Raw genomic sequence first — 140762 nt, 5'->3', positions numbered from 1 at the left:
CAAATGCCACAGAGGGAGATTATTAGCTTGGCTGAAACCAAACAAGTCTGGAAGTCTTCTTGGAAACTGAGATCCCAATAACATCCTAAGGGAAAATTTTCCCAACAGACTCTTGATAGTTCAGTAACATGAATTTCAAATAAGTCTTTGAACTTCCTGACAATTTTTGTCTGTTCAATATGAGCAGCACTTCATCCCAAGCCAAGTATCAATTCAGATTAAAAAAAACAGGCATGAGAGAAAAAGGACATTATTTTGGTTTAGGACAATGCAATCACGATATATTTGTTTCATCATGTGAAAAATGGCATGGAGTAGTCATGCAATTAAATTCAGGAGTTCATTTGCTGATTCCTAGAGAGTTTCAGGTCTTTTTACTTGCCAAAAGGAATTAGGCTGTAAATTCCATTTCACATTCAAAAGAGCTAAAGAGTTTGGTCCTAGCACATACCTGGATGAGATGAATGAGAGCTCCATCACATTTTAGTCCACCAAAAAGTCACTGGGTGGCTCAAGCCCCTTGCTGATGATTTTCATCTTGCACACATCACTGTATTCTGTTTGCCTCTGTAACCCAGCATGGAGAGTCTTGCCAGAGTGATGTCCTGATAACTCAACTAAATTTGGGTAAAGCCTCAAATCCCATTGCTTAGAGGGGCTGCTCTTCAAGGGGAACACAAACTGGCTGGAGAGCCTGCAGGCAGAGTAACAGAAATCATCAGACATCCTTTAACTTGTCTCCATAACCTACAGAGAACTGTGGCAAACCCAGGCCATGCTGTTGCACAGGAGGGAATAATCTGTTCTGTGAGCTCATACTGGGTAGGCTCAAGAAGACAAGAAATAATGTGTGTAAACTGCAGTGAGAATGATTATAGGGAGGCATAAAACAAAAAGAAATATTGGCAAAGGACAATGAAAGCCTTGGAATGGATTGTCTGGGGACATGGTGAGGTCTGTTCCTGAAGGTCTTTAAGAGCAGGTCAGGAGTACTTGGTTTTGATTAGACTTGGTTCGTGGTAAAAAGATGATTACCTGTTCTCTGGGGTCCCTCTGGTTCCTGTGAAGCTGTTGTTTGTCTCCCAGGAGTGCAGTCCTGTGCCCTGTGCTCTTGGTGTGCTGCAGGAGGCTCAGCAAAGAGTGTGAACTCACCCTTCAAACCACTGTGGTGCAGCAAATGCTGCCAAGGGTGAGTTTCCATCGTTTACAAACTTCATGAGAATGGAGCCTGAGGAATTTCCAATGAAGTCATCAAGGATCTCGTGTGTAAGATGTTCCAGACCCAACAGAAATAGGATACCATCGATATTTCTATGAAACCCCAAAATCTTGCAGGATTTTTCCTTTATCTGCTATTGCTGGCAAATTATTCATTTTCTTGTCAGAGTTTTCATCTCCTTTGAAATCCTGATCCATCCTAAATCCCACTCCCTCTGTGCAGCAGTGCTGGCAGAGCATTTTCTGTGATTTTCCTTGTTACTAATTTCTTAGGGTCACCTTAATTAACTTGTGTGATGCAGTCAGTGCAGACTGGCTGGACCTGTACAGGTTTCTTCCTGATGATGATGATGATGGAATATTCATTCTCAACAGATGGGAGCTGCTTTTGGGGAATAACCAGCTGGTTTTGCCTCATTGCAGCACTGAGGGATGTGCACACCCAGGGACGGCTCACCCTAATCTCTGATCCCTTGGGTTTGCTGACCAGGACAGGGAAAGTCATGTCCTTGTTTCCCTTCAAAGAAGCCAGTGAGGCAGATCAGCAGCACAAGAATGGAGGTGCATAACAAAACACTGTTAAAATGTGGAAGAACAAAAAAAAAAAAAAAAAAAGAAATGAGGAAAAGAAACTCTGTTCTTTTGTCAGGCCATGGGGTTAATCCAGGTGCTGTGGTACTGGCTTGGATAGAAACCTGTGCCAGACCTGTCTGCAATCACAGCTGCACCAGCTCTGTGTTGCCTTCCACTGTCCCTAGGAATTTGTATCACTTGGTTATTCATGGATTTGAAATTGAAAATTTACCAGTTATGTAAGAAACGGGACAGAACGAACTCTGTAGTTGTGTGGCCAGTGAAACAGGCACCAAGAAAACATCTCAAAGGCATCTACCAGACTTCCCAGGCAGAGGTTTATTCCGTGTCAACCCATCCCATTCCAAAAGCTGAATAAAAAATCAGAGTAGCCAAAAGTCTGGATGACAATAATGACTATAAATCCCCTGGTAGCCCTGGGACAGGCCCTCCTAGCCCTGACACAGCTGATCTGTGTGTGCTGTGGAAAACATTGCTGCTCTGTGCACTGGCCAAATGCCTTTTTTCAAATGACCTTTTGTTGCAAGCCGTGTCTGCTACGTAAAAAGGAAATTAAAAATAAATAAAAGTTTGCAGTGGTTAGTTGATCAAAGGTTTTGCTTGCCCCTGTGGTCTCAGCAGAAAGCAATGTGACAGGCTCAGACTGGATGGGTTTGTTTGGCGAGGTCTGATGGCAACTGATAACTTTGAAGCCCTAGAAGCCAAGGAGGAAAAGGGAGATGCCTTATCTGGGTTCTGCTTTGGGGGATTTTGCCCACAGTGGCTCTTTCTTGTAACTGGGAGGTTTGACTTTTGTATGTCCCATATGAGAATTTCTTAGTGGGTGTTAAGGAATACTGACTTGTATAAGAAGCAAGATTAGAAATGGCATTAAATGGTGTCACAGCTCTGTCTCAGGCCATGGATTCAACATTTTTATCTTCAAAGTAGATTTAGGAACTAAAATTCAAACTGGAGCAGGTGTTGAGAAAGACTCTTGGGATGTCAGAGGGGTCAGACAACAGAGCTGTACCCAAAATACAGGCTCCACATGGGCCAGAGGTGTCTGAGTCAGCTTTAAACTCAGTGGCTTGAGGGCTGACAGAAAGAAACCCCTTTGCTCAGAAAGGTGCCCTGTTCCTCTTCCAGCAGGAATAGAAAGGAGGGGAGAAAGCAACCCAGTCCTTTTCTGTGATGGTTTTTACTGGGCTTATGTGAGCTGGTGGTGGAAATTGCAAAGAGCTGTTCCTGATGGTTTGTGATATCTCCTGCATTACACTCAGAGGCTAAAGGCAGAATGTCAGAGGGCTCTGTCTCCTGACAGGCTCAGAGGGTCACAAGGCTCTCTGAGAGCAGGAACCATCATTTCCCTGCCACATATTCCAGATATTCCTTTCCCCCACACAACTCTTGCTAGTCTTTGCAGCTGTGCAAGGTAAACATTTATGCAATGGCACAAGGAGGTGACAATGAGGGACTGCTGAATTCTTCTGACCAGTCAAAGGGGGTCGGATACCCAGCTGCAGCTTGGCTTCAAGCAACCAAAACTCCTCTCTCGGAGCTGCATTGCTGGAGACAATCCTGGGAGAACAGCCTGTTCCATCCCTGGTGCCCAGTGGAGGCATAATGAAATGCCAGGGCTGAAGCCTCCAGTCCCAAAACTGCAATCAAGGAACAAAACACAGGATTTTAAAGGTGGGGTGGGCAGCCAATGCAATGGGCTCTCCAGAGAAAGGCTGTAACTTTTACAGCACTTCAGATCAGTTAATTAGGCCTGGAAGATTTTATGAAAGATTTCTACTTCCATGAGCAGTTGTCAAATTTAAAGGGAGTTTATTTGCACAGCAAGGCAGCCTGCATGCTAATATCATTCAGTGCAGGTGTTACTGGGCAAAATTGCCATGGACTGTGTTTCAGGGATCAAACCAGAGCCTGGCAGTGGCCTCCCTTAGCCTTGGAGGATACAGGAGGGATGTGGGAGAGGCAAGATGCCAAAAGCTGCTTGTTTAGTCAAAGACCATGCTCTTACCACAGATTTTCACCACCATGATGGGGCACATCCAGGGAATGTGATAATGAATTCACCATAGCTGTGTGAATAAATAAAGCCAGTCAGCAAAACCCCATGGAACACTCCCAACACATTCTGGTTCCTGTAACAGGATATTAATGACTGTGTTAATTAGGCAGTGTGGAAGCAGCTTACAGTATCATAGACACAGAAAATTATAATGGCAGGATGGTGAAATATTCCTTCCCACAATGCTTTTTGCACAAGCCCCACCATTTTAATGACATTTACCTTGTGTTTCACTGTTTGCTAAGGAGACTGAATTTGATGACTCTGAGGAGCCTCAGAGGGCCATGATGACCCAGGTGACTGAAATTTCCTCATGCTGTGTTAGAAGAAAGAAACTTCTCAACAGAAACTCTCCTCTCTGTGGCCATGCATGGTTGGTCAAGCAACCCCACACATGGGTCATTAACATTTAGAAATGGAGGATTTCAAACCTCACAGTCTTAAGGCAACAGGCTGGGGAAGAACAGATGTTTCCCTTCTCTCAAGCAATAATTTGTACCTGCATGTTTTGGAGCCAGTGGAAATTGTGTATTAGTCATTCTCAAAAACTGTTTGGTACAAGTAGAAAAAAAAGTATTTTACAGTGTTTTACTGTCTAGATCACTGCAAACATTTATCCATTTTTAGAACTCATTTTTTAGTGACTCTTAAGAACTCCTGCCTTGATGCATTTCCTCTGTGGTTGTGTTCAGAGTGTGGGATGGCTGATGTTGGACAGGGGAAAGGAAAGCAGCAGAGTTACAGCATTTGGAAATGAAAAGAATCCGTGAAATCATCCATTCCTCCATCTGCCTGTGCATACACAACATTGTGGTGTTCACTTCTGAAAGACTGCTGCATGGATTTTTTAATCACTTTCAATAAGAGATAACTCCACTGTCTTAAAAACACATTGCTATGAAGAGTTTCTAGATATTCCATCTTGACAGTCTTGTCTAGAAGAGAAGAAAATTATCTTCCATCCACTGGGTAATTTCAGTGCACAGGAATCTCAGATCTGATTGCCTGTGTTCTTGCCTGAGAGAGGCTCTGGAGAAGCCCTCAGAAGAGGGAAGATTCATCAGAGAATAATGAACATTTTCTATGTCATTTAATGGGGTGATGATTCCTGAGTTCATCCCAGTTCACAGCATTTGAGTGGTCATTTAGGAAAGGGTGAAAACTGCTGGATTTTGCTACTGTGGGTTTCCTTTAACTGTGTCAGCACATTCCCTTGGAGCCAGGACTCTGGCTGTGTGGATGGATAGTGGAGAACGTTTTGTTTATATTTAGACTTGTTCCAGCCATGAAATTAGTAGAATAAATAAAGATAGAAGTACAAAGATTAGAGGGGTTTTAATTTGGTACAGGCACCATTAATGGTTTATTTACTTTGTGTTCTTGGAACTTGAGCTGTCTCTTGATAACTAAAATTGCTCCAGAACAGCTGCAGGGATCCACAGGGAGGGAAGACAGAGCCAAAAGCAGCAGAAGGCAGGTAGCCTGGGACAGGTGTTGCAGTCAAGAGCAGCAGGCCATGATGTTTTGGGGTGATGTGGATGGATATTTGCATCCACATCAATCCCACAGAAATCCCACAGAAAGGAGGTCAGCTATGAGTAGCATCAGGAGGGTCTCTGATGATGTTTTGTGGTTTATTAGCAGAATAAAATCAAATTAAATAATGCCATAGAGTTGTTAAAAAAATTATCCTGTGGAAAATGTGTTAGAAAGCACTTCCTCAGCCATGACAGGGGTTAAGACAGAGTGAATTCAGCACAAGCTCTAATTGTGTGCGTGATTTCTGTGTCCTTCCCTGAGAATGAGGAATGTTTGCAGGAGCCCAGGGGAGTCAAACTGGGGATGCTCCCAGGAATTCCTTTCTGAATTGAGGATTCCAGCCTTCACTGCTCTGGGGAGAAGAGCCAGCATCCCTTCCACAGGAGGCAGAGTGTTCACAGCGCCCTAAAACGTGCCAGTGACCCATCTGAAATCCACATTCACAGGTTCTCACACCTGTGCTGTGTGTCTTTGCTAAGCAATGGGGCTGAACTGAATAAAGCATTTTATTAATGCTAATTTTATTACTAAAACTTTGCCTTTTTACTAAGGAAAAACCGATTTATCAGGTTGGTCAGTGGCTGTTGGTGCCTGCAGCAGATCCAAGCACTGGCTCCTGGCTGCTGTGCTGCTGTTTGATACCAAAGCACCTTCATGCTGAGAGGGAAGGAGAGGAGGCTTTCCCTCCCTGTGCCACTAGATCACTCCTTCACCTCTGCTCATTTCCAAGGCTCAATTATCTCCCACATTCAAAAGGAAATATTTCCCCAAATCATTCAAAGCATGAGGAGCTGATCCAAGTTTGTGAAGTGCTTTGTATTTTGGTTGGAAAAACCCTGCAGAAGAGTTGATGCACAATACAAATGGTTTTCAGAGTTGTACTACCTAAAGTCAAATGACTTCTGACATTTTCCCCGTGTTTATTTCTGTATTTATTGCACATATTCATCAAGCTGCATTTAGAAAGTCTGATGTAATCACATTCATCGTTGTGAGATGTGATATTTTCCTGATGCTTAATTTTATTATCCTTTGCAAACACTAGAAAAAAATTCCAGCTCAGTCCTGGCTTTAGAACAAGTTTTGTTTTTGTTTTCAGTCAAACTAATGTTTTCCTCCATTTAATATTCTCTTTTCCCAGCCTCAAGAAGAAATCAACAAATGTTAGTTATTGAAGCTTCTTTCCATCCATAAGGAATTCCAGCAAGTTCCCCTATGAGACCTTGGGGTGGTGCTAGTTCTGGTATTTTTCTTTCAAAAAATAAAATATTTTCTGTCTTGATAGATAAATGATGTCTGAGTGCAGCTTTGAGTGCTCATGGAAACATTCTGCCAGGTAGGGACAGACCACAGGAACTCAGCTCCAGGGCCTGGAGAGCTGCAGTCATGTGGAATAGCTGTGATGCTTCCATTCACTTGTCTAGGAGTCACTGAGCAACTTTTATCCCTGATTTACAGCTTGACCAAGGAGACTGTGGAGAAACTGCATGGAAACTTTTAACTCTGATGAGTGCTTGGAAAATAAATAGAATATATACTGGCTTTTGGATTTGCAATTCATGTGAAGACTTGTACAATATGTGGCGAGCACCTTGAGTTTTTGCCAGAAAAGTCCCAACAAAGGAATTCCTTTCTCTTCAGTGCCTGACAGCTCTGTGACAGGTAAAGTTCTCTCCACTCTGCTTGCCTGTCCCAGAACAACCCCAGGCTGGTGATTCAGCAGTGTGTAAGATGGGGAGGCTCTCCAGGCAGCCAGAGCTCTTTGCAGGTTCCAGTGAAGATCCAGATCCCTGCCAAGGGCACAGTTTGCTGTTGGGGCCTCTCCAGTCACTTCAGAGCTGGGGTTTGATTGATTACTGCTTGCAGTCCAGAAAAAGGAGAGATTGCAATTGCCAAACAGAGCTCATTAACTTAAAAGCACAAGTTGATGAATCAATGCTGCACATAATAACTCTTTCTTAATGATCCAAATATCTTAAAAGCTCAAATTTCCTTTCATCATAGAACTTCACCAACACTTTCCCAAGTCAGTGATTGAACTCCCTCCATGGAAAGCAGCACAGCTGACATGATCAGTCCTGGGGAACACACCACCACAATTAATCAGCCACAGACCCATCACCCCACAGCTTCCAAAAAGAGGTTATTAATTAATTTGTTCTGTACTTTGCCTGAGATTATCCTAGATGATTCTGGCCACGTTTCCAGCCTCCAGTTTTCCAAACTGGCAAAAATCTTGGAGATAGATGGGTGTTGTTATCTCCTGTTGCTGCTGAGACAGCAGCTCCTCTTTCACTCCAGCACTGAGATGGTTTTGATGCCAGCACTGTTTCTTGCTTTGCAGCAGGGAGAATATTCAGTCTTGCTGATTCTCTTTATATTATAAAGGCCATAATATCTCCAAGGATGGAGCCTCCACAGCCTCTTATGTCAAGTTGCTGCAGTGTTTGATCATCCTTAGAGTAAAAAAGCTTTTACTTAGGTATAAATGTACATCAGTCAACCTTCTCTTTGTGTCCAGTCATGGGGGACAAGAAGGAGAAAAATTAGCAGCAATTCTTCCTTATCCCAGTGCTGTGGCCCAGGCTCCAGGCAGCTGCTCTCTCATTTTGCTTATTCACCTGCCACTGGCACTAACACTCGAGACAAGATGTCAGCAGACATTTCACCAGACATCTCAAGGCAAGAAACAAGTACTGAACTCCTCAAGTCTTTGAATTAAGAAATATAGAGACAGTTAAAAAACACCAACAAGATGCATGGGCTTGCAGGCTTGCCACAGCACTGTGACCATTTAAACAGCATTTATTTATTACCAGCATCTTGGAAGGAAAGACAAATGTGTAAGCCAGAGGATGATTAAAGGGTGAGCTGGGGAAGTTTAGACTCCTTCAGAATACATTTGAGTAATGAACAGCATTTATCATGTCTGTTTAAAGGCAAGTTAATAAGGACAAAGGGTAAATCTTCACCAACAATTAACCATGGGTTCTGGGTTGTATTTGTGCCTGTGTCACCCAGCTCTCCAATGTAAGCTCTCTACCCTTGCTTGCCAGAACAAGTGCTTTCCCAGCCCATGATTTCTGCTCAGACAGGAGGTAAATCCACACTCAGCTTTGTCCACAGCTGCACACCGTCAATACACACTGTGCTGGCAAACACAGACAGTTCTTCCCAAGAAAAACTTACTCCAGGCTGAACTCACTACTCCGATACCTTCTTATCTTCTGCCAGCATCAGTTCTCTCCCAAATTCCAACCTCTGCTGCCCCTCTGCCCACCTGTGGTTTGGCTGTTTGTATATCCCTGTGGTGCATTCAACCCTTCTTTACCTCCATGTCCAGGCTGGGTTTGCAGATCCAGCCTGGTTCCTTCCTTTCAGCATCTCTGGGAGGTTTCACTGTGCTGCCTGGGGAGCCAGGGCTGGGACAGCATGGGAAGGAATGCAGCAAGTCTCTTGCTTCTGGTGCCAGCAGCCCCAGCCTCCTGGTTTGCAGCGAGTGCTGGGCATGGTCTGGTTGGAGACAGTCCCCAGTGCCACTCCTGAAAGGCAAGGGACACAAACTGGAGGTGTGTGATGCACAAGGCACATCCTCACTGTGCAGGATCAGTATTTTACCTCAGTCCACTCCAATTTCCTCAGTAACTTCTTCCCTGAGAAGACCCAGCTCTCGGTGCTGTGTCGTTTTGCACAGAGGAACCTGTGTCAGTGTGCACAACCTGCCCTGGGCTGTGGAGGTCTGTGGCAATACTATTCTCTCACACAACATTATTTTTGTCATGAGATCTCAAAGATAACTGAGATTAGTTACCAGTGCTGGATATGTTCAGCCATTAAGAGTGATATCTTTACCTACATCTGAGTGGGTTTTGACAAGTGCTCTCACTCACCACAGAAGTTAGGAGCTGTCAAGGCCAAAAATAAATTATGTTGATGTGCAAACTCCTCTGCAGGGAAGTCACAGCTCACCACGTAACATGCAATCAATAAAATGGTTTCAATAATCTGGCAGAGGTGAAGCCTTGAAGCCACCTGCACTCAGTTCCAGCCACTGCCAGCTCTAGGGGGGCACCACTCCTGTCCCTGCACTGCTTCACAACCTCTTTCACACCTCAGTGTTGGTCCAGCTCTTTAACAAAATCCTGCAGTTCACATTTTAAAATCTGTGTGCAATCCCTGAGCTGTGTGAGCCATCACCAGACAGTGGAGCTGCTGCAGAGCAGCCTGGAGGAGGTGTTCATTGGGGAGGGTCAGAGGCACAGAATCTGTAATTGGACTCCTCCAGAGTTCAAGTCAAGGGCCTGTTTGGTCCTCACTATGGATGAGGCTTTGCAGATTCCACCAGTTCAGAGGAGCCTGAGCTCAGTTTCCATTTGAGGCCCTGTGAATGATGTCCCACACAATCTCCTCAGCAGGATTTGCTGCATGTGTTCAGGCAGGAGCAAATATTTCCCTGCCTGAGTTTCTGGATTTGTTTTCACTGCTCAAACTTTTATCTACCTCTCCGACTCTGGCCATATGTTTTCCTTTCTCTCCCTCTTTTTCTTTGATTTGCACTATTACCTCCTGAATTTACAGCGTGTTTATGTTGGTCATCAGCCTCAGAACCTGTCCAGGGCTCCCATCCTCTAAGCACTTGGATGAATCACTTTTCTTTGCAAGATGATATCAGTTGTCAGTGCTCCAAAATAACAACCAAACTGTAAAGTTTTACTCACCCTGTTGAATTTTGTGTCCATTTTGCAGTGACTACAACCCAGACAAATTACAGTATTTGCATATTTATTTATTTATTTGTCTGCATTCCTGGCCTTGGGATGGATATTTTCTGCTGTTCCTTTCAGAAGTTTAAGTGGGAATTCAGTAAAAAAGTAGATTATATGTCATCTTCCTGACCACACTGGTATTTTTGACTTAAGGACAACAGCCACAAACCCTGTCTGAGCAGAAAGGGCTCCTGTTTGCCTCTGTAATTGCATGTACCTCACAGGAGCCTGGGGAACTGTGTTCTGACTCCTGAAGGACAGCATGCAGTACATGACCTTGCTACCTTGCTTTTATGGTCAGCATTTTAATTCCAATGCTGGGTCAGGCATCTGAGGTCAGAAACCTGAGGGTTTTGTCTTCAGAGAATCCATGTGACACAGAAGTAATGATGGTGGAGGGAGTAGAGGGCCTGTTTGATCCGCACTGTATTATTGGTTTGTCACAAGTGGCTTCTAGAAGAATTCATGAGTGTGTCACCAGCTCTGAGATCAGCAAAACTGCAGGACAGCAGAGAGCTTTAGAAATGCTCCAGAGTCAAGAGGATTTTGCAAAATACAACAGTTGCAAAGGAACGTGGCCTTAAAGATGCATTAACTTAATTTCTTCAGCAAAAAGACAACAGAGGAAGAAGAAAAAAAAATCCATAATCACATTTTTGTGTAGCATGTGAGACAGGACAGGAGCTCTCACAGGGTTCTGTCTCCTGCAGGGGCTGCTGGGGTCAACTGGGACCATCTCACACCTCTGTTCCCTTGATGTAGGTAGGAGAAACCATGTGTCTGGAGAGGAATGAACATCCAAATATCTGATAAACTTTTCTGCCTACTCCTGGCACCCACTCCTGTCAGCTCCTGCCAAAGTATGAAAGGACCTGCTCAGCTCTTCACTCTTTTATTTCTGTTTCTGCTGAGGCTATCTCAGAACATTTCCTGCCAATCTCATTTTCATCCCAAATATCGTGAGTTCCACACTGATTGAATGGCAGTTACAGTTGATGTAAGGCTATATTTACTGTATTAAATAGAGTCTGTATTAAACAGCAGGCACATTTCTGCATGGGGTTCTACTTTCCAAGGTCCTGATTTAAAGTAAATTAGTCTCAGGTCTGTGTGCAGCCACCTGGCTGATCTTGGAGAAGGCTCATGTGCCTGGTCTATTATCACTGGCAGAACTCACATTGTGAGAAGCTGCTGCTGAACCAAACCACCCCTGCAGCAAATCCCTGTCTGTGCTCACTCTCTGTTCTTCCTGAGCTCCACGAAGCTGAAATCCCACTTCTTCTGAGTTCCTGAAGGAATACCACCTTTCCAAGGGAAATTCAGACCCTAGAATAAATTAACACAGAGGTAGGGCTAGGGTTAACTGCAATCCCACTCCTTCCGAATTCCTGAAGGAATACCACCTTTCCAAGGGAAATTCAGACTCCATAATAAATTAACATACAGGAAGGGCTAGGGTTAACTGCAATCCCACTCCTTCTGAGTTCCTGAAGGATTACCACCTTTCCAAGGGAAATTCAGACTCCATAATAAATTAACATAGAGGTAGGACTAGGGTTAGCACACACATGAGGCATCCTGAGCTCTGTGATGTGCGCAGTGTGCTTGCAAGCACTTGTGCTGCTTTGCTGCTGGGGTGCAAAGGCTGGGAACCCTGCTCTGCCAGGAAATGACCATTCCTGGAGTGCTCCCTTGGGCAGCCCCTGCGCACACACGCCTCTCTCACCATCAGCTCCTTCTCTTGTTTGTTTCCACAGCGGTGTCTCTCCTGTTCCTCCGCTCGCCGTTCCTGCCCCGTGGCCTTGCGGTGACCGCGCTGCCTTGACAGAAATCTCTGGCTGGAGCTGTGTGCCTTGCCAAGGCTGTCTTTATTTAGACAAGGTTTCTGCTTTCTGAATTCTCTTGTGGGAATGGAGGGATCATAAAACAACTGCTGCACCCCGCGTGGGGTGTTCAGGGGAAAGGACCTTTGATATTCCTGCCTTGTTTCGCGTCTTCTCTCAGCTTTTTACAAGGAAAACAGGAACTGCTGAATAATTCAGCGCTGTGGCAGACAAGAAGGATTTTTCTGCTTTAATGTAAGCATGTCAACCACTGGGGACAATCCCCACTACCAAGATAGGGCAGTGCTATCTTAGAAATCCCAAGTCACTCCTTCCCTGAGCATTGCAAAGAAACTGTGGGTAGGGTTTTTCCTCCCTTCACCATGCACCAGAACACGGGAGGCTGCAGCACAGGTGGGGTGGCGCTGAGCAGTGTGTCGGTGCTCGAGGAGAGCCTCAGCCAGGTCAGCCCCCCAGCACTGTACCTGCAGACAGCATTTATCCACAAGGGCTGGCACCCAAGCACAGCAAAGGTCATGAACTGGAGATTAGAGAGCAGCAGAAAGCAGATTTTCCCAGGCCAGTGACAAAGCCCGGAACAGAGCTCTGCCTTCTGTCAAACTAACAGCATTTTCTAAATTTATATTAATCAGGCATAATATATTGACCTGGGTTTAATATAAGCAAATTCTGTACATATTGGTAACATTTTCATGCTGGGTGTCAAGCCTAACACAAGGAGCTGAGATATGAACCAAAGTGTGCATAACAGAACATGTATTTATTTTAACTGGAAATAGAATTTAAATTTTGATCCTGCCCCTCTATGTGGGCTGTGCAAGCTGATGAGCCAGGGTAGGAGAAGGGTCTGAGCACAAGTATCAAGTTCATTTCCCCATGCAGAGGGATTTGGATGAATATTTCATCAGTTCAGAAAGGTCTTGACAAATATGGATGTTTAAAAATACCAGTTATTGTAAAAGAGGTCAACATCTACTTAGAGTAAAGTGGATTTCATGGGCTTTCAACCAGATAAAATCAGACATTGCTGTTGTTTGGGTGCTGTGACAGTCCTCTGTGGTTCACCAAATCTTTCAGGGAGGTGGGAAATGGCAGCCTCAGACATAAGAGATGGATTTGGTCAGAAAAGGATTTAACCGGCCAACTAATGTTGCTGATGATGCTGCCTTTTCCAGATTTTTATGTGCTCAAGAGAGATATTTTGCAGTAGATAAGTAATTCCTAACTCTGGAGCAGGATCTGAATCATGGGGTAGAATTGCAGCATCACCACTTCCTGCCTCCCTGGTGAAATGTCTGCACCCTTGCACCTTTCCTGGGGTGGAATTTGCAAATATCCCTGCAGAATCAGCCTTCCTGCTGTGCTGATGTGGTTGATGAGACACAAATCCATCCCAGGCAATCCATAAACATGAGTGCACACATCACTGAGGGGCAAAGTTACGGTTGTACCATCACAACATGTCACAGGGCTGGGACTCCCCTGAAATAGACAATTTTCTCAGCTGCATGCAAAAGTCAAAGTACAAGAGCTGTTTTTACCATTAGCTTTGCTGTGACTTAGTGGTTGGACTGATTATGCACAGGATTTTTTGCTTTTAAATGCTCCTAAATTGAGGCATGTGACATACTGGGTGGTTATTTACTGAGGGCTGACTACACTTTGGGATATGACTCAGTGCCTCTTTATCTCTTATTCTGCTTCAGAGCTGACCTCACTCAGTGAACCTGTGTGAACCCGTGGACCTGTTCGAAAACTTGAAATATTTGAATGTCTAAACAATTGGAACATTCACATTTATATTTTATCCCATAGCATAGACTCTGCTGAAAGATGAAGTTTGCATTCAGCATCCTGACTCATCCCTGTGGATGTGGCACCTGAGGACAGGATTTACTGGAGAAGATGGTTTATGGTTGGGCTTTGTGATAATAAATTAATAAAGATCTTTTCCAGCCTGGATAATTCCATGATTTTGTGATTCTGTGTTCTAACAACACTGACTTCAGTGTGTGTGCCCTGTTTCCAAACACTCTGTGATTGCTGGACCTCAGAAATGCTCTTCTAAATCTAGAACTACATTTGGTGATAGCTGTACAAAAAATGGTCCCTAATAAATTTGTTAGCAGTTCAGCCCAGCAAATTCCATGCAGATGGATTGAGTTCAAACAGCAGGAGGGCTGGGATGAAGCCAAGCTGGTCTAATGAAAGCCCAGAGCTGACCAGCATCAGTAGGAAATGCTTTGCTTGATGCTAGAAACACCTATGAAAAACTTCCCATCTGGTGGTGTCAGACAGAAAAAATCCCAATCAAAACACGGTGAGGGACAGGTACAGTGGGCAGCACTGGTAATGCTGATTTGCTGCACAGAAAAGTCTCTTTAGAATATCCAGGTCTCACAGAGAACCTTCCAGAGTGGATAAAACCTAAAACTTTTGAAAATGGAATCAGATAATTGCTAACCACTCTGTTATTTGTTACCCTCCCTCCATACAAACACAACACTCACTGCTTCCTCCATTCACTTGTGTCCTTGAGCAGAATTTCAGTTACATCTGCTAATTTTTTAAGCACCAAAAAAGAAAATAGTTTTAAACGTTTTTGTAAGTGTCTGAATGTTGTGTTTTACACTCACACAGAGCAGTTTGTGCATTCACACCACAGAGGAGCCAGAAGGCAGACATGGAAACGAGCTGGAATAACAAGAGCTGATATCCTTGCTGTCTGCTGGATGCCGGCCACAAGAGCCAAAGCCACCCACCACAGGCTGTGAGGAATGAGAATTGCTGCTGCAGCAGCGCTGGGGAGGCTGAGCCCCCCCTGCTCTGCCTCTGTCTGTCCACCAGGGTCACCCCTCCAGCCCAGCCAAAATACGGGCAGGCAGCAGCAGATGCTCCATGCAGACCCTGCAGTCTAACCAGGGGAAAGTTCCACCTCTCTCAGCTCCCTTCTGACCAGGAGGAATCCTCATTTGAACTGAAAGTTCCCTTGAAAATGTGTGAGTTTGGCTCTGGGAAAAACTGACCCAGACCAGGCACTGCAGAACTGAAATTCAAACAGCATCTGTGTCAATGTCTGAGGGGCTGCCAGTGGTGCTGGCTCTGCTGACTGACACCTCACCCCAGTGAGAGTGTGTGCTCTGGGCAGGACACTGATGGCACTTGCCTCATTCCACCATTTCTGGCCTTATGACTAATATCCTTTAATTATTTCCCAACCTGGGGGCATCAGGCCTGGAAGAGAGGACCACAGCAGAGCTTAGGTACAAACCTTGCTGGTTATACGTAAAAGGGAACAGCTCCCACTGTTCCTGCTGACTTCTTTTCCTAGAAATGGATGCAAGACTTGGAGAGAAAACAAACCCTGTTGATAGTCTCAAGGACAGGAGCACAGCTGAGTTCACAGGGCCCAGGATGCTGGCCCTGGTTCTGCTGCCGTTCAGGAATTCTCTTCAGTAACAATTGAATAAACCTCAGACTCCTCCTTGCTCTATTTTCTGCTACTTTGGCTATTTCTCCAATTTTTAAATGATCCAAATGCCTCCCAAGTTTCATTATATGCCTTCTGGCATTTTACTTTGCCAGAGTTATGATCTTTTATTGCCACAGATTCCCTGAGCTCGGGGGTCCCTGGGAGCTGCTCCCACAGCTCCTACAGGCTCAGTGATGCCTGTTTGTCCTTGGGAACATGCAGCCAGTGATTTGGCTGCTGAATTAAAACCCTCATGCCCTGCTTTTTTCTTTTTTTTTTTTTTTTTTTTTTTTTTTTTACTGTTTTGGGTACAAAGTAGAAACTTTGGGTTTATTTTGGTATGTGCTTTTAAAACTTGACTGAAAAGCTGTAGCACTCTAAATTATTCATTAACTTAAAATTTATGTTTTTCTAAAGAAGAGGCAGAGGTATGATGGAAGAAAACAAAAGAGCACTCTCCAGGTTATTCCCTGAGTGAGAATGAGTCAACTAAATAATTTGATATTTAGACAAGGATTTTCAGTGCATTATCTGAATTGTTCAGTACAAAAGAAAAAGTGAAGGAAAAAACTCTGTTGGGAGGATGAATTCTTTGTGGTGTAGCGGACTCAAGCTCTGCCCTAAACACTGTCCTCACTGATGGGCAGTTGCACATTGGTGGCCTGAATTTGAGAGAATTCCAGAACTAGAATTGCATCTGTGATAAGACTCCCTCTCTAAGTCCCCTTAAAATAGCAGCTCTTTACAAATGCATCTCATTTCACACAATCACAGAATCACCAAGGCTGGAAAAGACCTCCAAGATCATCCAATTCAACCTGTGCCCAATCCCCACCTTGTCACCAGCCCAGAGCACTGAGTGCCACATTCAGGCACTCCTTGGACATCTCCAGGGATGGGAACTCCACCATCTCCCAGGGAAAGCCCTTTCCAGTAATTCACAGCCCTTTCTGTGAAACAATTCTTGCTGAAATTCACCCGATTTTCTAACTTTGGAGTAGCACTGTTGTTGCTCTTCTCCTCCATAAATGTGACAAATGTCATGGGGTTGAGTGTTCAGGCAAAGCTTCACAAACACCCCAGGCCTTGATGGAAATGGAGAGGGAGGAGAAGAGCCGAGCAAAGCAGTGAGAGATGAATTAACAGCAGAAAAAATGAGAACTGAGGCTTTCAAATTTATTGAAAAACCCACAAAGGCCTGGAGAAGGCAGAGGGATGGGTGTGGGCACGTGCTGGCAGGGCTGGGCAGGAGAGCCTGTGAAGTTTTGGTGTGAGGGGCTGCTCCCTCCCCTCAGGGCCCAGCAGCACACCCAGGCTGTGGGCTCAGTTATCCACACTCACTCCAAGAGCCAAACCTGGGCTTGCAGGTAACAAATCCTTCTTGTGAGGAGTGTGTTCCTGGGATGATAGGTCATTCACAGGCTTCATTTTGTGCCTGCTTCATAAGGCAGAACGTGCTCCCTCTATATTCTCCAGGGTTCTGGTATTGATCTCCACCAAAGCAGCCCCAGAAGAATGAAAGTGCAATCACAGCAGTGCTGGAGAGAGTTACAGCCCAGGACCTGTGGCACTTTAATAGACCTGCCATAAATGAGCAGCAAGACAAAAACAATGTGCTGTGGGAACCATAAATATGTGATTATGAAATAACAAAGCAGGATTCCCAAAGTGCTAACAACCTCCTGGCATTCCATTTAATAACTATAAATCTGCCATGGCTTCAGTTAAGTGAATTCCCCACAGCATATTAAACTCTCTGTTTACAGGGAGAGTAATTACTGTGACTTTTAGTGCAAAAAGGAGATGCCCAGTCCAGGGCATGTAAAACTGAACATGGATCTCACGCTAAGCTTTTGGGGGAAACTCCCTGGGTTGTTCTCAGGCAGGAGGATGTGTCTGTCCCCATCCCTGCACACACCTGCAGCCTTTCCTGTGGTGGGGGCAGGAAGGGGTTAAATCTCCTGGCAGTGATGTGGGCAGGGATTGTGGATTGCAATGTGCAATGTGCCAGTTGCAAACTGAATGGGGAGGTTTCCGTGGGAGCAGCAAGGTCAGATCCAGCAACAGGAGCTGAGGATTTCTGGGTTTAACCTCTGTTCTGGCACTGGCTGCTCCATGAGTTTGGAGAAACCAGAGAACTTCAGCAGGGAGAGATGGAGGATCAGAAAGCTCAGCCACCTTACAAGGAGGTTTGGCAGGTGAATTAGGGTGTATTTCCTAGTGCTCTGCATGTGAAATGTGCCGGGACACACAGCTGATAACATTTACAAATGGCCACAGATAAACCGAGAATGCTTTAAAATATTTGTTACAAATTCAGTGGGAGCAACAGGAATGGTTCAGATACAGGAAAGGAATGGGAATGGAGCAGAAAACCAATGAAATACCAAATGTCTTAGGCCATGAGGCTGTCGAGGAGTGACAGCCTTGACTCACTTCCACTGCAGAGAGTGAGAATTCCTGAGGGTGACAGGCAATTGCCAAATGGACTCTCAAGGACACTGGGCAGCCACTGCCCAATCCTGGAATCTGCACTGAAACTGAGCAGTAGGGAATGACCTGGATGATGCCTCAGGGAGGAGTGAAGGATGAAAATAAGACTGACGTCAATGCAGTGGTCCTCGGAAGCAGCCAGTGAATGGATGTTTGGGTGAGGAGAAAACAAACTGGAGAATGAATGTAGCCTCATACACAGTGGCACAGGATAGATACTGGAGCCACAGAGTCACATACAGAATGAGGAACTCCTCAGCTGGTTTATGCTACCCCTTCCTGGAATTCTTCTGAAACAAGGGGTTGCCCAGATCCTATCAGTTCCTAATCCTGATGGGGATCAGAGGGGGGAGGAAGCAGAAGAGTCCTGTCCTTTCCCTTTCCCATGCACATCACACTCAGATTCCTCTGCTCCATCAGTGCCTGCAGTGGCCTGAAGGTTGTGCAGAGGCACAGACCTGCCTGGGACCATGCTGAGAGTCCTGACCAAGAGCTGTGCTGGGTCTCTGCAGCAGCACAGGAGGGTCCAGCACACCCTGCACCTCTCACAGGTGAGTTGGAATGATGGCAAAACCCTGGGAGGAATCAGAGACCAAACTGGTTTACCTGGGACCTTCTCCTTACCTGAGTGCCCTAAGAGCACCATTCTTGCTTTATACCCAACTCCTAATTATCATTAACCTTAATATTCCCCTTTACCATTCCCAATACTTCCTTCCTGTGAGATCAGCTCAAATGTGGCTTTTCAAACCCTCTCTTTCAGGGAACCCAACAGACTCAACAAATGTGTTTGGGGGTGTTTTTATTGAACACAATCTGCAAAAATATATCTCACCTTATTTCCTCACTATGGGTGCACATGGGCTGTGAGCTGCTCCCACATGTGGGAAATGGAAATGGATAAACAAGGAAAGCCATGGATGCCCTCCAGTTCCAGCAGCAGCAGCAGCAGCAGAAGTGATTGGAGGAGTAAAAGAATAAACAAATATATAAAGCAGCACAGAACAAAGCTGAGGCATGGGGAAGGGATGTGCACAGAGGGAGAAGGGCTGGCCCACTCAGAGGTTCAGATTCACAGAGGGAATTCTCTCTTTCATGCCAGTAGCCTTACACAGAGGAAAAGGAGTTTTCTTTCTCCTTGAAAAACAGCTTTTCCAACATAGCAGCCCACTAACCATCCTAAGGAAAGGGAGGGTTGACATGAAAGGTGACTCTTTCCTCAACTTCTTTTTACTTTATTTACCATTATATTGCAGCCTGCAGCTGCTGGCCCTCCATTTTCCCCTCAAAATTTACAATTTCTTCCAAAAGCAGTAAGGTCCCACCCTTAAAGTGACTGGAAGCATTCCATGAGACTGATTGCATGCAAACCCTTCTTTCACAGCTGAGAAGGAGATAGAGCTGGATAAGGAACTGTATTTCACTTTGCCAAATTAGTCAACACAATGAAGGCAGCAATCACTCAGTAAACACAAGGCAGGACCTGGCACCCTCTTGCAGATGGACAGGCAGATTAGGCAGCACAGGGCAGCACAGCCCAGCTACCCAAAGGGCAGCACTGCAATCACGGAGGGCTGGAACCAGAGCAGATAATCTGTTGAAAAGACCCTTTCTCTGCAGAGAAAATGACAAACTGGAAATACAATCAATTGGCCCACTCCACGCCTCTGAGACACTCTGGGGCTTTTCAATAGAACTTTAAATATTTGCTCTTGCACTGGTAAAAACAGATTCCTTCCACGTTACTGTTTTTCTGAGTTCTTAAATATTTTTTCCAAGAAGATTATGAATAAGACTCCAACCTTCTCTGCAGCATTGCAACACAGTGTGTTCTCTCCTTCTTTGAATCAGGTCTCTGATTCTTCTGGAATTCCTCATGCCTTGTTAGATTCCACCAAAAACTGCAAATAGCTTGGATTCTACATTAACATCAGGGCCCAAAAGATTGTGGATGCTTAAGGACATGCAGAAATCCCATTTTCAGATCCCCTCCCTGGCCTCTGTGGCCTTTCTGGTTACCCTGGGGTGTGAAACAGCCAATTCACATTTCCTTGCTGTTTGTCTCGTGGCTTACTGACCCCAATGCTCAATGTGTTTGTGTTCCAGGTCTAACAGAATTATTTATACATAAACCAGACCCATTCTTGTTTGTTCAAATCCGTTTTCTCATTGCATTGTTGTCCTATGACAACTCAGTCCCAGGACTGGAGGATCTTCCAAGCCCCACTGGACACAGCAGAGATGATGCATTTCTGTGGCTGGGGACAAAGGCACCTGCCACGTGTGAGACAGGGACAGCAGCTGGGCTGCTGGCACCAGGAGAGCTCTGCAGAACTCACTGGGCTTAAAAAAACCACAGAGATATCGAGGGGTTGCTGTCCTACTGCAGAGTCGTAGGAAGATCAAAAAGGGAAAGGGAGGATCAATTGCCACAAAAAGAAAGAGGCAGAGAATCCTCTCCTCTGCTGGTCTAACTCACTGTTCTTTAGCCGCCAAAAATTGTACAGCCTTTGCCTTTCCCTTGCCCTGTGGTAAATTCATAAATATTAATGGAGAAATTATTTCCTGGCTGTACAGTGGTCTTTGGGACATGCACATTTTGCATTTCTTCTAAACTTGTTTTTCTTGGGCTGAAAATGCTAAAAACATTTTGGGTGAGTGGTTGTTGTTGTTGCTGTGGTAGTTTTCCAGGTGAAAAGCAGCTCAGCTCAGGTCCTGTTCAGCAGACAGAACAGATTTAAGGTGCTCAAAGATCTGTTGTGAGGCAGGACCCGAGCAGTGGCAGCGGATTTGAAACAGACTGCTGAAAGCTTTGTTTGCCTTTGTTTTGCTAACACCAAACAAGACTTTGTCTAATAGCACAGAAAGGATGAGCTGATATGAGCTGGTGTGAGCAGCACTGGTAAAGAGGAATGAAACACTAAATAATTGGTTGAAACTCTTGGCTTGCCAGAAAACAGAATAAACAAGGTTGGCAGACACCTCACAGAGACTGCGATGTGAGGGAATGCCATTTCCCTTTCAGGCTGTGTTCTCTCTAACTCAGATGCTTTCCCCAGGTTTTGCTGCAGATTTACAAACACAGAGCTCATTCCCCAACAGACAGGAGAGAAATCCTCCTCCCCTTTCTAAATCCAGGGAGACAGTTCACATTTTATCACGGCCAGAAGCCTCCTGCCTTTGCAGAAGTGATGGGCACTGCAGAGCGTGTCCTTAAGGGACCACAGAATGTGCCAGCCAGAGGGAAACGCTGTGTGTGTGTGGATGTGCTGGGCCAGCTCTGTAATCCACCTGGGCTGTGCTGCAGCAAGGAACACCATCCAACAGTGGTTTATATTCTCAGTGGCAGATGCCTGTTGGGTGCCAGCAAGCCCAGAAAGTTGATGCTTTGGGCTGGCTCCAGGTTAGAACCTGATGCTGTTTGTGCAGGGTTACAACTGTGTCTAAATGGAATTAAAAAAAAAAAAAAAGAAATAAAAGAAAATAAATGACATTAATCAAAACAAGCAAAGTAAAGTTGTGCAGGAACTGATTGAGGTGCGGCTTAACTCCCCTTCTCTTCCTGCCAGCTGTGGCTGATGTGGTCTCAGGCTCAGGAGAGGAGACCAGGAATGAACTGTGGTGCTTGGTTTCCAGCTGCAGAGGCACATGCAGCCATCCCTGCGGCCTCCCTCAGGCAGGAAGGAGCCAGCAGCTCTGCATCTGCAGGGAGAGGGGCAGCAAAGTGCCCGGGGGTCACAGTGGGGGCAGTCAGTGACCTGGTAATGAGCTGGGCTCTCTGGGCAGGATGGACACCAGGATTGCAAAACCTGACAGCACAGAAATGGCATTTCTAGTGTCTGTTTCAAAATAGGGCTGGATATCAGGGGGATGGATTCCTTGGGGGCAAGGCTAAACAACAAAACACAAATCTGCACAGGAACTGCAGACCTCTGTGATTAACAGGGAGATACGTAACAACCAGAAAAATGTTCTCCCTTATTTTTCTGTTAGTAAAGCTGCCAGTTTCTTGATGAGACATCTGCTGATGATTTACAACCACGGAGACTTCCCAAGGAAACATGCAACAACAGTTTATGGAAGTACCCAGAAAGCATCACACGAAAAACAATAATGAGCTCTACAAAGGAGGCTTTGGGCAATATGGTTCCAGATACAAATTAAAATTTTTAAAGATAGTAAATGTCAGTTATTGGTTGAGCAAGGCCCAGACCAACACTCAGTTTGATAGCATGTCTGGTCTCTGGCCAGTGCCCTGAAGTGTCAGAGAAGGGCTGCAAGCACTGGTGTGACCTCTGTTCCCAGTTTGGGACCAGGCTGAGGTGTCTGTGTGTGCACACCCTTCTGTGTGTGCTGCTGGGGCTGGAATTGGAGCAGCAAAGGTGAAGCCGAAGGAATGAACACCCCATGTCACTGCCCACAGCAGCAGCATTACAGAAATTAAACCTCTGCCCAAGGTGCAGAGGGCTGGGAGCCTCTTTGGCCTCCTCAGGCCAAGATTTACTGCCCTAGAATGATGTCACTAACAGGTTTTTGCACTATAAGTCAAAAATTTTCAATACTAATTGAAAGGCAGCAGAAGATAAATCACTGAGAACCTGTTCCACCAGCAGGTTACTTTTGTGCTGCAGGAGAACACGTGGGGAACACAAACCCATTTGGCCTCTCTGGGTTCTCTGTAAATTATTCTCACCTCTGTGCTGCAGCTGTCCTGGTGACTTCAGACTCCTGTGCTTAAAGGTTTATTTGTTTTGATTCACTGGAGGCACTTTGGAGACACTACACTACCCATATTTATGACTTTTTTTCGAGGTCATCTAAGAGAGGCATGCTGTGATGAATACTTTTCATCTCTACTGGTTCCCTTGGGGATGCACTATTCTAGTTTTCTCCTTTAATTTACTACCAAGCACACTTCCTCCTTGTACCAGAGGGGCAGGGAAATGCTTCAGAAAGTGCAAGAAGCAGTGAACAGCAGCCAGGCCTGGATTTACCTGTCCAGGGGTGAGCCCAAGGACACCCCTGATCCACCTTGCCTGTTATCCTGGGGTGCTGTGCAGTCTCCAGTGGGGAATGCAGTGGCAGCATCTCAGCACCTGCCTCCCAGTGAGTGCCCCAGAGTGTGTGCTGTGCAGGAAAGGATCCACATACAGAGGAGAACATGGAAACTCTCCCTTTCAGAAGCTTGCCTGGCTCTAAAGGCAATAAAAAATTCTTGTCACACCAGCCCATGCAGGAAGAGCTCCATGCTCAGTGGAGGGAGGCAAGGAGCTCAGAGTCAGCAGATGGGGAGAATGCAGACGGAAGTCAAGGTACAAGAGGAATGAGTTAAAAAGGCACGGGAGGTTTTCCTGATGAAAGAATGGACACCTCAGAATCCAAGTAGCAGCAAAAACATGCCTATGAAGTAAATTATGCAGTCTTTCCCCTCTAGGACATTGCATCAGAGTTTTTGTGAGCTGTGCTGTAGCAACATGAAAGAGGTGTGTTGTTTTATTGAAGTTTCCAATGGGCAATTTTCTTCCCACAGCAGCTCTTACATTTGATCAACACAACCTCATCCTCTCAGGCCCTCTCAGCTGAGCCCTGGCACACACCTTTCCTCTCTGATATTCTTTAGATGTGTTTAAACAGCAGTGTTGGAAATTGGAGTGTGCAGTGACCTCTGAGGTATGCTGGGGAAGGGCTGTGCCTGCTGAGCACAGCAGCATTAGGAACTGTAGATAAAGGAAAACATTCTGACACTTCTTGAAATCCTCAGAGTATTCAAACAGTCAGCAATAACCAAACACAGCTCCTCACTGAAGCTTGGATGAATCCTGACCTGCTGAGGGCAGCCCAAAGTGCCCACAGGTTCCAATGAAGCCACTGAACCTTCATCAGCCTCTGGCATCTCACTTTAGGTGGGCATTCCTGCCAGGCGGTGGGAGTGGGCTTATCCCAGGCTTCTCCCAGCTCAGGCTGGGAAAATGGATCTGCCACTGTTGTTGCCTTGGACCAAATATCATACTGGAACTCATGACAAACTTGTGTATCACCTCCCTGGCTCCTGAGGAACTCCAAACTCTGCCCAAAAGGCAATTGTGTAAGACATGGGAAAGGGTTCAAATGTGTGTTTCATTAGGAGTGAAGATTTGTGTTGTTCTCAGCACTGCAAGGATTGATCAACTGGACCAAGCACTTCAGTCAGCTCACTAAGGTGCATGAACAGGCTGTTCTGAAAATCAGCCTCCGAGCTGTCAGAGAAGGAAAACATGCTAGAGATTCTGTGGAGGTGACAGGGATGAATTTGGGCAAAGAGAAGAAAAACACTTCAGGTGACTGTAACTGTTCCAGAAGTATTACCTAAGACATTGCTTAGCCCTGTATTTAAGGCAGGATTTGTTCCAAGATGCAAACAAAGGCATTTGAGAGGCTTTTTACAGGTCTGTCTCCCTTTGATGCTGCTGGACAGGGTCCAGCCAGGGAGTCCTGCTGGGAGCCAGGGCTCTGTCAAACTCTTCTCCTGCATTTTGAGAGGTGACAATGCTCAATCCATCCTCCCTTGCTGAGAGAAGGCTTGCAGGGTGACATGAGCGCAGCTCAGCAGGATCCCCTGTCTGATCTGTCCCAAATGATTGATCAAAACTCACTGTGAGGGACAGATGATTCCTGCTCCAGGGGCACCTGAGCTTTGGGCTTTGTTGGGTAAAAGCAGCATCAGTGTTGGCCACTGAGGAGAGGTGCAGGGAAGAGTTAAGCAACCTGTGCCCTAAATGAGAAAGGTGGAAGCTATGAGAGATGTGAGATATTATTAATGTTCAGAATTAAAATGGATGAAAGTGAAAACATTGTCTGCACCTTCATGCAAGGGCAAATTTTAAAGAGACTTAACCCACCCATGGGAACTCACATACCTGTCTGATGAGACAAGGCAGTCAGCAGTCCAGGATTGACACAAATGGCTAAAATATTTTAAATCTTAAGAAAATTGTATTGTATAGCTCTAAGCAGCTTAAGAATAATAGAGTGCACAGAATAATGAGGAAAGCTGTGGGAGGCAGCATTAATGAGCCTGGTGTTTTACAGGCTCCTGCCTGGTTGCTGTCCACAGGTGTGGGTGGTGGAAGGCTGGGCTGGCTGCTCCTGCAGCCCTAATGGGCTCCCAGCCTGACCACAGCATCCAGGGGAGCACAAAGCAGTCTCTCTCACCTGTTTGTGCTGCTTTCCCCTAAATCACCATGCCTTCCTTGCTGAGAGGCAATTAATGAGAGCAGAGGCACATCCCAACCTGCACAGGCACCACTGAGGCTCAGAGTGCCTCTGGTTCATCCAGCTGCCTCTGCCTTGGTGAGAGTGGGATATAACCCTTGTGCTTGAGATCCTTTCTGAACCTCTGCCATCATTTTCAATGCTCCACAGAAGCAATTCCTCCTTTTTTATGCAGCTGGAAAAAACTCCATGAGTTCACCATCTCGGGGATGTTGGCAGGGCAGGTTCAGAGACAGGTTCCCAGCTGTTGACATCTGCTCACAGCTGGGAGGGTACAGAAGGAGGAGTGTAATCAGAGTAATTCAGTAAGTGATGGCTAATGGGTTATGCCTGCAACTGGCTTCAAGGAATGGAAGCAAAACTGTCAGAGTCTGTGTTACTGGTCTCATTTTACCAAAGATTAATGGTGAAAAATGATTGATTCTGTTCCTGGCGAGTTCTGTGGAACTGTCCTGATAACATTTGAGCTTTCTGTGGCTGTAGATTTGAGTTCTTAGAGAATCACCTGGTTTTAAATGTTTTTTTCAGGCAGCAAAACAAAGGACCACCTGTTACTCTTGGGTCTGGAGGGAAATTTTTTATGGAATGGCCCCTATCTCTGAAAAATGTTGTTTGCTGCAGTTCTGAGCAGTCACACAGGACATTCTGAGCCAAAGGATTTTATCAGAAAAATTTTTTTCTCGGTGTCCAATGTTTTTGACAGCGCTTTGTAAATAATCACCTTGGTACTGATCCAGCAAAGCACTTAAGGGAATCCTTAACCTTAAGCACAGGAGTATTTCCTAGATTTCATTGGGACTATTTATACACTTCAAGACGAAGATGTGTCAAAGTGTTTTGCTGGATTGGGTTTCCTCAGCATCTCCCCCTGCCCAAGCTGGAGCTCACTCTGCTTTCTATGAGGCCAGGCAGAGTGCCTGCTCTATGACACACTCGAGTCCACCATCTTCAATTCTTTTAACTCCTTCTGCATTTAAATGGACTTTGAACTGAAAGACCAAATTGTTGTTGACATAAACAGCTCAAATCTCAGCCTGTGCAGAAAGTCTTATTACCTGGATGGGATGTTAAATTCACACTTTAATAACACATTTTCACATTTCACAATAACACAAAATCACATTTACAGATACAAATTACCTGAATATGTGTTGCTGGGGGAATGGGAAAGTATAATTGAAATCTATATCAAATTCAAGCTGAGAAAAGGACATCTCTAGAACACTGTGTGATGACTTCAGCAACCAAGTATAAAGATTAAAATTCACAGATCCTTTAAGCCTAACATATGCAGTTGTGCACATATACAGCCAGAAAATCCACTAACATTTCATCAATTTTAAATGAAACGTGAGGACCAAGTTAAAAAAATAAAACCCCTGGAAGATGCCTGTTCAAGAAATAAATTAAAAACATCTTTGCCACAGATCATCAGTCAGAACTGAAGTGTTGGCTGTGCAGGCTGAAGTACACAAACCATTTTGCAGTCTCGCTTTCTGCACCTCTGCAGGGATCAACATTCCAAAATCCCCACAGCAACACTCAGACAGGGGAAAATGCAGGGCCCTGTGGATGCTGCAGAGAGGGGAAAGGGCAAGGCAACACAAACAGCACCACAGCCAAAGCTCCAGAGCCAGGAGCTGCGGCCCCAACAGGTTCCATCCCAGACAGGATGGTTGTTTGAACATCAGAATTCTGAGCTGTGCTGAGGTCTTTGCAGGTTGTGGTGTTCCAGGGTGTACAAGCTGAGGATGTTTCCTCCTCGTGGGAACAGTGGGGTCAAGCAAAGCTCTCTGATCTCAGCCCATGTCTCGTTTGAGGCATAGAGGCTCCTGTTCCTGCAGTGATCCCACACTGCAGCCCCAGCCCTCAGCCCTTCTCGATACAGTTCTTGAGGCTGACAGTGAGAATCCTCCCCTAGATGTTCTCCACAGTCTCTCTCTGTATTTCACTCCAGGAGCCTGTCAGCTCCGAGAGGCTGGAACAACAAACTCACTGGAGCCCACATCCACTGGGCAGCAGATCTCTTACAGCATCTCCCTTGGTTTTTACCATCTCGGGTGTCAGCTGAGCTGCCTTCAGCACTTTGGGGCTGTGGGACTTGGCAGCAGAGCTCGCACGCGAGGGCTGATGAGGTTTCTCTGCAAATGCTCTTCCTCGCTGGTGGCCAGGGGGAGCAGGGCACAGTCCTGGGCTCCCCACAGCCCCGGGGGTGGCAGTCCCTGCCCTCAGCAGTGCTGGGCTGCAGAGGCACCGGCAGTGACCCCCTCCCCACGGCGCACATCCCTCCTCTCCCTCCCCCAGCTGCTCCCATCCCGCAGGCAGGATGGAGCACACTGCCAAATTTTGCTTGGCTGGACTTCGATTTTTATTTTTATCTTCCACAGCTTGTAAAAAGGCTTTTAAAAGATGGGATATGTCTCTCTGTTTTCCCCACGGGCTCCGCTTATTTATGACTTTTTTCCCTTTGTCTTCAAAGGGGCTCAAAGTAAGGGGCTTGTTTTAAGCTCCCTCGAATGAAAATGATTCCATTCCCAGGTTTCCTAGGGATGGTGCCTCCCAGAAGTTGCTTTAGGATTGCTATTCCAGGACCAGCAAGGGGAGCTCAAGCCTTGTTTACGGTAGGTCCCGCACTAATTCTCTCTGCCAGCGAGGTGTTATTCATCCCAGTGCGTGACCCTGGCGGGGATGCCCCCGGGATGGTTCGTGCTGTGCCAGGCGGGGGCTGTGGCACGACGCGGGGCGCTGGGGGGTGGAAGCGGGCGGCAGGAAGGTCCTCAGGCAGGAACCGCACCAAGAGCTGCGGAGATCTCCTCGGGCCCAGCCGAGGGTGGGGAGCTGTGAGCGCCGACACGCCAGCGCCAAAAGGAGCATTTTTCTGACCAAGTCCGCCCAGCTGCGCCAGCTGTCAGCCGTGGGGAGAGCGGGGGAGCAGCGGAGCCGGCCCGGGGCGGGTTTCCCGCACGCACCCGCTCCATCGGCAGCCCAGCTGGGAACCCGGGCGGCCGCCGCCCCCATCCCCGCCCCGTCCCGCCCAGCCGGGGCGCGGGGCCGGGCGGGCGCTGCCCCGGGGGCCGCGGTGCCGGGCGATGTCCCCAGCGGGCCGGGCCGGGTACGCTCATCCAGCTCCGAGGAGCCGAGCCCGGACACTGCGGCGGGGCTGCGGCTCCGGGGCCGCCGCCGGGGCCGCCCCGAGCCCGGGGCCGGCCGGGAGCCGCTGCCGCCGCGACCGCCACAGAGTTAATCGCGGCGGAGCCCGGAGCGGGGCGGTCTCCCCGCCGCGCCTCCCTCCCCGCGGCCGCCCCTGCCCGCCCCTCGCTCCGCCGCCGCACCTGCCCGCGCCCCCGCCGACAACTTTCCCTGCCTGTTGCGCGCACCGAGCTGCGAGCCCGGCGGGCACTGCCATGGGCGCCGCGGAGCAGCGCCGCGGGTAGGCGGCCCGCGGGGGTCGGGCCGGGAGCGCTGCCAAGGCTCTCCGCCCTCGCCTCGCTCCGCCGCCGCCGCCGCAGCGATCGCTGCCCCGCGCTCGGCGAGCATGGAGGTGCAGCTGGGGGTCGGTCGCGTCTACCCGCGACCGGCGGGCAGGACCTTCCGCGGGGCTTTTCAGAGCTTCTTCCAGAGCGTCTGCGACGCTTTCCAGCCGCCGCGAGAGGAACCGGGCGGCGCCGGGCAACCTCCGCCGAGCGCGCCCTGCCCGCCGAGCCCCCGAGCGCCGCCGGACTCCCCCGCCTGCCTGCCGCCCCCGCCGGGCTGCCTGCCGGCCCCCGAGCCCCGCGTCCCCGGTAAGGCGCTGCCGCCCGCCGGCCCCGCCATGGGCTCGTCCTTCCCTTGCACCGGAGAGCTGAGGGAGCTGCTGGGCGAGGCGGGTGCGATTCCGATGCTGCCGCCGCCCGAGACCGAGCCGGCGGACAAGGAAGATCCGCTGGGCGACAGCGCCCGGCAGCTGTGCCGCGCCGTGTCCGCCTCCATGGGGCTGGCGCTGGAGGCGCTGGAGACCCCGGCCGAGCAGCTGCCCCGCGAGGACTGCATGTTCGCCGTGCCCGCCGGGCCGCCCCGCGCCCCCCGCCCGCCTGCCCGCGACCCCTCGCCCGTCTTCGAGGCCGCCCTGGCCGCAGAGCCGCCCGCCGGGCCGGGGCTGCCCCGCGGCTTCGGCCGCGTCAAGCTGGAGAGCGCGGCGGGGCCGGCCCCGGGCGGCGGCTGGGGCGGCCCGTGCCGCTTCGGGGCCGAGCTGGTCCCGCCGGGCCCCGCGCCCCCCTGGCCCACCTTCTTCGCCGAGGAGGGGCAGCTCTACGGGCCGTGCCCCGAGCCGCCCGCCGGGCCCGCCGACTGCCCTGCCGATGCCTGGTACCCACCGGGCCGGGCGCCTTTCGCCGCGCCCGCCCCCGGCATCAAGAGCGAGGTGGAGCCCTGGGTCGAGGGCTACGCCGGCGCTTACGGCGACCTCCGGTGAGTACCCGCGTCCCGCAGCCCGCCGGCAAGCGCTCCCTGCGCCGTGCTTCCCGCCGGCATCCTGCAGCCCGCCGGTACCGGCATCCCGTGCCCGCATCCCTCATCCGCCCTCTGCACCCCGCCGCGCTCACCGCGGGTCATACCCGCTGTGTCCTGGCTGTTCCCGCTTTGGTCTCCGCTGCCGAATCTTCCCTTTTGCCGCGATGCTCTCATTTGGGGCTGGCGAGGTGAGGTCGTGCCAGGAGCACCGCGGTGCGCGCCTGGTGTCCCCGCCGTCCTGTGAGGTCGTTGCGTTTATCTCGTTTCCTCACGCATCTGTTATCCCGCTGCTCCTGGCCGCTGGGAGCGGGCGAGATCGGGACGCTGAGCCCCGAAGCACGGACGGATGTTGACATCGAGTTAAAATCCTCCCAGCAACTTGTCCCGCCGAGAGCTGCCTGCGCTGTGCAGAGCAGGAAACCCCGAATGTAGTGGCAGAGAAACATCACCTGCGCTTCAGGGCTGTTTTAAGTACAGGTAGAAAATGTGTTTTAAAGTAGAGCTAGAACAGGTTTTGGGAATGAATCAGAGGAGGGGAGATTTTTTTTTTTTTTTTTTGAGAAGTAGGATTCAATCAAGAATAATTTTTCTTGGTGGATTAACTTGAAAAAAAGTACATGAGCCACCTCTGTAAAATACCTGTACAGCGTTTAAAGCAGTGTGCACCTGCATTCTCACCTGTCAGCACAACAGAATGTGGCCAAGTTGATGGAAATGGGAGGGAGAAAGGGCTGCCCAAGGGATTTTCTGCTGGCTCAGAGGCAGCCCCATCCAGGAATATGTGAGGCCTCAGCTGGGGTTTGCATCGTGGGAGTCCTGCATCCACACACTCACCCTGTGATGCTTGGGATGCTGGGAGCAAAGGCTGAAATGAACAATTAGATTTTACCTCTAAATTAGCACCAGGCAAGTGCACTGCCTCTGGCCTTGTTTCTGTTTTAAATGCCTGGAGCTTCATTTGGGTACCGGGGCAATTTCCATCCACACAGTGATTTACTGGGGGATTGTACAGAGATGTCAAGGGCTTGGCAAAAGAAAAAAGAATAAAAGTAATGACAGGTCAGAAAGAGTGCAGCTGTGAGCATCATCCAGCTGTGAGCTTCGTACGTGGCAGGAGCTGTGTGAGCTCTGGGTGTGTCTCTGGAGTCTGGATAAATCTCTGCTGGAATCAGTGCAGAGGAGGCAGGGAGGAATCCAGTTGGGAAGTTCAGCATTGGGGTGCTGGTGCTGGCGGCGCAGGTTTGCTCCGTGCGGCCGCTCTGCCTGCGGAGCTGTGCTGTGTGGTCCTGCACAGCTGGGAATGTCACACTGAGGAGAGCAGGTGTGGCTCCCATGGAGGTCTGCAGGCAGCCTTGGAGGCTGGACCAGGCAGCAGCAGGTACATTCTGCCCGGGTCTTGCCTTAGAGATAAGCAACATCTCCCTCATTCCTGTGGGAAGTGCTGTGCACTCCTCTTCCTTGCAGCTCTCTTGGGTGTGCTGTGCCTGCTTGCCCTAGCAGACTTCTGTGGGATCAGCAGGGTTGGAGCTGGCACAGCAACCTTTACAGCACCAGTGTCTTGTCCTTTGAACTCCAAGGCTTGTACAGCACTGCCCTGCTGCTGCAAAGGTGTAATGGAGGGACATTGTCTCTCTGTGCTCAGATGTAATTTCCAAACACCGTAAGGAAAGCGGAACGCTCGGCATGGTCTGGCTCAAGCTGTGTGTGTTAATCGCTGCCAGGTTTACATTTTATCCTAGCAAAGTCTCCATTAGCTTTGCAGCGTGCTGCTGGCCCATTCCTACAGATTTGCATTTTCTCCTGGCTCTGTGGGTGCCAGCACAGGAACAGCCTCTGCTGCTCTGGAGCGGGGATCGTGTACCAGCATCCCAGGCAGCTGCGCCTGGGGGAAGGAAGGTTTGTGGGAGCTGAGAGGCTGTGTAGTAAAATTCCCTGATGGAAGGATGACTGGCCTTTGGACCTGCACCCCTGTGCTGTCTGGTGCAAGGTCTGCTCTCCTGCCCTACTTGACCTTGCACATGAAGCTTTCCCCTTGAACCCTCAGAGGATGCAGCCTCAGTGTTCTGTGGGGACAGTGAGGGCACTTCTGGGGCAATGGGCACCTCAGAGCCTTGTCCCTCGAGGTGCTGCTGGGAGCAGAGCACACCCAGGCCCCCTTGCTTTGGAGAATAAAGAGCATTTCAAGGTGTGCTGCTCCTACTTTCTTTCCTCTCTGGATGGTCCTGCTGTCTGCCAGCAGGATCGTGGCTCTTCCCTCACGGATGGAGTTCTCCCAAGCCCCAGTTCTGCCCTGCTGCAGTTGGGACCAGGTATGGGTAGGTATTTTTTGAGTTAAACATCCTTCATACGACACTAAAGCATGAGCAGTTTTTAATATTTGAGGGAGTGTCAGGGTTAGGAGGTGCTGGCACATCTCAGAAACACAATTAATAACCACAATGTGGTTATTAACACAATTGGGTTTAATTTAAAGCTTTTGGTAGAGTGTCCCTGACTGCACCAGCCAGGCTTGCATGTAATTAGCAAATTAATTGGATGTTTTGTTACTCTGGACTTGGAGCTGTTTATCTTTTTGCTGTGGTTGTTGCATCATTACTACCAGTAGTATTTGAGGTGACAAAATAACCTGTTTCAGGAGCAAGATGGAGCATTGTCAGAAGGCTCTGCCATCAGAAGACAAATTACAGTGGTGGATTGGAGGGGGTGGCCTCTGGTTTAGATGAAATGGAATCAGAGAAGGAGCTGTTACTGAAGCAATGGAATCAAAGGGGAGAAAAGGATTTAAGGGGCTTTTGGCTCAGGAAAATCTGCTGTCCACGTAGCTTCAGACGTTTTTAAGTGGCATTTGCTATCACTGCTGTTACCTGGTGCTGATACTGGTTGGAATCCTGGTGTTTGCTGCTTACATCTGCCTTTGGTTCCCTTCCCTAGTCTGGCTGTGGTCAGCTTGGGCCAGTGCCACGTGTTCATTCATCACCTGGCTCCATGGCTCTGTAATCGTTTCTGCTCTGTAATTGTGATAGGCTTACAGATAAAACCTGCAGTAATTCCTTCCTATGGAGGGAGGAGATAAGACTGGCAAAGAGAGGAGGGAGTGAAGGGCAGCTGTTGCACTGAGAGATGGAATGAGGCAGGAGGTCGTGCTCAGGGCTGCTCTCACTCCCAGTCTGTGCCCGGCAGCAGCTGCTCTGGCATCCCAGAGGGGGATGGGGACCCCCAGCGCTGCACTGGCAGAACTCCAAAGCCCTTGGGAAGGGGCTGACCCTCCTGTCTGCTGTTGTCAGTGTGACCTCTCTGCTCTGGCAATTGGCCAGAGGATGCAAATATTTCTTTGAAGACAAGGGGAGCATGGCAGAACATCATGTGGGCAGCTGGTCCTTTTGGCCCCTATGGACACATGGACAGGGAGCCTCTGGCGGCCAGGGGAGTCGGGGGTGTGCTAAAGCTTGCTTCAGTTCCTGATAAATGGAGAAGAGAAAAGATAAACAAATTTCTTCCTCAGCACCTCTCACCCTTTCCTTGCTCACAGGACAACTATGATAATCCAGCTGGAGCTGGAATAGAGAACTCAGGGCTGGGTGAATGTGAGCTGGCATGATAGCAGGCTGTGCAGGGTGCGTGTCTGTCATGGCTGGAGCTGAGGTTGTGAAGTAGGTGATACTCTGGGGCTGGGTAACTGGAGCTGCAGGGATGTTGGAGCTGTGCTCAGCAAGGAGAACCCCTCAGGACTGGGGGAGCAGCCAAGGACTGGGCACTGACCTGGAGCACAGCACTGGTGTCTCCTTTTTCTCACTTCTGAACAAATATCAAATCTCATAAAATGGTCTCCTTGTTTTCCCCTCCCTCCTCTGTCCGTCCCTCCCTCTCTTCCCTGCTCTCCTGTGCTCCAGCTCTCCCTTACTGCTGGGAAGGGGAGATGGATCAGCTCTCAGGGGCTGGGTGTGGAGGGCACACATGTAGGGTGAATGTCCCTGTGGGACCCACCAGCTGCTCTGAGGGTACACAGCATCTCTTTGTCTCTTCACTGCTCAAAGGCAGGCTTTGCCCCATCCTCCTCTAGGCTTTCCCATCCTATTTTCTAAATATCTTGGGCTTTTGAGCTCTTACACCCTGTGGAAGCAGCTTCCACAGTCTTGCGCTTGGTATTGGCAGTGAGTATTCCACCCTGGCTCCTCTCAAGTGCTGGTTGCAGTGGAAGCACAGGCTTTATGTGGCACTTGGTATTGGAAGCAGCAGCTGCAAATCAGAAAATTTTGCCAAAGAAACAATCCACAAAAAGCTTTCAGAGTGTTGCTGGGTCGGAGTCACACAGGTATTTTGTGTCTTTTCTGGAGGATTTGGAGCTGGCAGCTGCACAGGATCTGCTCATGGCAGCTCTTCTCCTGCTTATGCAGCTTTTACATTCTTCCGGTTGTTTACAGATTCCCTATTGCACAGGTGTTTATCCACTGAACAGATGAGCACCACTCCCTGCAGCCAGTCTGGCATTAACATTGGTTTTCCTCATGGGAGAAATTCATTCCAGTTAACTGAGAGCCAGTTCACAATGGGAAGTGCTTTGGTGCTGCTTCTGAGGACAGAAGAGCATGTCAAAATACGGACAGGAGAGAGATTTGGAACAGGAGAATGATTTGGAACCGGAGAGTGTGTTTTGCAGCCCAGGGGACAGGAGTCAGGATTCCCTGTGCAGAGATGGGTTTTTCCCCCAGAACAGGATCCCTGCCGTGGGCACAGGTACCATACCAGCCCCAGGGGCTGGGCATCAGCGGGTGCTGGAGTTGGAATCCTGTCCCGAGGCACGGAGCCCACAGTTCCTGGAAGTCGCTGCCTCTGTGCGGTTTCTCAGAGCGAGGAAGGTGTGGGACAGTCCCGGGAAGAATGAGAGCAGAAACAGTGTAGCGAGGCAGGCGATGTGAGCGGTGTCCCAGGGGCGATGCCAGCTCCCTCCCCCTGCAGCAGGACCCTCCAAGGCCGCGCTGGCTCCAGCAGAGAAGAGACAAGAGCCCGCTCTGTGTCCGTGCCAGGCGTCACCTCCGGGTCCCCACGGGCGCACATTGCCCATGGGCAGGGGGAGGAACGGGCTCAGGGGAAACTGGAGCAGATCAGAACTCAGTCTCTGCATGGGAGGAAAGCTGGAATCACTGCCATGCATTGCAGGAAGAAATCACAGAATTCCCCAAAATATTGGGAATCTCGTAGTCGTGTTTTGGTGTGATGAAAATGATTTCATTACACAGGGTTAAGAACAATTTGTAGTAGAGAGCAGTTGCTCAGTTCTTTGTGTTTTTCTTTCATTCCCATGAATTCCACTCTTGGCACGGACCTTCATTCATATTTTATAAATTGCTGTTTGAAGGTGGCTGTCCCAGTTTGCCTGATCTCCATTGCCAGTTGCTGTCTAGACTTGGAGCACTCCCTGGAGCCTGCTGGGTTGGTGTTTGCAGTGGATACTTTCTGCTAGTGATTGTGGACTAAAATTACAAAAGAAAGAAATTGTATTTATTTTATTGTCCTGTGAACATTTAAAATTTATCAAATGAGTGTTTACTGAAAGAAAACTATTCAGTGGGAGACTTTCTATGACTTCTAGTAAAAACTATTTGTTTCTGAAAGCTGCCCTGGTAAATCCCAGAGATCTGTGCAGCTGTGGACGGCTCTGGAACATTGAAAATATACAGGAAAAATGAAGATTCCTCCTTGCACAGCTCCTCAGCCTCATTACTTTGTGCAAGATAATTTTATTTTTGGAAGATTTTCTGCAAAAGGCACGTCTGCACATCAGACTGGTGCAAAGCAAGTGCCACAAAGCCATCATGGACAGCCTGGGCCAGCTGGGTAGGGCGGCTTTGTGCCACCACGTGCATGTAGTGACGTGGCACAGGGGGCACAGGTACCTCCTGCTGGGGTCATCATTGGGTCAAACATGGGTATTGATCAGATTGATCTGCTCTCACCTTGGATGAGCCCAGCTCTGCACCATGATCATAGGAAAACAGCAATGGCAACACTTCCTGTGGGGGTACTGGATCCTTTCCAGCTCTTTCTTTTCCTCCAGAGATCCAGCATGCACAGGAGGCATATGTCTCATCTCCTATTGTAGCAGAGCATTTGTAAATGCCTGGTAAACAATTAGGAGGCAGATTTGGTCACATCAGCCCTTGGTGGGTGGCCGTGCAGGCGTGCCCGGTGGTGGCCCTGGCAGTGGCTGGTGGCCCTGGTATGGAGCGTGTCTGCACACTGTGGGGACCAGAGCCAGCCCTGTTTGTTAACAGTGCTATGAGGGAGCTCATTGAAATGAAAAGGAACTGGCCCAGTTGTCATGGCAAAGACTTGTGACGGAGGTTCTCCATCCATATTCTCTCGCTCTTCCAGTGCTGCCTGCCTTCCCTGATCTGCCTGTGCTGCTCATCCACCTCCAACCACCCTTAATCCTCTGCCTGCTCTGGGTGAGGGGCAGGGGGAGGCATGAGCCTCTCTGGGGAGACCTGCTGGTGGGGGGAGTCCAGCTCACTGTGGCCAGGTACCTGCAGTGGGCAGTGCCTGTGCTTTGTTCTGCTTTAAATCCAGCCATTGCAACCCTGTTCCTTCTCGCCAGCGTTTTCAGGTGAGATTCAAATTATCCTCTAACAGTAATAAAAACACTGCCAGCAGTAGGACTTCACTGCTGAAGCGCTCAGGAGCAGCGATTCTTTCAGCCTCCAGGCAGCTGTGGAAATGGGAATTGTCCCTTTTCTGCGGGCTGAGGTCTGACAGCAGCCCCAGGTGCATGAGTGCCGCAGCCCTGGCTCAGTGCTGGGGTCCGTGCTGGCTTTGTGCCGGTTCCTGGGGACCAGCCTGCTGGACCTTGCACCCCTGCATGGGCCCGCTCACCTCCTGTGGCCCCGGTGTCCCTGCACAGCCCCGGGACAGTGTTTGCAGGAGCAGGGTTACGGGAGTGCGGCATCGCGCCCGGCATCGCTCCCCGGGGACCCGTGCAGAACGGGGCAGGCTCGGTTTGCCTGGGGTCAGCTTGGCTCAGCTGCTCTCAGGGTGCTGCTTTGCTCCCTGCTGAGCCTGAACAGAGGCCAGGGAGAGCAAGGTCACCTGCTGCACCCTGGCTTGGAGCTCCCCAGCACCCCCTGCCCGGGGCCGCCGCTGCCAATAGTGACAGAGAAGTCAGGTGCTGACACGTCCTCAGGAGTGGTGGGATTGGTCTCTAGGGACATGGACCTCAGATTAAGTGATTTGCAGTAATAGAAATAATCTGAAAAGTATATGCCAGTTCCCCAGGTATTTATAGCTTCTGCCCTTTTCCCAGGCCGCCCGGCCCCAGGCAGCTCGGGTGTCCACAGGGCTGGATTACACCCGTGCTTTCCACAGGTGTCCTGGTGCCTTCTCTGTGCCATCCAAAGGAGAACAGAGCCCATCCTAATAAGTAAATAATGATTTCTGGGCCAAGCCCCTGTTTCTGCTGAGGGGGCCGGTCTGTCGTGGTGCCTGGCTGGGGGCTGGAGGGACCAGGCTGAGCACCTCATGACAGGCAAGGCAGCTGCCACTTCCCAAACAGCTCTAGGGGCAAAAGAGATGGCTTAGCTCAGGATGGGAGAGTCAGTGCAGAACCACCAGTGCTGGGACAATGACAGGGCCTGGGAGGGAGTGCTGTGAGCAGCCTTAGCCAGGGCAAGCAGCTGGGCACAGCCACATTTACCATTTGGTGTGTCTGCCCTGAGATCTGGGTGCTCCTGGGACACATTTGGTGTGTGCCTGGGCTGGCAGAGCCCTGCTTGGGCTGTGCAAAGCAGGAGAGCTGTTTGAGAGCTCTGTGCAGAGCTCCGTGCAGAGCTCCAGCCACCCCTCATGCGCTGGGCATGGCAGCAGTCATGAGGATTTACCTTTCATGTCACCTGTAGCCAGGTGTCTGTGACAGGCACTGCTGGGGGGATGTCCTGGGTGCTGCCCAATCCTGGGGAGTCTGGTCATAGACTCAGGGAAGGTTTTTTTGGAAGGGGCATTAGCGCCCATTTCATTGCACCCTCTCTGTGGCAGGGACATCTCCCCTAGACCATGTTGCTCCGAGCCATGTCCTGCCTGGCATTGTCACCTTAAGATGGGCGGTGCATTCTGTGGGTTACCTCTGCCTCTGCACCAATATACTCCAGCAGGGACTAGACATGGGCTGGCGAGGTTTGGGAAAAACCTCGGGGCAAATCCTTCTGTGTTACAGCAGCGTCTTCACCTTGCAGACCCCCATCCCACTGACTGCTTCTGGAATTGCTGCCAGCAGGAACAATCCCTACAAATGCCAGAGAGGAGGCTGCAGATCTCCAGAATACATTTTACAGAGGATGTGTTCAGTCCCTGGGATGAGGTGGGAAAACCCTGGGGTTTGCTTCCTCCCCCTTGTGCTCTCTGTGCCTGGGGGTGGATGGAGGGGGCTCCTTGTCTCTTCCGAAATGACACGACACTTCTGTCTCTGCTGTTTTTGCCAGCCCACAGCATTTTGGCTGCTCTTACAGATTTTAGCTGTGTTTGCTTCTTTGCCGGTTAGAAATGGCAGAAAAAAAAACCGCTTTGACCTTGGCCTGTGTGCTGAGAACAGAGCCCAGGCACAAGTTTCTGTATCACAAATTTCCTGGTGAAGGCTCTGCCTCCTCCCCCTCGCCTGATCCCGCACATCTCCCGACTGCTCCTGGGAGGGCTGGGACGGGATATCTCAGCAGCTCCACTTTCCTCTTGAAAGAGAAATACAGAGCAGGAATTCTTGTGCTGATTGGCTTGATATCTTTCATCTGGGAAGCAATGGGGTGCGTCAACTGGAAAATGAAATCCCCCTGCAAAGAGAGCCGGGGTGATTTACTGCTTCTATTGAATCGTGTGTGTGCCTGTGCACAATGTGGATGTTCATCATCTTCCCATGAACACCACACACAGATTCTGTGTGTGTTCTCAGTGCTGTGAGGAGCATCCCCACCCCTCTGCACCCATGTCCCTGGAGGGCAGGCGCTGTGCCATGGGCTGCCCGCATGAAGGAGAGTTGCCTGGAGCTCTGGGAGCCTCTGCAGGCGGCACAGGGCTTGGTGTGGGATTGGCATTGCTGCTTCTCCCTGCTCAGACCCTGAGAACCAGCTCAGCCCCACTCCTTCTGCTGCTGCCTGGCAGTGCTGTGTGAGCAGGGCAGGGCTGGGGCACACGTGTCTGGAGCCATGGGTCCAGTGGGGACTGTAATCCCCGTGGGCTGGCACTGGGCATTGTCCCTGTGCATGCTCCTGTGCTCCAGAACATGTGACATCGTCCTGATGAACTCAGCCTGTTCACATGGATTTCGTTTTTCTGGCTCTCCGTAATTGGCTTTGTTTTCACATGTTCCCTGTGGTTAAAAAGTCTTTTCCCTGATAATAGGATCTTCCCCTTACAAAGAAATCTATTACTTCCCATTCTGCTCCCCAGTCCTCTGGAGCATCTTTAAATGGTTAGGAAAACAATAGCAGGACAGGGACTTTTCCCCTTCCTTGTTTACAGCACAGCCTGTGCCAAGAGCTGGGTCCTTGATTCTAGGCTGTGTTGGGGGTGGTTTGAAAAGGGAGCAGAGCACAGTGCTGGGAAGCCTGCAGGACAGAAATCCCACTGGGGCTGTGCTGAGGGCTGGGCAGAGCTGAGCTGAGATGGGAGCTAAGGTTCCAGGGGACAGCTGTCCTCTTCTTGTTCAGTTCTCCTTCCCTTTTGCCATGTGGGTGCTTAAAACCTTGGATTATGGTCTGAGCTGAAGCAGTTGTCATGTCCAGCAGGAGGAAAGTGGCAGCCTGGGGTTAGCAGGGTGGCTGGCCAGTCCCTCTGCCCTCGAGTTGGTGGAGGGGGCTCAGTGTGTCCTGCAGGATCCCCTGTGGGCATCTGTTAACTCCTGGCCATGCTGTGCCCTCCTGCTCTGCCCTTGCCCCCCTGTGCAGAGCTGGGGTCAAGGCGGGTGCGCAGCCACTGCGGCTGCGGTGTGTCCTGAGATGATATCTCACTGCTCACTCACACAGACTCGGGAGAACACTCTCAAGGCTGGGAGGCCTAAAATTAGATGTGGCATCTGTGTTTTGGTTTGCAGGCAGGCTTGAAAGGAAATCATTCTTGGCTGCTTTAATTCCTTGCCTTCTTGGAAGAGCACGGGCAAAGGGTAGTGGGCAGGGCTTTGGTCCCTGGTGTGCCATGGCTTTCTCTGGACATGGCTGTCCAGCAGGGCCAGTCAAAACTCCAGCATGGCTCTGTGAAAGCAGCAGGACCACCCATGCCCACAGGTCCCTGGAGGCAGCCGGGTGCAGGTCTCTGCTATCCGTGTTTTCCTGGGAATGCTCTCAGCCTCCAGAACAGCAGGTGTGGCTGTCCCTGCCATATGTCACTAAAAGTGCAAACTGGCATTAAAGCACTGTTTCCCAGCCTATGCCTGTCTGGATACTGTGGGTTGCAGTAGGTATGTGCTGCTGCAGTTGGTGCTGGTATAGCCATCCATCCATCCATCCATCCATCCATCCATCCCCTCCATCCATCCATCCATCCATCCATCCCCACCATCCAAGCCCTGCTCCTGTCCCAGTCCTGTCCTGCTCCTGCCCCAATCCGTGTGCACCTGGCAGATGTGGGCAGCTGTGAGCAGCGAGCATGCCACGAAGGCCAGGCTGGGACCAGGAGGGATTGGTGGGTGTCAGCCAATGGCTGTGAGTTGCTGGGGAATTTGCTTCTCTGTTGCCTGTTCTGCTGAGACTGGGGCTAAGAGTTGCAGGGAGACCTGGCACTAAATATGTGAAACCTTCATTTATAATTAGTGTGTTTATGTCGGGGATGAGTCACACCACGATCCGCTTGGAGGACACGGTGGGAAGATGATAGTGTTGCACAAGTCGTGAAGCCTCCTCTAGAAACTCTGCTTTGCCAGCAGAGCTGAAGGGAAGTTCTGCAGATAGCGCTTCTATCCACTCCTAGACATAATAAGGCAAAGGATTTTTATGCCCCTGCAGTTGTGTCTCTGCAAAGATTTGGTCTTGATAGAAACGTGCCTAAAAATAACGCAGTGCTGCTGGTGAGCGGTGGGGCCAGCGCTGCAGTGCTGCTGCAGTGATCCCCGCTGCAGGAGGGGTGCAGGGGGCTGCTCCCCGAGATGGGGGCTCTGCTGATGGTTGCCATGCCCGTCCATGCCAGGGCCCCGTGCTGTGCCCGGGGGAGGGTGCTGGCTCCAGCCGTGTGCCTCCCCAGCTGGGTGCCAAATCCGTGGTATCTGCGGTCTCCTCATGTTTCCATGCCGGGTCCCGCCCTTCTTGCTGACTGGTTTTGCCTTGTGCTTCCTACAGTGGAGAAATAAAAATGCAGAATTTGCAGCATTGGTTTCCTTAGCAATAATTCCACTGCCAAAGGAAGAGGGGAAAATATTTTGTGTTTTAAATATCTGAGTCTGGGAATGAGTCCTGGCATCCCTCAGCAGCCCAACTGGGAGCCGAACACTGACCTCTGGCCATCAGCACAAGTTGATCCTTGTTGCCAAATTAAATTCCAAATTCATTTAGAGTTCTGTGAGATTGGAATCCTTCTGCCTGGAGTTTCTCTTGGTGGCCCTTTAGCAGATGCTGTGGTTAGCTGGGGGTGCTGGGGGACCATGGTGGCCTTGGGGGCCAGTTCCCTTGGGGTGCTGTGCCCCATGGCTGGACACTGGTACCGTGTTCTGTTCCTCTGGAGATCTGCCTGGCACACCAGCTGTGAGAAAAGGCACTGAGAACTTGCAACCCCTCTCCCAGAGCATTTTGTAAGCATCACTGCATTTGATTTTGGAAGAGGGAAAGGTGAAAATTCTCCTGCAGGTGAAGATGTTGGAATGTGGCACCACAAGTCTGTACCCTGGATGCTTTCCTGGGAGCTGTAAGCCTGTACCTGCATCTGGCATGATAGCAGTGTCTCTTGGAGCATGAAATATATGTATCAACTGTCTCATTATTTGTGATTTTCTTTACAGGCACATTTTCTTTTCGTGAGCAGAGGAGATGGATTTGAAAAATGGAAGATTATGGTGTGGCTTAAACTAACTGCATAAATATCAGTGAGGACAGAGTGTTTCCTTGGAAAATAAGTAGGGTTCTCTGTGCAACAAGGATGCCAAGGTCCTGTCCTTGGTGACTCCAGGTGACTCTGCAGTCACCAGGAGGACACAGTGTAGGGCTCTGATGACCTCGGGAGTGCTCCTCAGGGCTGCAGCCTGCCTGCAGCCTTGTTGCTCCTTGTTTGCTATTTTGTCCCCTTTTTTCTTCATAATCAGGTGAGCTCCCATCTGAAGGGACCTTGCAATGACCTTGTGCCATCTCTTTTCATAGCTACCTGCTCTGTCTGGGCATCAAGTGTTCCATCTTCTCTGAGCCGATTTATTTAAGCTGCTCCCTGAGCCTCTGGATGGGCATCAGGCTCTGAGGCAGAAGTTTTGGTGTGAGCTGCACCAAAGGTGGGCAGCAGTCTCTGCTGTGGCCACTGGTGAGGTGCAAGGGCTGAAGGGTGGCTTCTCCCAGGCTTTGCATTCCAGGTGGAGCAAACCTGCCACCTTTCACCTTTGCAAGCTCATTTTCTGCTTCTTCCTTGTGGGAGGTTGGAAGGTGGGAGCCCAGGAGGGCCATTAAATGAGGGGATGGGACTCCCCAGCAGGCTCAGCCAGTCAGGGGGAGGCTGGGGCTGTCCCCTGAGTGCAGGGACAAGCAGTTGCTGGGTCCATGCAGCTCCAGGCCTGGAGGAACCTTCATGCCCCACAGAGGAGCAGAGGAGAGAAAAGGGCTGGGAGTGGTGGGGCTTCAGCTGCAGCGGTGATGCGCTGTGTGAAAAACAAAATAAGGAAACAGAGTGTTTGAAAACAAAAACCCAGAGTTTAATTTGGGGATTTGAGAAGGGATTTGTGCAGCTGGGTCTTTGGAAGCTATTTGTGCCCCTTGGGTCTGGAGGCAGTGCCAGGGCTGGAGAGCCAAGCCTGCTCCTGTGAGTTGCTGGTGGAAGAACATTTGCTTTCTCTGAAGTCTGCTCCTCCTGCCAGCCCGCCCTGCTGGGATGCTTGGAAAACCCATTGTCATCTGCTAATAATTATTTAAATTTAGTGAGGATCCTGTTCCTGTGTGTGTTTACCAGGCCTGGGGCTCAGGCTGCACCCTGCTCTGCTCTCAGATGCTGTCGTGCCTCTGCTGCCATCGCACACGAAAACAAGGCATGAGCAGACTGGAAAATACTCAAGGCTATTTAGCAGAAAGAACATGAATTCAGTGCACAAAGCTGCATGTTTATAGATTAAATGGCTGAAAGCATTTTAACAGATGAATGCTTTAAAGTTTCTGTGCAGGTCCTTTTATCTGGATGAGTGTGATGTGGAGGCTGTGAGTGCAGGCTTGGCTCAGCTCTGGCTGGAGCCACCAGCAGCCAAATGCCAGTGCAAGGGGACACGAAGATGTGCCCAAAGTGGGCAGTCGCACCCTTTGCTGAGCATGGGTCTGGCCTTTTGGTGGGAGTCACAGAACTCCATCCAGGCAGGAGCACCACAGCTGCACTGAGGGGAAGCCAGTTAAATTTAATATTGCATTAGAAAATGTCATGCACAGGTAATGCTGTTTTAAAGGCAGAGATTCCCCTTGATAACATCAGAGTGTCTCAGAAATGACAATACTTGAAGTGACTGGGTAGGGTTTTGTGTCACCTGTGAGTGCTGGCTCAGTTCTGGTCTCAACTCCCTCCTGAGCATCGCTGATATGCAGGTTTTGCATGATGAAGGTGCAAACCCCCTTTCCTCAGGGAGTATGGGACCAGGGCACTCTGCTCTGGGGCTCTGTGTGTGGCAGCTGCCATCATTGTGTCCTGGTCTGCCTTAGGGCAGTTGTGCCATGGCTCCTTTTGAGCAGCCTGTGCCAGCTGTTGCTGAGATGGAAACTTCCTTTGTGGATCAGGAGGAATGGTTGGCTCCTCTTTCACCAGTTCCTTCTCTTGGCTTTCTGGGGATGTTGTGAAATGTGGCTGTTTGGTGAAATTTAACTAATGACAAACAAATGCTTCATAACATGATAGTTCCTACTCCCCAGAAATATTTGCGTGTGTGAGGGGAGCTCAGAAAATCCTCCATTTCCTTACAGAATCCTTCTGAAACGAGAGTAAAACTCATCTTAGAGCTGTAGAAGAGATAGCAAGGTTGTTTTTCCCTGCCCCCAAAAGCCACCAAGCTGCTCTGTGACAGCCACGACCTTGGCCTTGGGGGCAGCTCTGGCTCTGCCGCCGCGCTCGCAGTTGTGTCTGCCCCGGCCGCTATCACCCTGCTTTGGGCTCTGCTGTGGAGCTGACACTTGCCACACTTTGTGCCAACTCTGGGCCCCCTGCAGTTGTTTTGGTCTGACCTGAGCACTCTTGTGGCTCTGAGGGCCAGCACAGCCCCACGGAGTGCAAACTTCCAGGCAGAGCAAAGTTTTGGAGCTGCCAGCAATGAAGTGGCCGCTGTGCCATCTCTCGTGTCCCTTCTGTGCCCTCAGTGGTGGTGAGGGGCTGTGGCACTGCCTTGAGGCAGGTGGCACCTGGGGCTCTGCCCAGAGTGCTGCCAGCCCTGCAGCTTCTGCAGGCACCTCTTTGGCTCATTGGCCCGTGTTATGTATTACCTGCACGTTTTGAGAACACCCTGTAAATGTCCCTTGGAAACTGGAAAATGGATCATTAAAGGAACCATTAGCATAGCTCTTTCTGAGTTGCTAGAACATTTTCACATTTTGTTTTTCTTGCAATTCTCTCTCTAAAAATATAAAAGAAAAGGCAAATTGGAGTTGTTTTGAAGTCAAGGGCATTCCTGGGCAGATGCTTTGGCTCTGGGCAGTGGCTGCTGGCAGGGAACCACGTTGGTGCTGCAGGGTCTGTGGCAGAACCACTCCCCAGCTGCCTAAATACCATCTCCTGCCCTTTGGGGTGTGGGGCTGTGCACACCCTGCCAAGCCTTACCCCAGGAGGAGCCTATCTCATGGCCAGGAATCACTTTCCATGTCAGCCAGTGTCCTGCAGTCTCCATCTGTTGGTGGCGCTGGGGACAAGGGTGGCTGAGCATGGAGGGGTGTGTGGGGAGCCCTGCCCAGCCCCATCCCTGGCAGGGACACATGTATGGGCTACTCTCAATGCACACCTGCTGGAATGTGTTTTTGTACTTGCACAAATCTCTCCATACATGATCAGCTCTTTAAAAGCTGTTTCAGAAGCCACTCAGTTTCAAACCTGCTTTGCAGTTTCAGATAACTGATCCTCAAAAACACCCCAGGGTCCTCTGGGAGTCCTGTGTCTGTTGTCACGACACCTGCTGCTCATGGCACACAGTGCTGAGTGTGGGGGAGACACAGGGGAAGCCTGATGGAAACAGGGAAATGAGCACTGCTGGATTTCTGACTGCACAGAGAGCAGAAAAGAGGTGTTGGGCCATTAGCAGGAAGGCCTGTTATGTGTGAGCCTAAAACACACTGGATAAATATGACATTTTTAGCCAGGCTTTTGTGCTGCTGGTATTCCTGAGCAGGGTCTGCTCTCCAGCAGCCCCTCTCACCCAGTGCCAGGGCTCTGGAGCACATGCGGGGATGTGGGAGCACCAGGAGGACAGGTGGGATGCCGTGTAAGCCAAGAAAGGAACATGTTGGTTGCAACAGGATTTCACTGTGGCAGACACGGTGCAGCCAACTGTGCCTCCTCCATTTAATCAGTAATTCCAGAAAAGCCTTGGAAATGGAGATGGTTGGGGAAGGCTGGTTGAGCTGCATCTACAGATCAGTCACTGATTGTTCCTGTTAACCTTCTGAGTGATTTCTCATCTCTTTTCTACCATAAGAACTGAGGATGAAATTGCTGCTCCAGTTACCGAGGTGGGATGTGCACAGCTGTCAGGTGAGGGACAGGCAAGGACAGGGGGGCTTTTCTGGGTATAAAGGTTTTTTCAAGAAGTCCCATCTTTGTCACACTCACTGTTGATGTAACCTGATTTCTCAGAGCTCACCTGCAAGCAGTAAACAATGCCAAAAATGAAAGGGGAAATTTTATGGAGAAAGTTGCAGTGACTTGCAGACTGTAAAAAGCTAATTGCCTCCTTCAGTGGTTGCAGGTAAATGAGTTCTGGTAATTAACTCAACGTGCTGGTGTTTCCCAAACTGCCTGGACATGTTGGCTCCTTATTTGGATTAGCCCCTCTCCTCCTACCATGCCCTCTGGAAAAGCATTTTCTCCAAGGATCTGATCAAACAGATCAGATCAGGTTGGGGAGGGGACAGTACCAGCTGAGAGACAGAATGTGGGTGTGTGGAATGGTGAGGTGTTGGAGAAGGGCAGTCAGGTGCTGGTGGTTAGTGTGGCATTAAGTGACTGGCAGTGCCGTGCTCTGCCTTGTTTGGTGCATGAGCTTCATTACTGAAGCCCAAATTCCATGAGCACTGCAGCAGCCAGCCTCAGTCACCTTCTGTGCCTGGGCTGTGCTGTCACCGTGTGTCACTGTCACTGTACTTTGTCACACTTTGTCACACACTGCACGCAGTGGGCAGGGTCTCTGCATGGTCAGGGCCAGGCTTGGCTCAGTTGTTGCTTTGCTCACCCCCTTGGCTGATCCATCACTGCAGTTCTGCCATGACCCTGCTCCCCTCAGCTTGCCCTGAGCTCATTTGCTGACCCTTCTCTTGTCCTGTCTGCTTTGTGCTGCAGGTTGGAGCCGGGCCGTGACCATGTCCTGCCCATTGATTATTACTTCCCACCTCAGAAGACCTGTCTGATCTGTGGAGATGAAGCATCTGGGTGCCACTACGGAGCCCTGACGTGTGGGAGCTGCAAAGTGTTCTTCAAGCGGGCAGCTGAAGGTAATGGGGACAGGAGAGGGAAGGTCACTGCCCCACTGTGGTGGCATTCTCAGATTTCTTAAACCAGGAAGGGAAAAAAATCGAGGATAAATTGATTTTTCTCTCTGATGTTTGTAATTTCATTTTACAGATTGCACTCAAGAAGTAGCCAAACCAGTTTGCCAAAATACAATTCATTCCAGTGGCATTGAGCAATCAAGGTGTCCCTGCCATGGTGTGGACCAAGATGGTCTTTAAGGTCCCTTCCAACCCAAATGTTTCTGTGATTCCATGATTATCTTAGTGACCTGGTGAGAGCCTGGAGCAGTCAGTTCCTGCTTCTCTTCTTGACTTTCCTGAGTGCTTTAAGCTCCCATCAGCCCACCTGCAGTTTCAGGGGAGGCTTTTCCTCTCCTGCACCCTTCCAGAGGATCCCTTCTGTGAGTGCCCACAAAACAGCACAACCCTGTGTCCATCAGGAGCCCTGCTCTGACCTTGGGGTCTGTGATGCTTCTCCCCAGCCCATGAGAAACCAATTCCTCCTTCATGTCCAGCTCCATAGTGTCAGGCTCTCCAGGGATAAGTGTGAGCCCAAATGTTCCCTCTCAACAGCAAGGTCTTTGTCCCACCTTCCCTGGCAATGACCAAGCAGAAGCTCCCAGCTCAGCTGTTTCCTCAGGCTGTGCCTCAGCAGTGGCTGGTTTCTACCTGCACTTCAGAGCTGTGGTTCTTGGGCAGCAGTGAGAGCCTCTGGTGTGGGAGATGAACTGTCCAGCAATGTAATGTGCCTGTGGTCACTCATCAGGCTTGCTGTCAGGAGACATGAACCAACACAAGCCATCATTTTTTCCTTCTTGCTAATATAATTTATGTGGGCAGCTGCTGTCACTGGCTGTGGTGTCCTTGGGAGTAGGCTGGCAGCTAAAAGAGGATGAAGCTTCTGTCTCACCATGACCTTCCCCTGTGCCCACCCTCTCCTGTGCATGAGCAGAGGTCCCAGGCTAGGGGTGCTCACCTGCTGGTGTCAGAATGCTGCTTCTACATCAATTAGATCAATTAGCATTATCCCGCCTCTTGCTGGAGTCCTGTTCCCCTCATTCTTCTGTGCCAGGAGCCAACTTGTCAGTGCTGGTCCAGGGAAGAACAGGGGCTGTGCCACAGGGGACATCAGTGTTGCCAAAAAGGGCAGTCAAACAATAGTTAACAAATTTTGCATATTTCTCCCAAGTAAATCATTTGCAGATCTGTCTCTGCTGCACACCAGCTCTGTGTCAAGCCAAGTGGGTTGGCTTGTGCAGCCAGAGTAAATAACAGATGCTTGTTTAAGTCAGCAAGTTATTGTTGATTTATAGTAAGTGGAGGCTTGGCTCTCAGTCAGATGAAGTGCTGCTGGAGTGCCTGTGTCTGCGGGTGTCTGTGGGGGCTGTGCTCCCTGGCACCAGGGTGGGTCACAGGGACCAGAGGTGCCCACGGGCAGAGGGGCAGCCTGGGCTGCTCTGAGGCACGTGCCCTTGAGTTGTTCCCTCTCCTGGTGGTGTTATGTCATTAATTTAAATGTTAATTTTGGCCATGTTGGGATTGGGCAGCAGCCCTCTGTCTTTCCTGAGGAGCCATATGTGTGTGCAGAGAGCTGCCAAATTGTCAGGTTTCATCTTATGCTGCCCTGAGGTACATGGCTGAGTCTTTATTTTAGGGAAGTGACAATAAATTGTGCTCCTTTATAGGTACTGAATGCAGAAATGGCAGGTGATGATTTCTGTTCTAACTTTTGGTGAGTTTCCAGACAGATCTCTTCCTTCTTAAAGCTGAGCAGCATTACTGAAAGCTGATATTTCAGCGCGTTCTCATGTTTTAAAGTCCATAAAATGCCTCTCAGAAAGCCTTAGGTCGCCCTTGGAGACTTTACAGCAGTAGATCAAAATGCTTCCCCATGAGAAAAGAAACCTGTTACCTTCCTGGGGCTGGGGTCAAGGCACAGCTTTAGTGGAGGGAGCAGCAGAGCTGTGACTGGAGCAGCACAAACAGCGTCTTGGAGGGGAGGGAAATATCTGGGCACATAATTTCCTTTTTATTACAGTCTTCTGAAATAATAGTGAACTTATCTGGCAGGGATACTTAAGGAGGTTTTATAGACATGCACTGGCTTCTATGGGGTGAGAAAGGGAAAAGATTAAAAAAATAGGTTGTGACACTGATTCTTCTTCCCTTTGGACACACTGAGGGGTTTATGAGCAGGAGCAGGTCACCCCTGCTTTGATGGAATATTTGACAGATTTGAGGGGTTTCACAAGCTCAGGTTCAACTGCTTTTCCCAGAAAGATGCTGAAGAGTTAACAGAAATGACAGGAATGTTGTCCTGTCTCGTTTTGCTGGCTCTTGTGATTCACAGACTCTCTCAAGATGTCCAGGCTGTGTCCAGGCCAGCCCTGAAGCACAGCCCACAGACTGGTGGGGGCTGCCTGACCTGCAGGGTCACCAGACCAAGCCCAGCCCTCCCTGGCAGTCACAGCCCCAGAGTCCAGAGGGCTGGGTGGCTGCCCTGGCACCCGGGTGCTGCTCCCCCTCCTCATCTGCTGAGCAAAAACCTCACCCAGCTCAGCACAAATGTTGTTTTTCCTTAGAGGCAGGACACCTCTGGGTGCGGTGAGCATGGCTGGGGTGGGTTGAAGACATGGGAGTTCAGTCTTTGTGATGCCACTCTTGTCCCTGAAACAGAAAAATGCTTCCAACAAGGCAGCTGCTGTGTCAGTGAGCAGCCCAGGGCTCCTGCTCTCCCATTCTGTCCAGGAGGGGGATCATTGTGTCTCTGCATGTATTCCCGGAGAGAAGCAGACCTTCCTTGTCCCTCTGAGGTTTCTGGGATCTGCTGGTGACCTTAGCCAGCCCAGAGCTGCCTCCACACAGCGTTCCTGGCAGTGTAGGACTGGGATGCTTTGGGCTGTGCTCCTGATGGGGCTGTCTTTAAATATAGCAGAGAGCTAAATGAAAAAAATAACACAGTATTTGGCAATTTTCCTAGCAGGCACCCAGCCAGGCTGCTGTGCAGGCTGCTCTGAGTGCCTTCATCATTCTCCATATGGATTAGTGTTCTATGTTCTGACCTGCTGAGGATTAGCCTTACACCAGAGAGATGTCACTGGGCCAACTCAACAGTTTCTTGCCAGATTTCAAGATGACACCAAGTTAAAGTAAACCTTTGCAAAGATCCTTGCCATGTTATAAAAAACTCTCTCCTCCTTTCCAGGCTGATGTGGCATGCAAAGAAATTGACTCTGCAGAAGATTCAGTGGTGCTGCAGCATCACGATGCTCCAGTGGTGGGTTTCTCACGACTATTTGGGTGTTATGTGCCTTAAAATGTCATGGGGAGAGCAAAATCTGGGACAACCAGAGCACAGGGAAAGCTCTGGGTGCTTTCCCTATGCTCACTGGTAAATACAGAGGGCTGTTCAGGAAATGACTTTGCAAAGGTAGTTCCTCAGAGTGGCTCAGTGCTGGCTCCTGGGAGCTTTGTGGCTGAGCCCTCCTGAGTTATTAATAGGAGCATCACATGGGAAGGGTGCCAGCACCAAACCCCCAGGCTCAGCTCTGGGCATGGCCCTGCTGGTGGCAGCCCCAAGGAGCAGAGGCTTTCCAGGGGAGCTCTGCAGCCTCCATGGTTCCATGAGACCACGGGGAATTGCTTTCGCAGAAAGCTTGGCCTCATCCCCCAGCTGTTAAAAGTCAGTTTATGTCCTGAAGTATGAGGATCTCTGTCTTCCAAAAGGCATTTACTGGTCTTTCACATTTATGGTCGTATATCTTGCTCCAGATGTTTGCAGAGATTACTTTGTTGTCTGGAGGAGAAAGTTAGTCTGGGCACAACAGCTCGTGTGGCAACAGGCTGTTAGTTAGATGATTCCTCTGGATTGAGCAACTCACCTCCATAAATCATTATTTTTAGTCAAGCAGACCTGGAGAGCAGCTCTTCCCCTTGGCTCCCAGTGTGTGCTGTGGTCCCAGAGGAGTGGGAGGGCTCAGAGGTGGTGGAAGAGTCTTTCTGCCTGGTGTCAGGGGGCCCAGGAGGGGCCCAAGGTTGGGGGTACATCCCAAGCAGAGGGGACATGAGCACTGCAGTGTGTTCATGGTGGGGACTGCTGCAAAGATGCTCTCTTGGGGTGTCTGTGCTGGTCTGGAAGGCAGAGGGTGCTGGGTGTGAGTTCCCCCCTCACCTGTGCAATGTCAGACAGGACCTGGGGGCACGGGAGGATGTGAGGCTTCTCTGGGTGACATCTGCACTGTCCTCAGCTGGGCATGGTCTGTGGGGGAAGGACAGGCTGGGTGAGGGACCTTGCAAAGGGCAGGACTGCTGGGGAACACCCCAGAGTGGGTGTGAGGTTTGGACCTGTATGTACAGGTTTGCAAAGCAAGAGCCTCTGCCTTGGAGTGGCAGGAGAAAACACCTCTGCTGTTTGCAGGGGAGAAAAGGAAAACAAAGAAGTAGTTTCAGTGTTAAACTCTAGAGAAGGACAAACCAGCACATTTATCTTTAAATAAAGAGCAGCTGATTGCAAATGTCTCACTCACCTTGCTCTGGAATGAAGAGAGTGAATTACCCTGAAATTAGAAACAGGACTCTGTGTGTGAGAAGGGAAGGAACTTCCCTCCACTTCAGAGGGAAGGAACTCATCCATGTTCCAGCCACCCTTCCCTGTTCTCCTGCCTTTTAGAGCTGGTGGTTCCTCTCCTGGTGGTTAAGGGGAAATCTCTGCATCCCCAGGAATTAGGGTGAGGTGAGCTCAGCTCATTCTCACACCCAGCAGCAGCACCACCATGACCTGCCGTGGCTGTTGGGTTCTCTTTTTGTTCCTGGAGAACAGCATAAAGTAAACAGGGCTCACTTGTGCAGGCCCAGACAACAGAGAGCGGGTTCCAGAGACAGACAGGCCCAAAGAGCCTGTCCATGAACCATGAAGCTGGCCTGGCCATGTCAGCAGTGTCACTGTACCATGACTGTGGGGACAGCTGTGGCTGCAGCTCACAGCCTGTGCTGCTCTCTCTGGGGTGGCACTGCCATCCTGCAGCCTCCTCCAGCATGCCCAGTTTGTCCTCTGGGCCCCTCTGCCTGCTCCTGGCTCATGGAAGAGGCTCCTTCTCCATGTCCCTGCCGAGCAGTTCTGGAGCTGGGAGATGGGAAACAGCACAGTGGCCTCATGGAGCAAGTTTTGGACTCCACTACCAAACCTCATCTGTGCTCTGTGCTCCCTCCCCTGGGGACAGAGCAGGGTGGGGATGAGCCCACGTGCTGGGGTCTGTCCAGATCCTGGGGGTGAGCAGGGGCCTGGGGCTGTGGGGTTCTGCTCCTGACACAGCTGTGCCTGATCCTGGAGCACCCTTGGGGGGCTCAGGCAGCCAGATCTCCTTCCAGCTCTTCATTCCCCAGAAAGTAGGGCATGTGTTTGTGAGTACCTAAAAAGGTTGAGTGGAACAAGTGTGGCCTCAGCTCTCAGTGCCCCTGGCACAAAAATAACTCCAAGTAACCCAGTTTCAGCTGAAGTTCTTTGTTACTCATCCTCCTCCTCAATGAGCTGCTGAAAGGGAGGATGGTGTTTCTCCCCTTAGGGTCCTTAGGGATTTAGGTGTCATTGAGGCTTGCCTCAGTATCCCTCTCATGGGAAATGAGCCAGGGAGAAGGTGAGAAGAGCTGTTCTGAGGACAGTGTAAAAATGATTTAACAGGTGTGAGATGTGGTGAGTAATGCAGGTGATGGCTGAGGCACAGGGGTGGGTGATGATCCACTTTGAAGAGGACAGTTCTGAGAAGGTCAAACATGAGGTGTTCGTGCAGCCCCTGAATGCCGTGGGAGGAGTGGGCTGGGTGCTGAGCCCTGCCAGGGGGCTCTGTGGGGGTGACAGTGGCAGCTGGTGCTGCCAAAACTGTGGCCAGGCACGAGTCGGGGGACCCAGGAGCCCCAGTGAGAGCCTCAGGCAGTGGCAGTGAGGGCAGCAATGGGGGAGGTGTGGGGGTTGTAAAATCTCTGCACCAAAATTGGCGCATCTCATTTCAAAACTGGCACATTTAGGGGTTGGATTCAGCCTCACCTTATTCATAGACTTCTGATGACTCCAGAGGGCTATTTCTATAGGAATGCAGAAAGTAACCTCTTGCAGGATGATAAATAAAGGCCATGGGCTGGCTTCCCTTGTAGGCTGCCTGTGGTTCTATAAGCTGCACCTCTCTGTTGTGCGCTGAGTCCAGTTTTGTTTGGAGCAGCCTGAAGAACTTCAGATAAATCCTGCTCCAGTAAATGTGTTCAAACTTGACAAGAAAAGTGATGATTCTTGGCTTGTCTGGCAAATGGGGCAGTGAAAAAAAGCTGTGCCCTGGAGCTGCACGAGCTGCTCTCTGAGCGAGTGCAGGCTGAGTCTGAGGTATGAGTGACTCTCACCATAAGTAACTCCTGAATTTCCTGCCCTTCCCCAAAACCCACAGCTGCACAGGGTCCTCTGTATAAGGAGTTGCTGGTCCCAGTTCCCTCCTGGCTGACTGCAGATATATCCCAGGGTGGCATGAGACTCACCTGTGGAGCAACAGCTCCCCAACCCCAATATCTGTAGATACAACAGACCCAACTGGTATCAATGGGTTGCACAAAAAATAATTCAGCCCCAAAAAGGTCTGTAGAGCATCATGGTTCTGGGGGGACTGGTAGGTGAGTATTGTGGCAGAAGGTTCAAACTGTGGGGTTTGGTCTGGGAGAAAACCCCCAAAAGCCATTCAGTGGCTGATGGATGGATGACATTGGATGGCATTGGATGGATGGATGACGATGGATAGATGGATGGATGGATGGATGGATGGATGGATGGATGGATGACATTGGATGACATTGGATGACATTGGATGGATGGATGGATGGATGGATGGATGGATGGATGGATGGATGACATTGGATGGATGGATGACATTGGATGGCATTGCATGGATGGATGACATGGATAGATGAATGACATTTAAAAAACAAGAACCAAACTCTCCAGGCTGCCCACGGTGATTCCAAAAGAGCCCAGCCTGTCTCTCTGCTGGCACCCAGCACCCATGCTGTGTCTCTCTGGCGTTTTAGGTAAACAGAAGTACCTCTGTGCCAGCCGCAACGACTGCACCATCGACAAGTTCCGGCGGAAAAACTGCCCCTCGTGCCGCCTGCGCAAGTGCTACGAGGCCGGGATGACGCTCGGAGGTACGGCCAGGTCCCCTCCTGGGGCCCTAATGTCACCTGGGGGATGAACAGTCAGCAAATGGCTGGAAAATGAGGCTGATGCATACACCCTCTGAAAACATTTTCAGAGTTTAATAGCAAAATGGGGAATTTCAATAGCTTTTGTTTGTGCTTCAGGAAACGTATTTTTTCCCTCATTTCAAACCTTGTGAATCTAAAAACATTAAACAGCAGGGTGAGTTGGTTCTGGCTCCTGGAGCCTCAGAGCAGAGCACTTCCCTCTTTTGATGGGATCATTCCAAGGCAGAAAGGAGCAATTTCTCGGTGAAATTAAAAGCTCAGTGTTTTCTTTTGCAGGATGGAAGCTGCTCCTGTGTCACTGGTGAGGGTCCTTGTTACAATTTGTCTCTGTTCCCAAACCTGTAGCCCTCGAAAACTGACAGGATGCTGATATCCAAAATCTGAGGTTGTCTGCTCATAGTCTATAAGTTGGTGTTGTTCACTGGGTGTCTCCTTGTTGAGTTCATCTGATTAAATTCTTCCCTGTGTGATGAGGCCCTGGCACAGGGTGCCCAGAGAAGCTGTAGCTGCCCCATCCCTGGAAGTTTCCAAGGCCTTGGAAAATTGGACAGGGTTTGGAGCAAGCTAGGATAGTGGAAGGTGTCCCTGCCCATGGCAGGGGGTGGAACTGGATGGTCTTTAAGGTCCCTTCCAACCCAAATCCTCCTGTGATTCTGTGAGGAAGAGAATATCCTGGAAAAGGGTGCTGACAGACCTGCCCCTGCTGGGAAGCTCTGGATTGAGGGGGCTTCAGGGGCTGCACAGAGGAGCCTTGGCAGTGCCAGGCACAGCACAGGGGGACAGAGGCAGCCCAGACTGCTTGGGTGTGTCAGCATTTTAGGTAAAATCCTAACCCCATTGCTGGGATAGGCTGAGCCTCCAGAGCTGCTGGGCTGCAACAACGCTGTCTTGAAGGACTTGTTCCTGAAGTGGCTCTGATTTGTGACTCACCAAGGAGCAGGGGGTTTCATTTGATTTCTCCCCAAAGATCCCAAAAGGCAGTGCAGTCCTCCCTCCCTTTTCTTAGCTTATTTTTAAGTGCTTTTTTCTGTGAAGTTTCCATAAGTAGGAGAAGACATACATCAGTGTAACCCTCTTCTGCAGGACACACTGACAAAATTAATGCTAATACGGATACCCCGCTCCCTTCTTTTTTTCTTCAGCTCTTTGGGTCACCCTGACCTGTTCTGGCTGGTCTATTTTACATTTGGTTTGGATGTCGGTGTAAAGGCAATTGTTACAAACAGGCAAGCTTGTGGTTGCCCACAGTAACCTCTCCCACAGCGGAGGCAGGGCATTTGAAATCACTCCCAAGCTCCAACCAGTTGTTTTTAACTGGTGGCTAATTACAGTCACTGATGGGGTACATCCCTGGTGCTCTCGTGGGGGAGGAGGAGGAGGAGGAGAAGAAGGAGGAGAAGGGGGAGGTGACACACTGAATGCCTTCTGCAGGCTCTGCTCTGGAACAGGATGGCAATGTGTTGAAGCACTTCATTATTGATTGAGATCACAGTGACCTGCAAGCTGGTATCCACTAAGCAGGATCTTCTCTCTATAGAGAGGGAAAAGATACTGTAGAGAGGGAAAAGAAAAAAAAAAAGAGGAAAAAACCAGTGATAATGCTGTTTTAGTGTGTTGGGTCCTGCTGGTGGGCTGGCCTGTGCCCACCATCCCACTGCACCTGTGCCTGCTGCTGGGGAAGATGCTGCAGGGATTCTGCCAGCTCTGAACCTGGAAAATGTCCTGGTGTGGGCACAGCTGCAGGGATTCTGACAGTCCTGAACCTGGGAAAAGTCCTGGTATGGGATTCTGCCAGTTTTGAACCTGGGAAATGTCTTGGTATGGGATTCTGCCAGTCCTGAACCTGGGAAATGTCCTGGTATGGGCAGAGCTGCAGGGATTCTGCCAGTTTTGAACCTGGAAAATGTCCTGGTATGGGCACAACTGCAGGGATTCTGCCAGCCCTGAGCCCAGGAAATGTCCTGGTGTGGGCACAGCTGCAGGGATCCTGTCAGCCCCGAGCTCAGGGAGCATGAGAGGTGCCAGGGGTATTCCTGTGGGCACTCCAAGCTCCTGCACCCACAACCAGAGCTGGCAGCTAGCCGAGCTGCAACCCTGTGGGTCTTGGCTGGAGCAAAAACTCAAAACATGTGCAATTCCTTTCATTTTGTTTAGAGTAGGGCTAGAAATCTCCTGTAATAACAGCCAAAAGCTTGTGAAAATCCAGGCTTGAGGCATAGGTGTGTTTAATTCAGTCCTAATTCAGGTTCAGGCAGAGCAGAGTCTCACCACACATTGGGTATTGATTCCAGCCAGGGGGAATTTGACACAATTTTTGCAGAGCCATTGCAGTAGTTGCAATCAGTGTTACAATCAGGCTGTACCTGATTTTTCATCCGGTCTGGTCTTGACTTACAGCAATTTGATCTTTATTACAACTTGATTTTCTTGATTAAAACCCCTAATTTTATTGATTTTCTGTCCCCACAGTGGGTATTTGTCACCTGTGACTCAATAACCCTTTTGCCTCCTACACAGCCACCCAAGTGACATTCCTTACCTCCTTGCTCCAAGACATGTTGTCAAATCTTCAGTGTCCTCTTCAGTGTCCTCATGGTTTCTGCAGTTTGCCAACACCTATCAGCCCTTGTGTGCTGACCTCTGTCCATCTGTTCAGTGATCATCCTTAATGCTCATCCCTGTTTTCCATCCATACATTGCCATATGGGCTGGTTGAGTAGAAATGGTTAAGTCTGGTTTTGGGGTGAATGTAGTTATAAGCCACCCTTGTAAGAAACAAACCTGTCTGATGTTCTTTCAACACAATAATTGCCTTGAGATGTATCACTAGGGAGTTTGCAACAATTCAGCAACACTATCTACTATTACATCCTTCAAGTTCTTTTCAGTCATGTGGACCTGATTGACTCAGATCTCTTAAATGTGTCTGCCACAACCAGTAATTTTATTATTATCAACTGAAATTGTTGTGCCAGACAAGGTTGATAGCTTGACAGGTTCTGGTTTTGGCAAGCCTGGTGTGAAGCTCATGAAAACAGCAAAGGGCAGCAGGTTATAAAACAAGTCCTGTTCATCTCCTCAGTGTCCCTCTGGCAGCTGAGCTCGACGTGTGCTGCAGGATCTTTCCATTGTAGTCAGTGCAAGAGCAGCTTCTTCCAGGTCTCCATAACTTCCCTAAGTCCTGGCATCATGAAAACTGGTGCTGGAGCCCAGAGTGCTCCTTCCTCAGAGCTTTAGAAGTGCCTGTAAGGGAGATGTTTGAAATGTGCATCACTTTGGCCATCGCTCTGAGTGTGCTCCCGCGGGTTCTTGCACTGCTGAATATTTTATTGTGATATATAATTGTGTCCTTTAAGCTTTTTCCCAAATCTATCCAATAGTTCCCCAGAGACCCCCAGGCCAGCTTGCAGGGCTTGGGGCAGTGCTGTGCTGCAGCTGTACCTCGAGGCTCCCTGGGCCTCTTGTCCCTGCTGACAGCCAAGCAGGAACATCCCAATATTAATCGCATTTCCTAAGGTTTCTCCCACTACAGATGTCTTTAATTCCAGTTTTTAAATTTTTGTTTATATTACCTGCTGAGTAGGAGCCACCACCACAAAGGGGTTTGGCAGAGGTGACTGAGTAGGAGCCAGTCTTTACCTCTGAAGGTTTTCTCCACTTGGTAATGTCAGTATTTCAGTGCTCCTGGAATGCACAAACCCCAGGCCTGTCTGAAAGCACAGTTAACACCCATTGTCACAGGAAAGTCTGGTTTGTGGCTGCAGTTTCAGAGCCAATGCAGTAGGTACTTGCTGTTTTCTCACTTCATTTGGGATATTTTCATACTAGATAATTAAATATTAAGGGAAGAAACCCAAGCATTTAAAGCAAACCATATGTGTGTTTTGTACATGTGGGTTTGGCTTCGCTCACACACATGACCTGGGGCAGTGGTTATTTCTAAATCCAAACTCTGTCACAGGCTGCCCAAGTGGAGTCACCATCCCTGGGGGGATTTAACAGATTTGTGGCTGTGTCACTTGGGGATGTGGGTTAGTGGTGGCTTTGGCAGAGCTGTGACTTTGGAGACAAGGGAGAAGAGGCCATATCAAACGAGTGGCTGATGGCCAGAGGCCATCACTCTGTGCTGCAGCACTGTTTTCCTCTTTCTTTCCCGTATTTTTATTCATCCTTTCTCCTCCCTTTTTAGAGAGAGGCCTGTCGTCATTGCCCATACAGCAGATCATACAGAGTACCAAAAAAAAATCAACATTTGGAGTTAATTTACAGAGCTGCACTTTGACTTGACATTTTTATGTTTTACTGCTTATTTTTCTAATTACAGCTGAAAGGAAATTTGAGATAAGTATCATATAATGAAGGAGCCAAAACCCCAAGGACAACTGGTTTGATGTTGTATTACCTGCTGAAGCCATGGGCTTTTGTTCTCTAATTAGCTGGGGTTTGGATTCAGTGAGGGGTGGCAGGAACAGGCCACCTGTGCTGAGCAATGTCATGCTGGTGTCAATGAGGGGAACATGGACTCCCCAAGACCTCTGGTATCACACCTCTGGAGTGCTGCAGCTGGGGTTAAGAGCCAGGTGTGTGGGGAAAACACCTTTTCATGGCGGGCACAGGCAAAGTCACCGGCTGCATTGGTCCCCCTGCCAGCTCCTGAGGCTCATGAGGGTGCACAGCAGAGTGAGACCACCTGGCTTGGGTCCTTTACCCCTTGGTGGGGACTCCAGGGAAACAGCCCTGGAACTCCCTACTGGCTTCTGAGATGTGTTTTGTGTAATATGTGTGCAGTGTGTTTGGGAGAGCCTGCTATGGGGCAGCAGGCATTGCAGGGAGGTTTATCTCAGATGCATCCTGCTTCTGCCCTGGTCTGAGATGGGACAATCCCACTCGGCCATCCATGTGCAATGTTTTTTCTCCCTGGAACATGACTGTATGCTGAGTTTATCATCTTGTGTTGCTCCTCTTTTTGATTGCATATGAGCAGTAGTTTGAGTTGAGTCAAAACCTCTTCTCTCTCTTCCCTGGATCTTCCTCTCTGTTTTTAAGTGGGACTTACAGACCAGTCATTGCAGAGGATGTAAATCATGTTGGTTCTTTTCCATGTCAGATTAACAACAAAATGGATTTTGTCACACAGGGTGTTCTCGTCTTGTCCTTAGGTGAGAGCTGCAATGCCAGGGCACTCCTTGGGCAGTGCCCACTGAGGGAGGAGCTGCTGCTCTCATCACTTTTCTTTTGCTCATAACTACAACGATGGAGCCAAGAAGCCCTGACATGTTTTTAACATATTTTTAAGTGTCACTTAAACTGTATCTTTCCCACAGCCCGCAAGCTGAAGAAACTGGGTAACCTGAAGGCCCAGGATGACATGGAGGGAACCAGCTCATCCAGCCCAACAGAGGAGCAAGCTCCCAAGCTGGTGATGACACGCATTGATGGCTACGAGTGCCAGCCCATCTTCCTCAACGTCCTGGAGGCCATTGAGCCTGGGGTGGTGTGTGCTGGCCATGACAACAGCCAGCCTGACTCCTTCTCCAACCTGCTGACCAGCCTGAATGAGCTTGGGGAGAGGCAGCTGGTCTACGTGGTCAAATGGGCAAAGGCTCTGCCAGGTGAGAAGGAAAGCAAACAAATCCTCTCCCAGCTCCAGAGCCCATCTGCACTGCTGGGGGCAGGGGCAGAGGGGATGGTCTGCAGCCCCTGTGCCATCACACAGCTCCTGGAGGACCCCCTCCATGGGCAGTGTGTGTGTCCCCTGCCTGTAGCAGTGTGGGACTTGACTCTAGAGGGGCTCATAATGGGAGAAGGAACTGAGGGGTGATGGAATGTGTTGGAATTATACTCTGAGTTCACATAGCTCCTGGTCAGTGATACCATGTGGGCGCAGGGCACTTGCGCCCATGGCAGGGCTGCAGCTGGTCTGGGCTCAGGGTCCTGCTCTTCTCCCCCTCTTTCCATGGAGGTTTTGCTCCACTTCCAAGCCGTGTCTGCCAGCCCTGCAGAACTGCCCTCTAGACAAGGATCAGCCCTGTCCCAGAACCCACCTGAAGTGATGAAAAGGGTAAATAGCAACATGGCAAAAGAGCAATGCAGAATCCTAAAGGGCTTTTCCTGGCAGTCACTCAGGTTGCCCATGTGATGGCCTGGTGTGATATATTTGTGATGCTTCAGAGAGGTAATAGGGGGCAGGAATTTTCCAGATGCTGGTCAGCAGGTGCAGTAAATGGAGCATCCTGGTGAATGATGTGTTCATTGAGCCGGATTTGCAAGGTGTCTCTGCAAGGTTGGGGACATGCTGCCTGTTCCACCTTGTCATCCTGGAACTGGGTGAGTGGGATTGCAGAGGGCTGAGCTCAGTCTGGGCACCCAGCTCACCTCCCAGCATCCTGGAGACTGGGGCACGGGGCCAGGTCCTGCTGCCTTCTCCTTTCTGACCCCATTCCTCAGGGGACACCAGAGAAAGGAGGAACCCTGCTCCTCGTATGTCTGGGGTAATACAGCCAGAGGAGGAGACTGAGGCACAGTAAATTTGCCACTCTCTGCCAAACCCTGGTGATGAGCTATGGTCAGGTGTTTAGCAGCTCCCTAGACTGGTGCTCCCAATGAGATATTGGTCTGCATACCCTTAAATGCAGAGTAGCCCATTCTGTTTCTGCTATTCTTGGCTTGTAAAACCAGGGACAAATCTTGCTTCCTCTTTGGCTTGTCTACACTAGACATCAAGATCCACAGAGACACCACCAAAGCCACCTGGCATCCAGGGCTGAGGCTCTGCCACTGCAGTAGTGCTGATGGAAAGGGAGAGTGCTGTGGGAAATGTTTTCTGTCATAACCACCCCTTTATCAGAGGGTTTTACTCTCCTGAACTGCACCTGATGCCCGACCCCTCAGTGTGTAGCAGTGTCAGCTGCTGCCCTGCTGCCCCCGGGGCCAGCACCGACTGTGCCAGGGTGGCATCTGGGCAAGGTTCATTCTCCAGCTTGTTTGCCTTGAAGAGCTCTCCAAAGCACAGAGATCCTTGCCTCAATGGGTTGTAATTATACACTGGAGCTGTTAAATTGCTTTAATATTTGATTGAAATAATGCATGATTGCCTTGAAACTCAATTATATTTGCCTATTTACAAGTATGTTGAAAAAAACAGCGTTGGAGGTGGTGAAAGCATGCCTGGGGTTTAACTCTGGGCTGCCATCTGGGAATGGTAATTTGAATTTAGTTGCTATTTTTGTTTCTCTTGCAATGTAGCTGAGGTTTCCATGCTCATTCCCACAGTCAAGAGATCCATGCAGTGTGTATGGGGCAGAAACCAGAGCACCTGTGGCCATGGTGGGAGGCCTAGGGGCTGCCTGCTGTCTCTGAGCATCACATAAAAATCCAGTTACTTAAATTGGTGCAGTCCTAGTGGAATTTTCTCCCCTATTTGTCTCTGAAGTTCCCTTTCTTCCCTTCCAGGGGCAGGTTTGTGCTTGTCTATTCTTGATTCCCAGTCAAGGTGGGAGCTCCATGTCATGACTCATGTCCTGAGACATAAGCTGGCTGAGCCTGGGCTATGGACTGACCACTTTTTCCTAAGAGAAGCACTGAAGGAGAGCTGGAGTCTGCCTGGAAACAGCCCTGGAAGCTGCAGGAACCCAACAGTAATTTGTAACATCCCTCCCTCATTGTTTATTAGGATTTCGCAACCTGCATGTGGATGACCAGATGTCAATAATCCAATACTCTTGGATGGGCCTGATGGTGTTTGCTATGGGGTGGAGATCCTTCACCAACGTCAATTCCAGGATGCTTTACTTCGCTCCAGACCTGGTGTTCAATGAGTAAGTGTGAAACAACAACAGCCTGATGCTGGGCTTTGGGTCAGCCCAGGTGACCAGCTACACTTAGAGCAGTTAAACTGAGCTGCCCAGCATAGCCCAGCCTGGCTGTGCCCATCCTGCTCCCCACTGTCACCACCCATGGTGACCTCCAGGAGCAGTGAGGCCACTGTGATGCCTCTCTGGGTCCTTCTGCCTGCTCCCTCAGCCTTGCTGTGGGCTGACACCCACTGGGGCAGCAGCAGAAGCTGGTATGGGGTGAGGGATTGCTCAATTTCTGTCTTTCTGCCATGGGGTTTGAATTCCAGCTCTGTTGGGTAGCTGGGGTGAGCAAAGATAGAGACAAAATGTACTGTAAGGTCCTGGTGGGCTCTTCTTGATGTACCATCAGCTTAGAGCTGGGGAGGGTTTGCTGGCAGTCAGATTGAGGAGATGGAACCCAATAACCAAACACAGCAGCAGGCAAATTCTCACCTGCCTGGGAGCTCCAATTCAACCTCATATCCCTGACAGACAGAAATGTTTGGGAAATCATTGCAGTCGCTCTTCAGACAGATGCTGCAAATCCCTTGTAGCCATCTGTGTCCAGTGAGGATCACATACAGGCCTTCTGGAAAATGCTCCACTCCTGCATGAGGCAGAGCTCAGGCCCTTGGCAGCAGGCTGTGCCAGGCAGGGGGATTTGCTGGGTCAGGGAGTGTCCCCCTGTCACACACGTGCATGTTGGGCTCTGTGCCACCTGTGCCCATCTCACCCTGCCAGGTACCGCATGCACAAATCCAGGATGTACAGCCAGTGCATCAGGATGAGGCACCTCTCCCAGGAATTTGGGTGGCTTCAGATCACACCCCAGGAGTTTCTCTGTATGAAGGCTCTCCTCTTCTTCAGTATTAGTGAGTATCCACACCCTTCCCTCCACAGAGCTCCAGCACCTTGAGGCATCTGGTGCTTTTCCTGTGCCTGGACTTTCACTTCCCAGGAGGAAGCTGGGGATGTCCCCTGCTTCAGCCCTTCCTCCTGCTCTCCTATTGTTGTCACTTTCTGGGCTCCTCTCACTGTTTCCTTCCCTTCCCACCCAGTTCCAGTGGATGGCCTGAAGAACCAGAAGCTCTTTGATGAGCTCCGCATGAATTACATCAAGGAACTTGACCGGATCATTGCCTGCAAGAGGAAGAACCCCACCTCCTGCTCCCGGAGGTTTTACCAGCTCACCAAGGTCCTGGACTCTGTGCATCCGGTAAGAGAGGACAGGGAAATGTCCATCTGTACACATAATGGCCATCTAAATGCATAAGGAACAATATAAAAAAGAAACTTTTCATAGAGAGAATGATCGTTCTCTGGAACAACCTCCATATCATGGGAGGAGTTCAGATGCAATTGGAGAGAGCACTGGACAGTTTCATCCGGTTTCCCTTTCCCGGGGTAGGTGGGACCTCTGTCATGTATCTTCCCAGAAAAAGCACTGCCCAGGGACTTGTTTAACCAGTTCTCTTCCTTTCCCAGATTGCCAAGGACCTGCATCAGTTTACATTTGATCTCCTAATCAAGGCACACATGGTGAGTGTGGACTACCCAGAAATGATGGCCGAGATCATCTCTGTGCAGGTTCCCAAGATCCTGTCTGGAAAAGTCAAGCCTATCTACTTCCACGCACAGTGATCTTTCAGAGGGACCCCCGTGCTGCCACCCCCATTCCAGCCATCTCCTGCCTGTTACTTCTGCACTACTGTCCTGCAGTGCCTTGGGGAATCCCTCTGTGGCGGTGGCCAAGGGGACAGGCAGTGACAGACCTGCTGAGATTCCTGAGATTACAATTTTCCTGAGGTACCTCTGAACTGAACCCCTGGCGCTGACCTCTGCCTGGCACCAGCTGCTCACGGTGATGGACGGGGACTGGTGGGGGCAGTGGCATCATGTCTGAGTGTTCTCTGTTTGTCACTGTGACTCCAGCAGCCCAGGGCCACGGGACAGCAGAAGAAGTGCCAGTGGTTGGTGGGTTTGGGGTGATTTTTATAAAAAGAATACAACACAAAGCAGGTTGCAGCTCCGCGTTTGGGTGTGGATTATGTCGCCTGCCTCCTTCTGGAAGTTTTGTTTGCACTGTGGTGCTGGGAAGCAGATAAGTTCAAACATTGCAGAAGAGAAGCAGAGCAGAGCTGGGGGACAAGGCAAATTTGTGGCTGAGGAGTTCATGGGCCCTGCAGCCACTGTGGGATCTGCTGTGGTCAGCTTGGCCCTGGGACCGGCCTGCACTGCCGAGACACGAGCGATGGAGAGGACAGGCTGCAGCACAAGGCCTGCCAAGGAAGATCACCTTGGAAATCCCCCAGCGATGGCTGGGTCCTGTTTTCCACCTGGGTTGTTTTTCCTATGGCCTGTCCAGCTGGGTCAGACCCCCAGGTGCTCAGCAGTCACATTCCTGTCCTTGCCAGCTGCTGCTCCCTGACAAAGCTGAACCCACCTCTGAAAGTGCCTGATGCCCTCGGACCTCACACCTGCCTGGCTCCCCTGGGCACCTGCAGCCCCTGCCCCCACACCTGCTCTGCTCCTGTCATGGCTCTGCAGACCTGGGATTCCAGCTATGCTCTTTCCCTTCATTTGTCCCAAATATTTTGTCCCAACTATTTTTTTCCAAAGCCAGCAGATGAGTGTTCTGGAGCCAAGACCAAGGCCAGGGTCTACGGGACCTGTGGGACCATGGGACTCCTCTCTGAATCCTGTCCATGGAGAGGTGGCTGTGGGAACTGGCTGCTGCCACCAGCACTCTTTGGGGGGGCTGCAAGGGAAGTACCAAGAGACCCCCCTGCTCTTGGAAGCAGCACACACAGCTGCTGGTGGTGGCAGTGGCTGATTGCAGCCCAGGAGGACACCACTGTGCACTCACTGTCCCATGTACATGGTCCTGTATGCGCCACACCACCCACACCCCATCCCTTACACATCACCCACACACCCCATGCCATGTGCATCACCCCACACACCATCCCTTACACACCATCCCTTACACCCCATCCCTTACACACCATCCCTTACACCCCATCCCTTACACACCACCCACACCCCATCCCATGGGCCCCACACACCCAGCCTGTCCCCAGCACACACACAGCAGCCAAGCCTATGTGCTCTGTGGTGTTTTAGTTCCCATCTTCCTGCACATCCTGAGTTCATCAGAACCACCTGCCCAGACCCAGACAGGCTGTCAGTGACTGCACACACACACAGGCTGGTGCCAGGGTCACACATGCCATCATGGGCTGTGACATGGCCTGGCGTTACCAACACAGCCATCTGCGAGAGATTCTTGTGCCAGCACAAACAGCAAACTCTGCACCCTCCCAGGGCAGTGAGCAAACCCAGAACCCTGTGCCCACCCAGAGCCCTGTGCCCACTCTGTGCCCAGCTCTCCAGGACATGCCAACATGGTGCAGCTGCTCCTTTACACTCTTGGAGTAAAACAATTTCCCTGATACTTTCCAGCCTTTTGATGGGATTTTCATTATAAGAAGGAGTGGGGGAAAAGCCCCTATGGAAGGAGAGGATCTTTCTTTGCAATGATTTTCCTTCCTCTGCTAGACAGGGTTCTGATCCTGCTCCTCCTCCTGAAATCCTCTCATGTGGCAGCAACAGAATCCATACGTGAACTTTCTGGCTGGCAGGTTGCTGCTCTCAGAGGCTCCCCGTGCCAGGGGGCTGCTGGCATTTTCAGTGCTGGTGTGAGCTCAGATATTTGCAAATGAACCAGTAAAAAATTCCAGCTGGTGCATCCCTGTCTTCTGGAATTTTCCCTGGCTCTTCACAGCAGAGTGGTGATTCCCAGTCCCTCTTATGAGCTCAGGCTCCAAGCAGTTGGAACAGCAATTTGGGAGAGCTTCATGCATCACACAGGCTCGTGTCAGGGAAGGTTTGGTTGGTTAATGAGTGTCCTGCTGGGTGTTCATCTGCTGGGAGACTGAAAAGAGGCCAAACCCAACAAGGATTTGCCCACCCTGCTTTGCTGGTGGGAGCACCATGTGAATGAGAAGTGGGGGAGCAGGGGAAGGATTCTGCCTGTGCCCTGTGTGTGTCACCCAGCACAGTGAGTGCTGAGCGAGGCAGGAGCTCACGGGGAGCACCCCCAGCCCAGGACAGAGGGGCAGTCGGGGCATTGAGGTCATGTTCTCTGTCTCTTCACTATCACAGTAAACTTCTGCAACTTGTTAATTCAAAAGTTGGATTTTTACAATATGATTACCAGGAAATGTGGGAGCCAGGACTCGCAGCATCTGTGTGTGTATTTGCTGGGGGAATTAATGCTGTTTCCATGTGGATTTTCATGAGCTGCTGCAGGAACTGGGGAAGAAGAGGCTTTAAGAAATACCAAAGTCCAACTCCTGCCATTTATCTTTATGCTTTTTGTTTTCTTTTGCATTTTCTTGTCTACTTTTGCTTTAATAAAGCAAGGAGAATTTCACCATGTTCACAGTCCCAAAGAAGCTGTCCCTGAGGCTCTCCTTGGGCTGAGCCCTGGAATTGGGACCCCCTGGGTGTGTCACAGCAGAGACCAACCATCTCCATGTTCCCCTGTGGATTCCCTGACTCTGCTCTGGCTCATCTCAGAGGTGTGGTGGGTTTTGAGCTGGTTCAGTCTGGGTCATGGCTCAGCCCATCAGCTCCTGCCCAAGGCAGCAGATGGAGGACAAGGGATACAGACCTTGGCATCTCCCTGGGAGCAGTGTTTGTGCATGGATGGGCACCATTCCATAACAGAGGGTGTGGGATAAAGGATTCTGTCTTTAGTGAGGGCAGGAGGGACACTTCTTCAGCCCTGTGTCATGGCAGAAGCAGTGGGATAGATCAAATGGTGCAACGGCATGCAGCATTCCCAGGGCAGGTATCACCAATCTGTGCCCACCTGAGCCTGACAGGCTCCTGCCAGCACCCCCTGCCTCAGCAGGAGCAAGAGCCAGGACAGCAGCTCTCTGCTTGGAGAGGCTGTGGTTGAGTCTGGAGAGCTGGCAGCATCCACATGCCACTGCCATAATGTCCAAGAGGCCCTTTGTGCTTGGCTTAGGGGACAGAGTGCTCAGTGAGGGAAGTGAAGCTGGGGCAGGACCCTCCCTACAGTGCCACTCCTTGCTCTGGGCCATGGGGTTGTCCCTGTGGTCTGTAGGGAATGCTGAGGGTACCCAAGGTGTCACCTGTCTCCCAGCCAGCCCGAGAGCTGCTGCCCTGTCACCTCCCACCACCAGCCAGCCCTGCAGTCCCTGTGGTGTCCCTCCCCTTGCTGAGCTCTTGCCCTGGATGTTTCAATAACATAATGTATGCTAAAATTATCTATCTCTGTATAAAATAAAGGCATGGCCCATTTTCTATTGCTAAAGATATCTATTTAGTGACGTGCTCTAAGAGTCCTCTCTGGTTGCACACTGAAGTACTGGATGCTCTGCAAGAGGTGAGTCAGAACATGCCAATTTAATGGAGACTTTTCATTATTTTTCTGGCTGGGTGCTGCCCAGTTTGCAAAGGTCCCCCTTTTTGTGGCATGCACAGAGCACACACTAGCATAGGCTGGGGTTGGTATCACCTTCTCCAGCCTTCCTGTGTCTTCTTGAGGTTAGACAGGGAGAGTGTTTGCATTGGGGAACAATGGAGTGTCTCTTGTTTCTTCCCTCTTTGACTTGCACAAAGTGTCCTCACACATTTGGGCAGAATGCTGGGGTCACAGAGAGTGTCTGTGTTCTGAGTTCCACCTGTGCGCAGGCCCAGGGCTGGCTGTGGCCACTGGGGGTGGCTGTGGGCAGGCAAGGGGTCCCTCGGGTGGGTCAGAGCCTCCCCTGCCCACTGGTGCCTGCTCCCTGTGCTCCTTCCCTTCAGCAGCAGAGGGATGCTGTGCTTGTGACTCACAGAGTAAATCTCTGCACCCACATAAACCCTTAGCAAGTGGATAAAAGCTGCTCTCTGTGCCGGATATTTGGTGTTCTGTGGCAATTTTATGCTGTTTCTCTTTGTTAACATGTCTCTGTAATAATAAGAGTTCTCTATTTGATATATTTTACTTTCTTTGTAATAAGCCAAAAAGCTCATTGCTGGTGCCTTTTTGCCTGGGGGGGCTTCCCAGCCCACAGCTGTGTTCCTGGGAGTAACAAAGGCCAGTCTGCAATTGTTCCTTCCACCAGAGCTGAGGGAAAGACAGAAGCCAATGCCACAGCACTGCCAGAAAAAAAAGAGCCTTGGAATGGCAGAGAGAATTTGGGGTACAATGCTGGTTCTTTCCTGGGGCCTGGCTCCAAGGTGAGGGCTGACCATGATACTGGGCACGCCTTGGCCCCATTTCCATGGGGCTGTGACCCTGGAGACCCCACAAACCATATGATGCAGGTGCAGAGCACACAGCCTGGTCTGGCCCAGTTTGGAATTGCAGTGCTTTGCCCAAATTATAGCATGACCTGAGGGTAAATTATCCCAGAGAAGGAATTAGATGGATTGCTGACACAGCTGGTTTTTCTGGGGTTTTTCATTTTTTCTTTTTTTTTTTCTTTTTTTCTTTTTTTGGGGGGGGGGGGGTTTGTTTGGTTTTTTTTGTTGGTTTTTTTTTTTTTTTTTTTTTTTTTGGAACTGAATGCATTGGATAAGGAAGAGAGAGCCCCAGAGTGTTTTGGTAGGGCTGGACTGTGGTGACAGATGCTGCTGGGGCCAATGGGGTGCAGTGCAGGATGCCCTTGGGACAACTGCAACTCACAAGTTCCCATGTGGGACTGAAGGACGATCATTTGCGTAACCAAAGAGAGGGGCTTGCCTGGCACCCAGTTAAAGAAACCGTGCTGGGGGTAAATGAAAATTCTCCTTTCTCTTTCAGCCATGCCTGGGGCCCACGTGAGCCCCCAGTCATGCCACAGGATGGCCCCTCACGCTTGGTGTTCAGTTCTTTTTGTAACCTGAAAATCTGCTGTTGTTCTGAGTCCAATAAATGCAGAATCCGGTTTGCTGGAGCTCTACCCTCTGCCTGCATTTGGCTTTTGTGTCGATTTTGTGCATGAAATCGCTGTGGGTGTGATGGCTGCCAGCAAGCAAAGGCACTGGGAATCCGTGGGTCATTGGCCAGTAGATGAGGCTGTACATTGGATCATTGTAGGCTTTCTTTCACACTCAGATTTCACCATGAATCACATCTGAACTCGTAATTCAATTACATATCAATTGGCTAATCCTTTCATATATTCCTCTTTGGGTCTTTTAAATTGAATTTCAGTTGATTAATGTATTTCTCAAAGCAAGGAGCTAATAAAGGCCAGTGTCCTCCTGCTCTTGTAATTGTTTTTGGTATCTTTATGAACAGTTGTAAATCCATTCTTCTGCAACGTCTTTATAAAACTGACCTATGCTCTCCAAGTAATAAAGAAGATGCTTATCAGCCACTTGTTAATTCAAGGCACAGATGTGAATCCTGTCCAGGGCTAAGATTTGATTCACTGAGACAAAGCAAAGAGCTTGGAGGAAAAAAAAAAAAAGCTTGCTGGGCCACAAATAGCTGGCAATGCCTGGTGTGTAATTGCACAGCAGCAGTCCACACAGTGTGCCCTGTGAGCTGAAGAACAGTGTGCCAAGAGAATAAAAACCCCTGGGTTTGTCATCCACAAGGAACCTGATCCCATCCCTTGCTCTGAGTCACAGTGAAAAATTATTGTGTTATTTTCAAAATTCACCCCGTAATGGACACTGAGCGGGCCTCAGCTCCTCGGGGCTGGTGTGGCAGATTGGGTGCCAGCATGTCAGTCCCAGTGTCACCTGCCAAATGGCCACTTGGATGCCAGGGACATTCAGGAGCCACTGGTTCAGTGCCTCATGGGATGAGGGACTTGGTCCCTCAGTGGCTGCACATCCTGGGCTTACTGACCTTGGTCTCTGATGGCCCCAAACTCGTGTGGCTTGAACAGTGTCTGTGGGAGGACAGTGAGGCCACCACGTGGGGGCTGCTGGGTCACAACTGAAGCTGAAGGACAAATTCACCTCACTCAACTCCTTCTGCCTCGCTATGGTCCAGCCACCTCTGTTCACATCCTGCATCCTACATCCTATACCCTGCATCCCCCCTGCACAGCTCACCAGGACCTACAGGTCACAAGAGAGCTGCTGACCTCCCTGACCATTTCTGTAGCTGTGGGGCCTGGCAGCAGGGTGACAGCCACCATGCCAGCACTGGGGGTGAGCCACATGCCAGTGGGCTCCAGAGCTGCCCTTAGAGACGCCTTGGCTCCTCAGCAGAAGAGCACGCCAAGCTCACAGGAAAAAGTCCAGTTATCATGAAGAAATCAACTAAAAACATGGAAAGATCATGAAAACCCTAAAATGGCCTCATGCTTTAAAGTCATTTATTTGTTCTTGTCCTCAGAGCACAAAGTGGGATATTTTTAAAACAGAAGTTCTGTTTCCAAAAATACTGACGAGTTGTCAAAAAGCCCTTTCATCAGTTCCCCTCCCTGGGGGTCTGGGAGTGCCAGCACTGTGACCCTGCAGTGCTGGCAGCCAGCCCTGTGTGCCTGCCATGGTGTCAGGGCTGTGCCTGTGCTCCCAGGGTGGGCCAGTGGCAGCCACAGACCTCAGTGGGGTCACCCTGACTCGAGTGCCCTGACACGAGGGACAGCAGCCAACACTGGGGTTTGCTCCTTACCCAAAACTGTTGCTGCCTCCCTCTACCAGCAGTGGGGGGGTGCCAAGGGGAGGGCAAACAGGGCCTGCCTGACATGCCCTGTGTCCCAGCTCATAGGAGCAGGGTGGGTGCAGTGGCATGGTGTGGCAGCATGGTGTGGTGGCCACCAGGAGAGCCTCTGGGAGGCACTGAAGGGAGCTGGGGTGTGCAGGACACAGAATGAGGAAGGATGGAGCTGTAGGAGGATGGAGCTTGTGGGGACTTGTCTCTCTGAACCTTCATGGGCATGGCCCACAGGATTTCAAGAGTCTTCAGAAGTCACTGCAACAGTTCTGCCTTGCGGGAGCTCTTAGAGACACTGGCAGAGGCTGTTAAAGCACTTCTTAAACTTCTGAAAACACAGAGAATGGAAAACATTATGGCCTTTAGTGGTTCAAAGCGTCTCCTGATTGTTTAAGCCAATCATAGGATTTTTTGGAGGCCTGACCTGATTTAGAGCCATGTGTATGGGCCAAGAAACCTGCTAAGGGCTGCCAGGAACCCGCCCAGCACAGGGAGCTGCTCCCAGCTCGGAGCATCCAGATGGGTAATGGTGCAGTGGGATGGGTCAGGGAGAACTACAGAGCTGAAAACTATGGCTCTGATCCTCCAAGGAATCCCACGTGGGTGGATTCCAGCACCTTCATGGGTCTCTGTGTAGCACATAAATTTCAGATGTCAGTGCTCCACTAAGTATATTTCAATTCTAAATTTATCACACAGATGTGTCTGCTGCAGAGTCTTTGGCCTCTTCAAATCTTCCTCTGGGAAGAACTCACTGAGGCTCAGGCTCAAGCTTTGGAACTGATTGTTTTGTTATCTTCTCTCTATAAAAACCTGAAAGGTTTTACTTGTGCTGGAAAATAATTTTCTTGCTCATATTAAATCCAAATGTTTTCTGTAAGAAAGCAAGCCAGGCACCTGTGGGTTGGCAGACAAGGATTGTTGGGGCAGTGCTTCAATGCTTGTTCCAGTTCACCATCACTTAATACAAGGCCTAGTGAGGAAAGCAAACAGTTTTGTTCCCCAAACATGGCTGTTTTGAATGCATTCAGCCCTGGAAAAGTTACAGACCCACAAGGAAACTTTTGAGAGAAACAAGAAGCCAGAAAAAACAAGCAGAAAACCCTCCAGCTGCTGCTCCTGGTGCATTGTGTCCATGCCCGCCTCAGGAATGCTCCGGCTGCTTGGTTCCGGAACCAGGGCACGGCACAGAGCTCTGGGAGCTGGCAAACCTGGCCTGGCAAACCTGGCCTGGCACAGAGCTCTGGGAGCTGGCAAACCTGGCCTGGCACAGACCTCTTAGAGCTGGCAAATCTGGCCTGGCAAATCTGGCCTGACAAATCTGGCCTAGTCAAACCTGGCCTAACAAACCTGGCCTGGAATCTGGCCTAGCACAGACCTCTTGGAGCTGGCAAACCTGGCCTGGCAAATCTGGCCTGGTCAAACCTGGCTTAGCAAACCTGGCCTAGCAAACCTGGCCTGGCAAACCTGGCCTGGTCAAACTTGGCCTAGCAAACCTGGCCTAGCAAACCTGGCCTGGCACAGACCTCTCAGAGCCGGCAAACCTGGCCTGGCAAACCGGGCCCATGCTGCACCAAGGGCCCGCGGGCGGGGGCCGGGCCCGCACAAAATAATTGCAGGAGGATCCTGAAAACACCAAGCAGCCCTGAGCGGGGTGTGGGTGGGAACGCTCCCCTTCTCCAGCTAGGAACCCTCGTGGCTGTGGAGGCAGCTTGGCTGTCCCTGGACCCCCAGGAACACCCTCTGGAGTGGTCACCTCCATCAGGCTTCTCCAGAAATGCAGGCTCCAAAGGTGGCTGTGAGATTCCCATGCCAGAGAGAGAAGCTGCTCTCTCCTGGGAGAGGGTTTGCTGCTAAAGGAAAGCAAGAGGCCTGAAAAGCAAACATTGGTGTGCAATGTCAAAGGAGGGGGAAAACAGATGTGAGGAGGGGAAAAGAGTGCTGGATAGATGGAAAGAAGCCATTAGTCACAGGAAAAGTGGATTCTTGGTGACCCATGGCACAGAATACTGTCCAGGCACTGCGGCAGCGCAGGAATATTCAGCCTTGACAGCGCATATTCTCCAGTCAGAAAAATGCAGAAAACCAGCTTGGGGACTGGAGACCCAGAGTGGGGCTATGGCAGAGCCCAGGGCACTCCCAATCCCATGGACACAGCCCTGTGTGGCCTCCCTGGGGCACAGAGCTGGGTCCCACAGCAGGGCCTGCCTGCAGAGGGGGCACAGTGGGGGCAGCGCTTGGGCACAGGGTGAAGAGGAACAAAACACACCGACATGGTTGTTTCACTTCATAGAAACTTTATAAACACTTGCAGTAACCTAAGCTTGTACACATCACAATGGCTCCAGGGCTGATGCTGGGGGCTGCCATGCTGCAAAGGATGATCCCACATTCCCAGCCGTCCCTCCTGGGCCACTGGCAGCAGGGACTGTGCTCACAGTAGCAGGGATTGGGCCTCACAGCAGCAGGAACTGGACCCCACAGCCCCCTGCCAGCACAACCAGCATCCCCACTGCCCAACTGCTGGTCCCCAGTGTTCAGCTGCACCCACGGGTGCAGGAAAAATCAGCACAGACATACAAGTGACAAAGAACTTTAAAAGGACACCATGAAATAGTCTGCAAAATGCTGCCTCTCCCCACTGCTCATACTGTCAGACTGAAACCCAGCCACCCTTGGATTCTCCCTACCCATGGAGTCCAGCTCTGTCCTGGGGTCTGTGCTGGGTAGTGGGCACAAGCAGGAGGAGGATGTGACAAGCCACTGCTCCCACAGAATGTCACCTCCAGAGCCACGTGCATCAGCACAACCCAAGGAGTTTCCCAAACTGACAGGCTCAAGGGGTCCCCAGACAGTGTCCCAAAGCAAGAAAAACAGTAGGGAAATGCTGGCCTTTTGTGTGGGAGCCACAGGCCCAACACCCCAGCAGGGCCAGGGGGTGATGTGCTGCAGGCAGGTGGCCCCACTGCCAGGCTGGTCAGGGAAGCTGGCTCCAGCTTCAGCTCCATTCCTGTTCAGAGATCCCTGATCAGAACCCCTGTGCCTTGTCCTTGAGCCCCTGGTGAGGGCTGCAGCAGAAGGGGCCCAGCACAGCCCCAGGGGCTGCCAGTGCATGTGGCACAGCCTCAGCTGCCACAGCACAGGGCTGGATTGGTTTTAAAGCCACTTTCATGTGCCAGGCCTAAAGGAGGGAGTAGCTGGGGCACTGCTGAAGCCAAGGGAGTGAGAGCACCATGGACATGACACACATGAGCTGTGTGCCATTCAGCAATAAGAGACACGAGGTCACACAGAGGCAAAGTGCCAGGAGGTGGGAAGGACCTGCACCAGGCAGGACACCAGGCTCCAGGGAATGGAGCACCTGGGAAGCAGCTGTGGGAATGTTTGGCCACTGGTTTGCAAAGGCTCTCAGCACCTAAAGAAAACCATTCAAAAGGAGGGAGTCATCTTTGGGCAGACGGAAGAAGCAGGGAAGTAGCTCTCTGCCATGCACAGCCCTGGAGCTGGGCCCTGGTGGCAGCTGGAGCAACAGACAAGCTTCTAGTGCTACAGAGGTCCTGGCCAGGGACACCTCCCGGGCCAATGGGCATCATCCACAGGGCCATGGCTGAGGGACAGGCTGGCCATCTTGTACTGGAAATGAATAAACAAGCAAACAACAAACTGGGCAGTTCTTAAGAAGAAAACAAACAATGGGTTTGACCCACAAACAGTGAGTTTCAGATCCTCAGCACCTCTGTGCTGGCCACCACAATCACCCAGGATGGAGACTTCTTGGTGGGCCAGTGAGAAGTGGATCTGGTGGGAGTGTGGCTCATGGAAGAGGAGGCAGTGGAGGAAGAGGAGGAGCACCTGCTGCCCCCCTCCCCCAGCTGCACCCCTGGAGGCTGCTGACCCGGGGGTGCTGCCTGAGAGCTGATCCCAGGCAAGGTTGTGGCCCTGGCTCAGGCCAAGCCTCTCTGTCAGTGTAGTGTCCCAGGCCAGGGATGTCCAGGAGGAGATGAGGAGACATCCCACAGATCTGAGCACAGTGATTCCTCCATCCCTGCCCAGCTTTTGTCACCATGGGCAGCATTAGCAGGCACAGCTGTCCCACACAATGACACTCACCAAGTGAGGGACACAAGCACAAAGGAAGGGGCTTCTCAGGGCAAGCAGGGCAAGAGGGGACTGCAGCTGTTTTGCCCTTGCATCCAAACAGAGGGACTCAGCCCTTGTGCTGTCCAAACACCCTTTTCAAGGTGTGTTTCCCAAAAGTGTGCAGGTGAACAGGGGCTCCACTGTCCCTTCCACAGGTGGTCCATGTCCCCCAGTCCTGCCCATGCTGCCATCACCTGCATGGCACACACAGGGGAGGAGCGGGAGGAGAGGTGAGAGGGCAGGGAACAGTTCAACACAGATGTGTGGGCAGGACCTGCTCTCCATTGTGGTCTCCCTCTCCTAATTTCTTGGGCCACTTGTGGCTTGGAAATCATCGTCCAGTAAGATAGCTGCTCTCCAGGGCACTGGGGCTGGCAAGGCTCAGCTCTGACTCCTGGGTCACAAGCACAGAAAGTCTCCTGGGTCCAGCTGGGCTGAGGTGTGCTTACAAAGCCTGGAAGAAGAAAACAAGCTCCAAGTTCTGTGCAGCAATGCAAACCCACCAGTAATGGCAGAACCACTGGAATCCCACATAATTTGTTGGTTCCCTCCCAAAACCCCATAAATGGTGATTTGTCTTACATGTCTGCTTTCAGTTTATTATTCAATTTGTTGTCGTAAACACATACCTTTAGCCTCAGCTCTCATCACTTGGGATCCTGCCTTGTGGTGATGAAGAACTGCATAAAAGGAAGTAGAAGAATAGAGAAAAAATGAGTGCAAGGAGCAAGCTCCAACTCAGCTCCACAAGCTCCTCGAGGCTGGGTAAGGGCAGGGAGGGGTCTGTTTTGCAATAGCACAAATGTTTTCTCTCAGTACCTGCAGCAGCAGTTCTCAGACTTACACACAAACCTGCTCTCTCCTGGGCAGAGATTGGCAGCTTTTCAAGGCAGGAAGCTGAGGCTTATTTGGACAAATATTATCACAAATGGAACCTGCTGCCACTCAGAACTGAGGGCTCTGCCCACACTGTCCCCATAACCCCCCAGCTCCCTGTCTGCACACCCCCTGGACTGGACCAGCCATGCTCTCTTGGCAGCTGCTGGGACCTAACCAGCCCTCACCACCTCACCCACCACCTGATCTTCCCACAAAGCCTGAGTACAATGGGCACTACACCCCACAGATCCACACACCTGCTAACAGGGATCCACAGGGATGTTTCTCGCTTGGTGGATTTAATTTATCAAGTCTGTATCTGGACTCACATTTTATGCTTTGTGCTCTTTGTTTAGTTTCAGCATTTTAGCTGAGCCCCATCTGCTGTTTGTGAGTACAAGACAAGGCAGGCCTGGGGCTGGGGCTGTCTGTGCTGGCTCTGCCTCAGAGGGAGCACCGTGTGCTGCAGGGCTGCTGCTCTCCACACGGAACCTTCCCCGTGCCAGCCTTACCTGCCTGTTCTTCGGGACGCCGTCTCAAAGAACTTGGTCCTAGAGGCCACCCTGCAAAGAAAACAGGAGAAGTCTCTCCTGATTCGACCTGGCAATTTGCTAATGAGATCTGCTCTGTGCCAGGGGGATGAGCTGCAGCATTGGCAGCACTGCAGAGATCACCTTCAACTGACAGTTCTTGTGCCAAGGCATAGCCGGGCTCCTTCTGTGCTTGCTCCACCTGCACACCACCTGCCAGTGCTTTGGCTGGGCTGCTTATGGAACCATGGCATCATGGAATCATTTAGGCTGGGAAACATCTCCAACATCATGGAGTCTAACCTTTGACCAAACACCACCACACCAACTAAAACATAACACCAAGTGCCACATCCAGTCATTATTTCTGTGCTCTTGCCTATAATCCTATGTGCATCCACGACCTTTATGGTCTTTCCTTTAGTGTTTATGTGCTCCTGCCCATGCTCAAGAAAGAGAAGTTAAATTATCCTAGAGAAGGAATTAAGGCAGTTCTGGCACAGAGCTGACCCTCATGGCACCTTTTGTTTTCTTTAGGTTAATTCCCACTAAAGCCAGCAGGGTTTCTGACGCTCTTAAAATCTGAAAGAAATCTGAGGATGAGATGAAGCTGAACTCCACCCAGTTTCCTTAAGATCTAAGCTGGATCTTGTCCTGTCCCAGAAAGTGTCTCGTTTGAGAGGTTTGCTGGAGGCTGACAGGGAGGGGCTCAGCTCCACCAACCCAGGAACAGCAGGGAAGGGGATGGGGCAAGGCTCAGCCCTTGGGCTGTGCTTGAGCAGCTCCAAAGCTTCTTGTTTGCCTTCACTGTGGCACCATTCCCCTCTTTGGCCGTGCACTCTGCTCAGATTTCTAAGTGACATTCAAACCTGCACTTGCACCAGTGCCAAGGGAACATCCACAGGCTCCAGCCACTGAGGCCCCGAGTGTCCCCACCAGCACCAAGCACCCTCCATGGGCTGCTGGCTTACACAGATGAGGGCATCTCCTCTGCTGTCCCTGCTATCAGATCTGGCCTCTGCTCCAGCTTTGGAGGGATGGGAGTCCGGCACGGTGGATCTGGAGGTCTCACAGGGGGACGTGTTATCACAGGCTTATCACCATGGGAACGTGGCTTAGGGACACCATCACAGTCACCTGCAGGGATGGAGATAACAAACACTGAGCAGGAAGCTCTGGCAGAGGCCAGATATTTATGAAGGGGCATTGAACAGGTTCGTGGGTTTAGTTCTGCCCCTTTGCCTCAACACTCTCTCCCTGACAGTGGCCAATAGCCAGAATAGAGGGACAGAGTCCAGGGAAAGAAGTTCCCACACTACCTGTCCCAGAAAAGCTTTCCTGGCACTGGTAACAGGGGCTGGATCTGGATCTGCAAGGACAAACTCAATGCAGTTGCTGACTGTGAAGCTGATACTTCCTGGGAATCACAAGTGTTCTTAACCAAACCCTGTGCAGTGCTGCTCTGTGAATGGGAGAGGAACAGCATAAACTGGTGATTCCTGCAGCTGAGCTTTCATCCTGGACAGATACCACCTGTCCTCTCCTCGGCTTCTTTTCTTCCCCAAGATCCAGCCAACCTTACTATTCACTTAACCCTTCAAAGTCTTTAAGAAACAAGTCAACAAGGAATGAGTGCTAGACTTTACCCGTGCCCACACCTTAGGCTGTTCTGTACTCCCAGCCCCTCCTGCTGAACTACACTGAGAGGACTCAAGGGTAGAGGCCACCACGTGCCCAGGGAGGGCTGACTTGGGCACTTGCTTGGCTCTGGCCACGCCCCAGGCACACACTCACCCTCTCTGCCACAGATGCCTGGTCGGGGTGCCGGTCTCCTGGCCTGCAGCGTGGCAGTCCTCAGGGTAGGGCTGGTCACCACGCCGTTGGCCGCCCTGCCAGCTGCCTTGGCCCCTCCATCCTGCAGCCCTTTCCCCATGCCCAGCTTGCCCGGCTCGGGCTCAGCACGGGGCTGGGGCCGGCTCTCGGCAGGGGAACGCCCCAGCTCGTCGCACCCCGGCCGGGGCGCGGGCAGGCGGCTGCGGTGCAGGGGCTTGGGGGCCTCCACGCCGCCGCCATTGGGGGTCTGGCTGAGCCTCTCTGCTGTGGAGACAAGAGAGCAGAGAGCTGTGGGGTTAGCTGTGTACTGCACTTGGTGTGCCTCCAAAAGCCACTCATCCCAGCCCTGTTGCTGTGCTGCAGAACCAGGAGCAAGCAGGGGCTCTGCTGTGAACCTCACTGCTCCCTGCAGCCTCGAGGCAGGCCAAGGTGAACAAATGCTTCTGCTCCCAGGTCGAGGAAGCATTGAAATGCAAGGCCAGCCCCAACTCCATTAGCAGTCTGGGAGTTTTAAAGAGCAATGTGAATCAATCATGTTCTGCCAGTGTCACAAAGTACACTTTACACCTAAACATCATCACAGCTCTGAAAACTAATGGAGAAAGAGACTTTCCATCTCTTTGGTGACTGTGGAATCAGGGCACAGCCTGCAGTGACAACTAGAGCAAATCAGGTTGCAGAAATATAATTTTAAGGTGATGTGTCCTTTGCTGTTAATCCAGCTGACTGTAAGGAAATCCTGAAGCTGTTATGGTAATGTCAGAGTAGAACTTGGTCTAGGAAATACCTTCACTGCATCCTGAAAAAGTTCTTTGGAGTTCTTGCTCTGGATGTGGAACTGCCAGCAGCTGAGCCAGCTTGAGACCTCCTTGGGCCTCCTGCAGCACAACCCTCCCTGGCTACCATCCCACCAACACTCCATGCAGGTGTTTTTGCCTCTGATGCCACAAAACCTCTCCTCTGGGTCTCTCCTGTGCCAAGAACCAGCCTTAGTTTAGCTAATGGAGCATGCAGCAGGTAGCAGAAAAACTCAAATCCCACAAAATCTGACTTGTGACACGATGCAATCAATGTATGAGCGTTTTTGGCTTTCCTTTCTCTCTGAGAAGCCCTCACTGCCTGCCATGTCCAGGACCTGGAAAGTGCAGCCCTGCTGCTGTTACCTCCATTGCTCCTGGAAAGGTGTAACAGAAAGCAGGAGGGGTGAGAAGCAGGTAAGGCATCAGGGAACAGCCAGACTGACCTGCACTCTCCTCCACAGAGGCATTGAAGAACACAGGTCTTTCCCTCAGGGGACGCTTGGAGATGGTGATGGGCTTGTGCCGCCGGGCAGCCACCCTGGGTGGGGGCACTGGGGGGGCTGTGGTGTCTTCTGGGGGGCCAGAGTAGATCTGTAAAGGGAAACACATTCAGGTGACCAAACACAAAGGGCTGCTGCCCCACCTTGTGCTGCAGGTGTGCCCTCCCAGCACAGAGAGTGATAGAGGCCACCACTGACACTGTCCCCACCACTGACACTGTCCCCACCACTGACACTGTCCCCATCATGGCACCATTCCCACCACTGACACTGTCCCCACCACTGACACTGTCCCCACCATGACACCATTCCCACCACAGATAGTGTCCCTGCAGCTCAGCAAGAAGATCACAAACAGACAATTTGTAGAAGCAAATTACCCTGGAGCAGATGAGGGAGGCTTTGGAGCTGACAGCTCCTCACCAACAGCAAGATTCCCATTGTCACAGAGATACAATCCCTGAATCACCCAAACCAACCCTGCATTGTTCCAGATCTAACACTAAAACCCTTCAGCTCTTGGTTTACAGTGACACATTTGGCACCAGGAAATTACCTGGGATGAAATACTGGCATAAAAGCAACGCTACTGAGAAGTTTTATCTCCTTTTCTCACTGGTAATGTGGCACCTATTTAGCTGGGATTAATTGAGAGGTTCTCATTTATGTCAGGGCTTTTTTAAGAGCTTAAAAAGAAATAAATCTGAAGAGCTGAAATACCCCATCAAGGCCCACAGCAGTTGCTCCTCTGCTCTTCCCAGGGATGTTAATTGAAGTTTTATCAGGCTTTAAAGCCTGAGTTACTGTGTAGAGGTGGCCTGAGCTGCTGAACCCAGAGGCTGCACTGCCTGTCCTGGGAGATGTGGTGCTGGACCCTTCCTGGCTCCAGCCCAGAGGAGGAGAGCTGTGCCAGCCCCACTGGCATGCTGGGTCACCACACCCTTGGGCCACACTTCAATATGGAAAAACAGCCTAATTGCATCACTCAGAAAAATCTTACCGTGAAGAAGTGTAACATTCTGCTTTGATTAAATGTCCCATTTTGGTAATTCAAACCAAAAATGTATTCCTTCTTCTCCGGGCCAAAGAGCAGGGCTAGGAGACCAAGATGGGGGATGGGAGAGGAAAACATGTCCCTGGTTTAAATTTTTTGGTCCCAAGTGTGTGCCTGAGGAGGGCTGGCAGTGGTAGACAGCTCCCACACCCCACGGTCAGGCTGCTCTGGCCCAGCCTGGCTGGCTTTGGATAAATCCATGTGCCAGAATCAGGCTTTGCTCCCAACAGCCTGGCCCAATCTGCACGAGGAGAGGAGAAACAACACAGAATCACAGAATGGTTCAGGCTGGAAGGGCCCACAGTGGCTCATCTGGTCCATCCTCCCTGCTCAAGCAGGGTTTCCCTAAGGAGCAAATGGCCCAGGATTGTGTCCAGACAGTTCTGGAATATCTCCAGAGAGGGAAGATTACACCCCCACTCTGGGAAAAAAAACCCCACACTCAGGGTTTGGTGACACAGGGCGGGTGCTGGCTCACTGCTTGCTGGGCTCTGCCCTGGGCAGGGGCAAGACACATTCCCTGCTCCAAAACACAAGGTCTGGAGTTCTGGAGTACTCTCTTGCTGTGACATAGCAGCACATGAATTAAAAGCAGCTTGTATATTATTAAATCAGCAGAGGATTGCCTGTAGGAGGGAAATTTTTTGGAAATATCAACCTCATTCCTCTATCCTGAGCAGAATCCAATCCTGCTTTTAAAAGAAACATTAAGCTCCCCATGGACACTTATACAGGTACCAAAGAATACTGCTTTCAACACCTGAAACCCAAGCTAAACCAACCACAAATGACTGTGTTCAGGAGGTGGGTGCAGGCTCTGATTTACTTCTAATTGAAAAATCAAGTTAAATAACATAAACGTACAAAGATATTGACAGACCCTCACCTTAAGAAGGTCTGTACAGGGAAGAAGGTGTTTCCAGAACAATCAACCTATTTAATTGAACCACAGCATTGAAACATGAGCTGTGGAAACAGCAATTATCCACAAACACTTCATGAATAGTTACTCTGTCCTCAGTCTTCAGATTGCACCATATAACCCACATCCCCTCTTCCTCCAAGTCTCATCTGAGCTGTTTGCTCATGTGTGAGCTGAAGACTCTGTCAGCTCCAACACCGAACTTATACACTCAATCCAATAAATGTGACTAACTAAACCTTATTGCTGGAGAAATTAAAAGCAAGCAAAAGGACATCTGACTTAATTAAAGCTGTCATGCCAGCTCTCAGAGGTGGCAGGGGTGTGTTGATTCAGACTGTGCTGCAGGCTGTAAGGAGGGGAGCACAGAGCCCCATCTCTGGAGCGAGCATGTGAGATCCCAGACAAAAACCAGTTCCTGTTTTTCTGTGGGAACTTATTACAAGTGTTCATAGAGACCTACAAAGGAATTGGCTGGTGTTTCCATGAGCTTCTACTCTGGGTACTCAGAAGCCTGTCTGAGCTCTTCCATCCCATTTCAATCCTTGGCATCACAGCCAACTCCCACCCCCTCATCTGGTCCCACACCCCTCTGTGGTCCCCACCTGGTTGCTCTGGCTCCACATCCCTGTTGCAAGAACCTTGCTGTTCCAGCTTTGGCTGCCTCTTCCCTTTCCAAAGGGAGCTTTCCCCCTGCCCATATGCTGCCCTGTATTCTAGAAGCTGCCCCAGCCCCTCACAGCAAACAGCATCCCTGAATGAACAGCTCCACAAGAGAGGCTTGGACACTGTGTACTCTGCTGTGAAAAGCTGGAGGACCCAATTCACTCCTTGGAACCCAGGGCTGTTCCCAGGACAGGAATCTGCTCCCTGCTCAGGATCGGCTGCTCTGGATGCAGAGGCTGCTCCAGTTTTCAATATTAACACCCAGCTCCTGTCATCCCCCAGCCACCCGACACCCCTGAGCCAGTGTCAGGTATCTGAGAGCAAGTGTGAGCACAGCCACAGTGGAACATTCTGCTCTCCAAAGGCACACATGACAAAGCTGCTGTCTGCACGTGCATCTTCAGCACCACCCCAGCAACCAGAGCCTGGCTGGGCACATGGGCGATGCTCAGGCTGAAATATGAATACCCAGAGCAGATCCATGGAGGGCAGATGAGATGCTCAGTCGTGTGAGAGCATGGCCCAGGGACATGGGCACCAGCCTCAGCTCCTCTGAAAGCTCCACCCCAGGCAGCAGCTCCCTCAGTCCAGGGAGCATCTCCTTCAGACTCCCCATTCCATCTCTAAGACCATCCCTGTGTCTGCATCTGAACGCAACCACAGCTGAATTACTTTCATCAACCATTCAACACTTGTCTGCTCTAGTTTTTTTTTCCACTGATTTAACAGTTGAGCAGTGCCTCATCTTGGACTGTGCCCATTAAAACCAATTCTCCTCTAGCCTAGCTCCTGTCTAGCAAAGGAAAGAGTGAAGCCCTGTAATGAGCAGTCATACAATACATTTTTTTCCCCTTGTTTAAAAAGAAAAGGCAAAAATGCCCAGACTTGCTGTTTCCTCTGGGACCAGATAACAGCAACATTGAGGAACACACACCTGCTACTCTTTGCTTCCTCCTGAAGCCTTTCAGAGCAGAGTGTTACATAAAGCCAGCCCAAGGAGGCTCCAGAAGGAGCCGGAGCTGCCGTGTTGCCACAGCAACAGTCTGCAGGAGCAGGCAGAGCAGCCGGGGCTGCTCCGGGGCTGCCCCGTACCTTCCCAAAGTGCTCGATCAGGATCTCGACCACGATGTTTTGGAACTTGATGTTCATCATGGCTGCCACGGTGTCCTCCTGTGCCCGCATGAGAGTGGGCCCGAAGATCACCCCCATGTTGGACGGTGACATCAGATTCTCCCGGCTGTGCTCACACACGCTGCAGGGGCAGAGGAAGGAGGAACAGAGTTTGGTTTGGTTTGGTTTGGTTTTTTCCAAACAGATCTTATTCCAAGGAAAAAAAACAAAAAAGAACAAAAAAAAAAAAAAAAAAAAAAAAAAAAAAAAAAAACCCAGGATACACTAAGAATCAGTAATTCAATTTTCTTCATTGTGTTTCAGAATTTGTTTTCCAGCAGTGACAAACATGGCTTTAGGTCTGACACACACATTTGGCTTGGGCAGATGCTGGAGAGAGCAATGTGCTGACAGCATCTTCATTTGATCTCTTCCCACTCCCAGCTCCTCTTTAACTCTGCAATCAAAAGTCATCTGCACAACATATGCACAAAAGGAATCATTTAAATCCTATATCCTTTTTATCCACAACTGACTTCTGGCTTTAATTTTCTTTCCTTCTCAAGGAAGAGAACTGAATTTAGGGAGCACACTATGGTGGTTTCCAATAAATTTCTGAGAGGTGACAGTTTACAGCCCCTGCTCTCAGAGAGTATTTTTATTTTTAAATCATTTGCTGCTCTGTGCATATCTGAAAGAGGATGGAAGGAACCACCAGAAAGAGAAGCATCACTCCATGCAGGGGGTAGCAAGGACAGTCACCCCCTTTGTGCAATCCACATGGAAATTCACAAGGGGACTACAATGGGTAAATTTTGCAAACCTGACCTCCCAAAAAGCTTTGTTCTGCTGATTCCATTATTCCCCTTTCTTTGGTTTTAGAGGAAAACATCTGCTTACTTGACAAGGTGCTGGATGAGGAGTTCTAACATCTCCCTGTTCTTGTCAGGCAGTTTATAGACCAGTGCATGAATGGCTCCCAGCCTGTAATCCAGGTTCTCAGACTCTGGAAAGCAGCAATACAAAGAAGAATTTGTACCCAACACTTTCAAACTAAATACACCAGAGAAATATAAAGCCAAAGGAAACCTGTGGAAGCTGTTCCCTCTGCAGCATGGGAGCAAAAGGGAGCAGAGGGAAGTGAGATTTCACAGCAACAGGATGAATACTGTGAGAAACAACATGAAGTGGAAAGAGGAAGAAATGGAGCTTGAAAGGGAGCCCAAAGGCACACTCCAAAAGAGGCTGGGCATGGGCAGGTCCTCCCCTTCACACCCTTGTTCCATACACCTGGCAGCACACAGCTTCCCTCTGGGAGTCTGTGAGCCCAGAGAGCTCTGACACTGAACAGCACCTAAAAATATCCCACAGGGAATAAACCTGAGTCCCTGACCCAAAGAGGTCACCCTTAGAAGAATAAATAATCAGGAAACAATAAAATACTCTGTGTGAAAAGAATAGTGTGGGGTCTGGGTGGCTGGGAAGCTCAGTGGTGCAAGTTCCTGAGGGAGGGCAGGGAAAGGATAAATGTCCTGTCACACCCAGCCATCAGGGGCTTAACCACCTCTGAAAATAATAAATCCTGGGCTTGACTACCTTCAGCAAGAAGTGGAACATTTCCCTTTCCAAGAAAAATGGGTGTTATTCATTCTCCAGAAGGACACATGGAGAAGAAGTGGGCATCCCTCCCAGTCTCCCTGTGACTTGTGGAGGCACAATGGGATGAGGGATACTGTAATCCCACACATTTCCAAATGCCATCACTCCTATGCTGAGGGTGATGACCCTCATTATGCTCTCTGCCTCACAGGACACTGGCTCACAGCTGTAACAGCTTATCTGCAGTGGCCACAGCGAGGTGACAGTCACAGAGCAGCTTCTTGGCTGACCTCTGTTAGTCCCAACTGTGACTCAATCCCAACAGCTACAGCAGAGAAATGCCTTCCATGGGCTGTTTTCAACATCCCAGGACAAATTTCATAACCTAAAGGGAATACCTACTTATCTGGGGGGTAACAGCACATCCCATTTCCTCACAGGTTTTAAAATAAATATATCAGTACTAGAGGGAAACAATTCTTGTGGCTGCTTTCAAGTGAGTGACATCCTCTGGCTCTCCAGACCCCCCTGAGACCACAGACCCTGTTTGAGGGAAGGAGTAAAGGAGAGAAGGGGACATCCAGCACCACATCCCCTGCACAGAAAAGCACTTGGAGAAGACAGCACTGCTCTCTCTACAGCTGAAGCAGTGGGACACCATAGGGCTGGCAGAGCTCTGCCAAGTGACTTTGATGGACCCTGGCTGGGGAGAGCAGGCCAGGGACCATCAGTGGGGAAGCTGTGGGACTTACTGGCAGCCAGGACCAGCTCTTTGTGGAGCTTGTACGTCATGACGGGTTCAGACAGGTTCCTGCAACAACCAGAAAGAAAACTCAGCTCTGCAGGGCACTGTGACCCACTTGTGACCATCTTGGACCAACTGGCTCATCCCTCAGTGCCACCAAGTCCTAGTGGCATTTCCTTCTGCAGTCAATAACAGTGAAAGAGCCCTCCCCAAGGGATTGAGGGATTCTGCAACATCCATATTCATCATCCTTCCTCCCAAAGCCTTTGTCACTTTGCCCTTTTCCACAGCCAGATGTGAATATCTGGCAGCTCATTTCAGCTTTCATCTGGGTCAGCCCCAGTCCCCTTTCCTTGGGGCAGGTGTGACCTGCAGTGCTACCTGAGATAGAACTTCAGTGAGCTGGTAATAGTCTTGATGTCCCAGTCCCCACTCTGGAGATCCACATCCCCAGGGCATTTTGGATCTGGAAGGAGAATGAAAAAGTTTTAGAATAAAGTTCATTCAGAGGTTACTAACAAACAATCTGCTTGGGCTGGGGGATTCCCCTTGAGACACATGAAACCACAGCAGCACACAAAAAGAGTTCCTAATTCCCATGGCTAGGAAAAGCAGAAAAACAGCACCAGTGTCAGGGTTTTGGAGGCTGGGGAGTGGTGCTAATGAGGACAAAGAGGGAAACACAAGGTAAAATTTAAGCAGGGCTGAGAAGTCACTGAGAGCATATTCTCTATAGTTTATTTTTTCCCAAGGTTGGCAGAAACAACGGATTTCAACAGGTCCAAGACAAGCTTTCTGACATCCAAAGTAATCTGAATGCCAGCTCAAATCTCTCACTTGCAGCTACTCCCCTGAAGGCTGTTCTGGAAGCATTCCCTCTTGCTGCACAGAGAGGAGGGAGCTCAGGGGAGGCCCAGCAGCATGGAAATACAATTTGCTGCTGCCTCCCCCCCCTGACAAACCACACCACGTCTGTGGCGCCACGAAGTGAAGGATGTAGTTGTAGGATGGGGGAAGCTGGACTACAGAAATAAACAGCAGGACTTGTTTTTGAAAATAAATAGGACTAGAGACTAAAAAAAAAATAAATTATCTCCTTTGAGTGGTTAAAGATGAAATCCTGCTGCACCAATTATTTCTGTGGCGTTGGACTTTCCATTATGCTTTCATCTGCAGTGGGGTGGCAAGTGGTTACCCAGACCCATGCAGATAAACAAAACAAAAAGGCACTCACTGGTGGGATTCAGAGGAGAAAACCACAGGGCTGCTCACAGGGAGGGTGAGAATCAAGCAGCAATAGAACCTGAGGCTTAGCAATGAGTCACGGGCCAGCAGAGCTGGGCAGATGCCCGAAGTTATGGCTCTGTGAGAACTGGGCATAGCCAGACACCAGTACGAACCAAGGTTTTAATAAACAACATCCAGAGCAGAAGCAATAGGAAACAGCCAAAGCCTTTGAATGCTGCATTAATATCAGATGTCTGAGCTGGCTTGAGCCCGAGGCACGCCTGAAGGAGGTGAGCTCAATCCCTGCCCTGTGCTCCAGCCCCAGGCAGGGCTGGGGAGAAAGGTTTGGCCTTGGTAGGTGGGGATCTACCCCAGAGGGTCCCTGAGAGGCTCACAGGTGACCACGAGGTGAGGGTACAATGGCCTCAGCCAGGGCCCAGCCCAGAAGGGCTGTCCTGGCACAAAGCAGTGCTGCTGAACCCCTAAACCTGCTAAGACTGTAAACACTTCCCCAGTTGCCAAGTTTGTGTGACAGACAGATCCAGCCACAGGAAGGCTCCCAGCAGGAATGGATCCACAGGTTTCTTAACATACATCGGCTCCTTATGGTACACACTGCACACAGTGAGGTGTCCCCATCCTTCCAGAGACAAACCTTACACCAGGCTGGAGGGCTCCCTGCAAAGGCCACTCTCCCAGTCCAGCTCACTGTGTTATCCCAGGAGAGAAGGGGAAGATGAGCCTCAGAGGGGCCACAGGGACCAAAACCCATGCTGGACATTTCTCACTGTGGAATCCTCTCTGTTCATCACAAACAACTCAAGAACAGGACAGTGTCATTGCACAGAATAATCAATTCTTACCAAAAAAAGCATTCAGTAACTTCTGCACCTGGATGTTGCTGCCAACAGTCCGGTACACGCCCTCCGTGGTGATTCCTGAGAGGACAAAGCCAAGAGTGTCAGCCGAGGTTTCCTGCTGGCGATCCAAAAGCCCCATCTAGTGGAAACGTTCTCCTGCTGCTGGGCTCTGTCCCTTATCCCGGGTTATGTCCCATATCCCGGGTCTTGTCCCACATCCCGGGTTCTGTCCCGTATCCTGGCTTCTGTCCCATATCCCAGGTTCTGTCCCCCACTCCAGGTTCTGTCCCATATCCCAAACCCTGTCCCACTCCCTGGGCTCTGCAGGCAGGGGCTCTGCTCACCCCAGCAGCCAAGGCCACCAGCACCACCGTGGTCACCATGTCACAGCCAGGTGAGCACAGCCAGGGTGTGGGAAACACCAGCCCACACATCCCATTTCTTTACCATGGATTTGCTCAAACCCCTACAGAAGACAAAGGCATTAAAAACACTGGCCAGTGCAGGGACAGGCAGAAGCACTGTCTCTCCTAGCTCTGCCAGCAGGGTCTTTGTGCCCTCACTGCTCCCCACTCCAGTGGGCCTTGGCTGCCACAGCCCCAGCAGCCCCAACCCCACATCTGGAGATAAATCCAGACCCCTGTCCCACACTGGTGGTGTTCACTGGTGCTGGATGTTATGTGACAGCCCAGAGGATGAGCTGCCACCCTTCCACCTGCTGCTGCTGCTTCACAGACTGAGGCTGAAGCAGCCTGTGGCCACCCCTGCTGCCAAAGCTGCTCTCCTGCCCAGCACTGGGTGTGCTCAGGGCCAAAACTGAGAAAACCACGAGTGAAAACAGCATAAAGGTCGAACTTCAACCTCAACAGCCTTGGTACAACATTCCAAAGCAGGTGGGATTTTTGCTCCCAAAGAACATGCATTTAACTGAAGAGCACACATTCCTCAGCTGAAAGCTGCAGTCCTGTGCCAGTGGCCAACCCTGTACTGCAGGAACCACAGTGTGATCAAGGTCATGGGAAGCACGGCCAGGCTGAGTGAGCTCCTCACCTTTGGTCTCCACTGCATTGATGCACTTCCGAACAAACTTGAAGCCCACCTCGTTCAGCTCCACTGTTTGGGACAAGGAAGCTGTGTTAGCTGCCTGAGCCCTCCTGGAGACCCTGGGAGCCCCCAGCCCACCCCCAGCCCCAGCCCTTCTCAGCACCCAGAGCCTCAGTGCCCCAGCACACAGAGTGCTCACACCTGCACCCACACCCCCTCAGGAAACACCAGTGTTCTGAACATCCTAACAAGGAGTTATTAGTTCCACATGTTCTCCCAATTTTCCTCAAATTTATTTTGAGTTGCAGCACTGCTCCCTACCCCCTCTCTGTCTTTAATAGTAAGGTATTTAATAATAATAATAATAATAATAATAATAATAATAATAATAATAATAATAATAATAATAGTAATAATAATAATAATAATAATAATAATAATAATAATAATAATAATAATAATAATAATAATAATAATAATAATAATAATAATTTGGATTGTATCTGATAAAGACTTAAATAATACTCTCCAGAGCAAAATCTGTAGTTAAAGTTATTCCTCATCATGGGACTGTGTAATTTCTGCTTATCTACATCACTAGGATTAAAAAGCAAAACCAATCCAGCTTGATGTTCTGAGGAAAATGAGCACAGGGCTTCCTCCACTGAGCTGGGCAATCCTATGGGATCCCTACATTTTCAGCAGATTGTTTATACTGATTCTGTCTGCTCTGAGCAACAACAACATCCAGCTCGGACATCTCTTAGCCCTGCCCCAGGAATAAGCACAGAACCACCTGGTGCTTGACACTGAGGGCTATGATACCCCTGGAATTCTTACCAGCTTTAATCTATGGCAAATAGAGAATGTTTATTCAGTGGAACCCTAATTTACATTCTTCCCAGCGTGTGATGTGAACATGGCCACACAGCAGGGTTGTGCTCATGCTTCTGGGAATGCTCCCCCTGTGCTCATTAGACCCAGCTAGCTACAGTGCTGATGAAGTGAGCTCTGGGACAGAATGCAGGTTTCACCCAGCTGACAGAGCCCCAGAGGGGTTCCAAGGCTCTGCAGGGTGCACCCCACTGCTGACAGGGGGACACAGGACACGGTGGTGGGTGGGAGATGCAGGGAACTCAGTGCCACCTCCATTGCCCTGTTACAACCTTTGTTAAAGGACATATCCTCAGAATCTTTCCCTGGGGTTTGGAGGTGCAAACTGAACTTCACATCCCACTGCTCCTGGCTAAATAAAAACTGCTCACTGCAGTTCTGCGCAACTCGTTCTCATCTGGGCTCAGTGCCAGGCACTGTGGTGTGAGAACAGCAGTGACACTGCTGTCACGGAGCGGGGACAGTGCTACTCAGCAGGATTTGAGGATGAGTGTATCTGCAAGGAAAATTCTGCCTGGCCTCGAGGCTGTGAGAGCCCAAAGAACAGCAACAGAAGTGACTCACTTTCTTCCTGCTTCGTGATGGGACTGTGATAAATCTGAAAAAAGGGCGGGAATGGGGGAGGGAGAAGCAAAAACATCATCAGCATGATTTGGTATTTATTTCTAAAAGAAAATGCAGCATCCCATAAATCACCCCCAGATTACCCAGAGGCAATCATAGCCAAAAAGTCAATGTCCCATAGAAATCTCATTTTATAATTAGGCAAGAACCCATTATCTGCACAATCAAGGAGTTTCTGCTGCCTCCCTGTGTTTCAGTGGGGCACCTATTGCTGGGGAAATTCTCTGTTCTGTAGGCAAACCACAGGGCTCTGAGCTCTGCTCAGACTGAAGGAAGAGGACATCAGTAGGCACAGAAAGGTTGGAGAACACAGGTGCAGGGTGGGCAGTGACACCTTTGGAAAGAGCTAAGGGCTGCCAAGAGCAGGGACAGGCCAACCATCTCCAGCAGGCAGTGAGGAGCAAGAGTGAACCAGCCCGGAAAGGCTGGGGTCTGGAACACCCCAAGATTTCGGGGGGAAGCCCAAAATCCCCAGCGGGAGCTGAGGGAAGGGCAGGGAGCCTGTGGTGATGGTGCAGCAGCGATCCTGAGCAGCAGCCGCCGGCAGAGGACACTGCTGGGCAGCGCATCCCAGCTGGGAACGGCTCCAGGGACACTCACCGGCTCCTTCCCGTCCATGGCCTCCATCCACAGCCTCCGGTTGGCTTCTGACAGCGCCTGCAGCGTGATGGTCCCGGACCTGGGCACAATTCCCCCAGGGACAGGCAGGGAAAGGAAGAAAAGTTGGTTTTAATAGACAGTAAAGAGGGATTTGCTGCTGGTCCGTGGGGTTTGGGGCCACCAGGCATGAAGCCTCTCACCTTTCATTAGTTTCAATGTCAAAACAAAACCTTTTGTCTATGGAGTCAGTCTTTCTCCTTACACAGGATTTCAGGGTCAGGTCCAAGGTGCCCTAGGAGAGAACATGAAAGGCAAGGTGAGAGGACAGAAACATGGGAGAGTTTGGGTTCCTCAGGCCCAGCCCAGCACTGCCCACAGTGCCTGTGCTGATATTCCAATGGCACTGGTACCAGGGCACAGGTGGCTCTCCCACCATCATCACAGGCAGATGAAGTTCCAGGCTTGCTCTCAGCCAGAGAATGTTCTGGACTCAACAGCACTACCCCACACAGCAGCACCCTGCCCCTGCAGTGCTGGAACACTGCTCCAACCATCCCAGAGAGGCATTCCCTGTCTCTGAGGCCAGGACCATGCTCACCCATGCCCTGACACAACTGGGCTCTAATTTTTACCAGGGCTGGCTGTCAGTACCAGTTACCCACAGCACCAATGAACCAAATGGCTTTACACAAACATGTGGGGCACAGGGAGGTACATTTCCTCACCCCAGACAGAGCAGACATGCTCTGGAGAGGCTCTGCTCTGGCCCTGGGTGTTTGTGTCCCTGCACTCCACAGCAGAATAATTCATAATTTGATTGTGGTTTTGTGGCCAGCTGTGACCTGATGGTGCAGGCTACCAATATTTGGGAAAGGCACTAAGTTTTCCCAGACCCTTCCTGCAGTAATGGGCCTTACTAGACGTGATTATAGCATAAATGACAACAAATCTCTCCATACAATAGTTTGGCTTTTTCTTTGCCCAGCTCTCTGCCAAGGGGTTGCAAAACATCTATTTTATTTTCCTGCTGCAGTGTGCAGAGCCCTGCCAAAAGCAGAGCATGAGCTCACACACTGGAGCACACAGGCCTGGCTGGGAAGGCCCTGGGGACCACTCCATGGCAGAGGAGGGCGGGGGACTCAGCTGGAGGCACTGGCTGAGCTCCATCCTCCCAGCCCTCCCCTGTCACGAGGAGAACTGAGGGAACTCCCAGGCTTTGGTAAGCCAAAGCACTTTGTGAAAGAAGCAGTTACCCAAATTGCGGCCTTAGTGCAGTTTGGAGCTGCACTGTTACCCCTCTTCTCTTCCCACACTGTCCCAGACCCACAGAATCAGTGCTGAGAGCAGAAATCAAACCACAAACTAGTGCTGTGAGCACGCAGTGCTGTGAGGAAATGCTGCATTTGGAAGCAGGAACTCCTGTAGTAACTTGAGTCATTCAGGCCCTTCAGTGGCTGCCACAGTTTTTGTGGGAAGGGATCAACATCAGCTGGCCCAGAGAAGCACAAGTTTCACCCCAGGCTGAACTCATGGGCCAGCACTGTCTGGTATCTCTCATGTCACAGGACCCACATCTGCTGCCAAACCCTGCAGGGCTCTCAGGGACACAGTGGAGTGAGACCTCTCCTCACGGGGGTGCCTCTTCCAGGTGACACCAAACTGCCCTGAGTGGGCAGGGAGGGGACAGAGCCCACCCCTCTGCTCTGTGGCACCTGCAGGGTCAGCTGTCACAGGAAGGGAGGCCATACATGGGTGGAAGGTGGGCCCAGTGGTTGGGCCAATGTTTGCAGACATCCAACTCACCTGCTTAGCTCCAGGCTTCTGGTCTATGGGTGTCATCCGTAAGGTTTTGGCCTCTTTTTCATACTGGCAGTAATACTTCACCCAGGAGATGCCCAGAGCCCCTGCAGGACACAGGAGAGGCTGGAATCAGGGACAGGGCTGTGGCTTGGTGCAGCCAGCAAGGTCAGGCATGGTCAGTGCTGCCCACACGTCCTCCCTTCTCTGGGGATGGACACTGACAGCTCTGGGGACATCAACCTCGCAGGTGTCTCCATGGGCAAGAGTTAGGAGGAGAAGAGGAGGAGAGGAGGAGGAAGAGAGAAGCAGGAGGAGAGGAGAAACAGGAGGAGGGGAGGAGGAGAGGAGCACAGGGCAGCTGCTGCCTCCAGCACCCTCCCAACTCACAGCTGGTGAAAGGCCATTTGTGGGACTCTGACCACAAGTCAGGCTGGTTTGGCCAAGCCCAGCCAAGACCTACACTGACAGGATCCTACATGTCCTGAATGTCTGATCCACAAACCCCACTGCTTTTTCCTGTGGGTGAAAACTCAATAATGAAGACAACAGCAGCTTTGAAATACTCTGAAGTTCCTATTTCCAGATTCATAGTCACTTTCCTCTGTTTTCTTACCTGAATTCATTTATAGGAAATAATTCAACTAGTATTTTTTCTATAATTTGTTTTTAAGTTGCAGTTGTCAGGAAGAACAACTTTTCATACTTGACTTAGAGGGAAGAATAAATAGAGACAGAAAATAGCCCCTGGCCTGCAGGAACATGCCACATTTAGGATCTAAAATTACTGAGTGTGCTTTCTTTTAAAAGCAAGATAAACAGACATAAAAATATATGTATAAATAGATTTCTATGTAGGATTAAGAATGAATGCTTACAAAGTTGTCTGTAGCCCCAGAGGTCACACTTTTGCACAGACTTATGTCCCCTGAGCATTCCTGCTGCGTGGCCATGGAGAGCTGCAGCCAGGTTTTGGAAAAGGCTGCATTTGGTCTGATTTTATTCTGCTCAGAATTACAAGTTTTGCTCTGAGCAGCTTAACTCAGCACTGGTTCCACCTTGGCTGTGCTCAGCTGCTCGCAGAGGCTGCCAGAGGGAGGCTGGGCAGGACACCAGATTCATCTTGGTAAAACACAGCCAAGGCAGAGCCTGCCAGAGCTCCAGGCTCTGGAGTCATAAATCCCATCTCAACAGAGTGCAGGGCAATTATCCCTGTGCTGTCACAGATATGTCACTTGGACAGAGCTCTGTGCCACTGCTGCCAGCTGAGGCTGCCAGTGCTTCCAGGCACTGCAGGCAGTGACACCTCAGCAGTGGCAGAAGGTGACACCCTGGGCTTGCTGTGCATGGCTGTGGTGACACCCAGTGCAGCAGGGGGTTATGTCAGGGCAGCCCTATTGCATCCACCTGCATCCCAAAGCCATTACATTTCTCCTGAGTGTACAGGTAGCCCTCGATGGTGGGCTGCCCAGGCAGCTTGCAGGTTAGGGGTGCTTCCTTCATCCTCTTCTTCAGATCTTCCAGCTCCTCCCGTGTGCTGGAAAAGTGATTCCTTGTCTGGGAACAGAAAAACAACAGAAGCATATTTGAACATGAGCAAAAAGTGAGCTGCAGGTTATTTAGTCCTGGATAAATCTGAGGTGCTGTTGCAGAAATGAATCCATTCCCAAGGTACAAAACATGGAAACCACTCCACAAATCCACATGGAAAGTGGCTATAAGAACCACTGAGCTCTAAGGGATGATTGAAGAGACACATCATGTGCAGAGATGGTGCTGAGGGCCACAGCTGGGAGGCCACTTGTTCCCTTAATTAGGGAACTTTAGCACATTTCAAGGCTGGCTGGAGCAGAGGAGCTCCCATTCACAGCATTGCTTGGGTAACAGGTGTGTTCTCCTCCCAAAGGTGTTGATCATGCTACAGTGCTTTGCATGAAAGAGTCACACCAACAGGGGGTACCAAATCCAGGAATTTGGATGGAATATTACTTGGACCAATTAATGAGCCAGCAGCAAAACCATCCTGGCTCAGATTTACAGCTGTTGTTCCACAGAAATGAAGGCCAGTCAGGAAAGACTGAAGATAAAGGAAACAGGACTCAGATATTCTACCCCATGAGCAGACTTGGCCAGCAGAGGAGCTTACCAAAGCATGCAGCAAGCCTGCAGGAAGCCAGCACCATTAAGATCAAGGTTAGAGGCCTTCTTATAGTACAATTTCAATCTCTTGATTGAAAGAAAATCTCAGGCTTGTTTATGCACCAGGTTAAATTATGCAACTGCAGTAGCCCCTTCCAGAGAAAACAATTTCATAGACTTGTGAACTGTCCCATGAAGAGAGGGGAAAACCCACATGAACTGAGAAGGAAATAACTGTATCTGCAACAAGGCAAACATGGCCAGACTGCTTGGGTGGAAAGACCTTGTCATCAGAGGTGTGTAAATACAAATGAGAACAGAAGTCACACAGAAAAGTCCTTCAGCTGGGCAGGGACTCACGTTCTGCAGGCTGAGCTGGAGCTGCTGCTTGTATGGGAGGAAATCCTGTGTCAGCTCCACTGTCAGGTTGTTGTAAGTGAAGAGGCTGTGGAGAAATGCCAGCACCTGCAGTGGAGGGAAGGGACACACTGAACTTCTGTGTTTATAATGGAAGGAAAGATGGACAGAGTGTGGGGTTTCAGAAATTACATATGCAATTATTTTTTCTTCACTGCTTTGAAATGCCAGCCTTGATATGGCTTATCCACCAGTGTCCTTAAAGCTCAAGCTACCAGCCACACATCTGTATGAATAAAACCCCCAGAATGAAAGACCTTGCAGGGAGACCCAGAGCAGATGTGCAGAGATCATCCACAAGATCCAAGGATCCCACACCCCACTGCAGCTGGCACTGGGGCAGAGCCACCAGCCAGGGCAGGGTCCCTGCACTCAGCCAGGCTGGGACAGGTGAGCAGGGCAGGTGACACCTCTGTCCCTCTGCAGACAGACAGCCCTCACCAAACCCAGGGGGGCCAAGATAAGTCATAACAAGACCTGTAGCTCTGTACAGTGTCCAGCCTGTTCCTTAGAATCCACAGATAGCCAGAAGAAACAGGACTGGGGCTTCACAGTGCTCCTGCCCCACAGGACCTAATCCAAGCTGGCAGCTCATCCCCTGCCAGCACATCTGAGCATCAGCAAATGAGACTGAGAGCAAAGGAAGCTCCTACCGGCTCCACAATACTGAATTTCTTGCTTTCTTGTACTTCCTGGATCTGGTACACATACTCAAGGGAGGACTCAAAGAAATTGTGTCTCTCTTTGTCCACCTGAAGGTCAGCCTGGAAGAAAGAGGGAAAGGTGGAAAAAGAAAATACATCACATGTAGTTTGAAAACATTTGACTCGCTTTTGTCTGTCAGCCCACACACAGTTCTGTCCTCACTGAAAACCTGCCTGGTGTCCAGCCCAGCTGTGAGCTGGAACATGGATATTCCTTTAAGTCTGCCCTTTTCTGGCTCCCTTTCATTCAAGGATCTAAAATCTCTTCTCACTCTGCAAAGAAAAGGCTTTCCCAAAGCTCTTTTATTACTTTAGCACAAGCCTCTTCTCCTGACAAGACCACCTTCACCACCCTCTTGCCTGACTCCACCTGTGTCCCAGAACCAGCAGCTCTGGAGCTGCAGCAGTGGCAGGAGCACACAATGAGCTCACACACAGTCTGCCTTGAAGTGATGTTCGTAGGTTGATGTGACAACTGGTCTGACAGATCTGACCAGATCCAGCTGGCTTTCCTTCCTTGCTGCAACATGCCTGCAGCAGCACCAGCTGGAAGGAACCCCCTCCTCTGCCTGCCCCACAGCCACCCAAAAGCACCAGCAGCAAGGCAGGACACCAGGCCAGCAAAAGGAAAAATAACTGGTTACTTTTCAGCCAGAGCACTTCCCCAGGTGAAAGGGTGGCCAGTCCCCAGCTGTGCCAGTGCCACTGGTCACTGCCCTTCACCATCAAGGTGACAACAAGCAATGACAATGTCTGAAGCCACAACCAGCATCCAACAGACACAGGAGAACTGAGCTTGATTTCCCTGATCTCACAGAGAACTCAGGCTTTGGGTAGATTTAATTGATTATCAGTTTCAATTGGTTACTTTAAGGGATGATTCCTCTCCTTTTTTTTAAGACCTAGAGCAGTTGGTGCTGTTGCTTCTGGACCTAACTCTGAGAAAAATTCCATACACACCTCCTGTAACTGAGATTCCTTCTTTTTGGAAGACAAATGCAAGTGGCGATCCAGCATAGAGTAAAACTTCTCTCCATCCTTCTCAAACTTTTTCTTTCTTTCCTGTAGATGCAGAGAGGTCGAAGCAGAACCAGTTATTGGCATTTTCCAGATAAGAACATGCATCAACACCGAGATTCTTTCTGCAATTCTGTATTCCCATGGACAAATTTTGGTCAACCCAGGCAGAGAACAGAAGGCCACTTCTCATTTGCTCTGATTTCACAGCCCCTTGCCTACCTTGGATGCAATTATACCTCAAGACCCAGTCTAGCAACACAAGAAGTATTTTTTCATGCCAACATCATGGCAAAAGCCCCATTGAGGAGGTGCTGTTCCCTCTCTCAATCTCTTCATTTTCCAATAAACTGAAGATGTGCTCATGCATCAAAAACCTGTTCACCACCTCCTGACATGCTGCTCACACAGCCCAGAAACAACTGGGCAAACACTGCAATGTCAGAGGCGCAGCAAGGTCAAGAAAAGGTTCATTAGATTTTGGCAACTTTCTGTTCTAAAGAGTTTATAATTTGTTTCTGAGAGTAGCAGAAGGAAAGCTGAAGCCTGGCAGGTCATCAGGCAGGCAGGAAATCCTCATCTGCCTCAGCAGTGCTGCAAAGAGAGCACAAATGAACAAGAGCAGCAAACAGAGATGTTCAAGAAGGAACCCCTGAGAGCAGGCAGGGAGCAGCAGGACTGAGCACCAGGCTCTTGGCTCCTGCCTGCACTGACTCTGACATTGGCAATCACAAAACAACCAGAGTAGGGGCCAGGTTGACAAATATCCACTTTAGATGGTATCTGACACATCAGGGATTCCTGGGAGGCAACTAAATTACTGAAATCAGGAAATTCCAGCCTGGCAGCAGCCTCAGTGCCAGGTCCAAGCAGCTGAGAGCTGGTGTACACACAGTGCAGGTGTGTATGGGATGCCCAGATCTTCTGTCTGGCTTTTGAAAACTCAAGCAAGTGGAAAGCAGTTCCAGCTTCCTGGGGAATTACTGCTATCTTTCAACATCTGTCTCCTGAAAGCTCTGAAATCCTGTTCTCTTGCCCCCACTCAGAAATGCATGGATAAGCAAGCATACACCAGTGCCACAGCCAGAGCAGATGGGCTCTGCCAGACTGCTGGGTATTAGGAACTTTCCTCACAAATTCAGGAGTGACCACAGCTTCCCCTGCCTGAAGTTTTGCTTCCCTGTTCCAGTTGCAGAGCCTATTCCATCTGTCTGTCTGGATGCCCTGCAGCAGGATGCCTGGGGGCTCCCAAAGCCCCTGGGCTCAGCACAGGTGGCTCCCAGTAATAGGAACAAGCCTTCCTAGCAGCTGCCTTCCAGGGAAGAGGATTCTCTCCCCACCAGAGTCCTGCCATGGCTGCAGTGAAAGCACAGTTACCATGAGGAAGTGGCACCAGCCCCTGTGTAAGTGTCTGGAGCAGGGCAGGCTTAGCCCAGCAAACCTTTTCACCTCAGCAATTGCATATCCTGCTGCGCAGAGCCTGGAATTACAGGACACCTGAAGGGAAGGGCATCCTCTGCAATCACCCCCTGCAATATCAGGTGCTGTGACTCTGTTAGCAGCCTCACACACCAGAAGAGAGAGATCTACACCAAAACCAGAGCAAGAGAGTCCTCCAAGGGTGAATCCTAATTTAAACAGTGCAGCAACTGTGGGCTGAGGCCAGGAAGGAGAATGAAAACAAACCACCACCCTCGTGACTGAGGCCCTGAGCAGCAACCCCAAACCCAGAGCAGCGAAAGCATTTGTGGAGCAGCAGTTCCTGTGTCTGTGAGGTCAAACTCCTGGGCTGTCTGTGCCATTAATGCCCTGTCTTATACAGCCAGGAACTTTTCTTGTTTCCATTTCCTCAGAGAGCCTCCAAGCCCCAAGGCCACAGAAGTGCAGGGAAGCAGAGCTGTGGGCACAGCACTCCTGATGCCACCTCCTCACGTCTCAGAGGAGATGGCTGTGCCAGCAGCACGTCCTGAGATAGAAAAGCAGGTGCTGCCATGGAAAGGTAGCTGCAAACCCAACCAAGGGTTCCACTGTCTCCAGCAAGGTGGTGTGCAGAGGTGGTGGTGGCAGCACTGGGATGGTGCCATCCCTGCTCCTCAGCAGCAGCAATGGGGCTGGAGCCACTCCAGGAGTTCTCTCCCACCTCTCACCACCAGCAAGCAGCACTCATAAGGTGATTCAGCTGTCCCCACCCTGTGGAGAGGCCAGCAGGGAAGACAGCCACACTGCAGGCCAGAACTGGGACCAACCTCTCCCGCTCTCCATCTGGGAGGCTGCTCACCTGTGCCAGGTGTAGCCATGATATTTTCTGAAACATCCTTTCCTTAAGATTTCTCCTTCTGAGAAGCTGAAAGGCCTCAGGAACAAAATGTAAACATTTATTATCTACTGCTGTGGAATGCAACAGGTCCATCTGTGATTGGACTCATGTGGTTGTTTCTAATTAATGGCCAATCACAGTCCAGCTGTCTCAGACTCTCTGTCCAAGACACAAGCCTTTGTTATCATTCCTTCTTTCTCTATTCTTAGCTAGCCTTCTGATGAAATATTTTCTTCTATTCTTTTAGTACAGTTTTAATATAACATATATCATAAAATAGTAAATCAAGCCTTCTGAAACATGGAGTCAGATCCTCGTCACTTCCCTCATCCTCAGACCCCTGTGAACAGGGTCACAGCCAGGAGCTGTGGGAAGCACAGGGCAAGGGAACCACCAGAGCCTGGTGCTACCATGGCCAGGCATGGCAGAGCCCATGGGCAGGGGGATGTGCCTCTGGATGCAGCAGCCTGGGAGCACGTGGCTCCTGGCCTGTCCCCAGGGGAGGTGACATTGCTGTGGGAGGCTGTGGTGCCCGTGCACGTGGCCACAAGAGCCCATGGAGGAGGCCATGAGCTGTGTGTGGCTGTGGTGCCCACACACATGGCCACAGCCTGCAGCCACAGGGAGACCACAAACCACCAGGCTGCAGCTCTGTCACCAGCTTGTGGGCAGCTCCCTGGTGGGTTCTGAGGAAGAGAAGATATGGCGGGTTCTGAGGAAGAGGGGTGATCTCTGCTCAAGGAAATACTGGTGAAGAGAAAGGAAGAGCCTGGGAGAGCAGGGGAGCTCCTTCTGCAGCAGGAGCTGGGGAGCCAGACAGGAACAACTCTGGGAGTGCCTCCTCCTCTGGCAGCACCCAGGCAGGCAGGGGCACACTGGGGACAGGGAGCACTGAGCCCTTTCTGGGGATTGCAGGGACTGGGGACATGGAGCACTGAGCTCTTCCTGGGGATTGAAGGGACCGGGGACATGAAGCATTGAGCTCTTTCGGGGGATTAAAGGGACTGGGAATGATGTCCAGGATGGATCCATGTGTGACAGGACCACATTGCAGTGTGGCATTTTGGGCCACTGAGAGGGAGCTGGCCAATCATTCCCACTCTGGTAATTAGCATGTAACTGAACAGAAGGATGACCTACAAATCCTTCTGAGCTGGCTGCTGACCAGAGCAAGCCAAGACAGAAAAAAAAACAACACAAAAAAATCACCCAGACTGAAGCACAATCTGGAAACACGAGCACAAATTAATTCCTCATGAATATTCATCAAAGGGCAGCACCACGTTTTCACTGAGGTTTGCCAAAAGGCACCACCCACCTTCCCTTTGTTGCTCACTGGGAGAAACCGAGCAGATCCCACTGAGGGCAGGCAGGAGGGGGCTCTGAAACCCCCTGTGCTGGGAGTTCTGGCAGGCACTGCTGTGCCCAGGAATGGCACAGCCCATGCTGGGAGCTCTGGCAGGCACTGCTGTGCCCAGGAATGGCACAGCCCATGGGGCAGCAGCGCCTGCCTGCTGAGGCTCTGGCTGCTCTGTGTGTGCCAGGTCCTGCTTGCACCCTGACTGCCACCAGCACTGGGGTGACACCAGAGCCCCTCAGCAGCTTCAGGTCCTGCTCATCAGGGGGAAAAGAGCAAATAGACTTGGCAAAACTCCTCTTTAACCATTAGTTGCTAATTAGGATCCTCTGAAATCCCCATTTTCAGGGAGGTGGAGTGAGTGGCAGGTGAGAAGCCCAGCCCACAGGCCACTTCTCCTCTCCATAAGGAAAATCAAACACACTTTTCCTGCTGGGAGCCCCCACCTCCATGCACACCTGAGGGGTCTGGGTGCAAAAGTGGTGGATGCAGGATCATCACAGTTCATTTTTAAGAGGCATCTGCAGTTAATTTAAAAACAGACTTCTAAAAAGTCAAAGGGTGTAGAAAGAGCAGTTCTGTCAAAGCACACTCAGTTCATCCTGGCATTTTACCCTCACCCACTGCTTTCTCTCAAATGCTCCTTAGGCCCTGCTCCCCCAAAGATGAAAGCAAGCAGAAGTTATTAACCTCCCTTTCTTTTAAAATTATAATTAATGAAATTAATAACAGAATTATCTAAGACCTTGTAGGAATATGTTATCTCCTATGGAAAAAATTTTGACAAACACTGCAGCTATTCAGCATTCCTCTTGCTCTTACAGTACATCCCAACAAAATTCTCCCCCTGATTTTTTTGGTTGGCTTTGTGGTTTTTTTTAAAAAGCTGTCTCCTTCCAAGTGAAACCGGAATTAAACTTTTCTATTCAAATCCTCCTCAGCTCAGTAAGTTTGGCCAGCTTCTTCCCCAAGGGTCCCAGCCCCACAGTGTGGAGCTGAGCCCCAGGGCTTGGAGAGAGAGGGATGGGACCTCCATGTGCACCAGCTCCTTCCCAAACTCACCCTGAGCCATGAGTGCCAGAGCTGGGCAATGGGTCAGCTCAGGGGGTCCCTTTTACCTGTGCAGTGTCACTCACAGTGACAGCAGGTCTCAGGAGAAGCAGTGACCGTGGGGCTGTGCGGGAGGGAGCGGCTGGAGGGGCTGCCCCGTGTGGAGCACAGAGGAGACTCCCCTGCTCCCGGCTGAATGCAGACTCAGATGTGCTGCTCAGACTGGCTGTGCTCCAGCCAGAGCCATCACAAAGCCTCGATTCAAGGGCTCTTCCTATTTGGCCGCAGCAGCTCGCACAGGGAACAGAAAACATCTCACAGAAGGCGACGCTGCCAAAATACGGAAACCGAGCAGAGGGCACAAATTCCCTGTGTCATGTCTCCAGGCTGCTCCACAGCCTGCCCTGGGCTTCTGCCCCTGGTGCAGATCAGAAAGGGTCCATGGGGTGATGGAAGGCCCAGCAGCGATGGGAGGAACCCACACTGACAGAGCACAAATGAGGAGCCTCGTTTGTACTTCCCCCCTCCTGCTGCTGGCTGGGGATGGCCCAGAGATGCTCTGCAGGCTGGCAGGTGAAGGAAGGCTCTGTGCCCAGGGTGACACCTCAGGGTGCAGTGTGGCATAGGCTGCTGTCAGAGAAGCATCAGAGCTGAGGACATGGGGCTGGAGTGGCTGGGGCTCACTCCGAAACTCACACCCTCGCAAGGCTTTGGGGTGGCACTGGGGACAGGGGTACCTCCCTGTGCATCCCTGTCAGCATGGCACAGCTGGATCCTGGCACAGTACAAGGTGCTGTCCTGTGAGCTCCTGCATGGAGCTACAGCACAGCTCTCTTCCCACCACAGTGCCCTGGCACCTCTGCAGCTCATGCTCCTCACAAGAAACAAAACCCCAAACCAAACCACAACGGCTGAGCCACCTGCAACACCCCCTGCCCTCTGCCACCTCTCCAGCTGCTCTGAGCAGTGCCCTGCCACTGTCACCACCCTGTGCTTCCACCTGAAGCACTCTGCCCATGCACAGGGACTGAGGAAGGGCTGCAGGCGGCCAGGTGAATCCGTGCCAGTGCTGGGGCAGCGGCACCAGCCCTGCTGAGACCCGTGCCTGCCATCAGGGAAGGGAGCAGGACATGGGCACAGGCCTGTGGGTGCAGCCAGCTCAGCTCTCAGGGCACAGCAGGCTCTGGGCTGGGGGCAGAGCAGCCCTTACACACCTTAAGGGCTCTCTGGGACAAAACCAGCCTGAAGGACACGAGGGCAGGGGCCGTGGGCAGCACCTGTGCCATGCTTGTGGCTGCAGCTCTTCAGAGGGCTCCTCACACCAGCCCTCAGGGCATGGCAGAGGGCAGGAGGGCCATCAAGTATCTCTCCTCAAACCCTGTATTTATTAAAAGTCAAAGCCTCCAGATGGGCTGGGCTGAATCCAAGCCTCAAGTGTTCTCCAAAACATCTCCATTTCAGAGCTGGGCCAGAGCCAGCCCCATTTTAAGCTGCCGCTGAGTAACATGGAACCTGGATTTCTTGATAGTAGACAAGGGAAAAATGATCTTTTGTGCTCCACATGTGGAGAATTTGCTTTTTATAGCTTGTTTCTTTAAAAGTTTGGTCCATCTGAAAGACTCATTAGATGCTTTATGTAAATATTTCATAACAAAAGCCCTATGACTATAATCAGGTTCTGCCTGCTGGCCTCTCCTGCTTTCCCTCCTTCCCTTCCTCCCTCCCACTCCACCACACACTTCTCTGCAGAAAGTATTTTATTCTCAATAGCACTGACTGAACAAAGGAGAGAGGGGGTGAAGCAGCAAGGAGGTTCTCCTGGCTGAAACAAGCACTCCTTGCTCAGGACTGAGGCAGTGCTGGAATCAGGCCAGGAGAGAACCCAGAGAATTTGGGAAAAGATTTTGGAGACACTTCAGATTGAAAAATCAGACTAAAAGTCACAGCACGAACCCTCAGCCAGCAGCTGAAAGCCAGCATTGAGCAGGGAGTTTGTGAGTGCCTGAAGTCAGAATGCAGTGGAGCAACTGCTTGTTAGCAACAACAGGAGAAAAATCTGAATTCAAAGACAGTAACAGAAAACAAATCTGTTTACACTGAAAACAAACAAACAAACCAACCTTACCTTGGTGAACCCTATCTGCTCCTTCCGGAAATTTTCCAAAGGTTTGATCAGCAAATCACTTGCATTCTGCACCTACAGCGCAAAGAAAAAGCATTTTAACTGCAGGGTGCTGATCAATTTTCTCTTAAACAGAGGCTGAACATGGCTAGAAGCCAAGAGCTCTGAGATTTTAATGTTTTTGACTGGAAACTTCTTCTCTGTCCGTAGGTCAATTCACTTAAACCATCTGTACCTGCTCTTCCCCATGGGTGACACACAGCAAACCCCAGCCACATCCCAGGAGGCTTTGGGGACATCCTGTGGGTGACAGGGAGTGTCCCCCACCTCAGATAAAGGATGGGGTTCCCTTGTCTGGAGATTCAGAACAGCCAGGGAAAAGGGAAAGCCTGCCTGTGTCCCTTCCACTCCTGCCTCAAAGATCTCAGAGATCTCTCCTGGATGGTGCTCTGCCCACCTTTGTCATGAATCCACATGAAAGTGAGTTGATCCCAGTTTGTATCACTGGCTGCAGCTCCATTCAGGCACTGGCACCAGCTGCTGTCTGCTCCCAGCCCCACTCCCCTGACAGGCTCTGTCCCAGGCTCCAGAGAAGGGAGAGGGGGACAGAAGGGGACAGGACACCACACAGCACAGCCCCTCAGGGGATTTAAATCTGATGAACACAGTGAGTGTGAAACCTCCTGAGGGAGCTGCTATAACACAGAACTGGTCCTACAAGTAGAGGGAAAAAACCCCAACTTTGAAAGATGGACAGTGCCCATAATCCCTGAAACACCTTCCACTGCTGCCCCCACTGCCAAAGGAGCCACTCTACCTGGGATGTAATTAATAATAAAGAAATATCTCAGTGCTTTCCTGGTTTCCTGCAGTTCCTTGCCTGCCCATGGCCCCTCTGGCCCAGCCTGGCAGGAGCTCCTGCTGCTGCACGAGGCAGGGGAAGGCAGAGCCAAGCAGCACATTCCTGGCACGCTGCACGCTCTCCACCGAGCCTAACCTTCATGTTTTTCCTGGAATTAGGAGTGGAATGGGAAGCCAGCACTGGCTCTGGAGGAGCCTGGAGAGGCTGAGGGCACATGGCAGCAGGAAGGTGATGGCAGTGCATTGTACTGCAGGAGCTGGACCAGCACTGATGGCCTCAGGGACACCTGCCTTCCTGCACCCAGCAAAACTGAGCAAAAACACTTCTGATTCTTTAACCCTTGGTTTCCCCACAGTGAGCAGCCCCTCCAGCTGCAGGGCCTGGGTCTCTGTGCCTGCCTGAGCTGCCTGGGAGAGCCACAGCCCCCCACACCCATTGCTGTGCCTGCCCATGCTCAGGGCCCATGGACAGATGAGTACAGAGCACATTCCCAGTGCTCCCAGCTTCCCTCTGATGAGAAGCCTGACACAGAGGCACATGGTGCTGTGGCTGTGATTTGGCATTCAGGAATGACAGAGCCCAGTTCCCATCTCCTTACCATCATGGACCTCTCCAGCTCCACTTCTTGCAGCAGCTCTGCAAACTCCTTAAAGGACTCGGCTGTAAGAAAAGAAGAGGCTGGTCAGGGGAGCTGGGACATGGCACTGGATGTGGCACTGGATGTGGCACTGGAGTGTGTGACACATATCAGGACACCCCAATGTGGCTGCACCCCCAGCATGGCCATCTAAAGGCTGACAAAAAACCAAGAAGAGGTGGCTTCTTTTGGCAGAAACTGAGTGAGGCAATGCCAGGGGCAGCATGGCCTTGAGGGGTATTTATGTATGCAAGGGACAGGAGGGTCTCACACCCAGGCAATGAAGGAGTGAAGGCCCTGGGAAGGTGAGAGGATGTTAATGAGGTTTTATTAGGAATTGTGTTATAGAGATGGCAATATAGGTAGCAGAGAAGGGACAAATGCAGGGAAAGCCAAACAGGGGGAAGGGGAGCTGGCATCCCCAGGGCCTGCAGCAGGGCATTTTGGGCAGGACAGGGGTGCCTGGCCTGGCACCACCACAATGGACCTGGCACCTCTGTCCCAGGAAGAGCTGCAGGGGCTTGCCAGGACCAGGACAAATGTGTCAAATGAAAATGGCCTGAAATGACAAAGATCACATGCAGCACCAGGAGGCACAAAGTCCGTGTACAGGAGGAAAGGCAGCAGGTGTAGACATGGTCACAGACACAGACACCACTCCCTAAAATCTCAGCAGTGAAACAAAAAGATCTCATTGATAAGCAGTTGGAGTCCAACTACAATAAAAATAGCACGAAACTTTTCCTTTAACAAACTGAAATAACAATAATTCAGCCTGGGGAGATAAAGAACTAAGTGGGAGCAGCTGACCCCACACCAAGGGGGGAGCATGCAGCCCCTCTCCCTGCCCATCAAAGGAGAACTTGGGAAGGGGCTGAATTTGTCCCAGGGGAAGAAACCCCTCAGCAGGAGAGCACTGACAGTGCCAAGCCAAACTCCCCTCTCTCTGGGCTGCAGGCAAGGCTGGGCAAACTCCTGCCCATGCAGGTACTGTGGCTGTGTGCTGGCTGCCTGGGGGAACACCCTGATCACCCCCGTGTATCTGGGAACTACCTGGGAATTAGCTGGGAAAGTTTCTCACAGCTCCAGCCTGCTCAGCACAGAGTGGGACAGGTCTGGTGGGTCCCAGGCTCCCCCTGGCCCTGGTAGGAACATCCCAGAGTGGCTCTGTGAGACCCCAGAGCTCTGCAGTTCAGACCCTCCCTCCCTGCTGGGCTGGGTAGGGCAGGGCAGGGCAGGGCAGCACATGAGGGGCACAGCAGCTGTACAGCAGTGCAGGCACAGGATTAGCTTGTCCCTCAGGTCAGGGAGAAGGTGCTCCTGTGCTCCCTGTGCAAGCTGAGAGTCCTCTCCCCTCAATCACAGCAGCACCTTGGGAGAGGTACCTGTCCTAAAATCCAGTGTGAGGATTCATTCTGCAGCTGCTGAGACACACAGAAGGGAACAAACAGCCTGGTGACACGGGCACTCAGCTGGCAGTGGCACAACAGACCTTCCTGATGAGTCAGGAGCTTCTGAGCTCTCCTCCAATTGCTCCAGCACCCAGCAATGCAATGGCCCTACAGCTCATGGTGCTCACACCCAGGGCCACACGTGGCTGTCACTGTGGCTCCCCAGGATGGTGGAGTGCACAGACACCAGGGGCCTGAGCCAGGAAAAGAATTATCACAGGGAGAAAGAACCCAGCCCCAAACTTACAGGGAAATATGTCAGTGCATAAAATGTTCCCTCACCATTTTTTCCCTTTGCTCTACAGGAAGAGCCCAGGAACATGTTTCCTGGCTCCAGTCACAGAACAGCCCACTGAGTTTGACCTGCACCACACACAAGGCTCAGATCCTGCTGCCAGCCCAGCAGTGCCTGGGGTGGATCTGTGCTCCTGGCCTGGGTCAGACTTTGCCAGCCCATGCAGGGCAGTGTGGAGCAGGGGGGCCACCAGCAGCCACAGCCTGCCCAGCCACACCTGGGCAATGACACCTGGAAATGCCAGAGTGACTCTGCTGGGCAGCCAGAACCATTCCAGGAAGGTCCTTACAGGATTCCATGTTTCCATGCCTGGAAGGGAAGAACGTTCCCCCCCATCTCACTGCCCCTCCATCTCTGCAGGAGCTGCTGATTTGTGTCCTGTGAGGTGACAGTGGAGGAGCTGCAGCTGAGGGGTAACACAGGTGCATCCATGACCTCTCACATGCCCAGGGGAAAGTGCTGCTCACCACAGACAACATCAGCCCAGTGTCCTGACTGCCACCTGCAGTGTCCCCGCTGCCACCCGCGCGGGTGCCAGGCTGCTCTGTGCCCACACAAGGAGAGAGCAGTGTGACTTTAGCTCTATTTACAACCCAAACACGTTCTCTTGCAGAGCATAAGAAGTGCCTGGAAGTGTTGTGCTTCCCTCCCATGCCCTGCACATGAAATGAGCTCTGCACTCCCACGCAGCCCCCTGGCACCCTGGCAGATGGAAGCTGCTGTGTCAGGAATAAGGAAGCCTCAACCCCTGCAGGCACACCAGGGCCTGGGTGGGAGGAGAACACAGCCCAGGCTTCTTCACAGGGAAGCTGGGGACCTCTTCTTGAAAAATCAAAACAAATCCTCCCCAGCAAAACTGAAGGGAAACACGCTCCTTTCACCACGGAGAGTTTTACATCTGCTCTCTTGCTCTCCCCCATCCCACACTCCCTTTATTCAACCTCTGTCATTCCCAGCAGCCTTGCCTGGTTGTTGGAGCTTTGTTCCTTCCAGCCAAGAGGAGGGACACTCCTTTCCTTGCATGGCTGTTTGCCTCAGACCCCTCAGCTCCCAGGAGGGGCATTTCCATGGCAGAGTTCCCCCCTCCCTGACCCGTGTGTGTTTGGAAGCTCAGACCTCTGCTGCCATTACATTTGGAGGCTGATTCATTTCCAGTGGGTTTCACCCAGAGACTTTCCATAAAGGAAACAAGCTTTGGAGGGGCAGGCTGCAGTCTGCTTCACGTGGCTTTAAATACAACAGCCCAAGGAACAGGCTCTACTTCCTTCCCCTTCTGACAGCAGCTGAGAGATCTGACACCAGCAATGTCACACTGCTGCCACTCTGCAACCACTGCCTGACAAAAGCTGGTTTCCCTTTTTACCCCTCTGTGCAGCCCTTGGGAGCAGCCTGGAAAAGACCCTGTGCCTTGTGCCGCACCCCATGAATGCCCTGTGAATTCTCCAGCCTGGTGAATGCCCTGTGAGACTGTGGGCAGCCCCAGCTCCTCAGCCCAGGCAGGAGGAACAAGTGTTTTGTGTGATGGGGCAGGGTGACAACCTTGGGGGCTGAGGATGCTCTGCTGTCCCTCCTGCAGCCCCCTGTCACCCCTGCAGAGTGTACTCACCTCACTAAACCAAGAGCAGATTCATGTGAAACGTGCAGGGTTTGGGGCATTAAGGCCCCCAGGCTGTGGATGCTGAGTGACTCCCAGAGCTGAGCTGGGGGAGGGCAGGGATGTAATACAGCTCCAGGATCACTAATCCCCAAGCAGATGTGCAGGCAGCAGCCCTGCAAGGCTGCCCAGGGCACAGATGGCCATTGTTTTCCGTTTGAGACACATCCAGCAGCCCTTTTCCCCAGCAGTTTGCGGCCTGGTGCCCTTGCAGGGCAGCGTGGGGCAGTTTGTTCCAGCACAGCAAAGGCAGCTCTGGGAGCAGCACCCAGAGCTGGGCTCACTGCAGCTCTGGGAAGAGGGGCTGGCTGGGAGGTCAGTACCACACTGCCTCCTCCCCAGCACCTGGCAGCACAGAGCAGGCCTGGAGCCATGGAAAACTTCTGCAAATTATCCGCTGAATTGGGAATGTGAAACTCGACCCGTGACTGCTCAACTTCAGAAAATAAGCTGTGGAAGAGCTGCCTGGAACCCAGCTCCTGAGGCTGCTTAAAAACCATCAGGCAGGCTAATTCCTAGAGAGGGAGACTGTTCCAATTGCTGGAAATCAGCTTCAAAAAGCAGAGAACTCACCAATATTGATCTCATCATCTGTTAGTGTGTCACCGATGAAGTCGAACTGGAAGGACTGCAGAGTCTGGGAGAACTTCTGCACTGCTGAGGAGTACCCTGGAAAAGGACAGAGCAATCAGCTGTGGGTTTCTGCAATTGTTCTACAGAGGCTGCATGTCCTAGGAATTTATCCTGATGGAACAAGACCAGAGGAGAGTGGTTATGAAAATCCACAGGCATTGGGAATTTCAGCGCTGCAGAAAATGCTGCAGCATTAATAACCCTCAGAGGCTGCAGAGAGAATTGGATTTGGGTTTTTTCTCTCTCTGAAAAAGCTTCTGCAGCACTAATGGATGCACCACACGGTACAACAACTGATCAATGGCCTTGTGTCCAGCCACAGACAGGAAGGGACACTTCCCTGCAGGAAAACATTGAGGAGATACTCCAGGGCTCTGTGCACCAGCATAGCTCCTTGGAGCACAGGGGCTGTTGAACAGGCTGGCCACTGTTCACAGAAATTGTTTCATAATATAGGAGAAAAATCTGTAGAGTCAGAAAATAAATGTGAGGGAAAAGGCAGGACTAAAAATAACTGTTCCTCTGTGGGGTCATGGACACAGGCAGGCCCTGAGGGAAGGACAGTGCCACAGAGCACACAGCTGAGCCAGGAGCACCCACAGATGGCCCTGGGACCTGCTGCTCCTGCTGGTGAGGAACAGTCTGGGCTGGAAGCAGAGAAATGGCCTGATGTTTCCTGTGGCTCAGTCCAAATTATTTTTGGACCTTGCAGAGAAGTTTCTGGCCCAAAGGATGCTTTGTGTCTTTGCACCCTGTGTGGCTGCAGGACGTGTCTGGATGGCGTCTGCTGGCATTGGCAGAGGGGCCCTGGGACGTGACAGTGACACCAGCACAGAGCCTGACCCAGGGCCAGCAGGGACAGCACACTCACTGCACTGACCACATCACCCTGCACAAAGATACAGCAATTCCTGAGATACAAACAGAAAGTGAGGCTGCACTTGCCTGACCTCAGAGAGGAGCATGCAGGCCACAAAAAGAAAAGCAAGGGAATAATGTAAGACTCTGATTTGCATTGCTACTTCTAATTTGGGACTCCAGCTGTGGGCACAGTCCCAGGCTGGACTCCTTTGTGGCAGGGCACAGAGACGGGACTTTGAGAAATTCATGAAATTACAAGTGGGGAAGATGTGACAGCACAGACCTTATGGGCAACCAGCTCCCACCACTGCTTTGCCAAGCCAGCACCATGACTGCTGTATAGAGGAACTTGGTGTACATGGATGGGTTTTTTTGATTTGAAAATAAAACTTACTACTGTGGTGGCAATCATGGGATGCTCTGAAATGCTGCTATGAAGGAGAGAGAAAAATTGGACAACATTGAAATAAATGAATGTTGGGGAAAAGAAATCAAATGGCCTGTGTGGGACACTGGCAGGCCCCCAGACCGCCCTGCTTCCCCTGTCCCCAGGTCAGGAGCTCCTGCCCTCCCCAAGGTCCCTGGGCAGGCAGGGGTGGGGGCACTGCCAGGTCCCCAGTGCAGGCTCAGAGTGCAGTCCCTGCTTCTCCCTCAAAAGCCTCGTTCAGCAGCTCCCTGATGGGTCAAACCTTGGCTCCTGAATGGGCAGATTCAGGCCTGAATGTCGCTATTTAGCCCCAGCTGCCAGGGGCTGGAGCACGTAAATGGGTGAACTCTCACAGAACGATGTCATTGACTTGATGGAAAACCTCAGCAAATAATTCCCCCTCAGTGCCCCAGAGCTCACTCAGGCCAGGCTGGAGGCTCATTCAGCCCTTGCTCAGGGGAATCTTTGTTCATCCCCTGCAAATCCCCATCACCATCACCATCCCTGACGCTGCTGTGGCCCCAGCCAGCCTCTCCCCTGCTGCTGGTCACAGGTGATCTTCAATCCTTCCCTCCCAACACTCCTCCCAGCCCCGTGCGTGTCTTTGAGCCCCTCTGAAAGCAGCAGCACCCCCATCTGTCTGTCTGTCCGTCTGTCCCCTCCATGGGTGCTGGCTGGGGGCAGGTGACAAAGCACACAGCTCCAGTGTACCCGTGAGCACGGCAGCACACACAGGTCCCAGGGGTGGCACCTGGCAGGGACAGAGGGTCTCCATGTGCTGTGTGTCCCTGTCAGCCAAGAAGGGAAGGAGGGAGAGAGGGAGGGGGGTGTGAGCCCGTACCCTGCGTGCTTGGCAGGCTCTGGAGGAGCTCCTAATGGAAACCAGGCTTCTCCAGAGCAACACAACTCCACTCCCACACGTAGAGAGCCTTGGCTGAACATTGGCTCCTGACAGAGCTCCTGTGTGCATGCACAGGGCAGCATCGCTGCTGCTGCAGCACTGCCACAGCCCTGGGGTGTGAGTGGGACACAGCACAGGGATCAGTGACTGCTGGCACTGCCACAGCCCTGGGGTGTGAGTGGGACACAGCACAGGGATCAGTGACTGCTGGCACTGCCACAGCCCTGGGGTGTGAGAGGGACACAGCACAGGGATCAGTGACTGCTGGCACTGTGGGACAGCCCTGGGGTGTGAGAGGGACACAGCACAGGGATCAGTGACTGCTGGCACTGTGGGACAGCCCTGGGGTGTGAGAGGGACACAGCACAGGGATCAGTGACTGCTGGCACCATGGGAACAGAGGATGTCCCCACTCGGGGTCTGTGTCCCTGCAGGGCCCAGCACCAGGCCCTGAGGCAGAGAACCAGTGTCAGTGCTCAAACACACTCGGTGGGATGTTGCCCCTTCCCTCAGTGGCACCCGAATGGCAGTGGGGACTGGTAACACCCCATCAGGCAGGACAGGGGTGCTGGGGAGAAAGGAATAAGCCATGGCCACAGGAAAGAGTCTTGACCACAGGAAGGAGCCAGCAGGAAAAGATTTGCTGTGGAAAAGCAGGGCTCCATCCCACGCTAGGAGAGATAACTCTGTGTTCTCCCTTGTTTCAACTGTTGGAAATGTTTCCCCACCAATACAAACACTCATTTGCCAAAGGCTGCTGCTCTGCACCCCCAGAGCCTGGCAGGAGGCAGAGGCAGCTGCAGGGCCTGTCCTGCTCCCCCAGCACCAGAACCAAGGACCAAGGAACAGTGCCATGCTCCAAGCTGGAATATCCCTGTGAACAGCACTGCCCCACAGACCCTGCCTGCTCAGCCTGTTTCCATGGAAACACACCAAAATTAATTTCATCAGGAGTCCTCAAGGACCCCTCTCCCTTCCAGCCTCAGGAAGCAATGCCAAATATCACCATTTGTGGTTACAATAATTTACTCTCCTAGTCAAAGTGAAGTTCCATCCCTGCACAGAGTGGTCCCAGCCAGGCTGTAGGGCAGGAGTGGGGGGCAGCAGTGCCAGCCATGCCAGCCTCAGGAGGCACACACAGAGCTCAGGGCTGTATTTATGTGTGGATAAACACATCTCCAGAGCCAGCAGCTCTGGAAGGATGTGCCTCACAGCTTGCTCAGTAAGGACCTATGATTCTCACTTCAAACTTTGACAGCAACCACAGGTAACCAAAAACCACAAACCAAAAAGTGCTGCTACCGCTGCAAAAGCCACAGGTCTTTGACAAAACACAATCAGAGCCCCAAACCAGGCTGTGCTGCTGCTTTTTCCTCCAATGCTTACAATTTAAACCAGAAGGAAACCATCACCACAGAAAAGAACCCTGGGGGAACAGGGTGAGCAGACACAGGCAGAGAATGGGGCACCGAGGTGCTGCTGAGGGTCTGCAGTGCTCGAGGTGCCACAGGTGCACAGCCTTAATTAGTTTTACTAATTGCAACCCAGGTCACGGTCTGTGTGACTGCCATGGTCCTCTGTTCCCAAGAGAGGAAACCATGCCCCTGAGCACACAGAAATGGAAGTGGCTGTGACAACCAAGCAGTGACAGCTACGGGGACCAGGAGGATCCTGAGCCAGGACAGGAGGGCCCTGCCTGGGCTGCCTCACTGAACACCACAGGGACACAATTGGACATTGGGTGTGACACAGGGGCAAAAACCAGCCTGATTTCTAGAAATAAACACTTGGAAAACCAACAGAACATCTCCAACTGTGCAGGGGAGTGGGTGTGGAGGGTACACATCACATTGGCCAGGGCCAGGCTGCCAGCACCCTCACCCCTGTTATCCACACCCCAATAGCCCTTGTTTAAATGACACTGTGCAGCAGCTGGAATACAGCACCACTCTGCTTCCTAGGAAACAGCCAGGTGGGAACTGCTGCTCCTCCAGAAGCTCAGGGCCAGAGCAAGCAGTGGGTTCAGCAGCCCTTTGGCTAATCCTCATCACATGCTGCTCCCAGGGAGCAAATTAAGGAGGAAAAAACAAAATAAAAATACCACCCCTCTACTCATCATCTTTGCAATCATTGGCCATGACACTTTCAGTGCAAAGGCAGTCCTGAGTTTAATCTGATCCAGCTGAGCAGTGATGGGGCTGCAGCATCCCTGCCCCGCTCCTAGGAAAGGACAGGATGTCCCAGCCCACACTGGAAGGTGGGAAGTGACTTTCACTGCTCTCCCTGCCTGCACCTACACATGGACAGCTCAGGGAAGAGCAGCCAACAGGGATTTCCATGGGGAAAAAGGCAATTCCTGAGGTTCTGCATGTGCCCAACCCACAGAGTGCAGTGCCAGAGTAATTCAGTCACAGCTTCAGCTCTGAATAAAACCCATAAGGAATCAACAGGGAAAACACAACCTGGGTTTGATTGTGGCAGTGCAAATAACCTGAGCAAAGCTAAGCAGGAGCTCCATCTTGCATTTTGCTTTCTTATTCTCCAGCTTGAAAACAGAACTATCAAAGCTGGCCACACACACTCTCCTTTCAAATAAGCAAACAAAAGAATATAAAATTCACTCTGCCCTTAAACAAGGGCATTTTAAGACATGAAAATTTTCAGATTGGGATCTCACCCCTGGAAATCCATTTTTGTCAGGGAAAGGTTGCAAGACCCTGACACACAGCAGCTGAGGACACACCTACATCTCCTACCAATGGTCTCTATGGGTGATTTTCTCCTCCCTGGTGGAGAGCTGTGCACAGCATACATACAGCCTGAGAAATTCCACTTTTCCCAGCATGCAGAGAGATGGCTGTGATTCCTAAGGAGACAATAATGTGCCCATTGTTACCAACTCCTGCCAAAGAATTCCCCATGGGGAGTTGCATCACTAAGGAGAGGGAACTGATCACCATCACCACCCTGGGGAGGAGGTTCTGGACACAATACCCAACCCACTGCTCCTGGGGAATTCTCTGTCCTTGCAGCAGAGTTTTAGGAGCCAGCACACAAAGAAAGTGGCCAAGGGGCCAGACTCTGCTCCAAGGTGTTGGATTTACACTGCATGAAGCCCCCAGTCTCTGTCCCACAAAAACACCTCAGCCTGGAAAGCCATGAGCTACCCCCCAAGCCCAGATGTGCCATCAGGAGCAATGAGCCCTGACTCATGGAACACTCCCAAATACTCCACAGCTGCTCAAACACAGAAACGTTAATTTGCTCAGATGAGAATACAAATATAACCTTCCAGTTAGCCTCTAGGTAGTCCCAAATCCACAGGATCCTGCAAGGACTGCAGCCCAGAGGGGAGATGCTCACCACCAGGGATCACAGAGTGGCCCAGGACAGGCAGTGCCTGGCACTGACCCAGGCCAAGCCGTCCCCTGAAGGCTCTGTGGGGACTCAGAAATCCTGACACATTGGACAAAGGCCATTTTTCCCACACTGACACGGGTTTTCCACTTGCCAGGAGTAAGTGGCTAGCGTGAAGTGCTAAAAATAACTTGCTATATTTAGCTGTGCTTTACAAATCTCTTGTGAAGGAATTGAGTGGATGTCTCACACTGTCACACATTTACCTCTCCTAATCAGCTCCTCATTGACTGAGTTGTTCATAAACTGCTGCTTCCCTTTCACAGCCAGTCCAGCCCAGGCTCCAGGCATTAGAGCAGGGCTGTGCTCCCAGTTAAAGGACATTTCTCAGTATCTCTCCCTGACCAGTGACCTTTTGCTCTGCTAGTTGGCTACCTGCCCTCTGGACCATCACCTCCACTCACACATCCCCCTCCCACCCTCCACAATTTCTGTTTCCTATCCTAAACTTCAATCTTTTATTATGAATTATTCTCCTTGCCCAGCCAGCCTTGTGGGAAGTGCCCAAACGAGCTTGACAGGCTTATTTTCTTATTTACTGTTAAATTAAATACCCAAGGAGCCAGACAGCAAGGGTTCACACTCATCACACAATTCTCACGCCTGCTTTATCTCCCTCATTGCCTGAAGAAAACCGGCTCTGCAGAACCTGCCATGCTCCAGATGAGCTGGCAAAAGTTATGAGGCTGCACCTCAAAGCTCAAGGCAGTTAAACACACACAGGGGCTCTCCTGCATGCCTGGAGCACAAGAAGATCATGGGTCTTCTCACCAACAGCTTGGAAGTTTGGCAACATATCAGCCCAAAATCCCAATCAAACAAAAAGCAACCAAGCAAGACTGGAAGGACAACAAAGTTTTGGGGTATATTGGTCTGTTTTGGGGAAAATTGGGAGGGAGTGATGTGAGATGCAGCTTCTAGGAGAAGGATGCACTCTCACCCTCCCTGGGGTTAAATTATTCAGCATCTTCTTCCCAAGACCTCCACAGTGACAGATCCATTGATCAGGAAGAGAATCATGCAGCAGAGCCACATTTCAAAGCAAAGACGTGGAGCACAGCATTCTCCCAGTGACACTCACTGGCTTGTACTGCTTTCCTAGAGAGCACCACTTCAGCCTGTACATTTAATATTTTTATAAGAGACAGTGTGCTGCATGATTTGTTTTCATGATTTTTGCTTCTGCAACACAAGGGCAGCACAGGATGCTGCAGCACAGCCTCCTGCCTGGCCCAGCTCAGCCAGGGCACCCCTGCTCTCCCCACAGCAGCAAAATTCCTACTGGCATCAGCACTTCCCTTAGTGCTCCTCAGGATGAGCCATGGGTAAAGCTGCACTTTGGAAGCCTGAACTTCTCAGAGATTAGTTTTTTCCCCTTTGTCATTTTGCTGGCCTTTCAAATCAACCTTACAGCCCTGCAAAGCTGGAGGAGTTGCTTCAGCAAAACTGGGAAGAGACACAAGGCAGCCAGCCCAGAACACGTGGCCAACTGAAACGGGAGTTAAGAAAAGATGAGCTGCCTTAGAAATCAGCAAAAGTGGTGAAATGCACAGTAAGAAATAATGCAACTCCTGGGGTTGCAGAGGCAGAGAAGAGTCACAAAACGCTGTCACAGTTCTTGGTTCACCACAGACCAAGCCCAACCAGGGTTGCTGCCACACCTGCAGGAATTTCAGACCAGCTGGTGTCCCAATCCAGTCTCAGCACAGCAGGGATTGCTCAGCACTGCCCTGGGGCACAATGAACCTGGGTGCAGGAGGGACAGCCCAGCTGGGGGACAGTGCCCGGCTCTGTGGGCACCAGAGCTGCTGCTGGAAGTGGTGGCAGCTCCTGAGCTGGGCAGTCAGCAGCTCCCAAACCCTGCACAGGAGGCTCCAAGGGTGGCAGCACCCTCAGCTTTCTGAGAACTCCCAGCACAGAGGCGGCTGGGTGCAGCAGGGATGGCCAGGTGAGCGCTGGGTGGGGATGGTGCTGCCAGGAGACCCCTGGGGATGGCAGTGCCAGGTGAGCTGTGGCTGAGGGTGACACTTTGGGGCTGGAAGCCAAGCAGGCAGCCAGCTGGAAGCAGGGTGAGGCTGGCAGGTGGCTCTGGCTGCTGCACCTATTTATACACCTGATGTGGGACATCACTGTCCCACAGAAGGCAGTCACCACCTTCAGAGTGCCAGCCTGGGGACAGTCCTCAGGCTGGGGAACGAAGAACAGGCTCTTTGAAAAATAAAACCAAAAATACACGAAGCTGAGCCATGGAAAACAAATGGATTTTGCCCTCCCTTGGGAGGAGTGAGCTGTCAGGGAGGGGCAGCAGCTGCTTTCCCGGGGGCATCAGGAGAGCAGCAGGGATCCCTGCAGTTCTCCAGGCTGTCACTATGATATTTTCTGAAAAATCCCTTTGCTAGGATTTTTCTCTTGAGAAGCTTCAGAAGAAAAGAAAAACAATATTTATCTGCTTCTATGGAATGCAACAGGTGAATCTTTGATTGGTTAATGTTGGTTGTTTCTAATTAATGGCTGATCACAGTTAGCTGGCTTGGGCTCTCTGAGAGCCACAAGCTTTTGTTATTAATTGTATTCTATTCTTTGCTAGGTTTCTAGTGAAAACTTTAATTCTATTCTTTTAGTATAGTTTTAATATATAATTTTAATATATATATAATTGAATATCTATATAATTTTAATATAGTTTTAATATATCATTTTCTTAATGCAAATATTAATATATCGATATATTAATATATTCATATATATAATAAAATAATAAATCAGCCTTCTGAAACATGGAGTCGAGATTCTCGTCTCTTCCCTCGTCCTGGGACCCCTGTGAACACAGCCACACCACCCAGAGCTCCCCGAGCAGGCTCCTGGCACGGAGCTCTGGCTGAGCTGCACACAGGGTGTGCTCCAAATCCGCGGCTCCCGCTGCTTCACAGGACGGACACGGGGAAAACAAACATGAAAACAACGGACTGTTATCCGGGGCAGAGCAGAGCGATCCCCACGGAGCCGTCTCATGATCCGCATGTCCCTGCAGCCCCCCTTCGCGGGCAGGGCAGGCTCCGGCGGGCGCTCGCTCCAAGCTCCGATGATTTCAGAGTTTCCCTCGATACGGGCGCAGCGGGGCTGGGCAGGGGCCCGCTGAGTCACACAGCACAGCACAGCCAGGGAGGGAGAGACCCCTGAGCCACCAGGGCGGCTCAGCAGCGATTCGGGGCGGGGAGGGACCGCATCCCTCCAGATCCAGCTGGGAATGTGCATCCCTCCGGATCAGGCTGGGAATGCGCATCCCTCCGGATCAGGATGGGAATGTGCATCCCTCTGGATCCAGGCTGGGAATGCGCATCCCTCCGGATCAGGCTGGGAATGTGCATCCCTCCGGATCAGGATGGGAATGTGCATCCCTCTGGATCCAGGCTGGGAATGCGCATCCCTCCGGATCAGGATGGGAATGTGCATCCCTCCGGATCAGGATGGGAATGTGCATCCCTCTGGATCCAGGCTGGGAATGTGCATCCCTCCGGATCCAGCTGGGAATGTGCATCCCCTCAGATCCAGCTGGGAATGCGCATCCCTCCAGATCAGGATGGGAATGTGCATCCCTCCAGATCAGGCTGGGAATGTGCATCCCTCCAGATCAGGCTGGGAATGTGCATCCCTCTGGATCCAGGCTGGGAATGTGCATCCCTCCGAATCCAGGATGGGAATGTGCATCCCTCCGGATCCAGGATGTGAATGTGCATCCCTCCGGATCCAGTAGTACAGGAATGCACATCCCTCCTGATCCAGCTGGGAATGTGCATCCCCCTGGATCCAGGTGGGAGTGTGCATCCCTTCTGATCCAGGCTGGGAATGCGCATCCCTCTGGATCCCCGTACAGGAATGTGCTTCCCTCCAGATCCAGGCTAGGACATGATGCCAGCCTGTCCTGCACCAGCTGGCACCTCCTGGGGGGCTCCTTGACACCATCAACCTGACCTGCACACTTAGGGGGGCTTTGCCAAGAGCTACCCCCACTCTGGGCACCTCTGCAAGGACTTGGGGGTTTGGATTTGTGTTTCCACATCAAAGGGTCCCCCAATGCTCTGCAAGTCACCACTTCATCCTTGAAGTGTCCACAAGTGTCCCTTGTTCTCCATTCTCACAGCTACAAGGTTTAGTAACATTAATATATCTATTTTTGTTTTAAACATCTCCAGGCTCTTCAAAATCAGGCTTGGCTGGGGGAACAGGCTAAAAAGGAGCAAGAGCAGACTGAGAGAGCAACTGACTTGTGGGCTGTACTTGTATTTATAGACTTTATCTCAGGCTATTCTGCTGCTCTTATCATCACTTGAACAACTCATGACCGTACGTTCACCTGCACGGAGAATTGGGTGACAGGAAAGGACAAGGGGCACAGAGACCATGTCTGAATGTGCCCCAGGAGAAAACAGCCTGGCCTGGGATCACTGCTGCCATGCAGCAGCTGTGAGACACAACACAGGCCAGCATGGACAATGCACAGAACAGAAACAACAAGGTTCCAGAAGCTTTCTCATTCACACGTGTCAGATCCTCAGACAGAAGCTTTATGTGTTTGGAAGACTCATTTAATGCTGAGTAAGGAAAAATAACTGCTGCCTCCTGAACTTCTCCAGCAGTTCCAAAGCTGCTGCATTTTGGTGCTCAGTATCTGTAAATAGTGCTGACTGCTCAGAGTTTTTTTCCATGAACTCACAGTTCTCCAAACCTGTGTTCCTGCCAGGCAGAGCCTCACAGCCCTCACAGCAGCACCTGCCCCTCTGTCCCTGGAGAATGGCCCAAGCTGGCACTGCAGGCTCTCCCTGCAGCCCAGATCCATGGCTGGGCAGCGAGGGATCAGTGCCAGAGCCAGGATGCAGCATGGCCAGGGCGTGCCACAGGTGTCTGGCAGAACACAGCTGACACAGCACTGTCACCCCACAGAGCCAGGCTGGCACCCAGCAGGACAGAAAAGCCTGGGGGCAAGCATGGGATGCCACATCTGTAGTTATCAATGTGCCATCAACAGCATTAGGAATAAAATATTCCAACAATACCTCAAGGAAAAAGCCAGAAAAGCTGAGTCCTCAAACAGTGACTCAAGAGGAAACTCTTAGGTCAGCAGCAGTGCTGCTGTGAGCCGTGGGCTGTGAGACACACAGAACATGGATAACACCCACATCCTCCCAGGGAAGGAGCCAGAAAAGCCAGTAGAAGATGGATGAAAAGCTCCCTGCATGCCTCATGTGCAGCACAAGGAAAAATGCCCTTAAACACATGAAAATGATTTTGCCTTTTGTCCTGGCCCCTGTGCTGCTGCAGGCAGGCGAGTCCTCGGGAAGCATATCTGGGCTGGAAAAAACCATCACAAAATATTGCACATTGGTTTGTTTAAGCTGGAATAAAGCTGGCCCAGAGCCCTCCCACCAGCCCCTGAGCTGGCAGGGACAGGGCAGGCTTGGTGCTGCTGCCAGCCACCCCTGCCCTGGGCTTCCCAAAACAAACCCAGCCCTGGGCATATTTGGGCATGGATGGAGCAGCTGGAATCAACAGGAGCCAGGAGGGAGGCTCAGGAGCTCAGGACTGCAGCAGGGAGGGAGCAAGGGACAAGGAGCCAGGCCTGGGGACATCATGGCACAGCCAAACCATCCTCAGCCACGGGCAAAGCAAACCCAACAGGGACAACCTGCCCAGCCAGGGAGCTGCTCCAGAAGAAGCAAAACCCAGCAAACACCTCCCTGAGCCCCAGAACACAGGGTGGGATCTGCCTCCCAGCTGGATCTGGTAGAGCCTGTGCTGGGCCCTCACTGCTCTTGCCTGCACTGAGGATCAGCTCTGGCGCTGGGGGTGAGTTGGCTTTTGGGAGGGTTTTTGTTCTTTTTTCTGCTATTGTGTTTTAGTGTCTGGTTAAAGCCTGTCTGGTTTAGATTTGCACCAACTGAGGCCCCAGTGCTGTGCTCAGAGCTGGGAGCCCAGGAGCAGGAGCTGCTCCATCAGCAGCTGCAGAGATGCCCTGTGCCCAGCTGAGCTGAGGGTGCTGCAGAGATGCCCTGTGCCCAGCTGAGCTGAGGGTGCTGCAGAGATGCCCTGTGCCCAGCTGAGCTGAGGGTGCTGCAGGGTGCAGAGGCTCCAGGGAGAGCTGGGCTCTGGCTATGGGTGTGATTTAACACAGAGCTGGGAAGTCAGGAGACAATTGTACAAGTTACCAGCTGTAACTGGTGCCCTTACTGGCTGAAATCCCCACTGGGGATGGGGAAGACCAGCAAGGAGCCAAGAAGGGATCACATTATTGCTGGAGGAGAGTGATGTGTTTTCCAGCAGGTCATTTCCCCCTGCTCCTCACTGTCTCATGGCTCAGCTGTCTTTGTGGGACAGGACATTGTCACTGCAGCTGTGCCTCCCAGCAAAGCTGATGCTTGCCTGGAGAGCTGCAGCCTGTCCTGTGTGGGATAGGCTCCTTCCTCTTCCCCATTTTCGAGAAGAGCTTTAGGGTTGTTTGGACAGTCCCCAGGATCTGGCTGTGATGTGCTGCAGGAACAGATTCCATTGCCCCACAGCCTTCCCATGAACCAGGACATGGGGCTCTGGGCAGACAGGCCACTCTGGGTGCCTTCAATCCCATTAAAATAACCTGTTCCAATGCTTCAGTCCCATTAAAATAACCTGTTCCAATGCTTCAGTCCCATTAAAATAACCTGTTCCAATGCTTCAGTCCCATTAAAATAACCTGTTCCAATGCTTCAATCCCATTAAAATAACCTGTTCCAATGCTTCAGTATGGAATTTAAATTAAAATTAAATTAACCTGTTCCAATGCCATGCTGCTTCCCACATACCACAGCATCAAACCCCCAGGCACCACATCCAACAAGAGCACAGAAACCTGTCCAGAACAGGTCTGCCATGCTGGGGGACACCAGAGTTCCCTGAGGGGACAGGCCAGTTCCCACATACAGCACTGAAGATCTGCAGGGGTGATGATGATGATGATGATGATGATGATTATGATTATGATGATGGAGGGACCTTTCCTGGGTGTCCAAGGAACCCCATTTCTGGAGAAAAGCTCACACAGTCCCTACACATTCTTTGTCACTCCATCCTTCAGGATGAAGTGCTCAGACTACCTGGGGAGGCTGGGAAGTGCCAGCACAGTCCCAGGCACTCTGCAGAGCTCCAGGCTGGACAGAAATCAAGTGCAAAACCACAAACACAACATTTGCATGAGAGCTCACAGCTCTTCAAGCTTCAAAGGACAATTTTCACCATCACAGCACTCACAGGTACTGATGAGAAAAGCCTCCATCTGACATTTCTCCAGCTCCATTTGATATTTAATTGGGAGAGAAGATCAAAGACCAGGGGAAATAGGTGGTTTTGCATTATCATACACACAGCTGAGCACAGTGAGCAGGAGAGATTAAAGCACAGAAATAAACTGCAGTAAAGCAGCCATTCTTACAGCCACGGTGATGCCATGGAGCCACAACTTCTGACAAGCCAGTGCCCTGGAGCACGTGCCCTGAGCAAGCTCCTATGTCCCACCATGGCCATGGGGAGCTCTGGGCAGGGACAAGCTGCTGCTGGAGCCGAATCCCCAGGGCCCACAGCAGGTCCTGATCCTGGCCAGCACAAGGGGATGGGACAGACACCTCCCAGAACCTCTCCCTGCCTGACCAGGGGCAGGCCACAGTGGTCTCAGCACTGCCAGTACAACGTGTGGGACCAGCATTGTCACTTGGCACTGCCACTGACTCGCCACACTGCTGGCACAGAAAACAAGGGATGCAGCCAACTTTACAGCAAAAATAATTTCCATTTCTGACTAAAAGCATTATTTTCTATTATTGGCTTTCACACCCAAGAATGCTACAAATGAACAATATTATCCTCTGCTTTAGTAATTTAATTCCCCACTTGGCAATACTGAATACTTTGTCCCCTTGTGGTGTCCTGTGTATTTGTGACAACTCAGCTGCTGGGGGGTGTCAGTACCACACTCAAAGGCAGCACTGGTGGGGCTGTGGCTGCAGGATGACCCTCCCCAGGACATGGCGGGCTGCAGGCCCCTGGAAGAACTTCACCCCTGGAATTTTATTTGCTCCAGCTGGTGACACAGTTAGGTGGAGGGAATGGAACCAGTTTCCCTTAATCCATGAAAGATCAAATGAATTTAAAGCCCCCTAAAGAGCCCCCCTCATTCAGGTAACCTGGTCTTGAACACTTCCAGGGATGGGGCAGCCACAGCTTCTCTGGGCAACCTCTGCCAGGGCTCACAGGGAAGAATTTCTCCCCATTATCCCACTAACTCTGCTCTCTTTCAGTGTGAAGCCATTCCCTGCTGTCCTGTCACTCCATCCCTTGTCCAAAGTCCCTCCCCACCTTTGTTGCAGGCCCCTTCAGGTACTTCACCCTCTCTCCACATTGGATCTCACTCTCCTGATGGCAGCACCACCACTTTAGCATCCCAACAGCTGAGGGCACCTCGTTCCCACCCTGTCAGGGGGCACAGAGGGGCTGTCAGCCGTGGCTGTGTCCCAGTGGACACTGGGATCTGCCAGCTGGCCGTGGTGAGGCCATGCCCAGTGAGTACCCCACATACCCACAGCTCCACATGGGTAGGATTCAGAGATATATCAATTTTTTAAAGTTATCTGTTAACTAAACACAGGGAGCTGATGGAAGCCCAGGCAAGACTGGCCATAGCACCTCCCTGGCAGCTTGCTGGATCAGCTACAAAAACACCCCACAGCATTTCAGGCAAGAAATCCTCATCCCTGGGGGTTCTCAGTGCTGTCTGGGTGTGCTCTGCTCTCTTCTGCTTCTGCCCTTCCTCCCTGGCCAGTCTCCCTGGGCCGGTTCTGCTGACCCAGCGAAATCCCTCACATCCCTGTGCACTACAAACACTGAAAAGGGAAATGGTTTTGAACAAAGTGATGAAGAAAAGCATTTCCATTAGCAAGCGTGTTTGTTTTAATCCCTCTGATTTCCATTTTGCTGGGGGTTTTTCTTTGCCCTGGACTGTGCAGAGATTTGAGTTTTGGTACCCACGTTAGGTCTCACAGCCCCGTGACGTGGGCAGTTTCAGTCACACCAGCTTTTGTCTCTGCTGCTTCCAGATGGGCAAACACGGGCTATTCCAGCCACAGCCTCGATAACAAGGAAGCTCTGAATTATTCTGAACAAAAGGGCAGCAGCTAAACCTATTAACACCAACTGAAACCAACCAGCTGGCAGGAAAACCGCGTGTGACCAGCGTGGATTGTCTGCGTCCCTGCACTGCCCCCATGGATGCTCTGCTGGCCTGGATAACAGCATGGACAACAGCAGAGAATCATGGAATCATCTGGATTGGAAAATTTAAGATCATGGAGGCCAGGGAGACGACACGGGGAAGGTGTGTATGAAGGTGGATCCAGCTGTGGGGAAGGAAAACAAACCTAAGCAGTCAGGACAGTGTCAAACACGTGGGACTCGGCGGTTTCAGGTGACACAACCTGGCCCAGGTGCTCTGCTGATCTGTCAGCACTTCTGAACAGGCGACTCCCGCAAAGTCAACACTGAGATCGGCATTCATTGGGAAAAATGCTCACCGCGGTTTGCAGGATGACAGAACGCCGACAACAATGGGAGGATTTCCAGCAGGGCCCCTCTCATTCACGGGGGTCCCGCAGGGTGTCGGGATGGCCGGGACGGACCCGCCCCGCTCCCCCCGCTCCGGGGATGCGGGATAACGGAGCAGCTTCCCCGAGCGGGGATCACCGGCCCTAAACCAGCCCATCCACGGCAAGGCTCGGCCGGGGTCAGCCCAGCGGCACGGGGGATCCGGCCCGGCCCGGCCCTGCCTGGGGACGGCGGCGGTGGCCCCGGAGGTGGCACTGCGGGGACAGGGACACGCCGGGGGTGGGAAGGGAAGGGCAGCCCTGCCCGGAGCGCTGCAGGGCACGGCCCAAAGGAACTCCAGCCGGAGCCGCGGGCAATGCCCAGGGAACGGGACACCCCGAGCCCTGCCCCGACCCCCGCCCGTCCCGCTCACCGCGGATGGCGGCGATGAGCGCGTTGCCGTCCTTGATCACCTCCTTGATGAACTTGTTGGTGCGCTCCAGCTCCTGCTCGTAGCACTTGAGGCGCTCTCGGAAGTCGGGGCTGTCCAGGTAGCAGTCGCTGAACTCCAGCGGCGGGTGCCCCATGGCCGCGCCTCGGCCCGGCTCCGCCGCGCTGCGCCTACCGAGCGCCGCCGCTGCCGCCGCCCCGGGCGCCCCGCGCCGCCGGCATCCCGCGGGCCCGCCCCGCCCGCCGGCCCCGCCCTCCGCTCCCCGCCCGCTCCCGCTGCCGCGCCTCGCCCGAGCGACCCCCGCCCGCCCGCCGAGCTTCCGGCCGCGCCGCTGCCGCCGGGAGGTGTAGTCCGGGATGAGCGGCCGCCCACCCTCCTAGCCTGGCCCGGCCCGGCACGGTTCGGTTCGGTTCGGGCGCTCCGGGCCGGGCGCTGCCGCCGCCCCCCGGCCGCTCCCAGCGCGCCCCCTGCCGGCGGGGCGGGGCCGGTGCCGCCCGCACGCGTTGCCATGGACGCCCCGGCGGCGGCGCGTGACGCGGCGGCGCGCGGTGATGACGTCAAAGTGGCCTCCACGTCGGCCGGGCGGCCAAGATGGCGGCGGCGGAGGGGAGCGGGGCCGGGGGGCCCCTGGTGAGGGCGGCCGGGGGAGCCGGGGGGAGCCGCGGGAGGGGAACCGGGGAGGCCGGACTGAGGACGGGCCGGGGGCGTTCGGGCTCCCCTCTGTCCCTGAGCAGGGCCGGGCAGCCGGTCAGGTGCCGAGCAAAGGCGCAGCGGGGTCTGGAGGCCCGGGCGGGCGGCGGCTCGTCCGGAGGGCGGGGATGGGGACGAGGAAGGCGACAGGGGAAGAAGACAGGCAAGGGGACAGGGTCGGTGCAGGGCCGGGGACTGCCGGTCTCCGCCGTGCCCTCCGTGGCCCGCCTGGCCAGCGCCTCCCGCCGAACCGGTCGGGCCGTGCCCTGTTTGCCTTCGCCTCCGGGTACCCCGGAGCTTTGTTCGCCCGCGGGCGGGGAGGGCTTCAGCCCGGTTAAACGGGTCCCTGAGCAGCCTCGGTGTGTGCCCTGGCCGGGGGTGTCCGTGTTAATGTTAAATGTTTAATGTTAATTTTAAATGTGGGTACTCGGGGGTGGTGCGGCTGTGCAGCCCTCAGGCATCACCTCCCTTCAAACACGGCTTTTTATTTATTTATTTCAGTTACTGCCGGAGCACAGCACAGAGGGTGGGCTCTGGGGGTGGCAGGGGACAGGCTCACACACACGTGCTCAGCTCTTCTGTCACTGCACACATCGGGCAGGGATAGCAGAACTATCTTTGTTGTATCTCTGAATTCTGAGCAGCTCTGTCCATCCCCAGCCCATCTGAAGTGCACATGAAGATCACGTTTGTGTTTGTTCCTAAAGGTTTGTGCCCATTCAGTTCCCAGGTCTGGCAGATGTGTCCATATCCCAGGACATTCCAGTGGAAGGGGAGATCACTGTCCCTGTGGGATCTCACTCTCCTGATGAGGATTACTCCACGCTGGATGAGCCAGTCAAGGACACAATTGTGAGTCTGAGCCCGTGGCTGGGGTACTCAGAAAACTCAGGTTTTCTGGTGGTTTTGGCAGCTGTTGTGCAAAATCTGTGTTTTTGCACAGCTCTGTACTTCAGCAGGAATTGTTTTAGAACTCATCACATAAAACAAATTCCTGTGGGTCAAAAAGTGTCTGAATTGTGGCCCAAAGTTTCTCTGTGATGCTGAAATCAGTGTGGGCAGAGACCTCAGTGGGAGCTTGTGAGAAACTCTACTATTGAAAGTGTTTTTCATTTATTCTCTTTTCCTAGAGGAGCAAACAAATTGTTGGTTATATTCTGGTGTTATTAAAAGCTACAGTGTTGTGGTTGTTAAAGAAAAGGATGTGATGCTGTGGTTGCTAAGGAGTGCAGGAAAAGCAGTCATTGTTTGTTGCAGAGGATGCTACAGAACTTGTTGGGTTGGATCCTCTCCTGATTTGAACATGGACATCCATGTTCCTTTACTTGTGTCTCTTTGCTTTAGCTGAGAGCTGTAATTTTTATGAGGGGCTAAATGAAAGTGTTTTGTGTTTGTTTCAGATGAGGGACCTGAAGGCTGTTGGGAAGAAGTTTGTCCATGTCATGTATCCCCGGAAGAGCAGTGCCCTCCTCAGGGACTGTACGTGCAGGGGAGGGGGGTTCAGGGGGGCTGAGCACCCTGAGCAGCAGAGCTGGCACCTGGGGTGTCCCCAGGGCTCTGGGGCAGGGTGGGTGCAACTGGCAGCTGCAGCAGCTGCTGGGTCTTGAGTGGATTTTGTTATAGATCATGGGGTAAGATGCTGGATAAGAGAATTGTGAAGCAGTGAGATGTGGCATATGGCACCTTGGGAGTTGGGCAAGGGGCTCTGTCACTCCCAGGAGAGTGTAACTGAGGTGGTTCTGTGCCTTTTGTGATGTGTTTTCCCTCTCCCTGCAGGGGATCTGTGGGGCCCATTGGTGCTGTGTGTCTCCCTGGCTCTGTGAGTATTCCAGGGGAATTTGGGGTTTTGTAACCCAGTGCATGAGGGAAATGAGATGTTAAAAATTACTCATTAATATGTTAAGATCAATTTCATCTGGTCCCTCTCTGTCTTGTGCAAGCACTGCTTGGTTGGGTTCTCTGATAAAAAGTGTTTGTGAGACTTCAAGCCCATTAGCACCTCCTGTCCCTAAATTTAGGATTTAGGGATGAACTCTTCCTGGTCCCCTGGCCTAGGAATGGTTTTACTGAAGGTGTCTCAAGTTATCCTTATCAGCTGTAGTCCTGCATCCTGTAGTTATTCCAGGGTTTCTCTGAGGCTGGTTTGTTCAATCACACACCACTCTGCTGCTTTGAGAGGTACCAAAACTTTGGTACTTTAATTTCCATCTCAGAAGGGAATCAAGCCTGTTGTCCATGGCGTGGTTCCCTTCTGAGTGCTTTCACAGCCCTCAAAATAGGGAAACAAATGGACTGAAATCAGTTCAGTTGAGCCACAACCATTTTTTTCCTGTGCAAAACTGAGGATATGATGAAAATATAAAATGGAGGAAAAACTGTGTGCCTGCTCCAGTCTGGGAAAACTCCATCTGTGTGTTCTCCAGTGCAGCTGTTTCTCCCTGTTCCCCACTCCAGGATGCTGCAGGGTGGCTCTGCAGACAGCAAGGATGATGGAGGGCCCCAGTTTGCCGAGGTCTTTGTCATCATCTGGTTCGGGGCCGTCGTCATCACGCTCAACTCGAAGCTCCTGGGAGGCACCATGTGAGTGTGGGTTTGTTCTGTAGAGCTTCACTTCAAGCTCTGCCCTGCCTGGCCTCACTGCTGTCTCCCTGATGCTGTCTCCCTGTGCAGCTCCTTCTTCCAGAGCCTGTGTGTGCTGGGGTACTGTGTGATGCCTCTGACCGTGGCCATGCTGGTGTGCAGGCTGGTGCTGCTGGCGGGCGCGGGCACCGTCAGCTTCATCATCCGCCTCATCGTGGTGGGGGCCATGTTCGCCTGGTCCACCCTGGGTGAGTCCTCCCTGAGCCTGGGCAGCTTGATCTGGGCATTTCCTGAGGCAGAACCAAGGGGTGATCTAGTCTGAGGTGGCCCTGGGCTGCTGAAGGGCTGTGAAAATAGTTCTTCCAATCTGAAGCTGAAGGGCTTTAGAAATAGTTCTTCCAATCCTTGAGCTGGCAGAGGTTCAGCCTCTGCTTCTACTCCTGGTGATATCCATGGTCATATGCAAATCACCTTGGGCAGCAGGATGGTGATTTAGTATTAAACTCTGTGAGACTGTTGGGTGGTTTATTCTATGATTATGTTATAAATACTCTTAGAAAATGCTGATTTTATAAAGATGCATTTGCATGATTACACCTGCAAGTCTGGCTCTCATTGTACAGTGTTAATCAGTATTTATGGCCAGGCTGGTTGGGGCTTGGAGTAGCCTGGGCTAGTGGAAGATGTCCCCTGGAAGGTGTGGCAGGGGGTGGAACTGGATATCCGTTCCAAGCCAAACCATGCTGTGATTCCATGATTCTATGACTTGTCATTCTGTACAATAGAGAAGTTGCACTTGGTGATTACAGCCCATTGCTTTGAGCAGTGGTTTGATTTTCAGCACAAGTGCAGTGCAGATCCTGGCTGTGAGGGGGCTGTGAGGGTTGTGCTGCTCGTGCTTCACAGGTTTTGTGTCTCTGCAGCATCCACGGCGTTCCTGGCAGACAGCCAGCCCCCCAACCGCAAGGCCCTGGTCGTGTACCCCATCTTCCTCTTCTACTTCGTCATCAGCTGGATGATCCTGACCTTCACCCCGCAGTGAGCACCATCCCAAGGGGCTGCTACACTGACTGGACTTTCTCATGGACACTGCAGTGAATCCTTGGCTTTATCTCCTTCTAATTTATATATAGGGATACTGTAAAAAGGCAGGTTGTGGGATAAAGCCAGAGGGCTGCAAAAAGTGCTCATTTGTGTGTCACTCTTTGTGAAAGATGCTGAGGTCCAGCTGCTGAGGTCCAGCTGCTGAGGGGTTTATTTAGCCCTGTTCTGTACTGGTGTTAAATAAACAATGCCCACTGGGACAGGGATTGTTCCATCTGAGGAGAAAGTGGGAAATCCTGGATTTTCAAGCTGCTGGGAGATGAAGATTTTGCACGACTTGGCAGATTTCCTGCCCGTGCTTGGATTCTCACTGAAGATAAAAATGCCTTATCAAACCATAGAACTTCACTGCAATGATGTGTGGAGAGGAAAGAGATGTGTCTGACTCCTTTTCATTCCCTTCTAGAGTGGTGGGATGTCCACCCAGGCATTGTGGGACTGGGGCTTTCCCAGGAAAGGAGAGTTCAGTCAAAACTCAGTTTTGCAGGGAATTTGAGCTGGTGGCAGGGAGTTGCTTTTGCCCATATCCAAATGTTGTGTGTGTCCATCCCTTCATGTGGCAGGAAAGAAGGTTCCAGCTTGGTGCCTTCAGCACTGCCTCTGTGAGGGGACTGTGGGCTCACTGCAAGCTGCAGACCTGTGACCAGAGGGAACAAAGCTCAGAGTCCTGCAGAAATGCTGAGACTGTAACAAAGTCTGGGCTCTCACCCTGCATTTGAGAAGTGAAAATTCCTTGGGAAGTACCATGAATGTGTATCTATGATAAAAACAAAAAGTTCTGTGCACAAAGTGGAGGTTTTGGGTCTGTAAAACCCTACCAGGGCTTGGGCCCCAAAGTGTTAAAACAGCTTGAAGGAAGGGAAATAAATGGTACTAGAGGTGTTGGTGCTCTGAAGCAGGATGTGAATTCTGCTCTCACCTGCCTCTCTGTGACTGTTCCTTTGGTTGTTCATGGGAACAGCAAAGAAATGTGTGCAAATGTGCATTTTGTTCCCTTGTACTTCCCAGGAGATGTCAGACACTGTTCTGTGGGGTTTTAATTTTGCTTAATACTTTAATAAAAGGGAGGGGGCTCCACCAGTCACTGCTGGTTCATTGTGTACCTCTCCTGGGTACAGGTATGGAAGAGTCAGGTGCATTTTGGCACAGACACTGGGAGCTGGGATTTACTTTGGAACGACAGAAATGATTCCTGTTGTCTGTTGTTCTCATTCAGCAATCCATGAAATATCTGGGGTGAAAAAGCTGCTGTAAAATGTCCTTTTTCCTACATTTGTGCAGACAAACTGAAACTGAGGTCTGTGGGCTCTGCTGAGGTGTGAATGTGCCTAATTTCTACTTCTATGTGCAAGAGCAGTCTGTGCTGTAAACACTGGTAGTGGGTGGGAGCTGGGATGGAAATTGCTGAATTTCAGATTAAAAGTGCATTTTTGCATTAGTGGATAATGAGCTGCTGTGTGTGGCAGGGCCTGCCTGTGTCACCAAGGGGCTGGAGGGGAGCTGTGGTGGTTGGCAGACATGGGAACCATGGAAAGGGGAATTTTTAAGTTTCCATTAAATTATTGCTGGTATGGAATGTGTTTTTTCTTTTAAAGTGTGCAGTTTTTCGTTCAATTAAATGTTAGTTCAGCATTTGAAGCTGAAAAGAAATATTCAAGGGAAATGGATGGTAATGCTATTGATGGCTATGGTGGGATTCCTTGAGCCAAATCTTTCTATCCTACAAGAATTTAACCACACTTTGAAAGAAATCCTTGGATTCTCTCTGGGTCTTGTGACTTGAGCTGCTCTTCTATCTCAAGGATAATTGGAGTAGCAGTTAATTGATCCAGTAATATTTTGATTTTTTTTACATTTCTTCAGAAAGTCAAAAAGCCCAAACTGGGATTTGTTCCTCAGCCACCCTGGAGCTCCTGCAGGGCCCCTGCTATGACAGAACCACATGGGCACATTAAACACAACCAAACCATTTTGGTTCAGGGAAACAAAACACCTCAAGCTTGTTTGATATTTGCAGATGCTGGAATTAATGCAGCTGATTGATTAATGCAGCACTTTAAATAGCTGGTGTCACCTGTGAGTGCTCCCTGAATGTCCCTCATCCTGTGCAGCCAGGTGTGCAGCACATCCCTCCCAAGGGCCCTGCAGGGGACTGATCCCTGTCACCAACAGAGGTTTAATTTGTGCTGGAAATGTCTGTGGTGAGAACTGTTGTGCTTTCCAAGGAGAAGGGCTTTTCCTTCTTGTTTAAAGCTGCTGGGGATGGGTGACAAGGAAAAGCAGCTGTGTTGCCTATAATGGAGTGTTTGAACTGCTCTGCACAGAAATGGCTGATTTCCAATGCACAAATCAGGCTTTCTTTCCTACTAGGATTTTTTTAATATTGTTTATCAGCAGAAGTTGTTATATATGTTTAATTTTCAATTTTAATACCAATAAAAAGGAAAATAATTTATGTGCTTTAACTTGAAAAATTCAAACAGGCTGAAAGTCACATGGGCAACGCGAGGTGTGGATGGATGGAAGCTCTGTGCTCTCTGTGGCACCTGGCCTGACTGGGGCAGGAGGGGGAAGCTCCTCAGTCCCTACCCTCGTGTCCCCTGTCCCCACACAGAGAGCAGGACACGTGTGCCACTCGTGCCGGAGCCACTGAGGCTGAGCCAGGACATGGCCCTGGCCGGGCTGGGATCCTGCTGGTGCTCACACCCTGCTCAGGGGAGGAGCAGTGGTGCTGCTGTACCCCAAAATCGAGGTTCCAGTGGCTTCAGGGCTGGGAGGTGTCGGGAGCCACCCAGGGGACCTGTGTTTGCCTCAGTGGTGCTGGCGAGGGACCACGGGGGCAATGGGGGAGCAGAAACCTGGTGATCTGATGGGGTCAACGGGTATTAAAGTCCATCCCTGCCCGGCTAATGAACCAATGGCAATTAAACCCATCCCTGAGCCACAGCAGGGCTTGAGGCAGTGGCCAGGGGTTTGTCCATGCTCTCGCTGACAATGAGGACATCCATGACACCACTCTGGCCAGGGAGCCTTGGCCCGGAGCTGGTGGCAGCAGGGACACGCTGCCCCTGTGCCGAGCATGGGCTGCGGGGCTGGGGACAGCCACCGTGGGCCAGCGGTCACCAGAGGGCGGCAGGACCGCGCTGTCCCTGGCAGCTTTCTCCGCGTGGTTCCCGGGAGCTCCGGGGAGCACAGCCCGGGGCTCGGTGCCGCAGCCAGGACCGGGCTGGCCGGCAGCCCCGGCAGGTGAGCTGGGAGCTGTGAGCTCGGAGCTGCCAGCCTCAGCTGCCACCACCTGCCACCAGCTCGGGGTGCCACACCTGGCCCTGCTGCGGGGTTTCTGCCTGCTCAGTGATGAGCAAGAAGACACTTTCATTCAACAAGCCATATTTTTTTGGCTTTTTTTTTTTTTTTTTTTAAGAAAATTTACCAGTCCTGGAAATGTCCCTGTTCCGCTGAAAAGGGGTGTTCCCAAGTGTAGCTCTGGGCTTTGTAGTCACACTTTGTTTGAAAAAGCTCGAATTTAGCATCTTCTCTAAGTGAATGTTTTAAGGCAAATATTCTGCACGCTGAATTGTACCCTAGGGCAAACAAATGGGGCAGGTGCCAGTGGAAGGACAGATTTTCACAGTAAAATCAGGAAGTGTTACCCACAGATTGCTGCTGTTGACAGCTGGGACTGTGAACTCCCGACCTTTGGCTCTCTTGGCAGGGCAAGCAGGTGACATGGCTGCACGAGCTGGAAGGCAGGCTGGAGGCTGCTGAATCTCCACACTGCAGGTACTGAATGCAAGGGCAGTGCCGGGGGGGATGGGACAGGCTGTGTCCAGCACAGAGGGCTCCTCATTGGAAGTGTCAGGGGAGCGTCACCGAGGGCAGATGTGACAGCCCAGCATGGGGGCAGCTGCTGGGACAGACACAAGGGTCACTGCATTGCTCTGCTGTCACCTTGTGTGGGGCAATGCCTGTGTTGGGGGGCTCAGGGTCTCTGGGAGACAAGAGTGAAGGTTTGCTTTATTCATTCTGAGTCCTAGTTGGAATAAACACCAATAATAAGTACACTTCCTGATGCAGGAAGGACGAGTTTGGTGTTTCTGCCCCAGTTACACTCTCTGAACCTTGTCCCCTCAGCCCACGTTTCAGGGAGGGGAAGAGGGCAAGTTTTCTGGAGTGCCACAGCTTCCCTGATACCTTGTCATGTCTGTGCTCTGAGCCCTCTGTGTGTGAGCAGCTGCTGCTCATGCTGTTGAAGGAAGCAAGGGAGCATTGTCAGAGCCTTGGGGACAGTGGGCACGTGGGCAGGCAGGGTCCTCCCACCTGGGAACTCTGTTCTTCCCAGCTATGCACAGGTGGGAGGAGATGGAGTGATTCTCTGCCTCAGCCAAACTTCCCCTGCCTGTGCAGCTCTTTCCAGGAGCCTGAAACACACCTCAGACAGCCTGAAATCCACCCCAACGAGCCCCCTCCAAACCCCCTCTCTTCCCCCAGTGCTGCATTGCCAGCAGAAGAGAAAAGGGCATGATGGGAAGCACACCCTCCTCTGAAAGAGTAGGGGGAATTTGGTATTTTAAGAGAGAAATGTAGAGTACAAACCCAGCAGGTCGAGTTGTAATGGTGGGTCTGCCTGCTCTGGTGAGGAGAGCATGGAGGCTACTGTAGTGAGGGCCATAACACCCCTTTCTAATCGAATGGAATGGAAAGGAAAATGAGGAAAAGCAAAATAAATGTAGCCTCCTGCGTGGTTCTTCTAATGAGTTTTGGTTTTGCATTGCCAGCTCTGCCAGTGGTGGGGAGGGTTCCACCCACGGACGATGGAGCCGAGGAGCTCTGGGCACCAAGCAAAGCCACCAGTGTCCCCAGGCCGGCAGGATGAGCCCCTGACCCCGTGCTCTTCCTTATCGGCTGAAGATGAGGAAGGTGTCTATGGCTTCCTCTGTCCAAGGAGCAGCAAGTGCAGTGCTGAGGATGAGCCTGGTTATGAGCTGATCCATGACAAATCCTTGCAGTTCCTCTGTGGATCTTTTCCCAGGAGAAGGAGGAGACACCAAACAGGATTTATCAGCCCCACACAGGGACCTGCCGGGCACAGCAGGGATGCTACAGGCCACAATAAATTCTTCAGCAGCAGTGAAGTGTTGGCCTTTGGTGAACATTCCCAGACAAAGCCTGGGCACATGTTTAGGCACAACGAAACAGAGCAGGTGGGGCTGCTCAGGGCAGACCTGGGGAGAGCCCACAATGCCCTGGATTGCAAGGTAGATGAGGTTAATGCCTTCCCTGTGTCTCCTGGGGAAGTGAAGACATGTCCTGGACATCTGGTAAGTGTTCTACATGGTGGCTGTGGGTGCCTGCTCCCTGTGCCCCATTCCCTGCTCCCTAGAGGTGCCCAGCTGCTCCTGAGGTTGGGATGCTCTGGCAGACATGGATGCTTTGTCTTCTCTTTTCCTCTAAACTCCTGCTTTAAGCTGGTGATGTGCAGTTTAAATCCAGTGTGTTAAGTTGCCTTAGTATCCTTTAACAGTTGGTCTTACTACCCTGAGGGGTTTCTGCCCAAATAGGAGCTGGATTTGTGTTCATCCCCAGCAGAGCAGGGAGTGTGCCAGGGGTTCAGGGCAGATGTGTTCCCCCAAGGCCCTGCAGAGAGAAGAATCCTCCCTGGCCAGGGGAACTGGCACTGGCTGTTTTCTGTTTTCCTCTATGTTTTGTCTGGGCACTGTGGGCTTTTCTCTCAGCTCCTCCTGTGCCTGTGGGCCCAGAGGCTCCTGGCTGGGCTCCCTCACTGCAGTCTGTGCTCCTTGGGCAGCCTGTTCGTCTGTCAGCTCCCAGTGACACCTCTGCATCCCTCTGAGTGCCTGTGCTTACTCATGTGAGCATACTGCCCCTCAAGTCATCTGGTCCTGGTTATTTGGGCTGCAGAGAGCTCCAGGCTCCAGAGCCCTGGAGCAGAGCAGCTGTGGGGCCAGTGGAGCCATTGGAGCAGCCTTGTCCCCATGGCTGTTCTCCTTCCCCATCCCTATCTCTGTTCTTGTGCTTCCCACAGCTGCTGCAAGGCAGGAGCCTGATAAGCTCATTGATATCTATGAGAGAAAGGCAAAGGGTGAATTTCAGAGCTAAGCAAGAACTGCTGGAATTCACCAGGATTGTTTTCTGGTTCTTTTCAAGTCTTTTTCAGTGTTTTGTGTCACTGTCTCAGGATCATAAACAGAACATGCAATTATTTATCCTGGGCACTGATTTAAATCCTTCCTCTCCCCATAACTCAGCCCTCCCTTAGCAAAACCCGCGGGGCTGAGGTCTGGGCTGGGGCTGCTGCCTCTTCTTTCTCAGGGCTTTGGAATTCTTCCCAGCAGCAGGAACAGAAGCCTGAGCACAGGGTATGGGGACAGCCTGCTCTGCACCCTGCCTGCAGCCAGGATCTGTCCCCAAAAAAACCTCTTCTACCTCTTGGTTCCATTTGGGGTGGCAGCAGCTCAGCCCTGTGGCAAGGGCTGGGACAGGATCCCTCTCCAGGACCAGCCTGGCAGCCCCCGCGGCCACAGGGGGCGAAAGGAATTCGCTGTCACATAATGGGGCTTTGTGTGTGTGAGGGTTGGCATAAAGGGTTTTCTGAAGCTGCCTCAGAGCCTTTCCTGGCGTCCCCAAAGAAGGCTGGCAGTGGCACGTGGCTCCTGTCCAGCCTGGAAATATCCTGGGGCGTGGTGCCCAGGGGCACGGGATGGGCACTTGGTGTCCCTGAGCATGGAATGTCTCTCCTTGTCCATGCCTGAAGGAAAGCTCATCTTTGGGCAGTGGTTTTGACTGGACAGTGTCAAGGAAGATGTGCCTGATGCTGTTTGCTGTAAATCCTGCTCTGATGCTCCTTTCAGGGAGGAGCACCGTGTCCCTGCCAGTCCCCACTGCCTGCCTGTGCCCTGCGCCCCCTCAGCTCTGCTCTCAGGGTGCCCACAGGACCAGCCTGACTCTGGTGGGGTTTGACAGCAACCCCAGGCTCTGAGGGCACCTGGGCTCTGCACTGTGATGGATCCAGGCAGTGGGTCATGGTGGCAATCCTCTGGACACCCCAGAGTGCTGCAGTGTGACAAACTGGGCACTGGTGGGATTGCGAAAACCCCTGGGTCTGTCACCTCCCATCTGCTCTCGGCTGCATGCTTGGAGATCAGGGGATTTGATTTTGATTGTTGGCACCCAGGAGCTGTGGAGTCCCCCATCCTGTGTCCCAGTCCTGATGCCATGTCCCCAGCTCTGTCCAAGAAGCTGCACTGGACAGGGTTTACCTCTGGATTTGGGTGTGGGAAAATTGGAACACGAATGGCCCAACCCTGCACAAGTGAAGGGAGGCTGGTGTGAATTCATGCCACAGATTCAGCTTGCAGACACCTGCCCTTGAGGGAGCCAGCACTGCACCTGACAAGATTCCTCTGTCCTGGGAGTTAATCCCAACCCTTGGCCAGAATTAGGGCTGGGATCCTCCCCAGACAGCAGCTGTCACCAGAACTATGTGCAAAAATACCCAAGGAGCTCAGATGCAGTTTATTAAATGGCATTTCATGGTGCCAGCCAGAGGAGGGGTGTCCCTGTCACCTGTGGTTGTTTTTTAGCTGCTGAGTGTGCTGTGAGTGGCAGGTACCAGGGCTGAGGGTGAGTGTGAGTGTGAGTGCACACATGTGCTGCCAGCCCTCCCTGTGCCACCACAGGAGCCTCCCTGCTCCAGCTAATAATAAGAGCTGCTGCAATTCCTTGGGCTGCTCTGGTGCCTGCCTTGAAGGCAGAGGATTAATGTCCCAGGATTAATGTCCCAGCCAGGCTCCAGCAGCTCAGTGCTATTCCCAGGGGTAGGAAAAACTGCCTGGTGAGCATTCTGCTTATGTGCCCTTTTGTACTTCAAAATGCAGCCTGATTTATATTTCTTGCTTTCACAAAGGCATCTTGAAGGGAACTAGAGAGCAGTAGCAGCAGCTTTTTGTTGGAATTCTGTCCTGCATGGGAGTCTCTGTAAACACCCCCAGACAGTAACTCTTGGGTGCTTGAATACAAATGGAGTTAAAATTGAATGGGAATATGGCTCTCAAAAAAATCTGTTTCCTTCTATATCACTTGTGTTTATTAGTAATTTGTGTATCTTGTCTACAGTATCTCAGAAATGTCACCATTTCAGTTACGCTCTTTTATGTGCATTTAAATAGCCCCATGCTGAGCACAGTCCCAGGCCCCTGTTGAGCTCCCCAATCTTTCTGGCTCTGGGAACTGGGGCAGGAACACCCCCCAGCTGGTGCAGCAGAAATTCCCCAGAACTATCATGGACTGGTTTTTTTTTTTTTTTTTCAGTGAAACTGGGAGGTTCTGCCAGTCTGTGAGGATTAGTCAGCTGCAAAGTTTGTTTGGTTTTGTGTGTGCTAAATCAGTCGGTGTTTGTGAATTCTCTCACTGGTGTTTGCAAACTGGAGCATCCTGTGTGGGGAAATGTACAGAGCTGTCTGTGCCAGGACCCCTCAGGGGACAGGGAGTGCAGGAGGCTTCCTGGGAGTCCAGTGCACATCTGGGCTAAACAAAAGTGTCACTGGCTTTGGAAGGTGATGCTTCAGCAGGACACCAGTGCTGGGAGAGGGGACATCCCCCTGTGCTGCCCCAGCTCTTGGAAGGGGCATTCTGAGGGGATGCCATGGGCCTGGCTGGCTGCTCCATCCCTGTGGGATAGGGGATCGATGCCTTTGGCCCGGGAGGCTCTCCAGGGTACTGCCCTGCTCACCGGAGCGCTTCCTTCTGCCACAGGAGCTGCACGTGGGGATTAAGTAATTGCCTAATTGCCCGTCCCAGAGAGAAGCTTTCCCTCAGGGCTGGAGCTCCGGTGATGCAGCCTGTGGTTTGTGTGGCAATCATCGTGTGTCCTGAGCCCCCCCAGGGTGTCTGTGCCCGGCACATCCCACCCCTGAGCCACTGGAGACCGGAGCACATCGGGATTATTTTAAATGAGGAGCTTTTTAATGGAGAAACAGTGATGGCAAGTGGGCAGGGGGCTCACAGGTGGCCTGTGGGACCTCGGTATTGTCTTCTGCTGCCCTTGGCCATCTCTCAGTTGCCTTCTTGTGCTCTGCTCGTGGTGGTGCCTCTTTGGTGGCATCAGAGACATTTGTCCCATTGGGCTGGAGCTGGGCACGGAGCTCTGAGCAGGGCTGGCCCCACAGTGCAGCCCCAGCCCTGGGGAGCTATGGGGTGCCATGGGGTTCTGTGTGCTGGTACTTTCTGGGCACAGCCCTTGCTCGGGGGCACACAGAGGGGTTCAGCCCTGTCCTTGCCCTCTGTGCCTCCCCACTGCGGCAGTTTCCCCGTGTTCTCCCTCCCCCGTCCCTGTCTCACCGCCCTCATGGTGTCACAGCCCCAGCACCGCCAGCGCCCGCCCCGTGTCCGGCCTCGGGAGAAGAAAAGGGTCCCTGTTGCCGCTGTGCTGATGGGGAAACGCCAGCTCGGCGGGAGCTGCGCCCTTGCCAGCCTCGGGAAATGCTTGTGCCCGGCGGAAAGTGGAAAATCCCCGAAAATCCTCGTGTGCCGCGGGCTCGGGACTGGGCCGGCCCAGGGGAGGCCCCGCTCACAGCCCGCGGTGCCAGCGCGGCCTCTGCGGGGACCCGGCCCGGGCTGGCACTGATCCAGGTGACAGCCGCCACAGCAACAGCTCAGCGGCACTCAGAAATAGCCCTGGGCACGGGATCCTCCTTCCAGGGAATGATCTGCTGTGGGAAGAGGCTGTACCTGCCCTCCGAAATTCCGGCCCTGTCCTGTGACTTTCGGAGAAGGAGGGATGTGTGTGGCCGTGCTGGGGCTGGTTGGTGACATCCTGGTGTCCTGGGCACTGTGGGCAGCTCTTAGTGAATGTCTACAGGGTAACATTCTCCATAGAATCAGCTTCTTAAAATTAACTCAGGTTTAAAATGGGTTCTCATGTGGGTCTGAGGAGGATAGTGACACACACACATGCACACACACATATTTATTTATAGAATGAATGGATATTGCATTTGCTTGTCCTGTAAGCTCATCTGCAGAGTGGGTACATTAGGAATTTTGGGACGAGCCAAATGCAGCAGTAGGGTCAGTCCCCTGTCCACTCAGCAGAAATACCCATTTGGTGTGCACAGCTCCTGCCACCTCCCCATGGATCCAGTCCCCAGGAGCTATTCCTGCCAAGGACAGTGTCCTGGCACGCTGAGGAAGGATCCAAGATGTAGCATTACTGGAATGCTTTTGGGATGACCGGGTAGGAAGAAGCTACACAAGTATGCAGAAACCGCTGTGGTTTGTCTCCCAGGCCTGGGAAGGAGACAGCCTGCTTCTATTTGTGCTAGCTCGGCTTTTTTAGCTTCTGGAGGAAGTGGGAGAAGGACCCGATGCTGCTGGAGCCAGCAGGGGCAATTCTCTGGGTCCTGGCAGGGTTGTGGCTGAAGCAGCAGGACCTGTCCTGCTCCAGAACGCAGGGTGCTGAAGGCTGAGCCCCTGATGGGAACAGGAGCCCAGTGCCACCAAGCCTGGCAGTGCCTGCCTCTCTGAAGGGACAGTCCCTCCTGTGACAGCTGCCTTCAGCCTCACCCAGGCCCAGATGTCCCAGAGCCTGTGGAATCATTGAAGAGTCTCCTTGGACTCCCTGGAATGATGGTGCCAGAGCCTTTCACAGGACCCTGTGCTGGCAGTGCCCCTCCATGTCCTGGTCACGGTGGTGGTGCCCTGGCAGCCTGAGCCCCAGGACAGCAGTGCCCAGTGAGCTGAATGGGGATGGCTGGCAGTGAGCAGTGCCCCAGCTGCCTTCATCCCTGAAGGGGAGTATTTGCAAGTCCTTGGGGTAAAACTGCAGCTCTTGAGGCAGTGGTGGGTGAGTTAGGGTGGGCAGCAGCATTGGGCTTTACATCCTGTGGGGAAAATCCCTGCTAGGAGACGTGACCCTGGTGGGACACGTGCCACAGAGCCTGGGATTTTGAGGGAGGAGAAAAGAGATTGGTGTACAAAGCTTGTGCTGCCTTGGTGTCCCCAGCCCTGCTGGGGACATTAGTGGCCCAGTTACACCAGCAATGCAGGGGACAGGGCGAGGAGCTGCAGCTGGTGCCAAGGCTGGGAGCGGTGCCAGAGCCCGCTGAGGAATGAGTGAGGGAGAGATGGAAGGAGGCAGCTGGAGCCGGCGCCGGGACTGCTGCTGCTCCTGTGAACTCCATGGCTGCTGGGGCCATGGCAGGGCTGTGCCAGTGCCACCAGGGCACTGCTGCCACTCCAGGGCCCTGGTGCTGCTCAGGTCTGCTGGATCCTGGCAGTGCCTCATTCCATCCTCCCCAGGCAGGTACACCTGACATGGTTATGCCGTGGCCTTCCTGCTGTTTGTGCTTGCCTTGTCTCCCTTATCCTCAGGCTTTGGGGCCCCACACCCGGCCCTGGCCTGCCCTGACACGTGGCACTGGACACAGCTGCCACAGACACCAGCTGCTGGGGGTTGGGTACAGACGTGTCACATCCTGAGCAGAATCATTGTGCTCTGGCTCGTGTTTCTCCTGCAGGTCCTGTCAGACTGGAGCTGACACCAGCCCGAGATGGGCAGTGGGCAGGAGCGATGCCACTGGAGAGCCTGATGCCAGTCCAGGGTGGGTGACAGCCACCAAGGGTCCTTGGGAGCAGGGCCGAGCCCATACATCACTGTGGATCTGCTCGTTCTTGCTCCCTCCGAACTGCTGACACAAATCAGCAGTTTGTGGGGTGTTCTTGTGTGCCTGCAGGAAGAATCCTGGCCCAAGGGGCTGCGAGTTAGGGGCTGACACAAATGTTTGTGACTTGACCTTTTATTGTGGCGCTTGTGAACAAATGATGTTTGCAGAAGGCAGATAAGGAGCTGTGAATAGCTGGAGTGAAGGGCTCAGATATATATCTTGGCTGGGGGGGTTCCCCTGTGTTGTTTGCCCCCAGCA

At 51.4% G+C, this 140762-nt stretch overlaps 3 protein-coding genes across 3 annotated transcripts; 2 read left to right on the top strand and 1 right to left on the bottom strand.

The window, feature by feature from the left end:
* Positions 1-28637: 28637 nt before the first annotated feature.
* Positions 28638-68917, top strand: AR (androgen receptor). Its single transcript, XM_059482978.1, has 8 exons — positions 28638-29682; positions 46399-46550; positions 53631-53747; positions 59132-59419; positions 61480-61624; positions 62384-62514; positions 62701-62858; positions 63128-68917. Exons 1-8 carry the CDS (start codon positions 28772-28774, stop codon positions 63281-63283), a joined length of 2058 nt encoding a protein of 685 aa, XP_059338961.1. The 5' UTR covers positions 28638-28771; the 3' UTR covers positions 63284-68917.
* A 3716-nt stretch (positions 68918-72633) lies between these two features.
* On the bottom strand, positions 72634-124588 carry OPHN1 (oligophrenin 1). The gene is made up of 24 exons (XM_059482793.1): positions 124435-124588; positions 108736-108831; positions 104724-104785; positions 103267-103338; positions 96361-96462; positions 95350-95460; positions 94640-94744; positions 93568-93697; positions 92147-92247; positions 90544-90635; positions 90344-90422; positions 89684-89717; positions 88232-88294; positions 87185-87259; positions 85476-85560; positions 85102-85160; positions 83651-83756; positions 82733-82892; positions 78942-79089; positions 77660-77962; positions 76837-77002; positions 75848-75898; positions 75086-75136; positions 72634-74910 (listed from the first exon to the last, which is right to left on the bottom strand). Exons 1-23 carry the CDS (start codon positions 124586-124588, stop codon positions 75094-75096), a joined length of 2397 nt encoding a protein of 798 aa, XP_059338776.1. The 3' UTR covers positions 72634-74910; positions 75086-75093.
* A 431-nt stretch (positions 124589-125019) lies between these two features.
* On the top strand, positions 125020-128908 carry YIPF6 (Yip1 domain family member 6). Its single transcript, XM_059483048.1, has 7 exons — positions 125020-125082; positions 125866-125994; positions 126543-126621; positions 126919-126961; positions 127597-127722; positions 127813-127970; positions 128646-128908. Exons 1-7 carry the CDS (start codon positions 125044-125046, stop codon positions 128762-128764), a joined length of 693 nt encoding a protein of 230 aa, XP_059339031.1. The 5' UTR covers positions 125020-125043; the 3' UTR covers positions 128765-128908.
* Positions 128909-140762: the final 11854 nt, after the last annotated feature.

This window comes from Ammospiza nelsoni, chromosome 15 (genome assembly GCF_027579445.1).
Source record: "Ammospiza nelsoni isolate bAmmNel1 chromosome 15, bAmmNel1.pri, whole genome shotgun sequence".
Taxonomy (NCBI): Eukaryota; Metazoa; Chordata; class Aves; order Passeriformes; family Passerellidae; genus Ammospiza; species Ammospiza nelsoni.
This window is presented reverse-complemented; position numbering and strand designations above follow the sequence as displayed.

What these genes read in the sequence shown, in the direction of transcription:
- OPHN1 (XM_059482793.1), bottom strand. Translation starts at nt 124,588, where the DNA reads ATGGGGCACCCGCCGCTGGAGTTCAGCGACTGCTACCTGGACAGCCCC. An exon ending in GTTACTGAATGCTTTTTTTG is followed by an intron (nt 85,561 to 87,184) that starts GTAAGAATTGAT and finishes TTCTCCTTCCAG; the next exon opens with ATCCAAAATGCCCTGGGGAT. An exon ending in GCGTCCCGAAGAACAGGCAG is followed by an intron (nt 75,137 to 75,847) that starts GTAAGGCTGGCA and finishes CCTTTTATGCAG; the next exon opens with TTCTTCATCACCACAAGGCA.
- YIPF6 (XM_059483048.1), top strand. Translation starts at nt 125,044, where the DNA reads ATGGCGGCGGCGGAGGGGAGCGGGGCCGGGGGGCCCCTG. An exon ending in GCGGGGCCGGGGGGCCCCTG is followed by an intron (nt 125,083 to 125,865) that starts GTGAGGGCGGCC and finishes GTGCCCATTCAG; the next exon opens with TTCCCAGGTCTGGCAGATGT. An exon ending in AAGCTCCTGGGAGGCACCAT is followed by an intron (nt 127,723 to 127,812) that starts GTGAGTGTGGGT and finishes CTCCCTGTGCAG; the next exon opens with CTCCTTCTTCCAGAGCCTGT.
- AR (XM_059482978.1), top strand. Translation starts at nt 28,772, where the DNA reads ATGGAGGTGCAGCTGGGGGTCGGTCGCGTCTACCCGCGACCGGCGGGC. An exon ending in ATGGGCAAAGGCTCTGCCAG is followed by an intron (nt 59,420 to 61,479) that starts GTGAGAAGGAAA and finishes ATTGTTTATTAG; the next exon opens with GATTTCGCAACCTGCATGTG. An exon ending in TCTCCTCTTCTTCAGTATTA is followed by an intron (nt 62,515 to 62,700) that starts GTGAGTATCCAC and finishes CTTCCCACCCAG; the next exon opens with TTCCAGTGGATGGCCTGAAG.